The sequence below is a fragment of the Chaetodon auriga genome, chromosome 10 (assembly GCF_051107435.1).
Source record: "Chaetodon auriga isolate fChaAug3 chromosome 10, fChaAug3.hap1, whole genome shotgun sequence".
NCBI lineage: Eukaryota > Metazoa > Chordata > Actinopteri > Chaetodontiformes > Chaetodontidae > Chaetodon > Chaetodon auriga.
Window position 1 is genome coordinate 21,702,133 of NC_135083.1, and position 106,170 is coordinate 21,808,302.

General features: G+C 41.6%; 1 protein-coding gene across 1 annotated transcript; it reads left to right on the forward strand.

Moving 5' to 3' along the window:
• Window positions 1-2,863: 2,863 nt before the first annotated feature.
• On the forward strand, window positions 2,864-72,207 carry LOC143326519 (vitamin D3 receptor A). Its single transcript, XM_076740097.1, has 10 exons — window positions 2,864-2,968; window positions 3,930-4,082; window positions 47,959-48,106; window positions 49,477-49,607; window positions 60,295-60,479; window positions 65,145-65,244; window positions 66,124-66,301; window positions 69,522-69,673; window positions 70,297-70,413; window positions 71,829-72,207. The coding sequence occupies exons 3-10, from the start codon at window positions 47,961-47,963 to the stop codon at window positions 72,080-72,082; spliced, it is 1,263 nt and encodes a 420-aa protein (XP_076596212.1). The 5' UTR covers window positions 2,864-2,968; window positions 3,930-4,082; window positions 47,959-47,960; the 3' UTR covers window positions 72,083-72,207.
• Window positions 72,208-106,170: the final 33,963 nt, after the last annotated feature.

Here is a 106,170-nt window from a genome sequence, read left to right on the forward strand (position 1 = left end):
TTGTGCTTTTTGACTGCAGCTGAAAAATCAGTGTGAGGACTGCATTCATCCAAGTAAAGGTCCAGTCATGTGTGAGAGCCAGTGGGCCAGGCCTCGGCCTGCCTGCGACTATTTGCTTTTCCAGCTGTTTCCTAGACTCACCCTATGAGTGGGAGAGAAAGTGGTGTGTATGTGCATGTGTGTGTAGATTCGGAGGTGGGGTGTCGGGGCGCTGAAGTGTGATGGAGAGATTCTGAGTTCTAGGAGGGGATATAGTGAGGAAGAGAGAGCTACAAATAAAGTGTGTGTGTCTCTGTGTGTACAATTTAAGTGAGAGAGTCTCCTGTTCCCATTATGCTCTCGTGTGTTTGCCAAGTGGAAACACCCCTAGACAACCCCATACTGTATATGCTCTTTCTCTCTGGCTTATACACACAGAGGAAGATGAAGCCCTGTGTGCGCATGCCCCCACACAAACACGCCCATATGCCTGGCTGCCCCTCATATAGACTGATCCGCCTCTCAGACACAAAGCCACAAGGGATGGCCTAGATTCCAGCACATGCACACACAGGCAGGCTGCAAGGAAAAATATAATGCACGCATACACATGTGAAAGTAAATTGGCTGTGTATGTACACACACCATCAACAGTCTTTTTGTACATGGTGTCAACACTGATTTATACGCAGTTGTAATTCTTGTGTTTGATGTTTACACTGGAGGCTTTAAACATGAAGTGTTAAGGGATCACGGGCAGGTGTGAGCTGTGCAGAATCACACTGCTTTAAGTGGGATTTATGTTTTTATTAAAGTTGCAATGGCTTCAAGAAGCTATAATGTCTCTTGGTCAAACCACATATTTACCACTGTATAACCATAGCATACTTACTCATAACCATTAAAGTTTGACATGTATGTTTTGGTACTCAGCAAACAATATTATTAGATTGACAATGCATTGATTGCAGCTGTTAAAGAAGCCTAAAGCAAGTTAAGTTCAGAGACCTCACGACATTCTTCTAATGGAAGAACTTGATGGGAAAAAAAAAGAAGAGAAATGGTATTTTCACCCAACTCTCAAACACACACGGGAGTCATTTCCCACTAGTGATATCAAGTCATGCATCTCATTTTTGTTTCATTTGCCTGGTGTTACCGGGCTCATATACTTCTGCCACCACAATACAATTGATATACAATTAATTTTGTTTGTGAGTGACAACATCATAAAATATGTTTGGTTTGATTTGGTTTAGTTAGTGTTGTTAGTTTGTTAGTGTTGAACAATCTACAACCTTTCAGTACTTTGTATTATAGTTATGTATACTATACTGTGGTATCGTAGGCTGTAATAAGTTAGTACAGCACAGTAGAGTGTACGACAGTGCTGTGTAACAGTACAGTGTGCAGTATAGTGTAATACAGATTATAGTACTGTACAACAATATAACTCAGAATATATAGTGATATATAACTCAGTAGATATAGTGTATATGATATGATATATAGTACTGAACAAAATTAGAATGTGTACTATAGTATAGTGAGCATAGTATAGCAGAGTATATTACTGTATAACATTATAGTTTACACTATAGTATAGGATAGTATAGCACAGATTATAGTACTATATAACAGTATAATGTATAGTATAATGTAGCATAGGGTAGAAAAGTTTGACTTCTATGACATAGTTGTTCTGTAACATGTAATAACAACATGCCACGTGTCACATGAAGATTGAGAAGAATGGCTTTTTAAAAACCTCCCTTTACACTGCACAGACAGGAAACCTTGAAACACCATAATCCTTTCACAGAGAACCCAAACCCATCAATAAGCAGGCTTAATGTTGCCTTTTATTGTCCGTCAGAAAAGGGGCAATATTGCCTGTCTCATTTGTATCATTGCCTGAAACACACAGCAAGTTATGGATTACTCAGTGGAATGTTTCCAACATGGACTTTGTTGTACGTATAGGTCATAGACTGGATCCTTGTAAAAGTCAAATGGCCTGCAATCCAGTTGGCGTGCCCTTGATGCCATAGTTTAACTCCTGGGGGCTGGCACTGTGCACTGTATGGCCCATCAAGGGAAATGACAAGAGACAGATACAAGAATAGACCAACTCCTAATTACAGAGTGCGTAATGTGCTGATTGAAGTGTTGCAATAAAACCTCCCAGGGGTGACATAGTGTAGCACCTCAGTACCCATTCATCCCCACTGAAATCTTCCACCAAGTAAACAAATGAGCTCCGCATATATACACTACGGAGGTCACTTGGTGAGTGGTTAGTGAAGATATTTTTCACCAACGTCTTATGTTCTTGGTATGTGTATACTATCAGTTACCACCAGTTTCCACGACAAAGATCAGAAAGACGGAGAAGAGGATGCTGGAACTTTCATATATTATGTATAGGTAAATCATTAATAATTCATGATGAGAAATGTGGCGTTACAAAGTACATTTAGCATTTAAAATTTCAGCATTGCTAAAACACAAATTTGCACACTCAATGCATCAAGACATGATTACTCTTATGACATTTCTCACCTTCTCTCCAGTGTCCACGACTGCAGGCAATCAAGCGCCCTGAGCGTCACAAACTCCAGAATATAGCTCTTGGTGTTTTTTCTAATTAATCGTGTCTTTTAATTTGTTTTATTAGTCCAACTATTATTTTAGACGAAATTATTGACCACCTATCAGGCTGCGCGCTACGTCACGACACACCCCTATATGGTAAGGAGACAGCTGGAGACTCAGCTAGAGACTGATAAGTTTCTCGACCAATGGGAGCAGACACTATTCCAGAGTGGAGAGCTGTGATTGGACACTGAGGGGATTATATATATGTATAGATATGCCTGCTGGTAAACCGTGGGGCGGGACTATGGCGAAGTGCAGTCCATCTATGTTACAGATCTAAAAAACTGGACTAACAGAGTGTCTGCCTACGTTTCTCTTCGCATGGACTAATGTAAGTTATTTTACTCCTTCTTATACCTCTAGGAGTGTCCCGTGTAGTAAAGGTGTTGCAGCGCTCTCCTATCATTGTAGTTTTGCTCTTTGTCGGTTACGTTTTGCTGAGAAGTGCTTTCAGGCCGAGTGGCACACGCGCGTTTTAGGCCACTAAAGTGTGCTGCTGTTAACGTAGCGTTAGCTGTTGTTATTGCTCTCTAGCGGGCTGCAATATTTTGACATGCCGCTGACACAAACAGTCAGCCGAGGCGTACTGTCATTGTACAGAGGCAAATACACCGTCGCTCCGCCAGTGTAACACAAGAATAGCCTCCGCTGTGTGAATACTAAAGGACATTTTCGTTTTGTAAGTGCTGGTACTGCTGGCGTTTTTGTTAGCCAGTGTCAACGTTGTGTCCGCTCGCGTGTGTTGAGAGAGGACGGCGAAGCCCCCCTTTTAAAATGTTAATATGGCCGTGCGTGTTGGCAATTATACAAACCTAGTAACATGACTGCAGACTTGTCAAAAATGCTTAGGAGCCACTCTTCAGTTAGATAGACCGCTCCGTTTTCACTAACATGTCAGAAAATTGTTTGCCTCTGCGTTCAGTCCCACGCTTTCCTGCCTAAATCCGCGGTGGAGGATGGCAGCGAGCAGGGTGAACGGTCCTCAACTTGGAAGTTTTGTTGTGGATGAAGTGATGCATCATTTGTAACTTGTGTGCCGAATGTCCCAGCAGTCCAGAAGTGACTCCCGAAAGGTCTAAAGTCTCGTCCACAGAGGTGTTTACCTCTGCTCGAGCAGGGCAACTATTGAATCGCCAGATTTATTGAATGACGTTTGGCGTAACAGAGTGTCCATGAAAGAAATAACGGGACGTCATCGGGGCTCTAACGTTACCCGTGTCCCAGCCCCCTGACTGACCGTTAGATAGCACTGCCTCATCACCCCTCCTTCCCCATTTCTTCTCTGTTGACAGTTTGGTTTTAAACGGAGGAAAAGTTTTTCAGCGTGGGGAAATTGTTATAAAGCCGACTTCAACTCTACTGGCTCGGGAAATTTGGCGACCTGGCTCCACCATTCGGGCCCCCCTCTGCTCCTGCACAAAGTCAAGGTTGATATGCCACATCAGGTAAGAGAGATCTCCCTGGCTTGGTTTTGTGACAGAAACGCACAACAGTCGGTTAGCATGTCATATTGGGAGCTAGCCGCTGCACGAGCAATAAAACCTTGCAGCTTTGCTCTTTGTTTCCCAACATTTACCGCGTTAACGTGCGCTGAGGCCACATGGCATCTCACACTGCACTTTGAATTCGCGTTTCAGCACAACTTCTACACAAGCCCTGTCCCGGTTATGTTTTGTGTACGGTGTTATTGTTAAAGGCGGATGCTTCCCTCCACATTCCACATGTGTATGCCTGCCTGCCTGCCTGCCTGCTGCAGGGCCAGCACGCAAATCCCTGCAAATCCAAAAACGCCGATAGGAAAATACACCGAAATGGAGGTGACTACACTGCGTTCAATCAACATGTCTTCTTTTTTTGACTTCTGTCCTAAGTGATGGATGGATGCCCTGATGTGGGTTTAGAAGTGTACGGAGGTGCTGCATGGATGTTGTCAGTCTGATGTGGAGGAGGGCTGCTCCTGTTTTCAGGCGGGGAAGACAAAGGGACAGATTAGCATGGAGCTGAGTGGAGTCGAATGGACCTGGATAGACTTCAGGCACTACAGCTGGAGGAAATGTTTGACTTTTAGGAACCACAGACACGACCTGACAGTATGTCAAACAGCTCTTCATTTTAATGCTATTCTGCATTTTATCCCGCATGTGGATTTTCAGATAATAGCCACTGTCAAGTTAGCAGAGTTCAACATCCAGCCTTAAAAAAAAGCCCCGGTTCTGTTGTTCAGTCAGTGGACTTAAATGTCTTGCATGTTGTGGGATTTGTGTGGATACGCTGTGCGTGATCACAAAGCATGTTTCTCTTCGGTGGTCATTGCTCGTAATTAAGAGTTATGGGTGAATTTTCACTTTTTCACTTTGACATTGAGGCTGAAGTACAAAACAAAACCATCAGTCCTGATTTGAGCGAGAGTTGGATGGGATGGAGTTCTGTGAGCGTGTCTGCTCAGGCTGAGAGCAGCTGAGAGAGTAGAGAAATGAAAGTGATTTTATTTTTTTTATGATGCTGAAAAGACATTTTCTGTGTTATGTTACGAGATGATTTTTCCTTTTCCACACAGTCTCTAGGATTTCCAATTGAGTCTTGTTGTTTTTTTTTTTTTGTTTTTTTTTTGCACAGCATGTAAAAACAGTGTAGCTGTCCTGCTGTGTTTTGTAGTACTGTGCTAGAATTCCAGGGACTGTTCCAGTCTGTTTTTTGTTGTGTTGACTCTGTTGAATATGGTGAAAGATAATATACCTTCGGCAGACCTGATGCAATGACAACCATTAGATTAGAAAGTTCATGTTTTGTTCTTTGAAGAACACATGTTATTGCCACATTGTGGTGTTGCACTGTTTGTATGTGTGCTTCTTCTTGTTTGCCTTGTTTTGGGACATTGTGATTTTACTGGGTTGTTGCTCTCCTACGTTGTGAGTAAACACACCATGCTACACCCTGCCATAATATGATGCAATGAGCACTTACCTCCTGCTGCTGCTGCTGCTGCTGCTGGACCAAAACCTTGTATCTCCAAAGCGCATGGTGTCATGTGTTTAGTATTATAGACTTACTGTATGTTTCTCAGGGCTACCATGGTGGTCATAGTGGCAGCTAAGAGATATTACAACATGCAGTGAATCCACGGAGTCAACGTACAGTTTACCACAGCTTTATGAATCTGGAAAAAGCTGGCAGTTGAGGGGTTTTGTCGTGAAAGGGACATCCACTTTGCTGTGTTGATTCCTTCATCTAAAGCATCCTCCCACCCACCTATTACCTCAGTGGGATACAAAGGGCCTTTTTCTGTAATGAGGTGCTTAGTGGAGCACATTGTGCTCAGGAGGTTTGTTCTTTGCTGAGTTACAGGCAGGTTGTAAAATGATAACAGATGCATGGGGGCCTCAAGGTGCAGCACACTATTTTGAAATGTAAGCTAATTCCAGGCAATATGGAATGCATGTGTGCACGTACACACACACACACACACACACACACACACACACACACACACACAGAGCACACACAGAGCACACATTCAGAGATTTTTACAAATACCTACAAGACTACACACTCACACACTTTGTTGCTTTGGGTTAAATGTTTCCAGTGTTTTGTTCAGTTCATGGAGTTTAAAGTTGGTGCTGTTTCTTACTTACTTTTAGAGCTATTTGTGCGGTGACGTTTCATTACAACGCAGATACAACAGTTATTAGGCTGTTAATGTACAATAAAATAAAATAAAATGTGTTATCCTATGTAAGAGGAGCCTCTGCCCTGATGTCGATAGACAGTTTAGATTTTGAGCAATTCAGGCATTTTCACTATGGATAAATCTTGTGTTTATTTTCTCCATTTGATGGATTATACTTTTTTTTTTTCTGAGACAAAATGAAGCAGTAATTCGACATGTTAAACCAGAGAATCCAATCAATCGTGAAATTGTTAATTGAGAAAATAACCTCACACAGATGTGTGTTTTTGGCTAATCCAGCACATTGAATACCTAAAAATTAAGGTTCTTGCAACATTAATGCAAAAATCATACAGCCATCTGATATAACCATGAAGCTGTCCTGTTCATTCATTTGTAACATGGTCTAATGTAGTATATTTACAAATATTAAAGGGAGAACTGCCATGGTATTAACAGTATGGCAGTAGACAAATTTAGATTTCTTCACAGTTGTCATAATATCGCTCACCCCAACACAGAATCTGCTCGTTCACATTGTTGGCCCTTACTACTGCTCAGCCTATCCCTTTTAAGCATCAGGTGCAGGATTTCGGGGTGTAGTATGTAGAGTAGGGTTGCAATGGTATGAAATGATCATGTATGATAACTGTCCCAGAAAATATCATGTTTTCACATGTACGAAATGTCACAAATATCAAGTATCACATCACATTTTCATGGTACTCCTCCTCCTCCTCCTACTACTACTACTACTACTAATATTAGATACAGTCACAAGCAATGAAAACACATGGGTTTTTAGTTCAACAAATTCTTCTAAAAGTAACATTAATAAGGAATTCAATACTGTAGATAAACAAATGTACGTGGTATGATAACGTCGGTTTTCACTCCATGCAACACTGTGAAACTGGTTTACTATACTGGCTCTATACCAGTGTTGCAGCGGCAACATACAAAACGCAATATTGCCAAGTGCAGTTGTGGGTATATGCTAAGCTAGGGCAGATGGGCTATCTGAAGGTGTCAGAAGTATGTCAGATTAGTAATCTATTTATATTTGACAAGCTGTGATGCTGGTTTAGCTAGATCTTGTCCTGGATCAACACCATAGATCAGGATTTTTCAAAGTTCAGATAAATATTTGATTAGTAATTCCAGTTTAATCTGCACTACTACTGACTTTAACGGATACTGCCCTCGTCATAGGCAGAGACTCGGGCTTAGCCGAAGGATGTTTTACTACGTGTAATATGTATGGGTGTGTAGTCCTTTTAATACTGGGTATCTGCCAATGCTGAGAACAATCCAATACTTCTTTTCACCTAATTGTTGATTAGATATGTATCTGACACATTGAAATTGTAATAATGTCGTATGTCATGATTACATGAAACTGTCAGTCAGCACTGGCTAAAAAAGTTGCTACCTGAGTATTTTGTACAGTGCGCTTCGTTAATAAGAAACAAGGCCGTAGGGCTGCCACACGAAGTCGATGATTAGAGTCATCAGTGGAGAAGACTCTGAGTCGAATCGCATTCTGTCAGCCAATCAATGCATTTTCGTTTTTAACAGTGCAGCAGCAATAGTGTGGCAGGCTGAAACTTCACAAAACTGAGTGTCAGAATGACCACAAACCACAAAACTAGCTGTGATGGAAGCAGAGAGGGGTAATAGAAAGAAGGCAGCGTGAGGCAGGGCAGCGCGACTCCTCTCTGTTGACTGCTCCTACGCACTCTGCTCTGCTGATGGCTATCAGTAAAGTCGACTAAACCACTTTTGAACCAGACGGTGATACAGCCTCGACTCTTCGGCAGGTCAGCTATGTTAGCAGTCCGGGAAGGAGAGACCCCCTGTGGTACACTTAGATTTGAGAACTGAACTATGAGCAGGATGCACATTTATACTTTCTCTGGCCGTGTGGAACTCTGATGTTTTCACATCGCAGATGATGAAGAAACACACTGAAACCTGAGTCTTACTGGTAAAACAGGAGACTCATGCAGATATATAGATAACAGTGAGTGATAACATAGTCTATCAAGGATTTCTAACTTCACAGCCTTATAATAGAGAAGACAGGACCATGCCTAGTAGTATGCCAGATAATTCAAGATATGTAGAAATACGTTTGAAATAGAGTGACAGTAGCAATAATCTCATGTTTTTGTCTCTGTCCCCTCTTGTAAATGCTGATTGCTGCACTTTTGCTGTATTTCTGCATTTCTGAGTTCACCTGTCATTCAAACAGCTCATTACTCTGTTGACTTTGCCCTCATCTGTTAAATCGTGGTGTTCACAACACTAACCAGTTTTTTTTCCTGTACATTTCAAACAAAACGATCAAACGGTTTTTCGCCCCAGACACCCGGTGTTCGCAGTGGCAAAATGTAAAAGTTTTCATGGGCCTCACTGTTGTGAAGAATAAATCAGCAATATAGGGGAGAAAAAAAAGACATTTGTCTGCTTTGTGACATTCACATGCAACGGATTACTCCTTTTTTTTTTTTTTTTTATTATTCCATTATTCCTACAGCCACAGTCTCCTCCTCTCCTCCTCCCTCCTTAATGTGAACAGGGGCTAATGGATTCCTTATGAGATGTAATTGTGTTGCTACAACATGAATGTAGTTTAGGCTCTGGTGTTGTGGCTGGTGTGATTAGGTCTTTTTTGAAGGCCCTAAGGCGCTCGGTGAGATAAATGTCAATAGCGGTTCACCTCACAGTTTAAGGTCATAGGCTACCATATAAGCAGTGCTTATAGAATTGCAGGTTCTCAGGGTTCACCATCTGAATGACTCAATGGGGCTAAACAATAGAATAGACCGTAGAGATCACATGCTTTGTGGAGCATGTTGTGGTGTGGGGTAGCTTAGCACAACAGTGTTGGAGGTTCTATTCCTGCATGGGGAAAATGTATTCTCCATTGGAAGTGTTTGCATCAGCTCACAATGCACTGCGTCTTTGTTGTATACAGAGGAATGGAATTTTAGAGATTTTATTTCATGCAGTTTTTGTTATTGAGATGTTTCTTGGAGAACCATTTTTATTTTAGTTGTCAAGAATGTGGGACTGGAAGGGTTAAATATAGGCTGACGTACTGTAGGTGGAGAATTTTAATTTCATTTCTCCATGCATTGTGCTATCCTTAGAACCATAAGGCCGTGATAGTGAAATACTGAAATACGTGGATTTATTTCTCTACTCCTTCCCACAATCAATCCAGCCAAATCTATACAAACGGAATTGACTTGTAAGCCTACTGAATATTTGCCAAGCTGTCCCTTCTGGCACAGATCTGAGACCAGCCAGCCCTTCATATGTTCATCATCATCCATCTTACCTGTCGGGCTGACTTGAGATAAAGCGCAGGCCCACTTTTCTTTTAGTGGAGCGGTGTAGGGCTTAACGTGGCCAGAGAACAGCTTAAATGCTTAACAAGAGTCGAAAATCACCATCAGTCTGTCTTTGCCGAGGCAACTCAGCCAGCAGATCTGGATTGGCGTTCAGGTGACTGTAAGATTTGCCAAGTTCTAAAATAACATGAGCAACAGAGAAGACCTGATACAAGACCCAAATCTTATTGCTCCAGATGCTGCCTCTGTAAATACAGATACCATTTCTGCTTCACAAACGTTATGTTTAAAGTGGAGAAGTTGCGTAATCGTAAAACTGTGTTTCTAACCCTAATCCACAAACTTTTTTTGAAAACATACTCAAGGTTAGTGTAGGAGCCTGTGTTGGCTCAGACTGTTAGAGATTCAAACTCTCCTTGCCAGCCCTGATGCCACTCAAAGTCCACTTTTACTTATCATATTTTACGATGTGAAATTAATTTCTGAAAGGTTCTGTTAAAGACAGGGTCATGTATTTAACGCGTTTTCGTTTGAGATTTGGCCTCGGGTTGGCAAAAACAACCCCATCAAATTTGATTCACACAACTTGTGCTGTATGACATGATGGAGCGGTCATGGGAAGGTCTTGAAATTTTACTGTCACAAACAAACAAACCCCGTTACTTCCCACGTCACACAAACACAGGCCTTTAACAAGATAGAAAGTAATCAAAGTCTGCCTGTGTTCCCTAAAGTGCACAGCTCATTCGTTAACTTTGATATGGTTTAATTGGAATCAGACTACAAAGATGTTTAGGTAAAAAGCCAAAAATCTATTATAACCATCGCTGCCGTCTGTGGATGAATAGGACTCAGTTTCCATTGATTTAAACTGAGGCCTTTTAATTAGACTGATGTGAGAGTTAACTTGAACGTGTTTACTGCCACACTAAAAGCACGACTGCCTCATTAATGCAGCCACTCATTAAACCTGGGAGTGTGTGGATATGTGTGTGTGTGTGTGTGTGTGTGTGGATATGTATGAAGCAGTCTCTCAAGGACCTGCGGCAGTGCAGGTATCTAAATGTGTCTGCTCTGTGGTCTATGTAGCCCAATACGTTTTCGTTTTAAAATGCACCTTACCTACTATGATGAAAGAGCTATTATTCACTCCTCCGCCCAGTCACAGCACACCTGCAGAGCAGCCGCCTCAGAACTTAAACTCCTCCGTCACTGCTCTCTGTTCCCATCACGCTTAGTTTTACAGTTTTGTCATTTTCAGACAAGACTCAGTATGTTTTCAGTCTGTCGTGCTGTTATCCTTGAGCAGTTAATAATTTGAGTCAACACTGTTTAGGTGGTAGCTCATATGTGTTTTCATTCGGAGAGCACATAAATTCAATTCTGAGAATGGAACTGGACCTAAAACCACAAATTTACATTTTTATACTTCTGTTGGAGAATGAGTTAGACAAACAAGATACGTCTTGCGAGCTGTTTCCCCAGCTGTTTCCCCTGCTTCCACACACTTAAAAATGGGAAGGAAATAACGTCGTCTTGCCACTGTCATCGTTTAATAATATTTTCCGAAAAAGGGGTGTTAACATTGCTGGATATTTCGGGGAATCGTCCCAGAGTAAGGAGGAAACATAAAACACTCGCAAATGAGATTCAGCTTCTGTCTCCTTCATGCTCACTCTTTCTGTGTCTGTCTGAGGCCCAGTGTAAGGGGCTTTCAGTGAGCGACTAACCGTCCTTCTCAACCTTTTTTTTTTTCCCCCCTCCATTCCTCATTTGCTCTTTCCTGATGCTACTGTAGCACAGAGAGGGACAGACAAGCCCACTGAGGGGGATTGGTTGTAACTCAACAGGCCCCCCACAGAAAACTCCACCCATCTCATCCTGTTTGTGGGACAGATAGTCATCCAAAAGTGCTGTAGATGAGTGGGCACCCGGCTGCACACACACACGCACACTCACACACACTCCAAATGCGGTCAAAGTCAATATACTTTATTACTATTGACATAAATATTTTATGCATCACAGTCTTGCTCTCATGCACACGCACACATACACACTCACTCTGTTTGTCATGGATATATTGTTAGCATCTGATTATTATGATCTATATCGAGTGTTTCGAGCTGCGTTCAGCCCAGCAATATTTCTGTGGCTTTTTGTAAAATCTGAAAGACTTAAATCCAAACATAACACATAAGACCTGAGTTACATTACGTCGTGTATCTGGTCTGTTTTGCTAAACATAGCAGGACGTCATGTTCCTTAACACAGGGCTCCAGACTAACTGTCCTCGCTGAGGGCACCAGTACCAATGCCAGTACTTGGAAAAGACAGTGTGTGCGACACACTCATTGTGTCTTTTTTTTATATCCTTGGCACTTTGAAACACTCAAACTGTCCTCAAAATGGGTAAAAATGAGACAAAAAGGGTAGCAGTGTGGAGATCTGTTTACAATCTCAGGTCTGGCTTTTTGTCCTCTTTGTTTATAGTTTCATCATGTACTGTAAACAAGCTAGATTTGACAGCTTTATGTCTGGATTTCGATTTATAATTGGTCTTAAAAGTCAGGTCCCAGTAGAATTACAAACGTCTTGGAAAGTCTCAACTTGGCTTCCTGAAACCTGGATCCTTTATCCTCTCTGTAAATCTATTAAACTAGGAGAAAGCTCCACTCAGCCTTTACGTCTCAATTTCTGCTTTTATGTGCTTTAGCTCTTCTGCTCTGTGTCCATCATTACAAATACGAAACAAATTTATAAATCATAAAGACTATTCAGAAGTTTCCAGAGACACCGAATGTGAATGATGTGATGCACTGATGTAAATTGTTTGATTTTTCAGTTTCACAATGAAGCCATAAAAGTGGGATTGAATTCCCTTTCAATGTATGTGTTACAAGTGTGTGGTAAGGTCAGATGACTGAACTTTGAAGCAACTTCAGCAGAAATGAAACAGAGAATATAAGACTTAGAAGTCCTAATGCATTCATTCAGCTTTAATTTTCCTCCATCTTTTTGATCTTTTTTTAAACTGATAATTACACAAGATAATTTATCTTTCTCTTTATCTCACCTCCTGCTTCTTCTTTTTTTTTTTTCCTCTAAGTGCTCCTCTTGCGATTGTCCATCACACGTAGTACCCAAACCTTGCGTGTGTGTGTGTGCGTGCATGCGTGCGTGTGCTGTATGATTACTAAAACAGAATCCAACTTCGTGCTCCTCTGTCTGGTTAATGTGCCCTGCCCTCCTCTGGAGCGTCACACCCGCCTCCACTTTGCATTATCAGGGCACAGGGGAACAGTTTGAAACGTGTAGGAAAATAAGGCTTCACTGATTCGATAGTCCTGCTTAGTTTCATATCCCTGTTTAAAGTTTTGGTGCCTGGATCCATGGTGAGTTTGTTCCTCTGTGGAATGCAGTCTGTACATACTGTACATACTGTAGTGTGTACAGCATGTGCAGCAGTTACGTAAAGGTTGAGCTCAATAATCCCTCCCGTGTTCATTTAAGTTCACAGTCAAGGTGATGTTAAAGTCAATAATTGATTATATTGTCACACCAAAAGAAATGATTCTATAAATAATAATGATACCAAGTCTTTTACATGCCTTTTCATGCCCTCTGGTAGATATTGAAATGTATTTTCATTTTCATCTTGATAGAAATGGAACATTAAATTGTTGCAGATTAATTTGGAATTGAAGGCAGATGAAATAAGCAAAGGAAGAGACATGCAGCAGGGTTTGTTTGTTTTCGTATGTTGATGTCGTCTTTACTCCACCTCAGGTGGTCAGAGTAAGTTTTATTTGCATACTTGTTGTCCACTGTTAAATTAATACAGAATGGGTTTAACACAACACAGCTTTCCCTGTTTTTTTGTTTTGGTTACTAAATTGCTCTTAAATCAAATTCCTGGTAGCAGTAAAGTCGTAATTTGCCTCTAAACATGGTCTGTCTCGTTCTTCTTACAGACTGTCTCTGCCTCATTTCCTTCTGTCGTCGTTTGCCCTTCTTCCTGTCCTCCACTGCCAGCATTTCACGCTTGTTATTCTCTTTCTCTCTTCCACTCTCTCCCCCTTTTTGCATATTGCGTTTTTTCCTTGTCATGGTTTTTCTGTGTTGCTCTATCCCGTTCCCTTTTCTACTCCTGCTGTGTGCTGTATTATGTAGCGTAAGGCTCTATTTGCTTTTGGCAGGAGCCGGAGTCTGCTTGGGTCAGATTTGTTTCAGTGCTGCACTGATCGTGGCTTGTAGTATATGCCCCAGAGTTTGCAGTAGAAGAAAAAAAAAAAACACTGCCGCACACACGTTTATACTTAGTGCCTCTCTCTCTGTAACATATGTACACTGCAAGCTGCCTTGCCCTTCTGACTGAACCATTTGGGAAAATGACGCAACTTGAAGTGATTAAATAGGTCTAGTTGGTGTGTTATTGTGCGTGTGCGTGTGTGTGTGTGTGTGTGTGTGGACCCATTCACATGCTTTCTTTGGACTCGACATGCCATCTTTCACTCATCCAGTTTAGTTATTAATGTAATTGATTAATAATTATTAATGCAGTAGTTTATATGATGTAAATGCATGATATTATGATAATCAAGGGCAGCAGTACAATAAAAATGCTTTTTTTTCTGTGTCCTTGTTCTTCAGATCAAATGTGGGCCAAAATTAAATTAAATAATGAAGCATATTATTCATATGGTAGGCTATGCACTGACTGTAGGTAATCTAATTGGATATTTTCCTACTATTTCAAGCAGACGATAAAACTTTTCTTTTTGGAATCCAAAGATCAGATATGTTCATTCAAAAGGCTTTAGATGAATAAAAATCCTATTCCAGACCCTATTGCCAAAGGTTGTTGCTCTGAATTGTGGCTGCAGTCTTCGTTGCGAGCACAAAGGACCGAAAATGAAACAAACACACACACACACACGCAGAGCTGGCACAGAGCGATGCACACCAGTTGTTATTAACATGAAAATAAAGGAAGAAAAAGCTCAGGCCACCAAGGCTGATCTCATAAACCAAAACTCATACTGACCATCCTCCTTAGTCTATGAAAAGCTCTCTTTGCAGACGAGCTTCCTGGTCTGTGTAGTTGGCATTCTTCTGACTCCAGCCACACCGAAAGAAAATATGTCATCATTCCTAATTACTTGTTAGTTGCGGCTTTGACTGAGCGTCGTCATAAGCACCACACAAACAAAGACAAAAACGAACAACATAAAAAAAAGATACCGTAGAGAATTTAATAACCTGGCTACAACCCCACAGACAGGGTTATGTTTTGTCTTGTACTAGTGCCCAGGGGCCCAACAGGTAAAACCTCAGACCCTGCTATCATTATATCAACCCACACGTCTCTCAAGCAGCTATTTGCTACTATTGCATTCTTTGGCTAGAACGATGGCATTATGGGATTACCTTGCAGGCCGCAAGGCAATAAAATCTAGGAAATTTGACTGGTTGTGTTGATATTGCAGTATGTTGATAGTATCGGTGTATCTGTAATTGTTACGAAGCAGGAAAGTGTAGCTGTTATATTTTTAATCATGTAAATGATTCTAACATAGAGCTACCTCCGTCTGCCCCGTGTTTCTGTAAGGTCATACCTCTACTGTACAGCCTCGCTCGTCTTTCTGGCTGCTCTAGTAGTTTTGACACCAGTCGTTTCAGCTCATTCCCTGCCTTTCCAAAATTAGACCTGAGCAGTGCAGTTGGCCTATTTACCAGGCTGGCTCTCACAACGCTCACTTTCATTCATCCACCATCCATCCTTTGTTTATCAGGCAGTTCAGTGTTTAGTCAGATGTGATAGATGGATGAAGATATTGTGCAGTCTGTCCATGCCTTTTGCACCATCCCTCCACTCGTGTGTGTGTGATGTACTTTTGGAGCTGTCGAACAAGGTTTCTGCTACAGTACTGCAAGTGCGACCGCTCGCCCGGCCTAAGCTGACCCCCCACCAGACCTGAGCGTCGGGGAATTTTTTTAATGGAGCCTATTTTTAAGATGTCCTCAGTTCCCACTCGGTTGGTATATACAGTAATGTTTGGTCAGTGACTCTTGCCAGCATTGGTGGCTGTGGGCATGTGCGAGATGTCACACGCTTTGATCTGGCAGCCTCGCTACAGTGCGTGCGTGCGTGCGTGTGTGTGTGTCTTGGTCAGTCTATGTCCATAACTTGTGTATCACAGGGAATGCATACATGTTTGGTTTTGTCCAGCGTGTAGGCCTGTGCTGAAAGCTGACACAGCTGCTTCACAGTAACCACACTGTTTCTCCACACTATCTAGAGTTTCACTCCATGGCTGTCCTCCAATCAACTCCTGCCACTTCCCTCTATCACTTTCTCCGTCTCGCGTTCTTAAATTTTCTCTTTCTGTCTGTCTGCCCACTTTGCTGCACAGATAACCATGTGAATGTGTTTGTGGTAAGGTTGTCAAAAGTATCGATACTTGCAACATACTTTATCGATACCACGTGATTAAAACGATACAACCTCCATTAATTATATATTCGATCATATTGAAAGCACAGAAGCTATAAAAAATGGGGCCATTGTAATGCCACTGTTCCATCATACACTGATCTTAATTACTGCATAATTACTGACTTTAGTTGTAGTTCCAGATCATAAACATACGGTGAATTAGTATAAATTTGGCATCTCTTTTCTTTTAGCCCACGCAGTCTGTAAATGGCTATCAGTATTTAGAACCAAGCCGATTCCTGACTGATCAAAATGTTTGTAATGAAAATAAAATATATGATGTGGAAGAATATTTACAGCGCTTGATCATATATATTTCAGCTGGAATTTCCATCATATTTTATTTTTAAAACAAGATTTGGGGCATTTGACATTACTTTGCATTGACTGTTCAGTGGCAAAATATATGAAAGTGTTGTAGGACATTGTATTAAAGTTTAAAATTCTGATATGGTGACAGTTTGTGGTGTGTGTGTGCACAAACACCCCAGAAGCACATGGCCAGTGTTGTGTTCTTTTGGTCAGCCTGTAATGTTTGCCTGTGTATAATGTATTTTACAGCACTGGAAGTTACTTTTTATTTCTAACACTGTTTGATAGACAGTGTCTAGCCTAGCCACTTCAAATTGTTACCTAGGTTTTGTCTTTATTAAGTTAAGTCTTTTTGCATGAATCATCTTGGATGTATTCCCCACAAATTCATTGCGCATCGTCACATCAGGATTAACTATCACTAAAAATAGGCAACCTAAACCATAGAAAACACGAGAGCAGATGACCCACATTAATATCAAACATTGTGACACAATGTGTTTCATTATTCTTTCCAATGGATAATTTGCTTTAGAGAGGGATGAAAACGTGGGGAAAAGCCTGTGCCTTCCACTGTGACAGTTCACTGCACAGGAAGACAGCAGTCATTTTCAATTGATCAAACTTTAGAGCTGATCACCTGAGGCTACTACGCTGGAAACAAAACATTGTTGTAGAGGATTCCACCGCTTTCTAATGTACTTCCTCAACCATTTCCAATTTGAAAGCAACATTGAAACCAAGGGGGTGTGAAGTGGTATGGCGAGAGTTACAAAGACTGGACATTGTGAGGTGACTGTGGGCGTGACAGTGATATGGAAGTCATCAAAGTTGATAGTTCATCAGCTCGGGTGCACCAGGAGACAGTGCCATTGCCCTGCAAAACTCTCTGTTGAGTCTAAAGCAGAAGCGAATCCACGAAATCCTCTGTCAGCTAAATTTCTATCCCGCTGAGACTTTCTTTAGCAAATATTTAAAGTACTACAAAAACAAGAATGCAAATCAGTTTGTCAGTCGGCTGGAAACGGGGACTTTTGTTTGTACAGTGTGAGTAAGTAGAAAGAGGGACACATTTTCCTTTTGCTCTCGCATGTCGCCATTGAATTGATACAATGACTTGAAGTTTCAGCTTTCAGTATTCGTGTCCATATTGGGTTAACAGTGTCGGACTTGTATCCCTTTAATTATGCATAGTTCTGACTTTTATGACAGCGATACTCAACACACAGCAAAAACAACCAATGACAACCAATTTTTTTCTATTGTGGCTAAACAGTGGAATGTTTTGGCTGGTCAAGTTAGGTCGCCTGACCTCAGCCCAACTTAACATGTTTTTCACTCCCTGAAAGCCGGACTGAAGAGTCCTAAAACAAGCAAGCACACCTCGTAGACCCTTACAGTGTGGATCACTTGGAAAGATTAACACATTTACATCATACTTGACATCATTTCTTACGTAAAAAAAATGGTTCTTTATCAATAAAAGCACTTACACAAGCAGGTAAATTTCCATGTTTTTTTCTTAATTCCTTACTTTTTTAATGTAATGCAGCAGAAATTGTACGCAGATCCTTAGAAGGAAACCCAGTGATACTCAGTCAGGGTAAGATAAGAGGCTTTCAGCCCCCATCATCCAGGCTGAGAGGCCCCTCAGCTGGCTGGGAGCCAGGGGCAGCAGGGAGGTGAGGTATTTTAATTCACCTTAGCCAGGAAAGGAAATTGTTTGCACCAGACTGAATCAAACAGTGGAGACAACTTTTGTGACAGTGCAGATGCCATCGGACAGAGCTAATCTAACAAAGGAAAACAAAAACAGTTGATGCGTTGTCTCAAAACATGTGTGGCCTGAGAAGCGGCAAGAAGTTGAATCAGAATTAGAATTGCCTTTATTTGCCAAGTATGTCTGCACAGAGAAGGAATTTGACTCCGGTTTAAACATTGCACGCGATGTACTTGCATAAGAAGAAAGATGTACAGCTCAACGAGGACAAAAAAACAAAAAACAAAACAAAAGACTGAAGCACAAGTAGTGCAAAAATACAAACTAAATGATATGTACAAAGAATGATGGAACAATAAATAATTTATCCAATGAATGTGGAGGGATTCATTTTGACAGTGACCGTGTGGTTGTTATTAGTGTTATGATTGTTATTGCGATGAGTGGTTGAAGTTGCAAAGTAACAGATTCTATAAATTTTGGAGATTTTTGATGACACACTTCCTGTTGTCTGAAGTGACAGGAGCTAATGGCAATGCAGGGAATGAAGTGCAGCAAATAATCCTTCAAAGCAGCGCACTTGAATGCTGCTTTGGAAGAAACACAGCAGCAGAATTCTATTTCTAACCTGCTATCCCCTTCCTCTCTGATGTTTCCTGCTACTGGAGATGCCAGGAATTCAGATATGCAAAATCTCTATTCCTCCCAATAGTGAGATTGTTTCTGTCATCACTTCCTCCTCCCGGCAATGCCAGAATCACACTGGACACCCATTCTGGAGGTCAGCCTATTTGGGATCAAAGGTCAATTTATTTGAACTTTGGCAGCAAGATCTGGTGCAACATCAGGACTGACAGCTGCCTGGGAGGGCACAGCTGCTGTCTATTGGAGATAATGGCCTCGGTCTGTGCAGTGTTGCACTTGTGTGTTTGGTGTAAAAGTCAATTAAAGCACCTTGAATTGATCACTTACTGTTGAACTTAATGTCAAGGCTATACCCCAATCAGAATTTCCCAAATTGATTCTTAGCCGCCAGTTCAGGCATTTAAAAACTACGGTTCATTTTGTAATTGGGTAATTTTGAGATGAGACACGGTTTGGACATGTTAATAGCCCACTGTGCTGTTATCCTGCATTGCTTTATGAACAGTGATGCAAATAAAACATTAACATTTAGTGGGCAGCCCTGGTAAAAGGCAGTATGCTTGAGACACATACTACTTGTGTAGCTGTATTTATTTAAACATAAAAGTGTCTTTTAAAAGATCTACATACATGCACATTACAAAATAAACAAATAAAATCATGTCCTATACCATGTTGATGAATTATTTGCTTGTTTCAACTTGACCTACATTTAATTCTCAATCAATGAGATGAGATCAATGAGAGAAATTCTAGTTAAATGTTATCTGTGTTTACGGGCCCTATTTCCTCATGTTTTTGTGTCCTGGTGACTAATGGAGGCTACAATTTTTGAAACTGCTCCAGTATTGAGTGAGAGAGCTGCAGCCGCAAAAGGGGCTCATATTGTGTGTCTGACAACATTATGGAAAGGATCCTGACAGAGATAGACCTTGTAATTAAAGAGTCAAATCGTTTTTGTTGAACCAGCACAGCTGATATCGATCTTTCCAAAGCCACCAGGCTCCATTCACAGTCATTTTTTCATTGTAAAACACACTTCACTCAAACTCGCCAGAAACAAAATAAAACTCACCAAAACTTTCTTGGTTCATCTTTTTACTATTCCAACAATCACCACAAACTCTGGTTTGGACTCTGAAGGCACTGAATCAGGAGGACCCACCCGCTGGAGCAGTGTTGGTGTATTTAATATTGAGGGACAGTCGAGAGAAACTGTGAACGTTAAGCTTCATTTGAAGCCAGTTAAATAAGCAGAATAGTAGGATGCATGTGGGGAAGCTGTTTTTCCGTGGTGCTTTTTGTGTAGTCTCACATAGCCTAATGCTAATGTTATCTCCACACTTCACACTGCAACACAAGCTCAGCTGGTTTTGTTGTTACATGAAAGCCCCCTCTGCTGCATGCTGTGTTATTATGTGTGTCTGTTGCTGCAGTATGTAAATGTACTTGATGTGGTACACTGGCTATTGTACTTATATAATGTACTTTGGTCTTTCTGCCAAATAAATGCTGTTAAGATGCCTAAATCTACACCTTGTGGAACTGCGATAATGAATCACATTACATTTACTAATTAACCTCATTTTCATTTCTGTTTGCAGCCAATAAACGCATCCACTTTTAAAATTCTTTCTAAGATATGTTCCCTTACTCGCCTAGCCCCACAAGTGCTGAACTAGGCCTGTACCAAAAGTCTTTACATTCAAAGATTCTGTTGAGGTGTCTGAATGAAGCTTGGAATGTCTTTGGTCATATTTGATGATGAATCACCCTTAAAAAAGGCAATCTTTGCTTTGCGTTACTCATGCAAGTGTGACCGTGTGATCATTTGTGTTCATTTGCCAGAACAGCCAAAGTACTGTACATTCGCTGTAAGTTAGCGAGCAGCGGCAGGCACTGAGGGTGTGTGTCTCTGTGTGTGTTTGTTTTCAGTTCAGCCTCTGATTGAACTCAGCACTCACCAGACTCTGGTTTCTTCAGTTATTTCCTTCAGTCTCTTTTCCTTTTCCCCTTTCCTGTCTGTACATTCATGAAGTAAAGCACGTCTCCCCTCCAGTAAGCAGTCAATGAAGAGAGACTAATTAATTACAGTGCAGGTCGGCACCTCCATGGTTCACTGCTGCAGACAGGTCGAAGTGAAGACAAATACACAGTTAAATCCCACACGTTTTCGATGTAAACTCTGAGTTCTCCTCCCGCCGGTAAACGGCTCTGGATCAGAGCAGAATCCGGTGTGACTCCGGATGTTTACTCTTCCAGAAGCTCCAGTCTGCCCTCAGCTCGCTCCTCCAGAGCTCCCTGTCTCGCAGCAGCTGTCTGCGGGTGTCTGTCTCCCCACTCTGCCCGGTTCCCCCGCATACAACACTCTGCAGCCCCACCATGTGCATTCAGATGTCGATTTAGAATTTAAATGTCAATGCTATGACTGAAACCTTGAAGATTTTTTTGGGCTTACTGTTACTATGGTTTAGGTATGAAACGAGCAGTATGCAGAAATGTGGAGATTATTGCAAAAGGCTGCACACAATTTGCCACTTGGCTATCCTGTACTATACTGTGCTACTCTATACTAAAGAGAAGTGGGAACCCTGGAGCAGACAGTTTTTTTTTTTTAATGCTAATACTTTTATTGTGACCACATGTATGTTTTTGATGTGATGTACTCGCGTAATGTGCATGTATGGCATTGATGAATGAAATATCACTTTTTTGATATGGACCCATGATGAGAAGTAAATTGAAGTAAAATCCTTTGAAGAGCCCCAGACCCGCACAGCCTCACATTTTTATTTTCTGTCCAGCCTCCCTGCTGGCAGCTTTGACGGACTCAGTATCACATTACGTAATGCAGTCATTCCTTGAATACTTTGTACCGCAGATTCGTCTGCTTTCTTCCCATGCTGCTTTAAATACATCATTTCGTTTCATCTGAGAAATCACAACCCAACTCAATTCAAAGTGAAGGTTAATTTTTCTTTTTTTAATACACACTTGAATTAAATTGAAGGTTTAGTCCTTTTATTTTGAGGAGTCACTCATAACTCATTAATTGTGTTGATGCTCTGACGAATTTGCTTGCTGTCTATACTGGCTGGTGTACGAGTTCATTGTGCTTCGTGTGTGTGTGTGTGTGTGTGTGTGTGTGTGAAAAATATGGAGTCTTCCCTGAGATTGTTTTTCTTGTTTTGTCAAATCAGTGTGACCGCCCAGAGCGATGTCATTCAGGATCGTTGTCACTGTGCATTGTTGTAATTTTACCTTCTGTTTAAAGGGAGTCATATGACAAACACCACTGTGCTAACTGGTAAAGAAATAATAATCTAGGTCAAGATCAGTATTTGAAAGTTCATGTCAAAATCACTTAAAATGTAATTTCCTCCACAGTCATCCCAGTTACTTTTCAGGCCACTGGAAACCCTCTGTCATATTCATAGATGGTCACTAACACCAGGACTCATGGCAGTGATACACATTTGTGGATCAAGTCCAGTGCAATTAGCAGACCCCTGGTGATGCATATTGCATTCTCCTTTGGGCCTGTCACCACAGAGCCAAAAGTTTCCAGCGAGTGTGAATTGTAAACAGCCTTCCAAGTCACTCTATTTTATCTTAAACTGGTAACTTTGGCCAGTGTTGAAAAAGTGACACAAGCATTTGATTAAAATATCCGAATCTGAGTCAGCCGAGTACCGACTGAATTTAGCTGCAAAGCAGATGCCAGGAGTGGTTTTTTGTTTGTCTGCCTAACACAACATGCAGTCTCATTCCAATGAACACAATTCTGTGTGTGCATGTTTGTGTAAATGTGCATATGTATACACAGCCACTGAAACCAGGAGAGCGTGGTTATTTTTTCCGAGGATGTATGCTAGTTTACCCAGAGAGGAAAAACCAAGCAACAAACAACAGCCACAATAAGTCTAAACAGAGGTAATGATTTATAGTCCACCCCCCACTTCCCTCCACTCTCTCTTTGCTCTCCATATGTTGTTGGTTGCTTGTGGTTTTTGTATTCTGCAGCTCTGTGTGTATGTTGTGATTTGGTGAAGACCTCATGCCTGGGTGAGGAATGGAGAGCGCTCGTATGCGCGCATACACACGCATGTGATTGCGCACATAAATCCATGAATTCAGGCTTATTTGCAGAAGAAAACCGACGAAAACACGGCTAAATGTCCGCACAGAAACACTTTGCTCTGCCTGATCGCTCTCTTATCCCACTTGTTTACAGTTTTGCTGGTCACCGCAGAGTTGAAACTGTCACTCAGAATCAGATTCTGCTTTCACATGTGGTGATTCAGACCGCCTGTTTAAAAAAACAGCCATCATGCTTGACAGATGTGCATTTAATGGCTTCACCAGAGACTTGATTCAGAAATCCTATTGTGACAGTTGCTGTACTTGTGTGATGCTTTCATTCCCTAGGAATGAAAGTATGAAGGTTTTTGCTGGCCACTGTCTCTGACACTACAGTTTTTCCTCTTTGCTTTTGTTTTTCTCATCTTTATTTTCAGGTACAGCAGAAATGTCAAGAACAAAATCCTCAAAAGCAATGGAGCAATGGGCAGTGACATCTCCTATTTGCAGTTGAAGGAATAAAAAGAAATTCCAGTTGCCAGTTATGCCTGTCAGATTGTCAGGAAGTCATTATTTCAAATTGGGCAAATGATTTGAAGATCTTCAAAATGATTTCTGAACCATTGTATGTATTTTATTATTATTAGAAATAAAGAGAAAATAGACAGCATTAATGACATTTTGACTTTGCATGGAAAATGTTGCATGTATTTCCTTTTCCTTTTCTCAGTATTGAAGTTTTGAAAATCGTTATCTGTCACTGCCATTTTGGGGATGCATTGTGGCAAAACTGCACAGTGCATCACAGGGCATGTCAGCTGAATGGATCGCTGAGAATTTCCACTCCTCGCTCACAGAGCTGTTTGTTTCCTCTGCTCAGTCCACTCCATATTGCTCCACGCTCATCACACCCCGCTCCGCTCAAATCGCGAACTGCTTGTTCCAAAACGGAAGAATGCTGCGTTGTATTTTCATTTTCACTTTAGCGCTAGCCAGACTAACTCACAAGTAGAACATGAGCTCAGCAGATTTGTCTGCTTTCTTCCCACATTACTTTAAATACATCATTTCATTTCATTTGTGAAATCACAACCCAACTCAACTCAAAGTGAAGGTTAATGTTTCTTTTTTAAGCTAATACATAAACAGCTATTTATTTAAGCCAGCAACGGAGAGAAACAGTGAAATTGCTTCTTTACGCAAACTGAACAGTAAATGTTTTAAAAGAATGACATACAATAAAAATGACCCAAACAGCTCCAGCTGGAGAACAAACGGCTCACATGGTCAACAACGCGACCAAAGAGTTCTTGGTAACAGCGCAGCAGCAGCAGCTGTCAGCAGCATCAAGTCAGAGAGGCTTTTATTCACTTCAAACTCATGGTGTGAGCGGGATGGAGCGGGAGATAAGGCGACGGTCCAGCTTTTTGAAAAATCCACTTTGCACTCCATCCAAATCCTCCATTCATGCTCCCCGCTCGTTCACATGCTCGGGGTGTGTCAGCTATCCCTGGACCATTGCTGTTAAATGCTGAACGGCATTGCTGTTGGTATAGGGTGCTGCTTACGAAGCCTTTATCTGCTTGAGAGATGCCAGGATTTCTCAGGGATGTGCTTTTCTACTCAAGCACAACATTTGTTTTCTTTACCTGTTTTTCTTGCCTGACCATAATGTTCTCTGTGAGCTTGCCGTGGTCCCGGACAATATCACAAGTTGGTCCAGTGATCGAAAAACCTGCATCTATAAATCCATTCAACCCTGCCGGCTGTGGAGTAAATCCTGTTTCTTTCCTACTCTCTCATAAAGGTTTTTCCTTCTGCAGCAAATGAGAACAATAATTTCTCTCTTTTATTTTTCAAGTCAAAAAACTGCGTGTTTGTTAGGCAACAGGAAAGGGTGCCGTCAAGGACAAAGCAGGAGTTACTGTAGCAAACCAGCCCAGGGTGGTGTCATGTTGCTGGCAGCTTTCTCCACAAGGGCCTCTCACACATATATGTGCCTGCAAACACACACACACACACACACACACACACACACTCTTGCTCTGTGATGTCCTGCTGTTTGCAATCTGCAGGAACTCCTCTAATCTATGTGGTGAATCAAGATAAACAAGCATCTTACGGTGCACACTTACACACACACACAAACACACAAACACATGCATACATTTCTCAGTCTGTAAACTCTCCTACACTATTATATCTTGATTTGAAAATACCATCTACGGAGTTGGAGTGGCCTCTGTGCTGCCTTCAAGGTCTGCTCTCTGAAATAACAGCTACAAGATGTGACAATTTGTGTAGAGAGCAAATGATGATTGGACAGGGATAGTTTTTAAAATTGGTTTATGACACTGTTTTCTTCAAATAACAGTCGATACAACGCTTTCCAAATAAGTTAGAACCAGCCAGTCAGTGCTGGCGGTTTTGAGAACTTAAACCAATCTGGTTCTGTTCATATGGACAGAGGAATAGATGTTTTGTTGCTCAGTTTAGTTTCCTGCTCAGCACTCAGCACTACAATCTGATATTGTACACAGATTTGAGAGTCACTTTATCATTCAGAACCGCAACAGATGACAGATCATTACGTTGCCAACTATATACTAGCACTATGTTTGGAGAAACTTGTATTCTCAGTGGTCGTTTTACCTGTCACCATTGCTGAGTTTATCATTTCAGAAAGTTTCATGCCTCCCACTGTTTTTCACACTGACTTGTTCTCAGCACCGACATGAGCCGCAACCTTTAACAAAACCTTCACTGTGAAATTAATTGCAGCTGAGTGTCAGAACTGGAGCTCAAGCTTTATCATCCTGCCTCTCTCAGTTGAAATTCCTCACCGATGACAACTGACAAAATGTTCTCAGATTTTGGCGTTTTTGTTGTTCAGAGAGTGGTTGAACTTCATTAGCAAACTGGGCTTCAGAGAGGAAAATGAATCTCAAGTCAAACACTCCCACTTCTTCACCGTCCATTATCGACATCAGAATACATCATTTGATGGAGGAAGAAAACTTGGCGGCTACAGACACATACACAACTTTGGCAAGTAATCTGGGCATTGCAGACATCCCATTTCTATGACTAATACATGGAAATGAGGTTGAAAATTGGTGTCCTTTCATTTTCTGTCTGTACTCCTTATGCCCCTTTTTCATTTTGTAATTTTAAATGAACATAAAGCAACTTGTATTTTGAGTTTTGTATTTTCTGTCTCATTTGGCCACTGTGTTTATTTTCTTAGCTTCTGGTCAGTGTGCCCCATCAGTTCTTGGAACAGAGTGGTAAGCATGTTGTACCGGTCTTGGTGTCTTTGTTCTCTGTGAAGTTCAGATGTTTTTATGTATAGGATGTGCTGAGGCTGGTAACTAGAAAAGAGGACGGGAGAGGGCGAGAGATGGAGGGATGGAGCGAGAGATGAGTCATTTTCTCTGTCAGACACTGTTGTTTTCCACCGAGCCCTGTTATTTTCACTCATAAATGGATGCCAGGTAGTGGGTGGAAAAAGAGTCTCTTTTTGTTTTCACATTTGGTGTAATTTTATAATGGCGGCAGACTGTGGTTAAACTTGAAACATTTGCATGGACTTGTCCCTATGTAACCCTCTTCTCTCTTTATATAGATCAAAACATGCGCTGTGAAATTGCTTGCCGTGAAATATGTGGTTTGTTACGTTGAAATGCTCAAAGCTGGCAGCCAAAATCCAACGCTGACATATTTATCACCTTGTAAAGTTGATATGACGAAACATGTTATCTTTACACATTGAGCCAGTATGGAGAAATATTATTGATTTGGTATCATGTTCAGGATGTGTATGTCTGTGTGTGTCACCATTAGCTCTGTTGAATCTGTCTCTTCAGCTGTGAAATGCGGCACCTGTTTGGTGCTGGACAGGTAGGGTTCAGGGGTTTTAGCTGAGCTTTTTTGCTGAAAACAGCTGCCTGCTGCTCCCCAAAACAGCCCTATTGAGACTGTTGAGAGTGAACCAAAACGGTTAAGCTGGCGGCTGTAAAACTATCAATGAGCTGGCGCTTTAAAGGTCAGTTCAGCTGAGGGGAACTGCAAAGTTGGGTGATTATTCACTTCAGGGTTTGTCACGACAAGCGGCCGCTTTCACATGCACAGCACTTGACTCATACCAACAGATAGCAGCCTGACCATGAAGCTAAGATTGATATATGGTAGCAAGCAGTTTAGGTAATGACGGTATTGAGGGTTAGTGGTATGTTACACCAACTGCATAGTTTGTTACTCTGGATAAAAGCATCAGTTAACTATCTACAATTTAATCAATTTTGATATAAATATAGATATATACACATACCATGATGGAAGATTGGGGCCTATTGTCCATCTCTTATTCATCAGTTTGTAGTATTTACAGTGTTGTTGGTCAGCCCACATTTGGTGTTGCATCGGCTCAACTTGGCATAAGCAGCATGTGTGATTTTTGTATGGCAATTTGAAATGCAGCGGAAGCTACCATTGTCTCAAAGCGGCACTTTTCCTCAGAAGATAATCACATCATTTTGGTATTTATGATATACACCTACACAAGTACAGATTAGCAGTCAGTGCTGAAAGTGTGACAGCTCTTTGAAGAGATCATCATGTCGTAACTACAGCGTATGTAGTTGTTCGGAGGTAGAGAAGAGTCCATAAAACTCATTTGTGATTTATGACAAAGGGTTCCTCATCAATCCTTAGACTCTGCTGCTTACCTGGTCACCGACATGGTGTGGCATGTCTCCTGCAAGCTTGTAATTTCACAGTAATCAGGTTAACTGAGCTCTGGTGTAACACCAGAAAAGTAAACTTAATGATCCTGTGGAAGAAGTGAATATTTAATTTGCATGGACCCTGCAGGTCTGTGCTTGATTGACGGACTGTGGTGTTGAAGATGCCAGCACTGAAACCTCTTTTGAATACTTGTCTATGACAGTGAATAGGAAGGAATCAAGCAGTATTAGATTAGTGGCAGAATGTATTAAACTGAATCAAAAGACAGATGAAATGGAATTGAATTAGATAATGGGGGGCTGAATGGAAGCTTATGTCTGTGTTTGGGCCTGAAGTAGCTCTTTCAAGAGGCAATTTGCACTCTGTTAATCTGCCTGTGAGAGTTTCTCTTTTTATCGCAGTGGCCAATCTCTGGCCTGGCCGCTGCACTGTAACCACTTCTTTCCCGCCGTGGCTCGTCTAAGATTATGTGCTGGCCTTTCACAGTGGAAGCCATTGTAGAGAATGGTATTCATCAGCATTCGGCCTTTATCTCTCATACTACATTTCTGATACACTACTATTACTATCAGTTATTTGGGATTTCCCAGGCGAGCACATTTAAACCACCATGACTGACAGACTGTCACGTGTGGTTAGATATACAGAGGTAAATGACTCTAAATTTTTTCCTTTCAGCCTATCCTCAACACCCTCAACCTTTTATCTTAATGGCTGATTTCTATGGAGAAAATGGTATTGCTTGGCCACTCGTTGATTCTGTGTTCTTTAATGCTCGGCCATCATACATATACGCCTTATTTTGACATCCTCAATCATTAAGAAACATAAGCACAGTTATCTCAAATAGTTGATATTATAGAAGTCTGTTTAATATTTCTGCTCTTGCCTGTTAGCTGAGGATACAGAGGTTGATAGAGAGTTTTTACAAATGTAAACAAGCTGGCGTCAAATCTAGGACTCTGCTCATTCATTTGCGATCTCAAATCACATCTCAACTCTTCCCATTTGTCTTTTTTGGCAGACTGAGTAATCACATTAGTCTCACTGTCACAGTCACATAGTTCTTCAGGGAAACATCCTCGTGTTGTCTTTGAATCAGGATATGTTTACCTTAAATTCCTTTTTTTAGTGCTTTTTCTTTTTTTGAAATTTTCCTCTTAAGAAGGCAGATTTCTGTACTGCAGCTTTTATTTTTTGGGCCATTTTAACTCGACCTTTTATCAGCCTGGTGCGGTCTTTTCTACGCCCTCTCCTCTCTGACTCACCACCATCCACTGAGACAATTACTTTGTAAAACATAAAAAACATCAGTAAGTGATGTTAATTACAAACAATGGTGGAAGTACAGTTCGAAAGATTCAAACACAATTTGCAGATTCAAAAGAAAACAATGAAAAAAACTTGTATGCATTGCCATGAAATTGGTACATGTCATTACACTATCACCCTTTATCTGGACCTATAATCTGTGTCCTTCATCCTGCATCCTGTTTACACACTCCGTTCTCCATGCCTTGCTATTCTGTTCTATATTGATATCTATTTTAGGCTTTTATTGTGACTTACATGCTTCAGTATGCGTTACTGCACAGTTAATGTTTATATTTACCTTACATGATGGAAGATAAAATTCCTATTCATCCCACAAACCAGCATTGTTAATTGTTTTTAATGGTTTTGTCACAACACCTCAGAGAGTTGGATTCATTTTTATTTTTTATTTTTTTTTGCCCTGCAGAAAATTCTTTGGAGCCTACATATTTAACAGAGACTGTTAGCTTATTGCCCAATATGTGACAATTTTATCAGTGACGATGAATCTGGGAACAAATTTTGGCCAATGCTGGCAAAAAATCCAGTTTTGATCCCCTGAAATTATGAAATTATGAGGAAGAGCGGCTGGATTTTCGACCCTTCCCATTATCTTGAAAAAGTCAGGCACTTCTCCTTCAGTAAGAGGCCCTTCTGCTTCACTGAGTGCCAGGCCCTTGGCCTTCGGAGCTCCTCTCCTTTTAACAGCTTGCCAAGCCACATCAGGGAATGTGAAAGAGTCTGTTTTCAAGCACAGACTCAAGATCCATCACTTCAGTTTATTATATCTTAACCCCTGCACTGACCATGAACCACGTCCGCTGTCGCAATCACCTGGGTTTTGTGAGGTGGTGCTCTTTTATCTCATATCTGCTTTCTGTCTATTCTGTTATCTATTTGTTTATTTTCTTGTTGAACTGAGTTTGTTTTACTGTTGTAAAGCTTGCTGAGAGCATGCTGTTAAGAACACTTTGAATTCCAGTGAAGTTTAAATGCGAACTTTGAGTGTGTGTGTGTGTGTGTGTGTGTGTGTGTGTGTGTGTGTGTGTGTGTGTGTCTGTGTGTCTGTGTCTGTTGTTGGTGGATGGAGTGGGTTGTATTGATTTACACCTGCATACTTGGCAGTCTAGACAAGCTGGGAGGAGTTCACCACACAATACTGAAGTGGAAGATAAACTGATAGTTGCCGTAATGTTGCCATTATAACTATTATTACCTTCTCAACAAAGGTGCTGGAAGCCTCAGACAGGGCTGTCACCGTGCCCACTGTTTTAAGTCCCAGAATGACAGAAAACTGGAATCAGAAGAAGGAAAACATGGGAAGCATGTTTTGGTTTCACTTGCATGAGTATATATGTTTTTCATGAGGTTGTATGGGTCTTTGGGAGGATTGTCTGTGACATAACGGTGAGGTTTACACTTGTATGCATCTCTCTCTCTCTCTCTCTGTCTCTCTCTCTCTCTCTCTCTCTCTCTCTCTCTCTCTTCACCACCCTCTGCCTCTCGTAACACATGGAAATAATGCACAAAGGAATTCACCTTTCTGCCTTTAGAGAGGATGAAGGCAGCTATGGACTAGAGTTGCATACCGGGCGGGCTTATCCTGTACTTTTGGCTGTTAGTGGCCCCTACACAAATGGCCTCCCCACACTCACACAAAGCACAGCGCACTAAGCTTTGAACTTAGGAAAGAACAGGGTTGTGTTTCCCTCCAAAGTCCAAGTTAGAAATGGAAAATCGAGGGATTCTTATAGTAAGTCCAAATTAAAAATGACATCTAAATTTTGCAAATAATGCTCAAAGAAGAGTTTTGATTCCAAGAGCAGGTTTTCTTAGACCAGGGCAACAGCTTTTCTCACTGTGGTGAAAGTTTCCATAACATTGTCACCAGGAGTATGTTGCACGCTGACTTTACTTCTTTTTTTTCTATATTGTATGATTATGGAGCGAAGTAGTATCGTCCAAAACAAGCTTGCGCAACATCTGTCCTCCTGTGCCAGACAAAGTGAACTCACTCTAGAATAACAGTGAACACAACATGTGCTTTGTCGTTCCAGGTCATCCAGGTAAACAGTTCTTGCTCTGTATTGCTGCCACATCACTGTTAACAGAGAACATGTGTTGTAATTCGGTGAGGTAGCACAAGCAAACCTTTCACTCCTTTGTTTTTAAAGGAAATTAACAGCAAGAGATCCTCCCTGGAAAAGCTTTTTTCCTGATGTGTGCTGTAGGCCTTCATCCTAGAAGACTAAAAGACTACAATTTCAGATATTTTAGGTATGCCACACAAGCCTCAGCTAATGGAAATGCCAATTACCCAATAACCATTTAATATTTCTGGAAGGAAACTGTTTTCTGGTGAGTAAGTTTCAGATTCTGAAAAGATTGTCATTCTTTTGGTAAAGTGAGTGAAAGTTCCCTCTGAGTGCTGTCTGGCCGCATTAAGCACCTTACTTCTCGGTGAGCTAATATGTTAGTTTTGGCCTGTTGCCTTTTTTAACTTTGACAGTGAGATTTTGGCAGAGGCAGAACATTTTTTTTTTCCACTTTTTTTTTTTTTTTTTAACCTTTGTTTGGGACTGCAACGCGGTGATGAAATCACAGGGACTCTGCTTTGTGGACTTTGCTTTTGGTTTGGTCAGCAAATGGGACTTAATTTTACAAAACCATAATGGTAAATGTGTCAAAGAAAAATGGTTACTTTAGGTCATGGCTCAATATTTAAAAATTATGGATGAGTTCATCCTCTTCAACTAAATGTGTTAAAAAGTCAATAAATGAACAGGTTTTCAGGCGTCAGCTTTTCTTTAATTAAACTTAAAGCCATGCATGCTGTCTCTCTGTGTAAGGTATATTACATTAGATTTCTTACAACAGTGTGCCTTAATTCATTATTCTTAATTCATTTTTTTCCTCCTGAACTGATAAATGCTTAATGGAATACAGGCTATATGTGTAGTACATATCAAGTATTTATGGTGGGAAAGAGGATTTGCTTTGTTTTTCCTCCATTTATTAGTCATGTGTATCGTAAGATTCTTGTGATGCTGACTCTGGTTTTTCAAGTGTCAAGGGTCTGAGAGACCCCTGGAGAGAGTTCATAAGGTAACTGCTAGTACAGCTGTGCACAGTGACACTTGTGGTCAGTTTGTATAATAGGAGAATTAATGTAATAATGCCTAAATGTTCTGTACTCTCTGGGGAGAGAGAGAAAATGAGAGCGAGAGAGAGGGAGAGAGAGAGAGAGACAGAGACAGAGAAAATGAAAGTAAGGGAGACAGAGAGCGAGAAAACACTGCAAATATGTCATATGTGCGTCATATGTGTCGTAAATGAAATGGCTGTATCCTCACTGTGCTGCATTTTTACAAACTATAATAATCTTGTCATGGCCTTTGCCTTAGTAGAATTGGTAAACTGGAGAGGGGACTGATTCATTCACATCATGTACAATGATGATTAAAAAGAAGAAGAGACACAGTGGTGCTCGTAGTTATAATGTAGTTGTACTGTTTCCAAAATCCTTCTAAATGGTCAGTCTGTCGCCCTGCCTATAGCATTCCAGTGTCATGTGGTTGTATCCATAGCTTATAAGGCCACAGAGTCACCGGACTGGTCATCCACCTTATAATTCAGGTGGTATGTCCAAAGGTGACTTCAGTTCATCAGTGTTAGGATGTCTGATAATATTTTGTTTCATGTTGGTATGCTATTATTATTGATGGATCAAGTGACATACTCATACCACCAAGAAGAAAGGATGTCACATTTCCTGTGTTAAAAAGATTAAACTTGGCTTAAAGCTGAACTAATCAATATTTTTATTTTAACAATGCATCAAATGACTATATTTGTAATGTGAGAAGTCTTGCTTATTTTCACAATTATCACCCCATGTGAGTCCTCCTCAGCGCTACAAAAGTGTTTTTAGCTATAAAATACTCCACTGTATTAGCGAGTAGCGAGTGAACAGAGTGAAACATTTAGCTGCTAAAAAGCTTCAAAATGATCTGAGTAGTTGAAAGGGTGAATGTTGCATTTACTGTACATTGGTTAGGTGGTCTGAGACAGTGGTTCCCAACCTTTTTGAGCCACGGCACATATTTAACATTAGAAAAATCACAAGGCACACCACCAAACAAAAATGTCACAAAAAGTATATTTATTGAAATATAACAAACATGTACCCTCAGTTTACTCAATTTACTAACTCAGTGTGAAACCTTAGAGCACCAATCAGGTGAAATTGGATAATCTTCCACGGCACACCTGATGATTTCTCACGGCACACTTATGTGCTGCAGCACCGTGGTTGGGAAACACTGGTCTGAGAAATGTGTCGCTCTGCCTCCAAGTGTCCCCATAACAACAACTGGGAAACTCTTATGGTAACAGTCATATCATTATTTTGTGCGCTAATAATTTTACCTTGGACTGCTTTGAGGGCCAAAACATTCTCTTCAAATTTGAAACTCATGGATGGATCGATACCAACTTCAAACCTTTAAGTTTTGCAATTTTAATGTCGCTCTGTTGTTTATTTTGCTGGTTAGGCTGTTGAATTTGCCATTAGCACATTCTGTGGCTAATGTGGCTAGTAGCATCTATTGTCGAGCCACATGCTGGAGCATTGTTGGCATATTTAATATTGAGGAACAGTCGATAGAATCTGTGTGAAGGTCAAGTCTCATTTGAAGCAAGTTAAATAACCAGAGTAGTAGCTTGGATGTGGGAAGTAGTTTTTACATGAAGCGTTTTGTGTCGTGTCACATGACCAGAGCTAACGTTATCTACCAGTGCAGAAACAAAAGATGAGTCTGCTGTTTTATTACCAGTCTCGCTATAAACTGGCATTTATGTCTGGCCTCGTGATTGTGGTGTGGTATTGCTGAGATGCAGCAGTTTTTAGCTTATTTATCTCAAAAATGGCTGTAATGAATGCTACATCAAAGACTCCATCTGCATCCAAACATCTGAATTGAACCATTGTGTTGATGTCACAACACATTGTTCTAATTTTACTTTCTTGGAAAATTAACAGAATTATGGGTTGTAAAACAGAGTTGCCAACAGTTTCATTGAACTTTTATGACCTTTTATCGCACTCCCTTAATTTAATGACATCATTGCAGTGCATTTAGTGAGATTACTAAGTCCAAGTGTAGGAGTGTTTACCCAGAGATTACTTTTTGTCAGGTTCCCTCTGAGTTCAGGGAATCCTTTGTCTTTATTTCGGTTTTGTTTTCTTTGACTTTCTCATTTCTGCCTCCATTCATTCTCTCCTTTCCTTGTTTCCTTTCCTTTCCCCTGGCTTTCTTGTCACATTTGCATCTTCATATTTCCCCTTTCCCCCCTGTCACCCCTTCCACTCCTTCTCTCCCCAATCCACATGTCAGTGATGGCTTGTAGGGCTGGGTGTCATTCAGAAATTTACCAAAACAATACCAGGAGAGAGTGGCTGAATGCACTGCATGATGGTCAAAAGTCACAAAACTAGAATTTCTGTTATCCAGTGAGACCTCTTTCTTTCTCAGTGCTTAAGAGCTGCTAGCCCAGGTCTGGCAATCATCCACTGTTTTGACTTGAGAACATTTCTCTCCTTTCACCCATCAGTCTGTAAGCAACATTGTGTTTGCAATCAGAAAAGCTCTCCACTTCAGCGCCAGGTCATCCATGCTCGCAGTGGAGAGGAGAGGATGTCCTGGCGGACGATGAGGTCAGCAGACCCACTGATAAGCACGTACATTTTAGCTGCACTGGCTAGCTAACAAGCAACACAAAGTTTATGTTCTGTGCAAATCAAAGACTGCCGGTTTTAATAAAAAAAAAATTTACTGCATGCCTTTATGACGTCAGACAGCCAATCACCGGTATTATTAGATCTTGGCACAGGCATGCTACATGCATTGGCTCACTGATGCTGATAAGATTTACTCCTCAGTATCAAAATTTGGTACCTAATGATTGGGCATTTTTTTGATTCTTGATAATATTGATGCCATTTGGTCGGCACCATAAAAGCACCGAAGTTCGGTACCCTGCCCTAACAGGCTGTGCTATTTTTGTGGAGTTTGCTCTCACCCTGCCGACTCCAATTATCAGGTTATCCATTAACTTTAAGGTTTCACCTTGCTGGCCCTTTGCCCCCACTCGCTGTCATCACTGACAGCTAGAGGCAGCATTTGTTTTTGTTATTTCAGATATGCCAGTAGGTAGTTGAAGAGAGAGGACGGGAGACAAAAGGAAGTTATTGGTGTGGGTGGGAGTAGTGGGAAAAAGGAGTCAAAGTGTACAGAAAGAAGTGTGGTGGGAGCGTAGGGAGTATCGATAAGTATCTGAGTCACTGAAGCAGCTCCAGAGTTAAACCAGAGGAAGAAGGTCAGAGGAGGGGGGATTTATACCTCTGCAGAGAGATTTTGTCTGGAGGAGTGTCCACTTCAAGCTGCTGTGTAAGCTGCTGTGAGGAAAATGGAGGGAGCTCTCAGACAGCGGTAGCTGCTAATGCTTCCGGGTTTGGTAAGGTGTCATGTTGTTTCATTTATATCAGATATTATTTCTCTTTGTTATTTTTTCCTGGCAAGTCTGTTTATTCCTCTTTGTTTCCACCAAAAGGCAGCTGAAGTTAATCGTTGTCAGTGTCGACGTTATTTTGCATGAGGCCAATGTTATGATTGAATGGTAATGTTACAAATATGCACATCCATGTATACCACATAGTTTTAATCCTGGGAGGGACATCAGGATGTCAACTGCAAGGTGAAAAATGTACAGAATAGTCAAAAAAAAAAGGTAATAATATGTAAAGAGAATGTATTTTCATGTGCATTTATTATTTTGTTTTTAATGATAGACTCATAAAATGAATAATGTATGACTCATGACAGGATATGCCAGCAAATGAATTTGGCTTACTTTAATGGGCAAGTTCTGTTATGATTACTCTGTTTTGGAATTAAGTCAGCATGCATCTCAAGGAAACAAACAGAATCCACCAACTGAACCAGACAAGAAGGAAACCAGACAATCAAAACAAAGAGAAATAGTGGGACAAATGAATGGAACACTTAAGTCTATGTAAGTCCAACCTATACTGGTACTGTGACAAGTTACTTTTCTCAAATCTTTTTTTAATTTAATATATGTTTTTGTTTTTGGTTTGACCAAGTTAGCAGTTTGTAGACACCTTTCTACTAACTTGATGTGCATTTGCCCAACCCTGACCCTCAGTGTACTAGTGTAGTATGCTGTCTTTTTGATGGTTTCCCTTGAGTGACCTATAAATTAGTTGACTGAACAATCAATAGCCTGACAAAGAGAGCTCTTTTTAGTTGTAACCTTTTGCCTGAGGCTGTATATGCTAATTTGAAAGAATACATGTTGGCAGCAGAACAGTGAATGTTGCCTTTGTGCACTGTATCTCTACTCCTCATAGCAGTGATGACCAGAAAAAGTAATCTTGTCTTGTCATTGAGGTCCACAGCCTTTTTTTATCTAGGGCCTCTGGTTTGTAGGATACAAATTTTCTCCCACATCGTGACCTGACATTCTGTAAACAGCAATGGAAATATCAACAATAAGTCAGTTTCCAATGGTAGCTGTCGGAATTGATAACTGTTATTAGATTTCATAACACAATTAAATACATCCACAGAAGGTGCCATTCAAATTCAAAAAAACACCTGTAAACAAGACAAATATGGAAAAAGCAAAAGATTATTGCAGATGAGCTGCAACTGATTTGGCATGATATGAAACCGCATAAAGAAAAAGCCAAATCTGGCAATGCGTCAGCTCGAACAAAGGTCCTCCATGCCTGTGACCTACTGTACGTAACGCTGTATGTGAATGAGGAAAATAAGCCACTGCTAAACATTGCTCTGTGTGTTACATTATGTGGGTGTTGCAGGAAGCTTGCTCTTATTTCATCAGCCCTAGATCAAGTGGTTACATACAGGCTTTTCTGTGCAGTTAACTGTGTTTTTCCCAAGGTTGGCGCTGAGAATTTGGCCGTGACATTGTAGAAAACAAGCTTTTCTTTTTTCCTCGTTTTATTATCCGTCATTGTAATTAGAGTGATGGTGTGTAGTTAGAGTAATATTCGTTCATTACTCTGGTTGTGAAAAGATGAATACACGCATCTAGTTGCTTTTGCCGAGCTGCTCTTCGCAGACTGCTGTCGTACCACCCACACACAAACACACACACACACACACACACACACACACACACACACACACACAGAGGAACCCTCTGTCCGTACTGGGTGAATGCTCAGACAGCTTCTTCTCTCACCTGAATCAGGCTAACATGACCGTCACCTCTCCCTTTGGTTTGGTTATTAACGAGTTGGAACAAGAAACGGGGAAATGGAGGCTTGTACAGATCTTTAGAGAAAACAACTAATAATTTACCCAAATGTTGACAGTATATATTTAGCTCAGAGTTTGACTTTGAATCTATTTGAGTGTGCGCTGAGGTCATATTTTATGTAATGGAAATGTTTCTCTGGAAGTAGTGGGTGGGCGTCTCAGGAAGGACAAAGTCATATTTGATGTTTTTGTTATGCCTTAACCTAGTAACATAAAATTCATTAATTGAATGTGGAATATTTGAACATTTTGATGCTCGTTTAATTTGTTTTTTGGAAGAGGTCAGAAACATTTTCACTTATGTGGACATATACAAATCTGACTTAAAAATTACCACTGGTGCTCTGCGTCTCTGCTGTCCACCAGATCAGTTTACGTCATCAGAGATCTGGCCTGAATTACAGTCCTTATTAATGTGTTACTTGTTTTGCTTGGCCCACCTCTGAGTGAAGGCGGAGGCCTATTTGAAATCAGACGGCCGTTGTTTCTATAGCGTAATTAACATGCAGTGACTAATGACGAGTAAAAAAGTAATAGCTTTTTTTTGCATGTGCGTGCGTGTCAGAGTCCATTTTTATCATCAAGTTTCGCGATTCTCTCTGTTTTCTGCATCAGGTAAATCAAAGGTCCCTATATAAGCAGAAAAATGGCATGTTGTAGCCATATTTGAAGTATTCCAGGAATGTTTCATCTTTAAGTGCAGGTAAGAATAACAGCATCCACGGTAACAGCGGTGAAATGGCCCTTGCATTGGATTCTTGGCCTGCATCATTGTCAGTCTGTTTGCGTGTGGCTAAAGTCCTACTGGGACTCTGCCTGACATGATGTCCAGTCAATCAGCTGGTGTCCTTTTGCCCTTATTCACATATTCTAGGTCAGCAATTGATAAGAATGTATTGATCACCCACGAGTGAGCCTCAGCTCATTTGTACATGCACGCAGAGATTTGTCTCCCAGTCTTGTCGAACTATTGATTTGGTTTGGAAATTTTACATTAAGCACAATTAAACAGAGTGTAAACATACTGAAAGTATAAACTACAAGGAAACAATATGACACACTGAAAAGATGAATGGACTCTGCTACAAATATGTGTGTTTGTCAGCGCGTACTTTGTACTCAGTACACTACAGCCTCAGTTCTTCAGCCATCATGAAGCTGTCAGGAGCAGCGCTCGGCACATCACTTCACACCCTCGGGCCCAGCACAGACTTTTACTGTAAACACCCATTACAGAGAAACAGCTGTAAACAATGAGGACCGTTTCCTGACTGTCACACTTGAAAAACTTTTAAGCTGTGTGCAAAGCCTGACATTTTGACCCAAGGGTAGTTCTAGAAGAAAGCCCACGTGGAGTGTAATGGAAAGAGTTGATCTACATCGTTTTCTTCCCTCTGCTTACTTATACCTCACTATTTCAGCCATGTGTCCTTGTTATACTCCGTCCTTCATGTCATGTTTCCCTCAGCAGCTTTTCCTTTCCTCCTATGCTCCTTCATTCCGTCTCACTTTCTCCTTTCATTCCTCACTTTCGGCCCTCATTTTTTTCATGACTTCATTCCTTTCTTTACAAGCTCCTCTCTGTCTCTTCTTCTCTTCCTCTCGCTCCTCCCTCTCCGTCTTCTTGTCAGTCTGCCAAAAACCCGACGGCCTGTTCGTTCTCATCCTCTGCCTAGAAAACAAGGTCTAAAGTTCAAAGCTGCTGTTGTGGATTGGCAGCAGGAGAGGGAACACAGAAGGAGGCCAGGCCTGGGTCAAAACAGATTTAAATATTGTCTTAAATAGATGGAATTTGAATCTGATCAGACACCACATTTCTGTTTTAGTACACGTAATCACTTGTGAATTAGATGAATTAAAAGGCCATTGATTACTCATAGTTTTTCCAGTTTCATATCATGGGGGGTCAAATTTATATGTGGTTTATATACATGTGGCAATGTACTGCAAACACGCCATCATAGAGATTACTGGCCAGGAATGTTGTCATGGTATTTATGTGTACATGCCACACACCTTGTAATGCATTCAGAAAATAATGCTTTACTGATTGGGCAGAGGGAATAGGTGGAAGGAGAGGAGTAAGTGGAGGTGATGCTAAAGGAGTATGGAGCACAAATCAAATGTGTTCTATTCTGTTTTGGCCTAAAGCATTAAGAGGGGACATTTGTAAAATGCCATCGTAACAGCTTGTGTGTGTGTGTGCACGTGTGTGCCTTTTAATCTGATGAATAAGGAAATGTATTTTGATGGACTAGTCATTTTCACATTCCCACGTCCTGCCAGTTCGTACCATACACACACAGTGCTCGCTTACGTGTGTATGATTTAATTTCATTAACATATTACCTGTTTGCACAGCAGGGCTGTTCTGGGCTGCTCCCATGTTGGAACACGTGTCTGTTTGAGACAGAGGTTTGTGTTTGTGAGCCTCCACCTGCACCATTAGAGAGAGAGACAGAGGCCGACAGAGAGACACAGAGAGAGAGAGACACTGTATTTCTCCCAGCTCAGCTGTCGCCAGCCCCTGTTATTACAGTGCCTGTATAAAACACCCTCCCCCTTCGTTGTACATGGACTGGTACACCATACAGACAATTAGCAGGATCTTCAGCAGTTTTTCTGCTGGTGAGTGTGCATGTGTGACGAAGAGGAAAAATTTGTTTGACTGTGTGTGGTGAGTGTGGTTGCATGCTGGATAGAAACGAAGGATCAGCATCTTGGAGTGGAGCCTGTGTTTATAGCTAATGCACAGAGGGGCATTATGCTACAAGTGTATTAGCGTGTGATATGGATGTTAATAATTTATTCATGATTGATTCGTCACTGCTAAGAATTGGATTGAAAGTACATTACTGTAACTGAAGTTGGCAAGACATCACTTTTATCTGTGATTTATTTCCGTTTTTGAAACATGCATCTACAAGTCACAATATGACTTATTGCATAACTAAAGAGAGATCTTGAAGATACCTATAAAGGCATCGCTTTGGTTTGCAGATTGCAGACCAAAGATCTCAGTGAAATCCATTTCAAAGGGTTTGATTACATGTGGATACTTAAGGCTGAAGATCCAAATTGATTGAAAGGAAGCTGCTTAATTGTTAGTCTGTATATGTTTGTATTTGTGCATGTGTCAGGGGGTGTGCCACATACCAACCAATCACGTCAGTCCCTCTGCGAAGCATACTTATGTAGCCAATTGGGACAGTCCATTCATATTTTTCAAGCAGATCTGACACACACACACACACACACACACACACACACACACGTTCGCATCAAACCCCCCTTCCTTTTAATTGCCTCAGGCTCATTTGTTGGATGTGCAGGCAGCTGTATAAAGCCAGAGCTCTGCCTTCTCTCTCCTCCATGTGTTGTGACCTTGCTGCATTGTACAATATTGTACTGTACTGAAACACACTGTAGCCTATTGATGCTGTCATTCATGTTTTGTTTTGCTGCATCCTGCATTATAATTTACTCAGTTTACATTATGCAATAGCTATGTGACTGAAACTGTCATTTCATTACATGTTTCCGTGCCTTTCTTCTGTTTTGTACATTTTACAGAGAGTTTATTGGGCTTCCATTCATTGAAATAAATGACAATGTTATATCAATTAGTAGATTGTAACACTAACTCCAAATTAGTATGAGTGTAGAGTATTCTGTTCAGCCTACCTGAGACTAGCGGGACTTGGCTGTGGGAGCATACCTGTGGACCTGTTTTAATCTCTCCATAACCCACTGCTGGCTGCCAACTGAGAGGAAAAAAAAGACCCTGGCTTTCATCTTTGTGTCCCACATTGAGGTTTGGATCCGGAGTTGGTTGTTGGGGTTCACATGCTCACACGCTTACTACTCTGTGATTTCTTACCTTGCCTTTGATGAGGATTTACAGGAGCCAAATACCTGGCAATTGACCATTTTAAAAAGAAAACCCACAGGTGGTCAAACAGATTTTCACTTGTGATGTGTGACTGTCCAGCTCAGCAAACAAATCAAGTCAAAGCCAAAGACAGCAGAGCCAGAAGTCTCTGTGTAACATCATCGTGAGGAAATGTAAGGAGTGGCCGAGCAGGTTTTGGAGTGTGTGTGTGTCTATGTGTGTTAAGCTCTGGTTGGCCGCTTTGTTGTATTGCACTAGACTGCGGTTTTATGGCTGTTAGCTGTTAGTGAGGCCCACTGTGAGGCGGCTGGTGGTAGAAGTAGGCCATGCTCCCTGTTGTGCCGCCTATAGAGTGAACCCCTCTATACGCAACAGATTCCATTTCCTATGGTACCCTCCTATACTGAGCCTTATACAGGACTTGGCAGCACTGTGTTACTGCTGAACTTTGAAGAGAAATTATGTGAAAGGAGAGATTGAGAGCTGTATTATGTTGGAAAATATAAATGAATAAACAGGAATTGATGGAAGACTTGATTATTGCAGGACTCACTGACCCACATTAGGACATCACCTACAAAATAGCAGCGGGTGGTCGTAGCTTTTTCTCTGATCCATCAACACGTTTCCTCACACAATGTGGTGAGATCTGGGTCATCCGGCTGCTACAGCGTTTGCATTTTGAATCAAATTTGTAGACCTTAAACAGAGATGCAGTTGTGATAGACACTAAATTTCCAAAGTCAGTGCAGGTGTAACAAAAGCGTCCTGCTTGTCTGTAAGCAGGTGCTGGTTTAAACAAAGAAGGTCCTCTTTGAGACAGTGTTGTGATGCTTTATTGGTCCCTGGTGGGAAATTGTCTAGTCTCTTGCCACCTCTATTGGGAGGTCAGGGGTCAGGGTCAGCCACAGAGCAGCAGCCCTGCAGCTGCTCGGGGTTTGGATGCAGTAGTTCAGGGACACTTTTGCAGCGTAGATGCTAGCTGGTATGGTGATGTGAACTTCGCTCCTCAGTTTATGGACAATCTCTTTAACCTCTAAGCTTCCCTGTTGCCAAGTTCAAACCAGTTCAGCAGCACATGGCTACTCTGTAAACATGTGACATGAAAGGTGGGAGTCAAAGCACCAGTCAAACAAGACTACTGAACGCTCTGTTTATGGTGCAGGTTTTTTAAAGATGTTGACCAATGACCAAGGCGCTTCAGTATGTTTAACATATTCCCTCTGCTTGGGATGTATTTTCATTGAAAATATTCGAATTTTAGAAATGTTTGACCTCACCAGCCACAAGATAATTGAAATATGTCAGGGAGGTTCCTAAGGGATTTTCCAGGGGATCCACGGGGGGGGGATAAAGGGTCTTCCCAATTAGTTTTCAATGCTAGGTTAAATCAAATCCCACGTACAAACTAGAGGACATTATAAGAAGGGGGTGTGGGGCTCAATGTTTCTTCACACAAATGATCAATTTTTCCTCTATTTGAGCAGTTATTGAAACAAAGTAGAAATTTTGTCATTTAATTTCGTCCATGCAGATTTTATCCCATCTGTTGTTGAACAGCAAAATCCACAATAATCAGTTCTGTCAGTGTCTGAAAGCATTTATCAGGTTGTGAAAACACCACATTCTGGTGGAGGCCACCAGACTGTCATTAATTATCAGGCTCGGTCTCAGTGTTGTAGTGACAAAATGCTCAGTCATGGTGATGATATTTGATGGGACTGTTGCAGTTTAATCAATACATCGAAAAGTCCATGACATGCTCCATTTAACGGAAAGCCACACACACACACACACACACACACACACACACACACACACACACACACACACACACACACACAGGCTGCTAGTCCAAGCCTCCTTCAAGTATATTGCATAGTAGATGGAGTACATACTAATCCTTATTATATAGCATGGGACATGCTCCTCTTTCCTCCTCCTCAGTCAGGTGGTCTTGTTGTTTTTAATAGCTCATGGGCTGATAGAGGTTTTGTAAATTGGAACATCAGATTTATGATTGGAGGGAAGCATGAAAACAAATGCAGCTCAGTACTATGACTGGCCTCCAGTCATAGTACTGAGCTGCATTTGTACGGCCTGGAGAGTAAAGAAAAGCAGACAGAAAGGCACAAGAGAGCTACGTGGCTTCGCAGATAGAGGACTTTCTACTGAAGCAGGGACTTATCGGTTGTCAGTACAGAAATTATTGGTATAAATACTGAGGAATGTTGTTGTTTTGAAGTGCAAGCTGAGGGTTTTAAACATTTTTTACATCTTTTGAATATGTACGGTCTCATGCACTGACGTTAGGGAACGTGTGTGTTTGTGAGCCTGTCGACTAAAGAACCTGAAATAACTAAAAACATGTTTTTACTGTGGGTAACAAGCACCCCTCCACTAACCTTTACAGGTGTACCCAAGCATTGTATTGGCCATTACAGGACCAGCCTGTAATGGCCTGTAATGTTATTATGTTTGAGAGTGCTGCTTTTAAACAGACCGTGGCCTTTTGGCCATATTTTGATGGATTTTCTGAATGAAATGCTTGTGTCATTTATTGGAAACAAAAAAACAAACTATTTTCCTGTCTGATTCAGTAAGGAATACAAAATCTCATTCACTGAATGTGTCTCACTTCGTGGGGTCTTAATGGTCTGCCTCATGGACTTAAGTGTTTACGTGCCATGAGCGGGTTTATGAATTTTAATTCTGCGAGATGGCACTCAGCTGTCCTGCTCACCGCTTCGGAGAAGAAAATAGCATCAGCAGATACAGACAGAATGGCTCTGCTGTAATCCGGCCTGATTATCCCTCCCACTAAATGTTTCATCTGTTGACATTAGATGTCACTTGTAGCCGACTCTGCGTAGCTCTCAGAAGCAACACAGACAATTGTTTACAGTCGAGGATGGAGAGAGAGATTAGTGGAAAAGGGAGGGGCAAACGAAGAGTGAAGTGAAACACACACACATAGATATATATGTATATATCTATCTATATGTATGTAAGGCGGCAGAGAGAAAAGGCTTGTTCGTGGAACAGTTTCCTCATTGGAAGTGAGTAATCATACTGTAATTTTTTTTTTGTAAATTTTTTTTTTTTTTTAAATGGATTTCATAAAATTGGCACCCAAAAAGTATCATCCACGAATATGTATTGAAGTCAAGGTACCAGTGTTGAATATTTTTGATTGAATGATACCCATCTTGCACTGCTAGATCCAAATCAGTCAGTCAGCACCAGTCCTGGTGCCAAGCCATTAGGTTTATAAGCTTAATTTATTGATATGATATGACTGAAAGATGAGCTTGGAGAATGTGAAATTGACGTTACACGATCTGCTGAGAGAAGATGAGAGACACACTCAGTTCACTCTGACTGTACGGAGGTATGTCAAAGTGAACAGGCACTGGCATGCAAATTCAATTCTGACCTGCCATCAAGTTACTCACACATTTGACATCAATTACCAACAGCTGACCCACCAGTGATGTTATTTTAATCTGCGAAAGCGACGGCTAAAGATGAGATGCTGCTACCTGAATGTTTTCTACACTGCTCTTCACCATTAAGGACGGAGGAATAGAGATTTAACAGATTTGTTACCATCTGAGTTTGGCAAATTTTGTCAACCTCAGAACCAGGAGTCACTCACTGCTGCACCCAAGTCATTTTTCACGTTCATAAACTCTAAATTTCATTTGGATATCCTGCGAAATGCTCACACTATAGAGCCCTGCTGCCAGGAAGGAATGCAGCGCTGCAAAACCAAGGCTGAGGTGAAGAAGAAAGGATCCTATTTTCTCCAATATCAATCCATTAAAATATGCCCACAGACATCTGTAGTTTTAACACTTGGGTAAACTAATCTCCTAATCTCCTTTAACATGTGGTTGACTGTTCTACACGAATATTGTCAAAGAGGGAATGTTAAGAAAAGATGAAAATGATGTAACGTATAGAAATCATTAACCAGGATGTTCTCTCCTTCTCTGTGACATTTTCCATACCTGACTGCTGCCTCTTAAAAAGGAGAAGATGATAATGGTGAAGATGCTCATTGAATCATTTATTCAGTAGAAAGGTGTAGATTGACAGACATTTAGAAAGTAAAAGCATGAAAAAACAGAGCAAATAACGAGGTTGGGAGAGAGAAAGGAGGAGAGATGGGATTACCAGCCTGGCAGCTAAAAGTCCGCCGCCTTTTCTCTACCAACTAATCATGCTGACTATAAATTAATAAGAATGCTAATTATTAAGCAGTGTTACAAATGAAAAACTAGTGAGAGAAAACACATAAAGAGGAAAAAAGAGTGACAGAGAAGTGATTAAAGGAGAAACAACACTGGAGTTGTTAATTACAGACCCGGAGCCTCCTCACACTGTTGTTAATCAGCACCACTAATGAAACTGCAGGCTGTTTTGCTGTTGTTTTTGCAGATATGTTTGTCACGCTGTCTCTCCATTCTGCCCTCTCCATCTTTTTCATTATTCACCTGCTGCTGCAGGAGGAAAAAAAAGCTGTTTTTTGTGACATGATGACTAATGGTGTGTGTGTGTCTTGTTTTTACATGCACATCTGTCCTGTCAACACACTCCTCACCCACCCGCCCCAACACACACTGCAAGCCGAAGTCGCTGATATGTTTGTGAATGAGAAAACACCCGTGCTTACATGTTAACCACATAGACGCATAGATGGTCAACATGCATTAAAATGTCACTCTGGGGCTGTGTGTGCATGTTTGTGTGTGTGTGCGCTTCTGGGTAGTGATGCTTCACAGCCAGTTGCTCCTTGATCACACTTACACGTGTTTATGTTTTCCTGGGAACTGGTGCTGAAGCTTCAGCTAGCCAAGATGTAATGAGAGCTAATGGAGTCTGACTATGTTTGTCTCCATCTTAGCTTATGCTCTCACCTGCCTCTCGCCTCTCCTCTTTCATTATTACTCTCTTGCCAATCTGTCGGTCCTCCACGCACGCCTATCTCTTTGTCCTCGTTTGACATTATCTGAGTCCCGCTTCTATGCACGCTATATTCTGCAGCCACGTGACGGTTTTTTCCGCACTGAGCCCGAGTTCATTGCATGTACCCCCTCCTGTTTTTGCCCTCATTTGGCTGTCTTCCCCTCACATGACCTCTCCCTCTCTTGCATACAGATTTCTCCGTAGTCTTCGTCTACGGGCCCAGATGTCTTCATTTAAGCACAACAGCACCATAAACCTAACCATGTGTTTGTTGCATTGGGTATTTCCACGTCTTTATTACATTTTGAGTCTTTTCCTTGTATTAAATTCAAACAAATGACCTTTCAGCACATTTCAAATGTGAAGGCTGAATTTGAACCCTGAAAGAGACAGTGAAATGAACACATTGAAACAGTCACATTGAGGAAAACAGTCATCCTGTACTAGTTGGTGTGAATATAGAATCAAACCAATAAAGCCACTTTTCATGTTTTAAGTCATCCCTCTGCCCTCTCCGATCAAAACCACCTACTTTGCTCACTTTCTCATTCTTTTTCTTCCTACAACAAAAACTGTGCAGTGCGTTTAAATGAATTTTAAGGTAGAGACCCACACCTGATTTAGTTCTACATTACTAATCTAATTTGCATCCTGTCACCTTTACCTTATGTCCCCTCATTAGCTTTATTCACTCTAGAAATGCCGAATGATTAAGGAGGGATCTTTGTTGCACATCATACCCCTCTGTTTCCTATCTGTATCTTCACAATTATCCAATGATCTGGACTAACTAAATAAATAAAAGATAGCATATAATTAACAGAAGAGGCTGTTTGTCAGTACATATAAAACTGACTTTAGACCACTCAAACTTCTCGATTAACATATTTTTCCATGTGTCCCAAAAGGTTTTATTCAGTTTATTCACTCATGTTCATGAGTGCGTGATTTAGTTATAGTTATTGTACAGGACTCAGATAATGTCAGCCATGTTATGCATTTTGTGCATCGACCAACACTTGACCTACGGATCAAACCTACTATGAACGCTTTTCCTTAATTTCTCTGTTCTCCTCTCTGACTCAGACTTCAGACAGAGGATCTTTGTTCAGATTGATATGGATTAGTTTGCTCACAGTTGGCCTGCTGGTGTGTGTTTCTCTACTGCTGTTTATTTCATAGGGACAGCCAGATGGTGTGAGTGTTGGTGGAAAAATGAGCACTGTCGAGAATATTTCATCTTATCAGTCATTTCTTAGCCTTTGGCAAGTTTCCCTCTTTCTGTCATTAATTCTATTTCCAATTAACATTCTAATTTCACGATTCTTAATATTCCATGTGTATGCATTTGTGTGTGTGCGCGCGTGTGCGTGTGTGTGTGTGCGCGCGCGCGCACCTGTGTCTGCTGAGTCATTCAGCCAATAGCTGTGAGATTCAGAGTGTGACTGTCAATGCCTTTTGCTTAATATGCTAATAGTCCGATACCTGTTTGTATAAGAAGAGGAAAACACACCCCTCCCCATCAAGCACACACTCAAACACTCCCACACAACACCCGAGCAGGGGAAACTGATTTGTGAGCTTTGTTCGAGGTTGGTGAAATTCAAGGATGCGCACAGACCGTCTGTGTCAGTCAGTCTTTTCCTTTTTATGTGTTTCACTTGAAAAACAAGGAGCAAGGCAGCAGAGTAAAAAGCTCTAATCTCTTCTCTCCTTTTTTTTTTTTTGTTTCTTTCCTTGGCAGTGATGGAGCCCATGACGGTGACGACGTCGGTGGTCGGACCGGATGAGTTTGACCGCAATGCCCCACGGATCTGTGGCGTGTGCGGCGACAAGGCCACTGGCTTCCACTTCAACGCCATGACGTGTGAAGGCTGCAAGGGATTCTTCAGGTGGGTGTTGTCCCTGAGTTATCTTCACATCGTCTGCTTTGCTTTTTGTGTTCTTTGGAGTTTTTAAAGTGTGTCTGATGAGGGGATTGTAGTTCTCAGCATGCATCCATTTGCTTTATCTTAGACATGGTGTACTTTAACAGTGATTTCACTGCTAACTTTAACTCAATTTGTACATTTCAAATTTTTCAGTTTCCCTATTTCCCTATATTAAGGTTCAGAAATCAGGCTCATTTTGACTTTCAGACAGGTGTTGAACGTGTCTGCGAGAAACACTGCAGACACTTTTTGGTGGTCTTTTCAGTGTTTCATACGTTTCAATCAATAATGTATAACTTGAAACAAATGGGCACCAATAATTGTTGTTCTTCCTAATGTATTTATGTATTCATTTTGGGGGGTTGAATGTCGGCAACATCAAATTGTGTAATTGTTTTAGTACTCTGGCTGCTCCTCCCTAGCATGTTGCCTAATAGCAAATGAGCATTCAAAGAGGAGTATGTGTGTGTGACAGCCTGATGCCAGTAATATTTTATGATGAAACCTTTATTTAACCAGGGAAGTCCCACCCAGACCACATCCTTGAGAACATTAACAAGACAAAAACAAAATATACAGTATCACCTCACAGAGTCATAAGTAATCCTGCGTAGACAGAAATGTATACACTGTGGTTTGGGTTGGGGTTCTGTTTTTCTGTCTGGCTGCATGAACGTTCACGCAGTGTTTTCAGAATAATATGCATTATTCATTTGAGTCCATAGACCTTCTGTGTGTTTTCTGCTTTTCCCTTCTATCTTGTTCCCTCTCACATTCATTCACACACAAGGACACACAACACACACAGCTTTTTTCCAAATACACTGAGAATTCTAAGCTAATAAAGCATTTGAATTAGTTTAAGTCTCAGCGGCCGAAGGGAGAAAAGTAGACATCATCCCTTCAAACAAACATAGATCTTTTTTATTATGAATGGAATAAATGATTTAAGGCAGACTTCAATTAGTAATTATTAAAAGTCTTCATGTAAAATATATGTACTGTATTCTGCATGTAAATTGATTAGTGCATTACTTTGGCTGTGATGCTCGTTCCTAAATGTTACGTATTTAAAATATTCATCCAAAAGAGCATTTCACTTGACTGCCTATTTCGATATAGTTTGTAGTTAAGTTTTGGTTCTGAAATGATTATACACACTGCCTGTTTGTTTCACCTGGGTTTGTATTTAAAAGTCCCTTAGATGACAGTTACATTATCATCAATAACAAATACCAGGCGTGAAGTCACCTCCTTCTGTCCCTGCAGTGGCATATTTGAATATACTCTTCTAAATGAGTAACTGACTAATTGCTTGTTTAATCCTAAAGGCGCAGTATGAAGCGTAAAGCCTCCTTCACCTGTCCATTCAACGGGAGCTGCACCATCACTAAGGACAACCGGCGCCACTGCCAGGCCTGTCGCCTCAAACGCTGCATTGACATCGGCATGATGAAAGAGTGTGAGTTGGCTTTTTCTGACGTTCTAGTAATGCCGCAAATTTTTGGGGAGTGAGCAAAGCTTTATTTATACAACGATTTTGAAACACACAGTTAAGCAGAGCTTCACTCGCATGAAAAGATAAAATGAATAAACAAATAAGGTAAAAAAGACAATACAATATAAAACACAGCATAATGAGAGACGGGGAAGATTCCATGGGGTTGGGGCTAAACAGCGAAGGCACAATCACCTTTTGTTTTGCAGTTCGAGTGGAGGATGGGTGAAATGCTGAGACCAGAGGATGGGAGTGGTGGAGAAGTGGAATACGAGTAGATCAGAAATGTAACTGGGATCAAGGTCATGCACAGCTGCAGAAGTAATCAACAACATCTTGTAGTTTATTCTGAGTTTTACAGGAAGCCGGTGGAGGGAAGCAGGTACACAGCTAATGTGGGACCATCGGCTCGTTCTATTAATATGGTTTTAGCACAGCTTGACTGAGACGCATGTAGAGGAAATTACAATAATTAAGGTGGGAGGAAATGAAAGTGTGAATCAACAGTTCAAGATCTGTAGAAGACAACATCTGATTTTTGCATTATTACTTAGCTGAAGAAAACAGATACTAAGAGTCTTATAGACCAATAAACTGAGCAGCTGCAGAGGAAAAGTCATCAGGACCAATTAAAAGAATTTCTGTTTTGTCAGGGTTTAGGTGGAGGAAATTCAGACATCCATCACAGCTTGGAGATTGGCCTGTAGTTCTCTCACCAGGTCGGGTCTAGAGATGTTTTTTTTTAGAACTGGCTGAACAATGGCAGCTTTAAAATAAGATGTAAGCTGTAGGAGAGTGGTTGAAAGTAGAGAGAAAGCTGGGACCGAAGACACGAAAGATGGATTTTAGGAATTTTGTTGGAACTCTGTCACATGGAGGAGGGACGCATATGAGCTACAGTGTTTACTGGATAAGACTCTGCAGGGAGATAGGAGCAAATCCAGACAGTTAAGTCGGATAGCTGAATGATGTGGATGGTAAAACAGACAGTGGACAGTTGAACCTCAGACCATCGGCCTTGCCTACAAAAAAGCTAAGATATTTTCACAGTCCACAGAAGATGAGGCGGGAGTGACAGGAGGAGAGGGATTTACAAGCCGGTTAATGGTGCGAAACAGGAGCCTTGTGTTTATTACCATTAATTAAGGCAGAAAGGCAGCTCTCGCTAGTCGGCTGCAGTTTAAGCAATAGCTCCTTCATATGGAGGTGATGAACTTTACATTCAGCCTTCCTATATACTCCTCTTTGTCTCCTGATACTGTTGTTGATCCAAGGGGTTGTATTAATAAGTGGGACAGTGCTGGAAGTGTGAAGAGTGGATGCACACATATTAAAACAAAGACTTGATCATTAATATTAGTGTAGTGAGTGGGGCATTTGGTCAGATTAGAAAAGTAGCTGGAAAGATGTGGCTGCTCATTAAAGATGCCAAAGTAGATTATATCTTTCTGGTTTACTGTTGTAGGTAGTAAAGGTGCATCAAAGTTATTACATTTGAGACCACAGACAAAGTCAGTCTTTGACATCCTGCTTGAGGATGCAAAGACAGTGGCTAAGACAGATCCAGGACTGTTTAGGTCGCATCACATGATTTGAGAAAATCATTAAAACAACAACAACTTCTTTACATTCCCATCTTACCCTATAGACAGATATTTTCAGATTGCTGAAAGAAACTTGAGATTTAAAGAGACGTAACCACATTGAAACTTTATATCTTGCTATCATCATCCTCATTCCAATTACTGTATATCTAATATCCACTGATTAAATGATCTTTATTTGCTTTCTAATCCTCTGTGCGACTACAGAAAAGCATGGAATATTTAGATGTACAAACTATGTGGAGAGGTTGGCTGGTGCATGCGGCAAATAAGTTTCCCACTTGCACAGCATTTAATCTAATACTTAGAGACATTCAGGATGAACAGCAGCCAATAAAATCAGCTGTGGAGTGTAAATTGATTTGCAACAAAGAGACAAGCATTAGTGGTTATGCATGAGGTAGGCTGTATCGTATGGCAAACAGGACAAACAGGAGCAGAAAATAATTGCATTTAAACCTGCTGCTTCTGTTTTCCGTCATCAGTGCAGTTTAGACGTGTTACAGTATAGTAATGAAGCTTAACTGGATTGAAATTGCATTGTCTTGTCTTGTATGTATGAAAGGCTTTATGACACAGCTCTGCTCTTAACCATGTTGATTGTGCACACAGTGTCAGGACGTAATACACGTAGAATGCACTGTGGAGGGAGAATGAGACATCATCTCATTCCTTGTAATGCAAAATGACACCTCGTCACAACCGATTCATGTTGACTAACACAGAGGGTGTCTTTATTCTGGTTGGACAAATTGTCACATTTTGTGCTAGTTTTTACGTCATCAGTCCTGCATCCCAATTTTTTAAATGTATGCACCACTTTTCTTCATAACAGGGTTCCCAGTAAGAGTGTCCCTACGTTTAAACAAATGTACTCATGAATAAGAAGTAGAACTGACAGCAGTGCATCAGCAGAACTGTGTCAAGTAGTGGATGTTAAGAGGAGAGTGAGAGAAAGAGAGGGATGACAGGAAAAAAGTCCCGTTCAACAATGGCTCTCATAGAGAGACACACAATGGTCTGGCCCAAATTTCATTCACAAACACATGTGAAACCGAGATGATGAAGGGCAGGCTTGACCACTAATAGCCACGTGACTGGAGTGTCTGTATTTCATTGAGAAAAGGTGAGAGAAGAGTGAGTGGGCAGAGTGAGTGGGCAGAGAGAGATAAAGAAGAGGAGAGGGAGAGACTAAAGAGTATAAAATGGTCTGTTTGTTTGTCTCAGCTAGCATGCAGGTCCATGGGGTGGAGGAAGTCCACTGTACTCACTGCGGAGTACTGCGGCTCTTCTTCTTGTCTCTACAGTGTGCAGCCATTCTTCCACACATACAAAACTTACAGGCAGCAGCTTTATTCATGTTGTGTACTGGCTGTACAAACCTAATCTTAAACCTGGTCAAAAATGTTAGTTAATTACCACCAACTGTAATTGCAGAGGCAGAATCACTCCAGGGTGGTGCTGAGAAGAAAGCAGGATGGCATGCTAGCAATTAGTGCTTGACATTAAAAGCATAATTTACATTATTGACTCTTCTTGATTCCCATCACAGTCGCCTGATGGTAGCAGGTATGAGTTCATCCACAGTCTGTGATTGGAGCAACGGGCATTGTCATAATATTAATATGCACGACACATCCACTGGTTCCATTGATTCAGTGTTGTGCAACAACCATCAGGGGGGCGGAATCTTTTCCCATCATGGTGTATTTTTAGTTTTATAACATCCTTTGATGGCCATACTAAATTATCACACTAACCTCTAGGGATGTAACGATTTACAGAATGTTGCGATATGGCAATAGAAATATGGCTTGATGCCATCGTGGGAGTCTGTTGCTATCGACCGCGACGTTACTTACTTGTTATTTACCACCGCTCCTTGTCGGAAATTGTATTGTTTTTGCATGAACAGCAGAGAGCACAGTCATAGTTAAGAAGACGGACTCCCGTCCCAGTTGAACGTGTTTTAGAGCACTAATGACGCTTGAGCTTGGCCTTTATCCATCACTGTGAACTTGGACACACCGGCTTGCCTTTGACTTCAACTGACTTCTACAGAATTTTTTGTATGGTTGTTTTTTTTGTAAACAGGAATTGCCTCGCAGGCCACATGGTAGTTTAATCTATTTCAGAAATGCCATAACTGTTGTGAAGTTGCCACTTAATAGGACTTTTTCCTGATGTATAATTGATTTACTTGCCCCAATATGTGCTCTTGGAAAACAAATCAAGAGTGTATTGCAAAAGCAATCACAATGCTGTGTTCAATCTGCATTTATGGCTGCAGGACATGCAATCTTCATGAACTGGAAAATGGTCTGTTACAGTGTGGATAACTTCCAGGGCTGCACCTCCAGTCACAAAAATATTACAAGGGCCCCTTTTATACCCTCAAAATATGAATGTTGTGAATCTGCTAATGTCCAGGTCAGGTCGAATCCAGGTTTAGTAGGTCATGATCGATGCATCATCTTGAGCCTGTGTCTGCTTCATGTGCATCCTTGTTTTGTTCTGTGCTTCTGTTTGGTTATTTGGACATAGAAACACACTGCCTAAAAAATAAAGTACACGCCAAGGCTAGGATGAAGGTGTGACACTGAGCATTGATTAGTTAAAGAGTATTTGTTTCTCAGCTGGAGTTGTGTCCAAACACAGAGACGGATACAGAACCCTCATATGGGTGCACACCAGATGCACATGCTGCACATATCAGCAATGTTGAGTTAGTAATGCAGACATGGTCCTGAATGATCTCTTCGTTGTTGTTTGTGTTTGTGGTTGCCATCAGGGGTATGCCTTTGGTCCTGTGATGTGTATAAGTTGCTCATATGACAGACTCTTGCCAAGTAGGAAAACACATGAATGTTTTGTGCATATTTCTACACGTTGTGAGCATGTTCTCCATGTGAGCACGTTGCTAACAGTTGCTTACTGTATATGTGTGTACCATCAGCCTGTCTCACTGGGAATCTTGTGACAGCACTAACAAACAAGACACTAACAAGCTTGAGAAGGGACCTTGTCCTCTATCCTGAAGAAATCAATATGGTCATTAATCATGAGCTCTTCTCCTCTTCCGGACCTTTTGAATGTGATTTAAGGAAAAAAATGGTTTCTCCTAGAGGAATAAAAACATTTCTATTATGGTGACATTTTGCACATGCATGCTTTAGCTGTGATGCTGAAGTCCTCTGCTTTAAATTTTGATTTTGATTGTTTATTTACTGCTTACTATTATTTCATAAGTTTTGTTGCCACTTTTAGCCAAGCTTTCTATTTGCGTTACTTGGTGTTTGTATTTCTAAAAATAAAGGCTGAATAAATTGTTTTTTTTCTGGTTTAAATCTTAATTTTTAAGGGAAGATAGGGTACTGTATTCATGTCAGCCTCGTCGAGGATTAATTAGAATTCAGTTACTCTCTGTTTAGCGTGTATATGTGTGTCTGCTTGTATGCCATCCTTTCTTTATGTTGGCAGCTTTGTCTGTGCTTCACCACCATTCAGACCAGAACCTGTGTGTGTGTGTGTGTGTGTGTGAGAGAGAGAGAGAGAGAGAGAGTGCCCTCTGTGAGCTGTGCCAGCTGAGATCGTAGTAAACACCCCTACGCTGTCCTAGTTTGACAGGGGTTAGAGAGAGATGCCAGGAAGAGACCTCCCCGCTTGAGTGTGCGGGTGTATGTATTTGCTTGCTGTGTTTATCTGTTTGTGCCGGTGTGTATTTGTAACAGGATTAGAATCACAGGAGAGTGTCTGAAATGTTTTAGCCTTTAGATGAATGAATTCTTGCCCTCTGTGCCTTTTCAGTAGCAAAGCTTCTCCTGTGGTGCTGCCCTCCATTTGCCTCCCTTAATTCATATTCCTCATCCTCTCTCTGAGTCTTTTGTGGTCTGTCTCTTTAACAACCTTCACACCTGCATTACTGCAAGTGCCAGATGCTCAATTTATAGTTAGATCAAAACCATGCCAAATGGAGGTGTATATGCATCCAGAAAGCAAAGGCTTGCTCTCTCAGACTATTTAGCTTATCGTTTAAAGCATATTTAGAATAAACCAGGCACATTTAGCACTCATTGCACCCTTGCAATATAGCACATTTATTTAGCAGCAACTCCACCAGCAAATGAATTGCAGACGATGGAAAGATTCTGCAGTGTTAACTGATAAGAGACACAGGTGCGTGAATGGTTAGACTAAAGCCCACATGAATTAAAGACGTGTTTTTAAAATTGCTGAGTGGACACAATCAACCACCACCAAAAGTGTTTATACTTCTCTCCTTCCTGCCACCATGCACACCATTGTGATCTGTTGATAAGCCATTCTGTCTCACACACACTCAGCATGTGTTGATGCCCTGATGCCTGGCTGACCTGATTTTACCCCTTGAAACTACACAGGCCCAGGGTGGCAGTGAGGAAAATACTGGCCACACACCAAATCCAGCTTGACATATATCACACCAAATCTTAGCGTTAGCAGGCTCCATTGTGTTGAGCAGGTCGGTCGGCTGGTTAATGAGTAAGCCCGCTGTGAACCTCTGGCCTCCACAACAGGGAGACTGTGCCTTTCCCTCTTTTTCAGTGTCTGTGGCCTTGCTGGTGTTGACCAAACCCTCACTGTTTGCCATTCTTTCTTTCTGTCTTTCTTTCTTTGCTCCTCTCTGCCATGTAGGGCACCTCATCACCACGTCCAATCAGTCGCTTTCCAAACAGCAAACTTTCTTTTTGGTAAACTTCTGTGCATCTGCCAAGCACTGTGGGGTGGTCAAGATGTTCCTTTGATGGTCTGTTGTTTTTTGTGGACTCCTGCCTTAATGATGCCATCCAGGGCTCAAACTTGGCTTGGGACTGACTGGTTCAATCATGTCCTGGCCTCAGAATAGCTGCTTTGACGGCCTGTGCCAAACTTTGACCAAACTGTGCCTATTCATGATAGGGCTCCGTGCTGCATACTTGGATGTCCTCACCACAAAGAGTGGTTATGGGCAGTCCACTCCTGGCTTGAGACTGGATGGATATTGGAGTGCAGCCAAAGCCTAATTAATGACGGTGGGTCAAAAGAGATGAAAGCCAAGTAAATCCTTTGGTTAGCTAAGCAGTCAGATTCATTCAGTTGCCCTTTTAAGCCCGTGTAGCCAAACTCTTGTTGTTGTTGTTGTTGTCTGCATCACCGCATTATGCGGTTATGTAACCCTGCTTCTGTGGTTGCAATCCAGGGTGCAATCACTGAATATCCACTTCAAATATAGTTGTTTACAGCTTCCAGGAAAATAACCAGAATTTAGTATGAACTGCAGCACTATTTAATTTAGAATCATCCATGCCATCTCATTGGTCTTTTTAATTAGCAGCTACTGTAAATTATGTATTTATTTGGTGTTTCTATTCCTTTGATCCAAATATTTACTTAACCATTGTAAAGGCTGAAAGTTGTAGCTTGACACATGACAACATATTTTACATAGTTAAGGAAAAGGTAACAGGTACAACATTTAGAAATTGCTGTATTGACACATGAAGACATTTAAAAACCAGTTAAAAGCTAATTTATAGGAGGTTAGTATGACTTATTCAGAATTCTAAAAAATCTATAAAGATATTTTATGCTGCATTCAGCTGACACGAACAAGGTTTCTACCGCTTAAAAACAATCCATGCCATACGGACAACACAGAGCACGTAGCATCATTTGATGAAGCTACATTTAATGGCAGTAAAGTATGAATAGTGAGATAGTTTCTCTGTAGCTGCCATTGTCAGACTTGACGTTGTATCTGCACATGTTGCAGCTGCATGTCTTTTAACTGGTACAAGGAAGTTTGAGCACATTTCACCAATTTTAGCTTCACTCCACTGGCTACCCGTTCATTTTAGAATTCATTTTAAAATTCTTTTATTTGCTTTTAAATCTCTAAATGGTCTTGCCCCATCGTACCTCTCTGAGCTTCTGCACCCCTACACATCCACCCGATCTCTTAGGTCAGCAGACCAGCTGCTCCTGAGGGTTCCCAAAACTAGGCTGAAGCTCAGAGGGGATCGGGCGTTCTCTGTTGCAGCTCCAAAACTATGGAACGAACTGCCGCTGCACATTAGACAGGCCTCTTCACTGTCTAATTTTAAAAGTCTTCCGAAAACGCACCTTTTTTTCTTTGGCTTTTCACACCACTTAGATTGTTGATTTTATGTGCACAGATATTTTATCATTTTATCTTCTTATCTTTTTAATCTTTTATTTATTATGTTTTATTGTGTTTATTTTACTGTACAGCACTTTGGAAACCTTTGTGTTTATTTCAAATTGTGCTTTATAAATAAAATGGATTGGATTGGATGTTGTAACCTCATGGCTCTGGGCCTGTCTCTTTTTGGCAGTCACAGTCTGTCTGGCAGTCATGCTGTCTATCTGTCTGTCTGTCTGTCTGCACAGTTTAGCGCTTCATGGGTAATCGGCCACTGTGGCAGAGAGTCAAAAGGGTAATATGGGCCAAGGCAGTGACCTACAGAGCCAGGCTTCAGACCTGGATGACAAGAATACCAACTTAAACTTACTGTTTCTATATTCTGTGCTGTCTCTGTGTTCTGTGTGAAGGCTTCCACAATATTCTGAAGAAAGGCCCTGTGCAAGTGCCAGTTATTCTGTTTTGGGTTCTTTTTTAGTTCAGTGGTAAATATTTGGTCTGAGTATTGAACAGTACAGTTCTCCTAGTGTGTTGTTAGCTCTGTATTCTTTGTACAGTGTTCTTTGTGCACCAGGAACTTGTATGTGTTCTTAGCATAAACCACTAATGACGCAACACTATTCCTGTGTCTTTCATGGCTTTAATATATGTAGTTTAATATATGTGTGTATATACAGTATATGTGGGTGTGGTTATTCAGTTTCCTCTTTCGTAACTCGCAGGCACAAATTCTGTGTGTTTAGTGTGTATTTTATGATGTGTATAATCTTGTAACTCAATTAAAATAATGACAGTGACAGCGCTGAAACATATTTCAATTTAAGTAGTAAACCAGCTCTGTTTATAAAGTAGCCTAACAAGTAATGCAACACCGAAGGATTTTTTTTTCAGACCACCTCATTACAGATGTCACATCCACACACTGAACATTTGAGCTGCCTGTTTTTCATTGCATAAAATCTCTTCAGGCACGGCAGATTTCCTGTTTCACACCGTCAGTGGCAACTTTGCAGCACACATCCAGATGTTGGTCACTCAGTCTGTTTCTGAGAGGCGTCCTCAAAAGAAAAACATTGTGCTGCAGGAGTTGCATGTATTACTCATACTAAACTAAATCAAAGTAGAGAATGCAGTGGTGTCACACCAGCCTGAGTGTTGGAAATAAACTCTCCACATCAACAATTTAAAGTGGAGCAGTCAGACTAATGGAAGCTGCCTGGTTTAGTGTGTGCGGTAGATCTTAAGTCAATCTAGGGATTCGCTCTGCACTGCACTGAAACAAAGATTTTTAGGAAGCCAGTAGACCGAGGTGCTGTAGCTAATGTGACTAGTCAAACAGTGTTTCTGCTATATTCACCCACTCATGGTTTTCAGTGCATAGAATTGGCACTTATCACTGCTTGGCGTCAGTCATTCTGTCATTCACACGGTATTTTCACAGCAGGGGTGGCAGTGTTTTCAATTCTGCCCTGTTCTCTTCTGTTATTTGCAGCAATAAGCTAATGTTTTATGCTTAAAGTGACAGGAGGGTTTGACACTAATTCAGCTCTCTTCCCAATAACAGCATTTTAATGTGAAGACAGTGATTTTGCTGATACTGTGATGCCACTTCAGGAAATGTTCACAGTACCTGCGCGGTTTCGCTAACATTGCCAAAAGTTGACTTTCTTTTCTTGGTGTTGACATTTGTCAGTTTGTCTGGAAGTTGGTTTAAAACATTTCAAGTACCAAATAGATTTCATTCCAACTTTGAGATCTCATTATGATCACAGGGGTCAGACTTGGGCAAAGGCAGCCTTATTAAAAAACTGAAAAACGTAAATGAATAACATTTATCTTTTGTCTGAGTGTGTCGTGTTTTAAATCTAATATAGATAAATGTGAGTCTCCCACGATCTGATATAAATAATGAGTGTTGTGGAGAAAGATTTCACAGTAATGTAATGCTTGAAGACATGTGGAAGTGGCACGCAAACCCAGGAATTCCCAAAAGAACCTCTCATCTAGTCAAACCTAAAAGAGTCACTATAAACAGTATGTATAATCCATTCTGCACCACTGTGCCACTCTGACCGCAGTCTCTACTCCTGCAGCATGAATAAGGCAAAAGGCACTTAAACATCCAATACCTGCCCCATCAGCTGAAAAAAAAGGCAGCAGACATGGCAGGCCTTCGCTGCGTGCCAAACTAACGAAGAGTATGGTTCATGTAACCTGGGATGGAAATATTTGGAGCTTACATTACAGCTCCCTTGGGTTTTGAAAGTTAACTTTGTTTTACTGATAAGTAGCTCTGTTTTTTCCACAGTCCATCCTCAAACCCAATTCATTATCATCCACTTAAACAACCTCATTGCTTGTCTTTGACTTATTGTGGCCCAAACAACACACTTAAAGCTCTGCCAGTATGATTCTGTGATTCAATTATTACCTTTTTGTTTTCCCCTGTGCATACCATCTTTGTTATGCAGATAGTATAAAGAGAGTATGTTGACGCTACAGTATCTGACACCGTGTGTGGAGCTATGCATGTGTTTACTTTCACTAAATTAGACACAGTGAGAAGAGCCCATATTGATTACAAGACCTAGTGATACTTGGGGTGATGATGGAGTTAATTCTCGATTAAATCCTGTATTTCTTTTTGAATCAAGTAAAAAATTTCATTCCAAAACACAGATTTTCAATTCTTTCACTGATGTGAACGCAAGCCATTAATATGTGGAATTTATGTTATGATGAAGCAGCAGTTTAAGGCATGTGGTCGGGTGTGAGCAGCTCAGTATTTGTGAATTTGTGTGTGATGGTGAATTGATTTCGTCAGCAAGATATTTTAATATATCCTTTATTCCATTCTCTATTCCAGTCATCCTGACCGATGAAGAGGTTCAGAGGAAGAAGGACATGATATTGAAGAGAAAGGAGGAGGAGGCAGCGCGGGAGGCAATGAGGCCACGTCTGAATGAGGAGCAGGCCCGGATCATCTCCTCCCTGGTGGAAGCTCACCACAAGACCTATGATGCCTCCTATTCTGACTTCTCCCGCTTCAGGGTTAGTTCAGTACAAAGTTTCCTCCTAACCAAAACCACACGGGCAGCAATGCAGCCAAAATCACTTTGTTCTCCACCATGAATACGGGTGGGGCTGGTCATGATGTCATGCCACACAGGGGAGGGTTCCATTAACCACGGCATCCGGCACTAATACTGAATTTTCCAGTAAAGAGCAAATAGATACAGAAACACAAGCTGCATACAACACATGTGAATTGATACACTTTCAAGTGCCACCATAGAAACTGAATGTCCTTGGATGTTGAATACTAAGAACAAACAAAATGTAATAATAGGATATGGATAGCATCTGCTCTGGTTTACCACAACACTGCAGACCTTGGCATTCTTTCTTTTAGTTTGTACCCATGACTGTAATTGGCTGAAGTAGGCTACAATTATAGCTAAAACACCAGGAAAGGCTGCCACTTCTTATGCAAGTATTTAACTGTATTACATTTACTTCATACTGCGGCCAGGGAGAATTGAGATTGGCTGGAAGGTGTGGATCACCTTTCAGTAATCACACAGTGCAGCCACCCACCTATGACTTGGTTTATTTTTTCCTTCCACACATCCACCCATTTTCTTGAGCTTATCTGGGGTTGAGTTGCGGTGGCCTCAGGCTAAGCAGAGTATTTCAGACCTCCCTCTTGCCAGATCCATGGGGATCCCGAGGCATTCCCACGCCAGATGATACTTGGAGGGAATCCCTCCAAGAAGTTCGGGGTGCACCCCAGGGTCTCCTCCCAGTTGGACATGCCTGGAAAACCTCCAAAGGAAGGCCCTGGGACGCATCTTAATCATATACCTGAACCAAATTAGCTGGCTCTTTACACAAATGAGCAATGGCCCCTCTCTGAGCTGTATGCAGATGTCCGAGCTCCTCGCCCTATCGCAAAGGTTGAGCCCAGCCACCCCATGGTGGAAACGCATTTTGGACTCTTGTACCTGCGATCTCCTTTTAGTTACTACCCACAGCTCATGGCCATAAGTGAGTGTTTGAATGTAGAGTGGCTGGTAAATTGAAAGCTTTGCCTTTCAGCGCAGCTTCCTCTTCATTACAACAATTCAGTACAACACTTATGCTGATGCTGCACCAATCCACCTGTCCATCTCACTTTCCATTTTACTGTCCCTCGTGAAAAAGATCCCTAGATACTGAAACTCCTTTGCTTGGGCCAGTAAGTCACTCCCAACCCAGAGGGAACAAATCACTGTTTTCCAGCAGGGAACCATGACCTCAGATTTGGAGGTGCTGACTCTTCCTAGCCACTTCACACTCGGCTGCAAACCACCCCAAAGTATGCTTAAGGTCACCATCTGATGAAGCCAGCTATCACAGTCTGTCTCCTTGTCCCTCCTCTCCAGTCACCTCATTCATTCTGTTTCAGTTCTCCCCCAGCTCCTCCATTGCCTTTTTTCCTGCTGTCCACCAGATGTCCTCAGACTCTCCCTCCTTTTCTGCTCGCCCCACCCATCCACACACCTGTTTCCACTTCTCATCAGCCCTGCAGTTACCTGAGCTTCCCCACCTGCACCTCATTCCCTTATCAGCCTGACTACATATATCAGTTCCCTTCCTTTCCTGCCAGATTGTTAAGTTATGTTACCATGTGTTTCATGTCTTGCATCTCGGGCCTCTGTAGTTGTATTTTGTTTTCCTGTTATTCTGTTTATCTTAGACCTGCATGTGAAACCTGTTTCTGCCTGCATGACCTGCATGTTTGACATTTTACCCATGTTTGAACTTTGAATTCCTGCCTTTTCTTTATTGGATTTGTTTCCTGGTGTTGGACTTCCTTCTGCTTTTGACCTTTGCCAGCCTCTCTGACTCCATAAGCCTATGTAGCTCAGTTTATACAATTAGAATCAATGAATTGCACCAGATCTCCCTCAGTCATCTGCATTTAGGTCCTTCCTCTGTATTCCTGTTACTCTGTTTGTACATCAACCGTGATGATGACCGCAACAGAACCACATCTCCAAAAAACACACTTTTCACCCTAACTTCTTGACATGCTGTCCATGAATTTCACAAACAGCCTCAGAGACAAGGGGTTAGCTTGGCAGAATCCAGACAGTGACAGTGAGGCTTAGCTAAAGGTCTTAGAGCAGCATTATTTGTGTGAGGCATGCTACCTAACCCAAGGAAGAAACTTAAAGAACCTAAATGAATGAGTGAAGTTGATAGCCTGAGTGTGAGGGACAGCTTGGTGAGGTCACAGGTAAGCATGAGAGAGTGACACCCTGTCTACATAATGAGGCGTAGAGTGAACGGCATGTCAGCAGAACACCAGCTTCAGTGCTCAGTGTGTTTGCACAGGATGCATTCAGACACAGTGCTGAGTGTCGGGCACCCATGTTTTTGGCAGCGCTCAAAGCCCCACACAGGCACTTTAGCTGCATGTATAAAATGAAAGCAAATAGACTTGAAGCATAAAAATACCTTTTAGATTGCAGATTTTGCACAAGTAAATACATGTAGGCGTGACTGATATATGGCATTCTGTAAACAAGTGGCCTTGGTAGAAGCAGCATAATGTATGTAATATAATGACGGAAATAAGCATTCATTCACTCAAAAATTTTTTTTTTTCAATAAACGTGTTTCAAATGTAGCTATTAACATAAAATGAGACTAAACATTGATATGAACCCAAACCTAAGCAGCAGGACTTAATCCCAGGTTTAAGCAGGATTCCTGGGAGTAGACCCTTTCCTGATGCACAAGAAATACTACTAATACAGAGAAAATGGGAAAAACTTATATGAAATAAATAAGATATGTAGGCCTACAGTCTACCTTCTTAACAACCGTGTCTGTGCACTAGCAGAACACACTGAAGTAATAAACACGTTCAACAGTATGTAGTATATAAGAAAGAAAGCCATAATCTCCTGTTCAATCCATCCGAACCCTCACATACACACAGAGGGAGCAGAGAATCAGTCTCAGCTCAGGAGAAAGACTTTGAAAATACCAAATGACTTGCTTTAACAAGTTTGTTTATATTGTAAAAAAAAAAAACAAAAAACTTTCGTGCGGCTGTTCTCAGCAGACCAATCACAGGCAATGAACTTGACATTTCATATTCACCGCAGCTACAGTGAAGCTCAAGCTACATACACTACACAATACAACACACTAAAGTGGTTGGGAACCCAGAGGCGCATGCATGTTTCTCCTTTTTGCATTTGGTGTTTTGGTTGTAGCTGAAGTCATACCTGTCATAGTATGATAGTGTGCTTCTGTTCCAAGGACTTTATTCCACATAGCTTTTTCTATTGAGTGGAATGTTGTCATTTCTCATTTATTTTTTCAATTAGTAGTGATGTCGGGTCTCACTTTCATGGGAATAGCTGCATTGGAAATGTGTTTAACGTGTGTTGAATACTGATTCCCTCACTGTACATACTTATGTGATGTAACTGCTGCAGAAGGGTGCACTCACACCTACATTCTGGTTTCTTTGGTCAATACCATTGTATGAAATTAATTTCTGTTTTGTTTTTCTATGCTCGGCTCTGCTCTTTGGTCTGATTTATCTCCTCTTGTCTTCACATCAGTTAAGGTCACATGAGTCACATACACATGAAAGGTGGTAGTGACAGCCAGATTTATTAGAGTGGTGTATCAGCATATGTGTAGTACATATGTGTAGAATGGGACTGGATGATGGGTAATGGGATTCAGCACCACTCCTGTGATCTTGAGATAGCTGTAAAAAGTGTCTGCAACCACACTCATATTTACTGCAGACCAACAAGTCAGCTACTATCGCCTGTCTGTTTTCAATTTGCTTGACACCCGTAACACGAGTCACCAGAAATGTTTATCCGCCCAACTGTGGCATCGTATTTTCTTCCTCCTCGTCATGAACTCAATACTCGTAGGCGGCATTCTCTGTGTGGACCACAACAATTGAGTCGTCCAGAGTAAATGAGATCGAGGATACGGATTGGATGGAACATCTGAGAAATTCTCAGTAGTCTCAAATCAGTTCTCCATGTGTCTGTAATTTAGCACACACTGAGTAGGCAGCCATAACCACACTCCAGTTGCGTAGTAGTTACGCAATAACTCAGTTTTCCAGATATTGAGCTGTGGGTGTCATTTTGAACTGAGGGTGAACCTTGCAAGATTCAGTAATCCTATAAATAAAACCCACAAAATCTTCATCTCTGACCAGTCAAAACAAGACTAGATTAAAACCTATTGGTGATGCACCGTGTATTGTCCATTTACGAATAAATGTGGCCAATTTGTTACAGGGGTAGTGAGTAGTAGTATCTGTGTACATTTTAATTGTGATTAATTATTCCTTCTGTTAACCTCTCACCACCGCCACTGCTGTTCTTTGATTTGTTTTTATGGGCAGATGTCTCTCGTTTTTCTAGGAGTCACTCTGTATTGAGTGTTTTGTTATTTGGGTTGCTTTAACTGTGCGTTCTCCCTTGCACCTCTCAGCACATCGAGAGCTGTTTTCTCTCCTAGTCTGCCATATGCTGGATTTTACAGTGTGTGACCAGACGTTTAATTTGAAAGATACCTAGGAAATAACAGCCAGTACTAGGAAGTGATAGAGTTTATTGATTATTCAGTATAGTATAATATTACAGTGAGGATATTAATATTTGTGTTTTCTCTGTGTCTTCTCAGCCTCCAGTGCGTGAAGGCCCAGTAACACGCAGTGCCAGCAGAGCCGCTTCCCTTCACTCTCTGTCCGATGCCTCCTCTGACTCATTCAACCACTCACCTGGTGAGATGCACGTAGAGTCCTTCTGTCCCTCTTGGCTTTCATGCTTTAGCATTAGCTTTCAAATCGATTGATTTAAAAGCACAAACATAAGCAGTAACTCTATGACCACTGTCTGCCAAAGCTTTCACACTGTATTATAGTGTGCCTCTGCCAGCCTGTTCAACATCTGCTCTTATACTCAGCAAGGCTCCTCACTCCTCAATAGCCACTCATGTACACATACACATACCTGTTCAACTCCTGGCTTTAAATCTGTTGTGTAAAGACGACTGAAATAACCAACATTTCAGAATACGAAATGTTTCTCTCATTTCATGTTGTTTAATGTGTCGCTATCACAGCATATTTAGAAAAGGTCCCCGGTTGTCAAAACAAAGGCTGTTTAATTAGCTTTCATACAAAAATCAGCATTCTTCTACCAGGTTATGTATATTTGTACTCATGTGGTTTGTTTTAATGTAGATGCATTTCCCATTTTTCTTACAATTTTAGCTTAAAAACTACAGCTTCATTATACAAAAGTCGCCATGGTAGAAGCTACTGGGAACGCTAAAAAAGAAATCAACTAGTCATGTTGAGTTTTAAAGAGGGATTTTTTTTATTTGCCAGCTTGTTGTTCTTAATGTCTAATGAAGTAGAATCAAAACATTCTTAAACTGCAGTCTGTCCTCGTGACTCATGGCTGTGGTTTCCCCTCTGATGTTTTTATGTCCACTGTGAACCCACATGCTGTTTTACCTTGTTTAACCTCTTACTGGCTCTTTGCTTTTTCTGGGTATTCAAAATGCCTCACTTTAATGACTTCCTTACACTGCGCCTCCCTTCTCTTCGCTTTCCTCCCCTGCACACGCCTCGTCTCTTAATCCCTTCCTCAAACAGAGTCGGTGGACACCAAGATGAACTTCAGCAGCCTGTTGATGATGTACCAGGATGGCGCGAGCAGTCCAGACTCTAGTGAGGAGGAGACAAAGCTGTCCATGCTGCCCCACCTGGCTGACCTGGTCTCCTACAGCATCCAGAAGGTCATAGGCTTCGCCAAGATGATCCCAGGCTTCAGGTACAAACTACATGAGCTTGAGTTTAGATTTTCAGGTATCAGGATGGTGTAGCAGGATGCATTGCTGTCTGGCATGATGTTTTTGTTTATCCTTGGAATCAACAAGGTCAGAATTTAATATGTCACAGTGGAAACTCATGCTGGTCTCTTAAAACTACTATTGGTGGATATCGATTCAGAAAACGAATTTGACAGCAGCAATAAATCACTTGCCACGCTATGTATAGTCAGTTTTTTGGTGTTTGCATGGCTCTTAATGCATCTAAAATGAAAGATCTGATCTAATTTAAAGATGCTGAAGATGACTCTGTACCTGCAGGTCAACAGGAGCACCTTCATTGGCATTAGAATCCTCTGGTGCCATCAATCATATTCTCACCGTGTTGAAAATGAAACTTCATTATCTCTGCAGCTATCTGCTGTTTGACTAAGTTGTGGTAATGATTTGTTGACTGGTAAAATTCTGCTGCAACCAGCCAGCAGCACGTACAGGCACAAAGGCTAGCAGCCTGAACAAGCTCCCCACCCACATGCAGAGCACAATGATATGCTGCCCACATGTATGAGGGACATTACTGGGTAGGGTGAGATGCTATTATCACTCCCAAACAAACAAGCTCTTCCAAGAATCTGCTGGAACAGGCTGTAGCTTTATAAATACATGCTGAGCTAAGAGATACCCTAAGTTTATAAATGTATGCACATACAGAGACTACATAATAAAAGAATAGCAAAGACATATCTGCGGTATGGGTATACATAATGCATACGTGTGTGTTTGCATGTTTGGAAACAGAAGCGAGATGTTGATGTGCTTAATATTTCCATACATGTGTTCCTACCGCTGACCTTGTTGCAGTGCGTCATGGATATGTTATTCAAATGTGAGTCTCAGCTGGGTGTTGGGGGGATTTTCTAAGGGAATATAAAAGAAATGGAGAGCTCTTGTTTATCTAGAAAAAAAAATATGATCACATGCAGCTCAATGCATTGAGGTTAGAGATTAGAGATTGAGATTAGAGGTGTTCAAATATTTTCCTATTCTGGATCTCCAGATTAGCTGTAATCAGACCTCTGACCCTCAGAGTATCCCTTGGGCCCTATTTTAAGATGCTCTTTGTGTTCAGCTGAATGTGTGTGTTCCACTTTCCTCTCACTGTTCATAAATCTAAGGGTATTTTGTCATTCAACAGGCTTGAATTGAGTTGGAAATTCAGATCTTAGTACCATCAGATTTTCCTCTGAGAAGACTGTCAAAAACGTCCCTATCTGTTTTCTAAGTCAGTCTCAGTTCTTAGTGTTTGATAGACTCAGATTTAAGAGTTTGAAATTGATTTTGCTGGTTTCTCTCTGATTCATATACAGTGACAGTGCAGTGATTCAAACTATATTCAGCTTGTCTCTGGAGTAACTCCACATATGCAAATTTTGTACATTTGCAGTTTTTTAAAAAGAAACCTAAGGAAAAAATACTCACCGAGACAATATTTATTTAACACAAATTAATGAGTTGACGAGAAAATCTCAGAAAAAACTAGATGATGGCTTAAATTAAGAAAAAAAAAACCTTAAGGGCAAATTGTGAAGCAATGAGTTAATTTTCATTAAAAATAATAGTGATGGTGAGGATTTTGCTCTTCCTAAAGTCAGCATGTAGATATTTACTTACTAAATTTCCCCGATATGGGATCAGTAAAGTCTTATCTTTACATACTGCAGTTCTGTGTATATACAGTGACTATTAAATGCAATATAGAGTGTGCTGGAGTGTATGAAGTATTGAGGAGGGCGGTTGCTGAAGACACACCATGGTTGTATGTGTACCATGCTTGTGTGTGTGCGCTTTGTGCCTTGTTACTACAGTAACCATGTCATTCATTCATTGTGTATGCTGTGCTTTTCAGTCACGCACACATATCCATGCACTTCTGTCCTTGCGGTGACTCTCATTGATATTATTAATTCCTGAGCCCCTTACCTTAACCTTAACAGTCACGACTAAATACCAAACCTAATCCTTAAAACCAAGTCCTAACCTTGAAACAGTTGTGAGGACCATCCAAAATATCCTCACTTTCCAAGTAAAAGTAAGTATTCATTTTCATTCCACTTCATTTGTACCACTTTAACTCTGGAGTGTTGTGGAGTGTTTCGCAGTCCATGTGACCCACAGAGTCCACGTGTGTCAAAGCTTAGACTGATTTCAAAACTTACCAGAAACCACAGTTGTTTCTGGCATTTTTCTGTCTTTCTGCCCTCCTCGCTCTCCGCTCTGTACAGTCAGTACAGTAAGTCGGGCTCAGGGTGGAAATGTTTTGAGTGAAAAATGGATGTTACAGATGTTTCAGATGTATCAGCTTCATGTTCAAGCTGAATGCAGCTCGAGGTTTTCTGCCACAGCTTCCTGTATTGAGCCAAGTTTTCATGGTCTGAGCACTGTTCACTTTACTTTAGTGACACTTCGACACAGAAAATACACCAGAAGCGTTATTCTCTAGCAGTTTAATCATCATGAAGCTTGCAGACCTGATTACCTTTTTTTTCCTTTTGTATTTAGAAAGTATTTTTCTGTTGTCTGCTACTTTTATCGATTGTCCAGGTTGCTAGTTGCTAATTTGCTATAGCTAGACCAATAATCTCATTGGCTGATAATGGTATTGATATTTGCAGAGTGGAAACAATCTGTTAACAATATATCAACCAATAGTCACTTTTTAACATGAAGAAATGTTTTTGATAAGGATCCCTTCAATCATCATTATTATTATTATTATTATTATTATTATTATGTGTTTTTTAAGATCACCAAGATATGTATAGAGTGAAACATGTGTATGTCAGTGCTCACTGGTGGAGAGACAGTGAGATGATGACACTGCTGCAAAAATACCTCATATATATCTTTGCCATGTCTGTACTTCAGTGTCTTTCACTGTCTATTTCTTATGTTGTAAGCTTATATAGAGTGGTTTATTGGTCTGGCTGTGAAATGTGCCATGACTTTGCAATGAAAACAAAATGAATCTTTTTTTTTTTTTTTTTTTTGAGATAATACAATACAAAGAAGGTGAAGCTTAAGTAAAGCCACCTTCCATGGCTCTGTCCCAGCAGGTTAAATCCTATCTGTGAACATGCTGTAATTCAACACAAGGTGTGTCTGACTGGAAACATTAAGACAGTATGTTACTGTATTGTAACTGCATCTGGCTGTGTGTTCCAGAGAGCTGACAGCAGAAGACCAGATTGCTCTGTTGAAGTCGAGTGCCATTGAGATCATCATGTTGCGTTCAAACCAGTCCTTCAGTCTGGAGGACATGTCCTGGAGCTGCGGAGGACCCGACTTCAAATACTGCATCAATGATGTCACAAAGGGTTGGTTGCGTCTCGTCTGTCATAGTGTCATAGTGAAATGAATGAACTGCAGATTCAGTACATGAAGGCAAAAGCAGCTTGTTTGGACTCTGATACACATGATTGCACGCACAGAGCATGTCAGAGTCCTTGCCTATTGATCACACATCCTCTTCGATACACACACTCCTCTCTTCCTCGTGTACCCAATGGTCTGGAAGTTTGCATGAAGGCCACAACATTGATGAAATATGTGCGAGTGAAGTCTTCAGAGTTGGAGCAGATGACACAGCTGTGACCCCCCCCCCCCAGCTTATATAACGGAGTCTTACAAGGATCACCCACACGCTGCTTTTCTACGCACACTTGCACATAACTATGAGGTTTTGACTTCAGGTATTTTCATGGATGCAATAAAGGGGCCACAAACACACACTCAGTTTTTTCAGCCACTAACGCAATGCACGAAGCAATACTTTCTGTCCGCAATGTCCACACATGGAGAGTAATGATTCTAATTTGAAGCCCACTGCTGCATAAAGTGTTTGCATTCATAAGTCAGTACAAAAGCACGATGTGTTTCCCTCGTGCAAGAAGATGTCACCGACTCTGCAGCACTGATATGCTTGTGCTGTTCTCCGTAGCGGGTCACACTCTGGAGCTGCTGGAGCCGCTGGTGAAGTTCCAGGTTGGCCTGAAGAAACTCAACCTGCACGAGGAGGAACATGTGCTGCTCATGGCCATCTGCCTGCTCTCCCCAGGTACTGCCTCTGTTTGTGTGTTCGTGGTGTAGGTATATTTCCTGCTGGGCCATTTTTTTTAAGAACAAGATTGTTAGCAGATTGACTAACAACACCATGTCAGGAAAGTAGAAACGGTTCAGCACAGGATTTGTGTTGCTCACTGACCGCAATTCACCCATGCATTAGTGTGCTTTGGTTGCTGCCAGTAACACATGGAAAAAAAAGCTTTTCCTGGAAAACAACACGTTCTGTTCAACAGATTAAAGTATAAACTCAAAACACATCATCAGCTTTCAGTGACAAGTTGAAAACAGAGAATGAACGTAATAACTGAACGAGGTCATCGAGCAGCAAGGCGACTTCAGCAGGTGATGCAGACTCATTCAATATCGCAAACATTTCAAAGGTTGTTTGTTTACCACTCTAACACTCTTGTGAGTCAGTGAGACAAATGTGACATTCAGATTTCAGTTTGTAGCCTTCTCCCTCAAGCCTCATGAAGGTTATTTCACTGCTGTTTGAGTACCAAACCGTTAAAATGAAATGAAGCCAGACTCTGAGGAAAAACACTGCCTTTAACCCTTTGAACCAACGTCTTACAGCCTCTGTCTTCCTGAAGCTCCCTACAACTGGCTACCACGATCATGTTGAGACAAGTCCTTAAGTATAGAATATAATGAATTGATTGTTCTCCGTACATCCATAGTTTCAGTGCTAACTGGAACTGGAACTGGAAGAAGCCAGTGTAGCATGACAGTCCATGTTGCAGATTTGCTAAAATATGAAGAAATACAGGCAAAAAATCTTAAAGGACCATTGTGTAAGATTAAGTGGCATCTAGCAGTGAGACTGCAGATTGAAACCAACTGAATATCCTTCACACCCTTCCCACAGTGGCTGGAAAACTTTGTCCCTTTGTCCGTGTGGAATGCTTTCATTTGAGTCAAAAAGGATGAGCAAATTATTGAATTCTGTTTTACTTATGTTTTACACAGCTTCTAAAATTAGTCGAAATCCGGTTAGTAATGTCTGAACATATAGGTTCAGAAAGTTAAGGCAGAGTAAAACACCTAAAATTAGGAACATGCTGTGAGCATGATAACGACCAAATAACAAAGTTGAAAGTAGTTGCAATGTATTTATTTTTTGTTTATTTTTTGAAATGTAGAAGTTGAAATACTGTCAACTGTAGCCGTTCCATATGATACAAACGCACATGCTGTGTGATCAGTAAACAGACCACGAGCCACTATTGTTTTTCTTTTTTTTAGACTGATATTCTCTCTCTCTCTCCATTCAACCACCTCCCCACCTGTTTCCTCCCTGTGCCCCTCCCTGACTCATGCTTCTCCACCTCCTTTTCTCTGCGACCTTCTTCCTAATGGGCACTCGCACTCTTCCTGCACTGCACCCTCTCTGTTCCCTGATGGCAGATCGCCCCGGTGTCCAAGACCACAGCCGGATCGAGCAGCTCCAGGACCATCTTTCAGAGACACTGCAGGCCTACATCCGGGTCAACCACCCCGGTGGACGCCTCCTCTACGCCAAGATGATCCAGAAGCTCGCTGACCTGCGCAGCCTGAACGAGGAGCACTCCAAGCAGTACCGCTCGCTCTCTTTCCAGCCTGAGCACAGCATGCAACTCACCCCGCTGGTGCTGGAGGTGTTTGGCAGCGAGGTGTCATAGCAGTGAAAGGAGGACACGCTCGCACACCCGTACATACTCCTCACACTTAGGATGATTAACCAACCCTTACCACCTTTTCCCCAAGAAAACCCCAGCCCTGACATACCTGGACACGTGGGAGAAAGATGGATAATCACATAGGTAGATGGCAACCTTCACCTCTTCATCATCTGTCCATCCTCCTACTCCTCCTTCTCCTCCAAACCTCAAGCAGCAAGACTCAGATGCCTGGACCTCTGGATTTATGGATTTAAGACACCTGAATATGCTGTGGTCTTCTGCAGCACCTGGAGAGTCAGATTACACCATGACCTCTGGATTCTCAAACACAGTACCGCATTAAATGTCGTCGCAGACACCTGGAACATCCTTGATCCAAAAATCGCCTTTTCTCATCACCACCTTTCCCCCGGACATCACTGCTAGATGCCTGCCATTTTTTTTATGATGGAGACAGCTTAATGGATGTGACACTCACATCCCTTTTTACCATCATCATCATAACATTGTCCATGTACACGTCATCGCGATGACAGACAGGAATAGATGCACAGATTTACGTTTTATTAACCATGCTGGCACTTGTGAGGTACAGATAAATTACTAGCATTGTTACTACACTAGTGTTAGATAGCTATAAACTATTGTTGATTTACAATTCATTGACAGCAAAGATATCTAAATATGTTAAACATGCCATGGGCAAGCTTAATATAATGTGATGGAAATACTTAGTTTACTAGTTGAGAAATACTTGGTTAGATGGAGTCGAGCAGGTGCGTTTTCCTGCTTAGCCCAGTGTATCTGTGTATTTGCAAACAGGTGGGCAGATGGTCAGCTGAAGTGAAGAGAGGACGTTAAAGGAGGAATGTTTCAGTGTGGGAACGGTGGGAAGAAAGGGGTGATTTAGGGAAATGAGTAAAGGAGGTTGGATAGATGGAGGGAGATGCTACGGTTGGAATTCCCTGTTCACAAGACAAAAGGGAATTTCACAAAACAAGAATGTATGTATAATGATATATGAATATAAATATAAATGATACATATAAGCTGATATATGTGTATATATATATGTATATGTACATATACATATATATATATATACACACACTTAAGAGAGTGAAACATGGTTGCTTCCATGGAAGCAAATAGTTCTGAGTGTTGTATAATGTAGAGGATTTGAAGGCCCCTCCTCAGTTGTGTGTGTGTATATGTGTCATCTTTCTAAAAAAGACAAATGTACACACATAAGAAATCACTGAGACGTGTGTGGGGACTATTTTTGTGATGTGTGTACAGAATATGAGAATATTGATGGACCACAAGGGGGTGTGTGTACAGGCTCTGACGTGGGGGTTTAGTGCAGGGAAGCACTTCTCTGTTGGATTTTGTCGTTTTTGGACCTGTGAAGTTTGTAGACTGACATACGCAAACACAATGTCATGTTTCGTGGATAGTGATTATCCAAAAATATTTGTTCGGCTGGTTAGATTGCTGCTAAGACAGTTAGAGCTAGATAGTTGGATAGAAACCAACTGCTGGCTGTTGCCTCAGGGAAAAGTTTGTCTGATATTATGTACTCGGTGTTTATGGTGTGTGTGGCGTAAGCTTACAATCATAAGACAGAGATTGTTTTGAAGCTCTAGGCATCACTGTGATTTCTAATCGTACTAAATAACAGTATAAGTAAGCTAAAAGTGAAACTTTTTCAAATACTACAAGATTTTCATTCCTAAGCTTATTTGTTTAATCCAAACTCCTCTTTTGAAATGGTTTGCATGATTGTACAATTTATTAGAGATCATTGCTAAAGTTGACATACCCATTAAATGGCTATGTTTTAAAATACAGAGCCATCTGTGTTCAAACATTGAGTGTTTAATATCAGCCTTAAGTTTAGTTTGGTTTGTTTTTTTCAGGGCAAAGTGAATATTCTACAGATGGTGGCAATGTACAGTAGTTAAACAATATATAGCCTACAGTGTTTTTGGAATGAAATCATTCAGATGCTCTTCAAAGCAGGGCAGACTTAGGAAACATGAGAAATAACTTTTTTATATTACACATAAAATCAAGCCTCATACCTTTTTGTCACATTTATATCATTTCAACACCAGCCACATAAGCGAGGTTTAGGATGTTACTTTTCAACATCACTACATATCATGTCACCTTTCTGTCGACACAGTGCATGCTCACCCCTCATGCAGGCCTGGATCACCCCCTTGTGGACAAACTTTGTAAATACCACTTGCTAAGTCTGTACATAGTTAAGACATTAATGTAGGCAAAATACTAAGAGAATTCAATTGTTGATGGCAAGATGCTCTGGAGATACAGCACTATATGCAATTAGGAGATGGACTCTTACGTTGTATTCAACTAGAATGGACAGAGGTGGCACTCCTGGTCAAGTTACTGAGTTGTTTCAGGTTGCACTGAAGAAGACTGTCGGGTCTGGGTTGGACCAGCGTGGCTTTTTTGAAAGCTGGTATGTTTGATTGTGAATTTTGGCAGCCGATATACAGTAAATTCAAATAATTTTTAACAACAGAATACTGATTTTAGGTGTGTCGCTGAGCAACATACCTGACAGAATATCAGGAAACCAACAACGTGGCCGGTGAAGTCTCTATTGAAGGGCCAGCGTTGGTCCAACCCTGTTTTGGATGATGCTCTTATATAATGATGAGACTCACAGATTTGATGTGTTATAATTGCAAAGGCTTCATGTGACTGAACATTCCCGGGGGTGCTTGTGTTGAGTATGCACCATCTATAAACGTCAGTGTGAGCATCCATAAATGTCCGCCAGCCCTTTAAAGGCACCCTGTAACTCAGTATCACCAGGAAGTGTCCTCTCTGACCATTCCAAGCTTATGGATGTACATCTTTTCTCTTTCTCTCTCCTAAAGTCTATCGATAAGCTTTTGACAATTATATAGTATATCCATAATATTTTCATTTTGATGAAAATCTTTTTTTTTTTTTTTTCTTTTGTTCTTTTCAAGATTGTCAGTTTTAATGCGTGTCAGAGTTTGCTATCTAGCTAGCGCTTGGCTTGCTGCGCTGGAACGTCATTTTAATGAAGCAGAGATGAGCGTGGTGGACTCCTGGAGCCTTTTCCAAGTGCAAATGAACAAACCCCAGTTCTCTTGTTGCTCTTCTGTATTCACTCACTTGATTTTAAGTGAGTGAATACAGAATAGCCCTTTTTAACCAATGATGTGGCTTCACTGTCTTGTGTGGACAGGGGAAGGGACACTGGCACTCATTCTCCTTCCTATTTATACAAATAGGAATAAATAAAAAAAAAAGACTCCAGTGCAGCCTTGTCACACCTGGGGCTGTAACCTGAGGGAGGGGGAACATAATGGAGCGAAATCCTTTCATTGTCAATGGAAAGGCAGTCCCCAGCTCTGTTTAAGAAAAACAAAAAAAGAAGAAGAAGCTACATCTGCTTTTCCAGAAGCACGATGTCAAACACAATCAAGTGATCATGAACTAACACTGCCTCAACTGACTGACACAGGATTTAGCCAATGGCCAACAGTCACAGCATCAGCATGGGTGTGCCTCTTCATTCATCACCCAACCATCTAACCGCCTCTTCTTCTGCAATAGCCAATTACAGCATAGCTTTAACTCAGCAGCCAGTCAGGCTCTGCTTTCGGACAACTGTGGTGCACCAAGGGCTGATGGGAATCACAGATTTAGTGGAACGGCTGCTGTGGAATTGGACGTGTCACTTTACTGTGAAAAAGACAATGCAGAAATGGCTCCTTTGTCCTGTTTGATCCTGAAAATGTTTGGATTGGACCTCCTGAAGACTGTGTAGAATCTGTATAGACGATCTTAGGAGATGAAAGTATTGTTGAAATGAGAATTGCCGCAGGCAGATGTAGTGACCTGCTGCACAGGCAGTGACTGATGAAATGTCGCCTCCTAAACCCAAAGCGTGACATAACCTTTTCACTACTCTGTGTATCACATAGCAGATCTTGAAATTCCAATTTTTAAACGATGGTTTGTTTGAGAAAAGTGGACTTTTTACATTCAGCATCAACAACTACATCATCTGTTTCAAAAGGAATGCAGGACAGGGTGACGGGGCGAGAGTCTGCTCGGTTTTACGGGTTCTGAGAGTGAAACACCTGTTATTTAATTCAACTTTGCCATGCTGCTGTTAGACATGACGCTGATGTCCCTGTGTGGATGATTTAATTGCCATTATTAATGGTTACATTTTGAGTCATCCGTGAGAACATTTCACCTGCAAGACAGATCCTGGCTCACGAGCTGTACGCGAATGGTTAACAGGAGCATTGCAGCTGATAGTGAGAGGCCATTAGCGCTCAAATGAACCCAAACAAGACGGCAGTCTCTCCCCTCTCAGCCCCTCACCCTCTCAACCCAGGTCAGCAGCTCCACCTCAGTAGCCTTACTTACAGAAACCTCACTCAGCTGGAAACATTTAACAGATACCTCAATGATTTACAGGATGACTATTCACAATAGCCTTTAAGGGAACCAAACATAAACTCACACAGACACTCACAGACAACTCTCTCCTCAGCAACCTTTGCAGTGTTTTTACGTCAGACTTACAGTAAACTAGTTGCCAGTTGTATAGAGAAGAAGGTTGTCCGGTAGAATCTTCTTGCCAGTAGACCAGTCAGTATATGAGTGGATCCCAATGTTTCGACATGTTAACCGTCAACTCTCTGTTTCTCTGCTTTACTCACTCGATCCTCATCTCTGCCTCATTCTGTCTTTTCTGTCTTTGTTGTCTCTACAAACAGATGACGTGCCGCTAAGCTTTGGCGCTGCGTGTAACCAAACATACTACCTCTCCCTTCTGCACATACGGTGTGTGTGTGTGTGTTTGTATGTATGTGTGTGTGTGTGTGTGTGTGTGTGTGTGTGCGTGTGCGTGTCAGTCGCAGCATGATTGTGTTCATGATAAAGCATCCATTCTTATTTTAACACTAATTTAGAAGGGTTTTTTGTGTACAGTATATTCCCTTTTATCTCATTTCTCTTTTCAAATGCTGGATGATTTTTTACCTCAAATCTTAGTCAGTAAATCAGAGGCCTCATCACGTCATCATTGTGTGTGTAAATTTGTGGGGGAAAAAAACAAAAGCATTACATGGTAGTAAAACTACGTTCACATAGCAGCTGCCCCCAAATTCTCTTTACTCCGTCATATGTGACACAGATCTGATGGTTTAGAAATATTTTGAGCAGCGAAAAGCTAAAAACTAATTTGTTCAGTTTCCATCTGAGGGTTGTACTGCAAAGCCAGTTTGACATGGCTTTCTTTGCATCACGGTAGTTATCCACTTTATTACACAGCTTTTCGCCCAGAAAAAGGGGACATTTGGTGTGTCGTTTCAGTCAACATCTGCTTCAGTCAGGAGAAACAGGTCGTTATAATGGAGAAATATGAAAAATATGAAGAGTGATTACAGCAAAAAGCAACACTGTTGCTGGAAATAAGGCAAGAGACAGACAGGAAATTGCTCCATCGTGTCAACTTCATAAACAGTATGTATTTCACCATCAGTGCACACTCGGTGCCTCAGGTTCATTTCTAACATGACGACTGCACATTGTAGAGCTCTTCATTAAACTTGAAGCAGCTTATTTAAACATTCTGCTCAGGAACTGCGTTCACGTCTGACATAATGGAGGAGACGAGGAATCACTTGAGTTTCTTTGATTGAATATCATCTGTGATAAATGCCAATAGACTAATCAATGTTCTGATCGATGCTTTCGAAGCTGCAGTACCAGCAGTGTAAAACAGACCAGGCAGCAAATCAGGACCAAACATAAAAGCATCATCTAAGATGGTCTGCAGTGTCTCTGCCTTCTGTCTTTGACTGTTTGGATGATCTGCTGTGTGAAACTCAAAGAGTTAATATTACCTGAAGCAGACAGAGAAAAAAATGATTTCCTGCATCTCCAGCTGAATGTGTGTCGGTTCCAGTGGCAAAAAGCCACAATGTAAAGCAAACAGTTTGCTCTGCTGTAATTACACGCTTTCGTTCAGTGAAATTACCAACGGACGGATCAGAGAGTTTAACGTGTTCCCTCAGCTGACAATCTGTACAAGCCACTTTACGTCGCTAACCCATTAATCTTACTTCGTAGTACACCCCTCAGGACAATTTGGATCTGTGGAGCAAAGAGACAAGTCAATGTTGCTTTATAATTTAGGTGCAACAGTAGCATGGCTAAGTTAGCTTTAGCATGCAGGACAACTGGACACAACAGAGAGAAAGCCAGAGAGCTGACTTGACTGATGTTTTGGGTGATTTTGTGACAATGTTAAAACTGGAAGATGCATCCTGAAACTGGTTAGCTTAGCGTAGCATAAAGAGTAGAGACAGGTGAAGCCTGGCTCTGTCCAAAAGTTAAAAAAAAAAAAAAAAAGCTTTTACAAAACACCTCAGTCTTAGTCTGATTAAACAAACGAGATATAATGTGTTCATTAGTGAGCTTCAGAGGAACCTGTAGGCAGGTGTTTTACCTTCACCCTCCATTAATAAAAACGCCTCCTGGCTGTAGCTTTATATTTAGCATAGATATGAGAGTGGTACTGTTTTTCTAAGCTAATCCTCAGCAAGAAAGCAAATAAGTAGCTCCAGTCAATACAAGGTAAAACGAAATGCAAAATTGGAATTGTAGCACGCACAAAAAAAGAAGTTTATTAAGCAAAGAGATGATTGACAAATGTCAGATATAATCAGCAAATTAAAATGGAGCGTGAAAGCCTGCTATGTGAACGTAGCATAAAACCATGGAAGTGATGTGTGTCTGCTCATCAGTGTACACACCAGAGGCAAACGGTGTGCCAAGAGGAGTTTGACTCTGCCCAACAGGAGGCAGCCGCTCCTCCTGGAGTTCAGCTACGGCATCAAAATACTTTAACTCTACAAAACTAGCAGGTGTCTGTGTCGTAAAATGCCACCTGATAGGGCCAGAAAACATGCTTGTTGTGTTTGTCTGATGGGACTCCACAGAGGTGCCAGTTGTTCTCTTGGCTTTTTTTTTTTTTCTTCAAATAGACTTCAGAGTGCTGGATTCACAGCCAAGAAGGCTTTTGCGAAGGCTTCAGAGTCACACAGCTGTTCAGAGACGAGGGATGTAGCTCTCTGGATCGGTTCACACTGACTCAGCTAAGGGGAGTGGTGCTTACCGCTCTGTCCCAACATGTAAAAAGTAGTGGCCTGAACTTCACGCCCAACACACTGGTGTCCCTCAGTAAGCTTCACTTTGGTGTTTCAGGTTTCCTGTGTGTGTCGTCTGTAGCCGTAGCTTTCCTCAAACATCTGATAAGGGTTTGTAACATTGGGATCCCGTTTCAGACATTTTAGGTACAAATGGTGTGCTTTCTTTTTTTTTTTTCTTTTTTTTTTTTTTTTCTACTCACCAGCCAGCCAAATCTCACACACCCGCTCCAGCCCAACTGCAGCACTCTGCCTTCTTCTAACTTAACCCAACTATGGTCCTTCGTTTACTTTGCTGCTTTCACTCCGCTTTCAGGAAACCAGGCCTTCAAAAGATATGCTGTGAATGACACACCAAGCCTTTAGTGATCACTCTTGTATTATATCGACTCATGAATCACGTTTCAGCTCACAGCATGCGGAAGTTAACGCTCTTCTAAGTTTCATTTATTACTACCAGCTGTTGATGGAAAGCTTTGGGCAGAAATCCACAGATTGGTTTTTATTCAGTTCAAGTATTTGATATTTAGTGATGCAGCTGTTTCACTGCATCAGCATGTTATCTGTTTCATGGCGTTTTGGGAGTAGAGGTTGAGTTTCACTTGGAAAGAGTGGCACCCAATTTGTCTACTGACTGAAAAAAGTCATAGAGACAGATATTAGGAAGCTTATTTGTTGATTAAATGTTTACACTTCAATGTATCCTGAATAGTGAAATGAAAATCAACAGACTGAAGAGATTGACGCTGTTTTTCAACAGATGTTTGAGTCGATCTCATTTCGGAGCGGCATCAGTCAAGGTCTGTGGCTCAGACTGAAGTATAGTCACAGTGTTCGGACCTGAGGAGAGCAGGTGGATAGAAAGTGGGCTTTTCTACTGTCGTAACAGATGGATGGTTGTCACTCAAGACAGATTGTTGCTCTGATTGCATTTCTCTGCTACCTCTTTAAATATGCGCTTGCTCATACACACATGCACTTAAACGACAGCGCTCACAGGCGAACATACACTCATACTGACTGACTGAAAATGACAGACACTGAACGCATCACACACACACACACACACACACGATGCACACTTGTGTGCACTCTTTCTCCCTCACCAGCAGTTTTTGCCAATGATGCACTTGTGTTTTTGTCTCTAAATGCTCTGCAAAATGTGTGACGTCTAAAAATGATTTGTGGTTGTCATCTTTGTTTTTCCTCTTTTTTTAAAAAAAATAAATAAATAAATGAATAAACTCTAATCTCTATAGTAAGACCTGGGCTAGCCAGGTGGTTAGAAATAAATTGAATATTAACTCATCCAGTACATACAGAAAGTTTCATGTCTTAAAAGAAAAAAAAAAACAAAAAAAAACAAATGCACATGTTGCTCAGCTCAGTTGTACCTTGGTGTGCCTAGAACCCACAGCCTTATTTTGGGACAATATCAGGGGTTTTAAACCAGAATACAGGACGATCTGTCTTTGTATTACTAATGTTAAGACAGTTTCATCTAGTTTCAGCGGCTGTTTTTCCCTCTCTTCATATCCACACGTTTGTTAGTTTCTGCCGTTGTTGAGTTGATTTCGAGTCAACGCTAGCTTGCTCATGGGAGGTGCACGTCCTGACTGGAATGTGCTACGTCAGTGTTTTTCTGCTGGTTGTTCTTTGTTTCATTCAGTACTTATTCCCCTCAGCTGATTTTTCAGTGACAGTTGCTGAAGCCAACCAGGTTCAAAGAAATGATTTCCGTGAGTGAAATACTCACGTGTTGTGCTGATGCAACGGAGTCGAAAGAAACTTCTTGATTTTGTTTGATTTGACTTACTTTAAGCTTGTTTCTTAAGAATATCCAGCAGACATTTCATAGCAGGAATTATTCTCATCATTAGACAAAAGAAAAAAAAACATATTAACACATAAAATTGTAGTTCGTCTCAACAGAGTCCCAAGATAAGTACCTTTACCTTCATACATGCACACCGCCATGCAGTTAAACTCACCAGACCTCGGTGCTTCTAGCAGAAACGTCTTTTCAACGTATACAGCTGCCATGGCATCGCTGTTGATGGCACCATCAACAGCCCTATACAGTATATAAAAGAGATGTGTTATACACACATGCATACATACATACATACAGTACCTTAACCAATGTCTCTATTTGTGGTCAAAATCACCGCCTGTTTTTTTGTGTTGCCCTCTTCTTTTTGCTCTTCCTGTCTTTGAAGTTGATCCATTGTACTTTGATTACATGCATTGTATGTAGTAAAATACTGATAATGTCTTGGGGAAATCACGAATAAAACAGCTGTACATAATAATGCAAAACATCCTTCGTGTTCCTGTTTCTCATTCACTTTAAGGTTTGTTGTGTTTTTTATGGATTAGTTCATCCAAATTATGAAAACACGTTTCATCTCTCGGCTGTATTGTACGTACTGAAGCTGCCCTGCCAAAGAACTATTGCATGCAGTGTGCATGCTATTGGGAGACGTTACTTCATCATAATATTGCAGCTTTGACCCTCTTGCTCACACACCGTCACAGTCCATGGTGCAACATTTGAAGTAAAAAGAAGAAGTATGCGATTTGGAACAGGTGCCAAAACTCCTCCCTCAGCAGCATTGGAAGAACACATGTCCAACCCAGATTCCATAAAAGCTGCAAAACAAAGCAGAATATGATCATCTGCTGATCCTTTTTGACATCCACTCAGTTGAAAACTGGAAAAACACAATAATGCTATACCTCATCAGCTTATTCTGAATTTGATGCAGCAGCATGTTTCAAACAGGAGCAGCTAAAGACTGGGAAAGATGTGGAACGCTCCAAAAACACCTGTTTGGAACATTCCACAGGTAAACAGGTTGATTGGTAACAGGTGATAGGATCATGATTGGGTATGAAAGGGGCATCCTGGAAAGGCTCAGTGGTTCCCACATGAGGATGGAGCGACGTTCACCACTTGGTGAACACATGAATGTAGAAAGGATGTCACAACATGGACTCAGGAACACTTCGTACAGTTTGTTCGCAAATGATTGTATTCTGCTTTTGTTAATGTTTTACCCTCTACTCTTTTTTTTTTTTTTTTTTGGAATCGAGGTTGTAAAACAGCAAAACCTCTGAAGAAAGAATGTCCCAATTCCACTTAATAATCCACAGAACATGCTGTAAACCATTTATTGGACCATTTCTTCAGTAGAAAGCAGTTCCAATAAAAACCTGCTCACAGTTATTCAGAATAATTGGGGCATTTTTTTCCAGGACAGACACATTGTTCAGATATTTAAATGGAATCTTTCTAAGCTGTGAGCACCCAGTGAAATTCCTCTTTCTGAAATTCCCCTCTCTTTTTCTGACATTAAAAAGCCAAAAGTTTTTTTTCTTAAAGGAATAAAGGATAAGACACGAATCATACACACAATGCGCAAATGCATGTTCAGTTCAGGCTGCTGCTGACAGTATTCATTTCTGACCCTGAGGACTTCCATTTCTTTTTAATCATCAATGTAGTGACTGTACATTTATACTCTCAGTGAGGTGTTTTGAGCGTTTGAACGTGGTGCATGTAGATGGGTGTGGTCAGTAGAGGTCGCTAAGAGGCTGTTGTAGTCGTGAACAGCTGATCAAGACATAGAATAGGTCAGTGACTGAGTATACGAACACAGTAGAAAAGGACACACGACTCCTGTTCTCCTATTTCATGGCCTCTTGAGAGAGAACATTTTGAGGGGATTCTTTCTTTGTCATGTATTCCTGCTATAAACTGGATGTGGATGTAAGTATACAAAGCTGCTCAATAATACACATACACAATATACACATATGTGGCAGAAAATGATGGATATTGTCTGTTTTTTTCTTAAATTTTAGCATTTTTTTTTTGTGAAATGCTGGATACTTCAACCACTTCAAGCCATGAGAAGAAAGAATCTGAGTGAGATGAAACTAACCAGAAAAACAAAGTGACACTCCTTTTTTGTAATGGATGTTGCATTCACTTTCCTCCTGACGGTTTGTTGGTTTTCTTTTCCCTCCTTCTAATGATAAGACAGCAAGCTGCCGCACGATGAAAGGAAAGAGAAGAAGATGTACAAGATCGATGGGATGGGCTTCGACACGTGAAAGTGGAATAATCGTTTTCGATCTCTCTTTGCAGACAAATGTGACACTTTCCTAACTTTCACATGTGAGGAAAAAAACCCCACCCGGCCGGCCCTTCGAGCAGGATGAAACAAACGGCTGAGAGTTATTTGCAGCCCATTACATGACCCGGGGCTGGTCAGCAGGAGGATGACAGAGTGCTTGGCCTTTCTGTGACGAGAATCATCTGAACAGCATTAGGACAATTTCCTCCATGTCACCCTGCAGGAGACGCCTCACATGAGGAGGAGACGTAGAGTTTTAATTAGAGAACATCGTCGATTGGTTGATGGAGGTTTTAGAAAGCTAATATGTTTGTACTTACCGACTGAGTAGCTTTAAATTTGACCACTCTCATGGCAAAAAATTACAAAAATGTTTTGACTTCTCTCAATTTAGTGAGTACTTTGTTTTTGTTAATGACAGAGCTCCTCACGGTTGGATGACTGACTTCTCAGGCTTGAAATAAACTACCGAAGCAGCCGTCAACACTTCAGCTGTATTGCACTCATTGTGGTTTTCATAATAACTGCTTCTCCCATATTAAGTTCTCCTCTGACCACCAACCAGATGCTAATGGCTCATGCTGCAGTGTGTTGATTGACTATTATCTCACTGGCTTTCACGGCTCATATAAAGAGAGTTACAGTTATGGATGAGACAGGGAAGCCAGGCGTCTGAAGTGTTTCTTGTCACATTCCTGCATAATTACTGCACGCAGGGGTGTCAGGAAACAGCTCTGACAGTGATGTTACAGTATGTCCTCACACTGCAACAAATCAGGACTCGATGATCGCTCTGCTGAAGTGGAAATTTGTTTAAAAAGACGTGGGAAATGTGACTGTTGTTTTCTTCTTCTTCTTCAGCTGTATGAGCTGTTTGCCCTTTGCGCAGCGGAGGGGAGTGTGTTGATTTTTGCATGCCAGTTCCTATGTTGTTGGTGATATATTATTGTGGATTCTGGATCTTTGAATTTTACCATCTTCCTACCAAACCGCAGTATTTCCTCCAGAGTCTCTGTTTTTGTCTGCATTGAAATGCTCTGCAACCCTAATGAGACACTAAAACTAGCCACTGAACTCCAAAATATTACTCACGATATTAGTGAAAGGACGAGGCTGGAGTTATTCTATATTGTTCTTGTTGTTTTCCTATTGCAGATCCCACAAAGAGACCAAAACCAATGTGTCTCTCAGTATGTTCTGATTTCGCTACTCTGTCTATGGCATTCATCCTCAAGCCCGTTAGATCCTTATACAGACATAAATCTTTGAAAAAATAAGTCCCAAATGTAAAGTTTGAAAAAGGCTCAACAGCTGGCCACTGTAATTTTTAGCCAACACCACTCAAACAAGAGTAAATTTGTTGGGAACTATTTTCAGCTGCGGATTAATACTCATTTGTATTTCTTGCCTCAGTAGAATTATGTGGACTTGTCCAACCCCAGAAGGGAGTCACCTCCAGTATTTCTTACTTGTCTCATTTTCACATCGCCATTTCCCAGTGCTGTGCAGCCTTTCCCAGCAGAGGAGGAGTGTTTTACAGAATAAGATTCTTGTTTCTCCGGCCAAGTGTCCGACATCCACAGCTGTGGCGGCAGACAAATGGAGGAGTTGAGTCTTCGGTATTACATTTATATTTGCGTCTCCTGTTTCTCACAGTTAATCAGGCTCGTACGCACATCGCCTTCCCTCTTTGCACAATAAATGTAACACAGTGTAACGTACAGTGACCGCCCTGCTTCACACACATGCAGAGCTCCACTCAGGACTCTCGCTTGGCCTCGTTCCTCACTTCGCTTCGCTTGTGTGATTTCAAACAGGTGCCACTGGATTTTGATTTTCTCTGTCCACCACAGTAAAAAAAACAAAATGGTGTCGCTATGAATCCAAATTTCCTGAACTTCTATTTCCAATAAATTGTCTTAATTTCAAGTAAGAGAGCAGCCAGTGAATCCAAAAATGAGCTTCTAGGTTCTGCACACTGTGTTTAATCCAAGATTCATACAGTAGACATCCACTGTGCAAAAGTCTCTGGAGGCCTCAGCCTCTCAGGCAGGTGAGCGGTGGTGTGTTCGCTCTTTAAAGGAAGAAAGCTAGTAAAAGAGTGTGCATGCCTTTGCAGGCGTGGTGAAATAAAACAACATGCAGCATCTCTTTTATACCTTTATGACCGCTTTATTTGCCTCTTGTTTCCCCTTAAAGCGTCACCTTACAGCTGCATTACTTTTTTTTTTCTTTTCCACTTGGAGGCAGTGGAACAATCGTTAAACACAACGCTGACATATTATCACCTCATGGAGTGGACTGTAGTGAGCATGTTGGTGGATCCTGCAGCCATGAAGTAACGATAGCTTTTCAGAGTTGCGTTTGTGGTCATCCGGCAAATGGAAGTTTGAGAGTAACTCTCTTTTAGCTCCTCCGACTCCACTGAGTTCAAGTTGCTCATTTTTTCTGTCTTTTGCTTGGAGCTCAGCGCCAAGAAAAGCACTGTCTGCTGTATCTGGAGGTGAGAATGAAGCAAACAGTAAAATAAAACCTAAAGAGAGAAATGCTCCACTTCTGAACTCTCCTTCCTCTGAGTGAGAGCTTCAGATAATTCTTATGAATATGAAACTGAAAGTTGGGAGGTGGTCTACAGACTGGATTTTGACGCAGCTGACTTTTTTTGGAACTGAAGAAGGGAATAATTCTACTAGAACAGAGGTAGAGGAAGAAAAATGAAAGAAGGAAAGGAAAGGTCGAAAAGGAAGAGAGAAGAGAGGGATGAAGATGATGGAGGAGAAAAGCAGAGAAGAGGAAGATGACAGGGAGGACGAAAAAAGAAAAGGAAGACCGTGGAGGAGAAAGAGAGACAGAGAGACGGAGGAGGTGTCGGGTGAAAACAGGAGGGTGGGGTGTTTAAAACAGGAGGATCATGGGGTTACAGAGAGGGAGGACGAGAGAGGTTGCGGTAACATTGCTGACGCACATGTGAAACATGGAGGGGAGGGAGGGATGGAAAGGAATCTCTGGCAGGGATCACCAAACCTCGAGACGAGGTCAGAAAGCCACTGGCGACATGACGAACACACACACACACACACACACACACACACACATATACACACATACATACACTCTCTCTCTCTCTCTCTCTCTCTCTCTCTAGTGTAATAATAACAGCAGATAGTACTTTAATAGGTGATAATCATCGATTGGGTTATGATCTTGAAAACCAAGAGGAGTGAGGGAATGGAGTGCTCAACCCAAAAAACACACACACACACACACACACACACACACCTTTCCTCTTCAAGGACATCATTTTTTTTTTTTTTTTTTAAAGTGGATTGCCGGTTTCTTTCTCTGGGACAGCCCTCTGTCACCACTCCTCCGTCCCCGTTCCTTTCCTCTGTGTGTTTATGTGTGTTTATGGGTACATGCATTCCGACATTAGCCAGTGTGTTGAATGGTTTATGTTTTGGCTGTTTGTGTAGCTTTGTTTGACAGTTTCACTGAGCGTTTCTATTGTGCAGCTTTTCACTATAAATGTCACACACACACACATTCATGTTATATATATTTCCCGATTTGTCCAAAAGCATGTGTACACTTGCAAAGTGTGTGTGTGTATGTGTATGTGTATGTGGGTGTGGGTGTGTGAGTGGGTGTGCCTCTCTGTGTCTGTGAATGCTTGCGTGACCCTACAAGTGTTTTTATTTTTACACGTCAATGTGAATCAATGCATCTCTGTGTTTGTGTGTGCCGGATCCGTGCAAGTGAGACAGATAGACGGTCCCATCGGTATGTATACAGGGTACGTATGTGTGTGCGGTTGCATGCTTATGTGAACGTGTGTGTGTGTGTGTGTTCTGGTGAGTCGGAGCGTGGGAATGTGGTGAAGGATTTCTGTGGTATTTTTAATGTTTGTTATTAAATATTACCACAAGGGACCGCAACCAAACCCCATATACTCCTCCTCTGTGCCTCCTCCTCCTCCTTCTTTTCCTCCTCCTCCTCCTCCTCCTCAAATAACAATGAAAGCAAAAAGAGGTTTAAATAAATCTGACACTTAAGGAATAGGCCAAACAAACGAAGTCAGAACTGAAGTATGGCAGGGGTAAAAGACACACAGCAGCATCAGGTGGAGGCGTTAGTGTGGGAATGATGAACGACAGGTCTGTTCACTCTCAAGCTGTAAAGGAGAGATGGAGATAGTCATGTCATGACAGGTGTCTAAAGTGCACTAATAGAGACTAATGGTGAAGACCCACCAGGAGAAGGAGGAGGTATTTCAGGCCCGCCTGGTTCCTGAAGTAAAGGTTCAATTCATTTTCCCCATAATGTTACATAACTCTGCATAGAAAGCATCTGTTTCTCGGAAGAAAAAGTTGACAAAAAACGTCTGAACTTGAGAAATGAACAGTTCCCAAGGTGCTTTGGAACATCCAGTCTCAGAGATTAAAACACTGCTATGTTTGCTGGCAGGTATTGTTGTATTTAAAACAGTCTGCAATACCAAACTGATGGACGAAGCTTGATTTGTCCAGGAAGTTGAAACAATTAAACTATTAAGAGAGCAGAATATCTGCAATATAGAAAAGAGGAAAAACAAACAAAAAAAAAGTGCCAACAGGACACCTTGAACTGTAAACAAGGTTAATTATGACTCTTTTTAATCTATGGAAGATTTATATTTACAAAGCTTCCAAGCGCCTAGAAAAAAGATTTTTAGATGAGTGATGTCGTCCCAGCATAAAGCCTATTGGACGAGCAGAAATGTATGGGTGGAGCCAGTGTGAAGAACTGTCACGTTCACGTGCAGGAGGCCGCAGCACACGGAAGCAAACCCAGGCTTCAATGAGCACCATCTTTTTGTTCAGTTCTGCCTGTCAGACAATAAACCTGCAGGATTGTAACATTATCCAGAAAAATTACCCAGAAAATGCAATGATTGGATCTTCACTGTAAAGGTGCGGTCACATCAAAATGCTCTCCAACGTCCAGCCATTTAGGATGTACTGTCTGTTCACTAACCTGCTGTCCTGACTCCTTGCTCCACGTTACACTAAAAAAACTTTCCCACATTATTTCCTGCCTTGCTTTTCACCTCAGCATGCAAGTAAATTTCACTTCGCCAATTCCAATCTGGCCAAACCTTACATTTGTATAGTAACAACGTATTAAATGACATTGTGAAAACAGTGTGACTATGCCAAAGATGCTGCTTGTACTGATGAACCCACTAAGAATTTGCACCTGTATCTGCCGCTCCGCTCGGCTTCGGCTCAGTCTCGCTGCTCTCATAGCGTCATTTTCAGCCGCAGCAGGCAGATGTTAGGCCCCACTGTACACTATGTGCTCAGTACCGTGTAGACAGCTAGCTGGTGATTTAGTAGCATTTAGTAGCTGATCAGTTATAGCAGGATTGGTTGGTTTTTGATGTGGATTAGGGCAGGGCAAAGTTATTCCAAGCTCAGTCATTGTGCTGTAGTGGTGCTTCGAATGCTAACTATAAATACGCTAGGACCGCTTTTGTGTCTGCTACTGAAACCAGCGGCATGGCACGGGATGGCATGTTGGCTGATCTGCCTGTCTGCCAGCCCATGTCAGTCCAGAGTTAACCATCAGGACAACTTGTGGATGGATTCATGGCATTGCTAGCACTCAGTATACCCGAGTCCAGGTACACATGAGGCGAGAACTCAATCTGAGAACACCTGAGGTTGACACGTACAGCTCAACAGGTGGTTAAACTGGCAACCACATGGTGAATGACAACATTCAAGGAAGCACCTGTCAGAAAAATGTGTAATTCCCCATAAAATCACAACTTGTCCTTTTTATGTTTTGGTTTGTTTACTGATTAAATGAACAGGGTGTAATGTGTAATTGAATTTAGTGTATCAACCAGTGAGCTTCAGAGATGCACATTTTTTTTCCTTTGGACATGGCCTGGCTAGCTGTTTCTCCATATTCATGTCTTTATGTCAAATTAATGCTAATCGCCTGCTTGCTCAAAAATAGTGCAAACTACAGTCACCCTAGTGGTTGTACGGACCCAAGAATGGCAAGTGTAATGAGTATGACAGCCTCATCAGGCTGCTAGCATATACACGTTTAGTCTTGTTTCATGCAGGCTATCACTTATTTTAAGCACATAAAGTCACCATAAACGAACGCTGCATTCACGTTAAAGACAGAATGAGTAGGATTGTCCTTAAAAAACACTGCATGGACTCATAGGAAAATACGTGTGTGGCGGTGTATTTACCTGCAGACTCTGCCCTTTGCCTGTATTTTCTTATTCTGCTATGTTCGGGACGCTTCTGCACGTCAGCCTTTGGGCAGTGGGTGTGTAGCCCTCAACCAATCACAGCGCACAGGATGTGAGGGCAGGACTGTATGAAATTGTAGTGACCAGGTGCGAGATCGTTGCACGCATCCAGGAGGAGCCGTTGAGCTGAGGGAAGGGGCCAACAGATAAACTCCACTCACTCTGCCTTTAACTAAGATATTCAGGAGTTGTTCCGATCTGTTATTAAGCTATTTAAGCCTGAATTGACGTGACCTAGCGGCGCAAAAAAAAAAAAAAACGTAGGTTCTGATGTGAGCTCAATATTTTCAAGGTTTTATTGTTGATTTTTTTTACACTTCTCATGTTGGTCCAGATATAAAAACAGCGACAGGAGTGCTGAGAAACAGTCCGAGCAGCTTCTGCCCTGACGAGCAGAGTAAGCAGTTTGACTGTTTATCTGATCCTCCCTGCTCTGCACTGTTGATGTCTCTACAAGATAACAACCGTGTTGTCTGGTGACATCGTTGAGCCACTCTAGCTGAGTGACTCCCATAGGGGCCCCCAGAAGTTCCCCAGAAGTTCACCCAAAACACTTGAGATTAGAGGTATTCTTAGACTGGAAATACAGATAAATATTCTCATTTGCACGCCATTGATTCTGACAGTACGTCCCACCTACTCTGGAGCCAAACCTTCCTCATGAGGGTCAACATCTAATCAGCTTTTACCAGTTCTTGATATTAAGCTGGTGTAAACAGTAGATCCATTTCAAAGCACAGCACTTCATTCCTCAGACTCCAATCTGAGCCGTCTGGCATAAAGCTGCATTCTGCTCTCTCGTCAGGGAAGAGAAGTTCAAGTTTTGGGTGGAGCTGACAGATGGAGGGATTCATACCATACAGTAAACATCTTTTTTTACTTACCAAATGCAGCACTCATTATTTTCTCTTTTCCTCGGCAGAGTGCTTCCATCCGTAAACTCACACAGCATCTAAATTCGTTTTCCAGAGTTTTCTGTTTGTTTGTTTGTTTGTTTCTATGGTTGGATCTACATCTTCAATCACAAATTCAGCCCATGCTCTTCCTCTTGTCCTAACCAGTTGGAATGTGTGTCACTGCGGTAAAGCATGAGTTTGATTTCCTGCCAAGGAAGATCTACAGCAGATCAGAGGTCATATAAACAGGAATTCAGAAATACACCGCAGGAGGGCCTATTTTTAGTTGTTCACGGAGTACTTCCATTTTCTCTTCTGTTTTCCAGAAACGGGTGATAGAAATCTTCCAATGACATGAAGTAACCTGTCTTGTTTTGCCATGGTGAAGATGCATTTTTTAGCCTTGGTTGGGGGCTTTTTGTTTCATTGTATAGTGGAATAATTTCTTTTCCTCTCTGTGTTTTTTACTTCAATATCAAGATATTTGAAGCGTGTTTTGATGTCATGTTCAGGACACATTTCAGACTGTTTGGCATGCATAATATGGTACATAGCTCATTTTTATGCTGCAGTCCTACGTTTCCAGCATGTGTTCACAGTGTAGACTCATGTCACAAACTTTTGACAGGAATCCTCACATCCCCCCCATCAGCCCCTGTTTCCCTTTTTATGTCATCCACTTCCATCTGTTCCCAACTTTCTCCATTCCTGCGTTTGTTCCCCTCATCTCCGACTTGCTGCCTCTCAGCTATCTGCCTTCTTTTTTCTGAAGAAGTATGTGAGAGCGCAATCACGGAGGCTTCAAGCTTTTCCGCACAACCAGCCAAATTTATCCTTGTGGTTTTCCGCATGTTTATTTTGGGTTTTCTTGAGGGACGACATATCTGCGGGAAAACCAAACGGCCCGGAGCGGGTGCTTTCCCTCTGGGGATCATGGCGGCGCAGGGTAAAAATAGGAAAGTCTTTTTTGGGAAATGGAATTAAAAATTGGTGTGTGCCTCCCGAGGGTCCCGCTCCCTCAAAGCTGGGACAAGACGGGAGAGATCATCACTCATTTATTTCTTTGTTTGTTTGTTTTTTTTTTTCTCTCTCTCTCCATCCGCAGAGCATGTGAAAACAACAATTTGGGTCTCGTTTTAGACACAATAGAAAAGCACCGCAGCAGCCGTTCGCCATTTTTAATATCACTGTAATTTCTCAGAGCAATTAGCACCAAAACATCACATAATTACTTTATACAAAACATTTTTTTAACAGATTAAACAAATCACTCCCCGTCTCCTCCTCCTCCTCCTCCTCTTTCTTCTTTTCTCCTTCTGCTGCTGTATGTGAACTCCTTGGGGAGGATTAATCTCTGTCATCCCTCTCAAAGGCTCTTGTGCGCTTCCCCTCGTGCTTTTCTTTCGGCTGAACTCTATGGCTGTCACTGTAGGATGTGTGTGTGGGTTGGGAGGAATTCTGGGATAGGAAAAAACCTCCTCCGCTCTGACTTGTTGGTTTGACCTGTGTTTAACATGCTGTCTGCTACGGCAATCTACTACTACTACTACTACTGCTGCTGCTGCTGCATTCATGGAAACTGTGCCTGTGCAGGGTGGGCGACCTGCTCACATTGCATCAAGGGGGATGGTGGGCGAGAAAATTGTTTTACTCACCCACATTTTTTACTGTAGCTAGCCTGTGGAAGTCTTTATAATGTCTGACTTTGCTGATACTGGCCTTCATCCAGAGCTGTCATTGATGTGATGGAGGTTCCTCCCAGCAAAAGCTTTGACCTTTGATAATTTATTCTTCACTTAAAGGCAGTGTTGTGAATTTTCCAACCAATGAATGAGTATGACGCTCGCCCTGCCATGAAGCTGTCAACACACCTAAAAAGAATGTTAGCGCTTAGTTTCAATGGAGAGCTTTAGTGTTGGTCGAAATCCTGCAACTAAACACTGAACATTTGCAATTATTCAACATCAAAATGACCAGATTACATCTTAACCCTTATTTCAGCCCCTGATCTTAACCATCTCTCCTTCATGTCTTTTATGCTTTTGTTCCTTTAAGCTTTTTTTTCTAATACCTTCCTAAAAATCCAGAAATTACTTATTATTTTTAGTTATCATTAAAGGGGTTGTGTAATGTTGTCTGTGGTTCTGCAGGATGTTTCAAGGAAAAGAAATGTAAATAAAACAGCAACAACAACAACAACAACAAAACCTCTGATGACATCATAGTGATGTCATCAGGTTATCTAAACAAAAAGCCTGTGTTAAAAACTGGGGATTGAAAGTAAGTGGGCATTTATTGTGGTTGTTTGGACCATTATTGTCCCTGGACTTACTGGAAGTGCAATACCAAATAGCAGGAATGCTAAAATGAGTGAAATGGATTACCATATGCCTCATGACCAATGTCTCGGGGGTGTATACAGTATAAAACCTACGTGTGCGAGGGACCAGTCAGTATCTATTGCATAAGCAGAGCGGTAATAACAGCAGTGCTTTTCTTTTCTTTCTTGCAGAAATTACATCTAAATGGACAAATCATCATGAAAGTGAAAGGTGAGACAGTTTCGAAATGGTCATTTCTTGTCTGATCTTGCCCTGGTCCTGTAATTGCTGCCCCGAACTGTGTGGGCAGATGTGTAAATGCTGCGAACAGAAATTTAACTGGAAACAAAAAGGGGATGTCTGTGGTTGGCAGCTGTTCTGCTGTTGCCATCAGCAGATATTGGTATGATGCACAGCGGAGATATGTTGTGAACTAAGGGAGAAGTGTGTTGCGTGGAAAGCTCAGGGAAAACTGCCGTTAAATGTGCAAATCACATGAGCGTAACATTACTTTTCAGACGAACAACACACGACTCAGTACCTCAAACCAAGCACTTTACTGGCTGTAAATGGCTGAAATATTGTATCAAGTGTAATATGACGACTGCTCTTGTGCACTTTTCTATAGCATTTTGCCTGTAGGCAGCTTTATGTCCACGTCAGCACTGATCACAGCTTTCTTCACTCAGCGGGTCACTTGGGTGTGGCTGCTGTCACTGTGACTAATAAGAAACATGCACACATACACACACGTAAACAAATGTACAGACTGTTGTATTGCACAAGAACACTCATGCTAAGGTTCACGCATACACACAAGTCCTGAAACAGGGTGCTGCACAGTGCAGGCGTATGTGTTTGCAGGAGAAATTCATATTCAAAACATTGTTTGGACTGTGTTTGATATACAAAGTGGTTGTGTGAAGGCTGCAGCGGTGATTGGATCCAGAAACCAGGAGAACACAGAGTCAAAACACCTAGAATGAAACGCTAACAGAGTCCATTAAAGACTCTGTTGGCTGTGGTGTGAATGGCATTTTATTGTACTGTACTTATAATAAGATCGTTGTTTAAAATAAGAGTTGTCACAAAGCAAGACCTACAGTTTGTCTGATCGCTGAATGATTTGTTTGGCTGTTTGCATCACCTATAATTGGCTGCACCCTTTAATCCTTGAAGCAACAGACGAGCGCATTCTTGGAGTTCCTTCATTGCAGGTCAGGACAAGGTCTCTGGCCTCCGACCTGGTCTGACGATTAATGTGTTTTTAAAAGCGGCTCTTCACCTCAGATACTGGGTTGGTTAGTAGTACTGCTAGACGGATGTTGGGGATTTGATTGATCTTGTGATTTACATTGAAATGTTTAAATAAACCACAGGATCAACTCAGATTAGAGCATTTCAGAAAGAGCTACTGCAGCATCCATCAGTTTGTAATGGATCTTCCTGCATCACATCCATGATCATGATACAGATTGGAGCAGATGTGACTTTGGGCTCCACTGGTCCACACTAGTCTAAAGCTGTGGATCCCACAGTGATACTGGTCTAAAGCAGTGTATAGACTGTATTCTGTGTGTGTGCAGCCACAGAGTCAAGGTACCCCATCAAAGAGGAAATGACTTCACGAGACTCTGAGGCCTCGGCAGTGCCCAGGGGGAGGGCTGGTATGCGTGCAAACATGCACACACACACACACACACACACACACACACACACACACACACACACACACACACACATGCAAGCATGAATGTGTGCCGTAGAGTGCTCCACACAAATGGACAATTGCAAGCGTAAAGACCCAAGTAAACACAACATGGCAGCAACACACATAAAGGCACACACACACACACACACACACACACACACACACTCCAGCATGTCACCTCCCAGGTTGGGTGCTGAGTGTGTTATTTATTTTAGCTAGCCTGTGTGAGAGTTAAAAATGGAATGTTTCAGCTACATAAAACACTTCCTGTTTTGACGACTCCCTCACTGAGCTGTTCCCTCAGCTAAATAGTCCCAGAGCACCACGTAATGACAGTCTGACACACAGGAAAAATGTGTGTGTTTGTGGCTAAATAAACTGTGTACATTGACTGAAGCTTATCCTCTGCATGTTTGTGTTATTGCACATTTTCCCCACCAGTCTGTTTGCTGGTTTGCACAATGGTGCATGGTCTTGTTCATGTGTGTGTGTTGCTTGTCTGCAGCGTTTTATGTGTGTGTACATGTGTCCCCACAAGAACAGGAAGAAAACTCTGCGCTTCATTTGTACCTCAGGATGGACTCTTGCATGGCACCGGACTCTCATTTTAACTCTGTTTACATTCAGCTGATGCTCTTAAAATAATACCTTCAGTTTCCCCGGTCTTTCTTCAAAACATTATATTTTCTCAAACCACAGGCCAGGACCCACATTTGGGCTGCAGGTCCCACTGCTGCTGGGCACGTAAGTGAGTCTCTTGAGCAAATGAAACAACAATGTGTGTATACATGTATATATAGGGCTGGGATATATATATATATATCTCGCCTTGGATGCTCTGTGAAGGAGAACTGCAGCTGTTCTTGTCAGCTGGTGGTGGAATGACACCTCATAGGACATTTATTCTTTGATCTGTCACCCACTGATATGTGTCAGCATCATGACAGGGAGGCTCTCAAAGCAAGCCTGAACCTCCTCCTGCTCAAATACAGCTGCAGGGTGGCCAGTTGTGCTGGCAGCTCTTGGATGTGAATGAACACAGCTCTATGAATGTCAGTGGTGAGCGCAAGGAAAGACACGATAATGATGATGATGATGATGATGATGATGATGATCAACTTGTCTTACTGAGAGCTGCAACGATTTATCAAAGAGCATGAATCAGCAACATTTACAAGCAGTAAATGTTGCAACTTGTCAAATGTGAACATTTGATGCTTTTCTGTATATCTTTGGTTGACTGTTAATTGAATGAAACAATCTGAATGCGTAGCTTTGGACTGTGGGAAATGATAACAGGCACTTTTCACTATTCTTTGACATTTTACAGACAAAGCATTGAATCAAAACGTCAGGGGGCAAAATTTTCCCATGATGACTCCAGCATACTCCACAAGTTAAACGTAACCAGAACAAACCCTCTAGATACTTTTGCCTCCTGATTTCCAGCATGGCTTGCTCTGATTGGATGGTCAGTGGGCAACGTGCTAATTGGCTTGTCAGCTCGGGCGTAAAAACAGGGTCACAATTCATGCTTGTAACTCCTAGTTTGTAGCTTGTACACTTCAGTGTCGCATACACAGTTAAGAAATGTGTGCGTCCGCCTCTCAGACTTTGTGAAACCTCACTGGTCCTGGACAAATTCTAACTCCACATCCATAAAAATATTTCTACAGCTACAAAAAAGTATTACACGTTAATAAACTTCTTTTCTTTTTACAGACTCACACATTGAGATATGTGCTCACATGTGTTTTCACATGCAAGCAAAAGGTGACATACAACCACAGACTGCGAAGTGATATGTGAACACCATTTCACAAGCTCAAAATATTAATGACCCTTGTTTGCTTCTATATAAAAGCTGAGGTTCAAAGTTCGTTCTCAGCTTTGGAAAAAGAAGCTGGGAAGACAGTCTCAACACAAGGTCTATTCAGTGTGTTCTGGTCGTATTAAATGACCTTCATCAGCAGGTGAAGCTCCGTCCTGAAAGACAGAATAGCTGGTGAATCTACTGAATCTCAACAATGTAAAGTTGATCACATTTTGGCAACAACAAAATAAACAATCATAGAATATGAGGTGTATAAGAGGGTATCAAGCACACTGTTCTCCACAGCTTGTAGTTATACCCAAAGTCTGTCTCACCGTCAGATTTATGAATCATGCAGACCTCTTTTATATAAGATTTGCAATCAAGCTGTTATCTCCATTCATTCCATAGGTACAGTGTGATTGAAAACAGATAATCATCTCATGGCAGAAATCCCAGATCCAGATGTCTAATCATGTGATTTTTGGCAAAATCTCTACTGTTCTCTGTCCAAATGACTCTTAGTCTTTGAGACATTCTGCTGACAAACCAAAGAAAACATAAACTCCTGCAGAGAAGTGAGCTGCTGCAGACGAGAGCTGATTACATCTTTACACATGTGACACCATTGACTTCTGGCTCAGTGAAGAAACAGGTGTTTCCAACAACACGGTATATGAACACACACACACACACACACACACACGCCTCCCACCCACTGCCTTCAAACCACGAGCCCACCTCTAAGACAAACCAACATACAGACACTTCCTATAGAGGTCTGGCAGGTATAGAGTTTGTGGTGCTGATGCTCACGATATCCGCACACGTACAACATGCAAGAAACACACTTGAATGTTCTTTTCTCTTTCCATCACTTAACACATTTGTCTTTCAAACCCACAACTCTCCTCTTCGTCTTCGCACACACATACACACACACACACCTCGCTTTACAACATGTTCACTCTCTCAGCCCCTGCACACCCGCCCACATGCACAAACACAAACACTCCCCCTTCCCTTTCCCTCCCTTGTCTGTAATCCCTGCAGCTGTTGCTCTTACTCACACTGCTGCCTCCTCCAGACAAAACCTCATCTGTGTGTTTATAAATGAGTGTGTGTGTGAGAGAGAGGGAGAGACAGAGAGGGGTAGAGATAGAGAAAGCTAGATTCTGAATGAAGGGGTGGGTGAGATGTGAATGAGAGGATGGGAGATGGAGAGGTGGAAGAAAAATTCCCCTCCAGTTTCCCCCTGAGAGAGCCTCCGTCCTCCCTTTCTCCCAGACCCATTGTGTTGCCTCTTCACCTCCTTCCTCCGTCCATCCATCTCCACATCCTCGCCAGTCGGATATCACAAATCTATCAGCCCCATCTGGCTTCGCCATGAATGTCAAGTGGAGAGTTGGCTGTGTGCAAATAATAGCTAAATATATAACAGGGATATTATGTCTCTGAAAAGATGGCTGTGGTTTGGACAGAGTTCACGTTAGTCTGATAAAGTAGATATGTTTCCAAATGAAGATGCATGGACTCAGGAAATCTGTGGTTTCCAGGTCTCCTTTCCATTTCAGTGTCTTTTCTTGGCTAAATTAGTTTTTTGGCTGAAAATCTGAACAGAAAGTATCTGTTCTGATTCAGTTCCTGCCAGTTTGAACATTCAGTAACAGTCTGCCATTCACAGCCACAACGGCCCAGGATCTGAAGGTGCTGGTAAACAGCTTTGGAAACCCCCTCCCTCCCACACACCTTTCCGATTTCAGATTGGGGGGTGTGTGTCCCATGATTTCTGTAACTTTCCTGCACTTCACACCCATTTTACACTGTGATTTCTTCACTCTCAAGCACTCTTTTTTTCATTTGCTTCCCAAATATTTCTGCCACTTTTCTTGTGGACAAACAAGTGCAACACCATGGATGACAAAGTGAGACAATCTAAGCTGTAATCCACATATTTAACCATTGTCGTGTCTCCGTCCTCACTGTGACTGCACGCTTTTCATCCTCCTTTCGAGTATGGCCACTATACACACTTTTGCTCTCGAGGGACTAATGGACGCTCCATGTGTGGACGTACCCAAGCTCAGGAGCACATGTATTAATTCTGGGTGTGAATGCAGATGCCTATGATCAGATGTCATTTTCCAGATCTCATAGGATATATCAACCTCTGCTGCTTCAATTGTTTCGACAATAAAAAAAAACTGTCACTCAAGTCCCCCAGCTTTATGGAGGTGCAACACTAAATCATCAGAGTGCCTTTCGACACCTCCTCTTGGTCCACTACCCTCACAGTCTGAGTGTTACAAGCATTGAGACCTCAAATTCACATTTGCCATTACTCAGCCACCAAGTGCGCGTCTCTGGGCTACTTCTCCACTGTGTCTTAATCCCCTCTCATTCCAGATGGTAAAAATGGCCAAAATGGACTGTTCATTCCTGTTTTCTCAGCGTAATTCACCCTCAGGGGCTGTCACCGTACCCACAGAGCTGCTATATGACTCTGTGTCATTTGAATAGACTATATGAAATGTGCATGTCGTACTCAGATGTCTGAATTCACACATGCTATCTCACAACAGACCATAAATTACACACACCTTTGTGAACATGCCATGACACACTTTAATGCTCATTTCTCATTAAGGGGATTTCAGGCTGGCTGACACGCTGGTTTATAAATACGCAGCCACCAGTCAGCTGTTAGATGTCCTAAATAGGTCGTTAGTGACCGCATGGTGATGTTCATGTTCTTTTACTTACATGTGCTAAAAAATATGAGCTTTCTGCAAGAAGTAGATGAGTTCATTTCATCCCCTTTTCTGAGCAGAGGAGATTTTATGCTCATTCAGTAATTTCCATCACTGCTTTATGACTCTGCGGCTGCTGTAAACAGTTGACAGAATGAACTGTCTTCGCTCCCTCCATGAAGCTTGTATACATCACTGGCAGCATTGTGTACACACTGATGTTTGGATGAAGCCAGGCTTTATTTACATCCAAGTAACAACAAGCTGTTAAACACACTGAAATATGACTGTTTGTGCAGGCCGTGCACTCCTAATGATGCTCCGTTGTTCGGGGCTGATTCATATCTGTTTTTATCAGACTGGTCAGCAGATCATTGTCTGCTGCACAGCTGCTGTACAAGTGGTCATTTTGCTTTGCTTTTAAGTTTTGCGTATCGTCCTTGTTCTATGGCACATTTTAATCTAGATCTGGGAATATCAACAATGTTTCCGGAAAGACAGCTCTTTGTTCATGATTTCACCAAGATGTAAACCCTGGATACGCCTAATTTGATGCGTATGAAGGAGTGTATGGCAGCTTTGTTGCCCGGCGACTTGAACACATCGCCTGCTTCATAATTCACACTCAGTCAAATATTTACCGTCTTTACTTCTCTACATTGCTGATGACCTCATATGTGCTATAGCTTCAGAGCATATGTGAGCGTGAGTGTGTCTGTGTGTGCGCACGCCCCATGTGGGTCACTAGCAGTGAAGAAAAACCCATGACCCGTATTAGAAGGTTGCTGCCTGAGAGGCCAGAACCACACCACTTAACCTCTGCATCACACACACACACACACACACACACACACACACACACACACACACACACACAGTCGTCACCACATCCATTCAGCTGAAATCCCCCACCATATGGATGCTATAAATTCAAACAGACCTATAAATTCTTGAGTGACACATTTCAGTTTTATTCAGTAAAATTATTCTGACTCCTTTGAGTTTGATGTTGGTTTTTGTGAGAAGTTGAAACCATAATTCTTTGCAAAAAGACAGCTGGCATGTTAAATGGACCATGGTATTGACGAGCTGTGACACCGGAGGTTCGAACAGCTCTGATTAGAGGTGAGAAATGTGGGCTGAGTTATCAGGCTGGCACTTTGTTCAGGAAGAAAACTAAGCTGGTGAAATGTTATTTTTATGAATGGCTATACTCCTGACACTGCACTTCATTCTTTACCAGTAACAGCAATAATGAACTGTGCAGATATGCCAAAAGTTCTACCAAAAGCTCGCTTGGCAAGTGCTGCTTTAAGAAATAATAGTACAATAAATGTGTGGACATAAAACTGATGAAAAAGGGTTAGAAATTCAAAACAATTGACCAAGCCAAACAGAGTAAAGGCATTCTAAGGCCCTGCTTCCCAAATTATGCAGCCTTTCAGCAACTGCTAATAAAACAAGATGACAAAACAATGTGTGTTGCTGTGTGTTGGGTAGGAAGTGAGTGAGTGAGTACTGGGAAGCCGGGGAGTATTGCATGTCATCTAACACTAACATTCTTTAAGTAGGTCAAGTAGAGAAGTGATTCCCAGCCTTTTCCATAAACCTACTGATGTAATGCTGACCTACAAAACAGCAGCAGCTGCAGGGATCAGGGGTCTGGACCCCATCTTATCCCCTCCTTCCACCTCCTGCCCCTCCTCCTCTTTGTGCTCCTTTCCTTTCCTTTCCTTTCCTTTCCTTTCCTTTCCTTTCCTTTCCTTTCGTCAGGGTTTACTCAGGTGGGTTAGTTTACCTTCTTACCTTCGAAATTCACTCATGCACTGTGTAGCTTATTAGCTGGCCTGTCTGTGTTGACTAAAATAATCATCTTTAAAGGTGTTTGGTTTACATAACTGGACCACAAGGTCTGCATCTGGGTTTCACTGCAGTGGCTTGTGGGGGAGGTTCCCACATGTTCATTTGATCGATGGACTGAGCCACAGGTCTCCCAGCTGACAGTACCAGCAGTGGGAGCAACAGGCAACAGGTGTACAACTCAGAGCAACATTTGCATTCACGTTCCTTTAGCCCTGTGTTGGTCTCCACCAACTCCTCAGGGAAATATCTGGCTGTTTAGCTGCTAAATTAGCGTACTTTATGACTCAGTTTTTTTGCTGAAAAATGCTGTTTGCTGCTTGAAATGGGATTGATGAAACAACTGAGACTGAACCAAAACAGTGAAGTAAAACCAAAGCAATGACTTGAAAACTCCAACACACTCTGCAGTCCTGAGGCTGTAACTGTGGCAAGTAATTTTTATTTATGTGAAACAGACACGCAGCAACATAAGCATTCATTTCTGGACTGCCCTCTGGACACCATCGAGGAGGTGGATGAGAGAAGGATGTCAGCCAAGCATGGACAACCCATCCCACCCCCTGCATGAGACGGTGGGGGCCCTGAGCGGCACCTTCAGCAGCAGCAGGCTGCTGCATCCACAGAAGAAGAAACGCTACCGCAGGTCCTTCATTCCAACTGCAGTCAGACTGTTGCAATAGTGAAAAACGCTGCACTTGAACCATGTGCAAGTCTAAACCCATGTGCAATTCTCCACTCCCTACATTTCAGTTACTGATGGTGAAGTTACACTTGAGGACATAGTTTGGCTAGCTATGCCAACCTTAGTAAAGGGCAGGAAGCTCTGCTCAACTCAGGGCTTAAAGTTGCACAATGCTGGGTTGAACATTGATCATTTTATTGTTCCAGTTTGCAGTGAACCAACCAGCATACTTATCTAACTCAACTATTCTCCAACAATCAAATGTATATGTGATCAAGGGGGTAACTTCCACTGGGGATAGAGTAGAAGTAGAGTAGTTTTTGTCCCCTTCACCTGGAAGGCTGATTTTCCTACTGAAATCTCTCTCTACGTCGCCCTCTGACAGTGCAGCCACCATAATGCAGAGGAGAGATGAGCGGGCCTGATGCAAACGAATGCTTTCAGTTCTTCAGGTGCGCTCAAAGCAATCATCTTAATACTTCAGCGAGGCCAGAATTTGAGGTGGTGAGTCACCCCACCTCCTGCCCTTGGTGCAGAGTTAAATCTGGTCCAATGTGGAATCGCGAGGGTCAGCAAATCAGTATTTGTAGTTTACAGTCAATACTTTCCTAAAAGGGTCCCAGAATTGATCCTCAATTAAAGATAAGACAGCCAAGCACATGGCTCTTTGATGCAAATATCAGTCCCTATCAAACAATCTAAACATTCTTATTTTAACATTTGTGTGCATGCATGTGTGTCTGTGTGTGTGTGTGGTTTCTGTGCAGCCCGTGTCTGCTATATTTTCATATCACCTCCTTTAAATCATGCATTTTCTGCCTTGCTCTCTTAAAATGAGCTTTGTTTTCTGCCAACACTGTTATCAGCTGAGAGGAACCTAAACCCCCAAACCTCATTCTATACGCACCTGCACGCCCCGGGCTGCATGCACATTCTCACATGTGTGCTTTTAGAGTCATGTGACTGGTGTTTGGGTGCTGGAGATGTATGCGTCTCAGACCCTGTTAAGAGATACAAATTTAGATTTGAGGCTTCACATGCTTTCATTTGATGAAATTAGACATTTCTGTCAAAAATTAAGCCCTGAGCTTGGCTGAATTCTTGGTGTGAACCTGTGGGCCAAATTCTTTTCTTTCTCCCAGAACATTTTTAAACACATGTGTAATCCCACAGCTTTCTCCAGCAGTAGCAACCTGCTAAGAGTGATCACACATTTCCCACTGATTCTACAGTTAATCCATATCATCCCATATCCTGAGCTGTAGCTCATCTGTGATCAGACATCCTACAGCAGTTATTCTACTATGAAACGTGGAGTGAATTCCCTCCTGAAGGAAATGAATGATAAGTCTTCCTTGAAGAGGAAGAGGTTAATCTAAAATGCTGTAAATTGTGAGTCTGTGATTGACAAGACGGTCCATTGTATGTGAATTGTTCTGAGTGTTCAGGCCTCTGTATCGTGTGTTTCTTTTCCCGACAGCAGGACTGATTAGTGAGGCTGAGCAGACAAGGCTGGTAACCAAAACAGAGGAGGGGAGGTGGAAACACACAGCACGGCGCACTCACTCACTAATCACTGTGTACAAGCATCACACCCACATCTGGAGTCATCTTTCCGTGTGTGTGTGTGAGTGAGAGAAACGGTGAGCGTGAACAGGAGTTTAGTCAGAGACAATGGCAGAAAAGTGTGTGACGGTTTATGTGTGTGTGGTTCGACAAAGACGAGCTTGTACAGAGGTCAGGAGGGTTGCTGGTTTGATTCCTCTTTCAACAAGAGGAATTAAAGTAATATTAGCTAAAAGTGCAAATCTGCTGCATGTGGTGTGTGTGTGTGTGTGTGTGTGTGTGTGTGTGTGTGTGTGTGTGTAGATATGTAGCTACCCACCCCTCCAAAGGGACCTCACCCTTGTATTCAGTCATTTTAATGACAAACACATTCTCTGCTTTTGGATACACACGCACCATCATGTTTCCATCACTTTTGGGAACATTACAATGACTTACATTCAGTTCTAGGAGACGAACCCTGACCACTGCTCGCCTAAACCTAACCTCAGCCTAACCTTAACCCAAGGCCTCAGCCTAAATTAATGATTTACATAATGAGGAAGGCGAGTCCCCACAGTTTGACAGATTTATGTCCCCTCAATGTCAGCAGTACACACGTACACACACTCATGTACACGGACACACACTCCTCATGTCTGCTATGCATTGGACAGCGATGCACAGCATTGTTTTATTTGGCCAAAATGAGACTCAGATGTGTTGAACAAGTCCGATAAACAACCTGCAGCGAGCCAGCCGCTTCATCAGGCTACATTACACAGAATCATTGGAAAAGCCTGCAGATATGACCTCTTACCTCAAAAAAGCAACAGTTTTTATTAAAATATTTCATCCCCAGGATCTTTAGTGTCTTACTGTGGGACCCAGGATTACATATAGCTCGCCTGTGCTCTGGTGGGACCTGCCAGAAGCAGGCCTGCAACCTGTTTTGTGTCCATACCCACAATTCAAGAAACCTAGGGAGGAGAACAGACCAATAACTGAATCTCATCATATAAACTGATGCAGCTTTGCCTTCTGCAGCTCCACCCTGATTTTAGTAATTTTGACTCATCACACATCATTTTCTTTGGAGACTGTCAAATAAACCTCCACAGGGAGACCACCAAACCTCCTAAAGGAGAAAAAAAGGGTTCAGCTTTAATTAGTGTTTAGTGCTTTCACAACTGGACTGCAAAGCTATAAATGAAGCGTTGATGTCATTAAAAAAATACCTGATGTTGGATGATTTTCATTCACGGCTCATATGGCTTTTCAATGCGGTCCATAAGTCGTCAGGAGGGTGTAATATAAATATAACAGCGAAAGCTTAACACAGAGCGATCTGTCATAATCTCAAACACCAAACCAAAACATGCTCAGTCTTTTTCTATTCCAGTAAAAAAAAAAGACAACATTTCACTGCTTTGCACTTAAATCTGTACTGTGTCACAGTGCTGTTATAGTAATATTTACAGACTTCTGGCAACAATGAATCTCTGGCACATCCACCCGACTTTAACAACAGTGGACTGCGCTGTAGCTTCACAGCATGTACGAGACATTTACAGCTGAACAGTGTTTCCAACCGCACGTCAGACTTCAACCTGCACTGACATTCAACTTCAAAATGAATTCCTTTTTGTTTTAGGTTAGTCACATCATCTCAACACACCTTGATGGTTGTGGTGCGTTTCCTGCTTTGTTTGACATCCATGTGATTCTGTCTTCTTTATCTCAGCCTTTTGCTGGCGGATTGAAACAGCCTAAGACTGAGGAGCCTTTCCGTTCATTTTTCATATCTCACAATCTTTGTGAGACTGTTCTCTCAAGTAAAGCAGCAGCATCAGCTGTGTGTTCAAATGCCTCAAAATAGTGTTTAAATTAAACTGACAAGGACCTAAAGTGGCCGTATGACACTTCGCAGAAGAGGCTTGATGATGTAGAGCTGCAAAAGCTCTTAGGGAGGAGGTCAGGGCGCGTGGTTGGCTGACTTTGATGCAGAGGACTGCTGTTTGTTTGCTTGTTTACTTTACGTGTTATTTAAGCATGTCTGTGATCATTCCCTAACCATAACCAGACTGAAATGTCTCACAGCTACTGCATGGCCTGCCATGTTTGTTTACAGACATTCATATCCCCCCAGGATGAAATGTAACAGCCTCAGTGATCCCCTGACATTAATCTAGCGCCATCAACAGGTCAGATTCTTTATTTGTCCACTACTTTGGTTTATGGCCAAATGCCTGCTACACTAATGACATTCCCATCCACCTTGGCTGCACTTTGTCTTCACTGCTAAGTAGCAAATGTTTTGATGCTTTTGTATTAAGAGCAAGGATGTGACGTGTATGTCAGCTGTAATAGCTGAAATATTTACCAGTGGTAGTTAATTGCTCATAGCACCACTCAGCAGTTGAGTTTCAATGTTTTGGCGCTCCAGTAGATGAAGTTTTGCTTCCAGCGCAGATCAGCCAGAAATCTCAAGACCTGGACTAACAGCCATGGTATTGATCAACAACTCTATCAACCCCCCACCGATTTTTACAGTCCGCTTTTGTGCAAGCAGCTTGTTCCCTTCAACAACTGCTTAATCAGTTCCTCCTTATGCACTCTCCCATTCTCACACACACACACACACACACACACACACACACACACACACACACACACACACAAACACACAAAGGTTGACCCGGGGGGGAGGAAATTGAATTAGCAGGGTGTAATGCAGCTCCTTGTGTGTGTAATCAGAGCAGGCTCAGAATACAGGGCCATTGTAAGTCACTGCGGTCAGAGTCAGAGAGCCAG

Coding starts and splice junctions, on each gene's coding strand:
- LOC143326519 (XM_076740097.1), top strand. CDS start 47,961: ATGGAGCCCATGACGGTGACGACGTCGGTGGTCGGACCGGATGAGTTT. Junction 48,107..49,476: donor GGCTGCAAGGGATTCTTCAG/GTGGGTGTTGTC, acceptor TTAATCCTAAAG/GCGCAGTATGAAGCGTAAAG. Junction 60,480..65,144: donor CTGACTTCTCCCGCTTCAGG/GTTAGTTCAGTA, acceptor GTGTCTTCTCAG/CCTCCAGTGCGTGAAGGCCC.